This window comes from Oryx dammah, unplaced genomic scaffold (genome assembly GCF_014754425.2).
Source record: "Oryx dammah isolate SB20612 unplaced genomic scaffold, SCBI_Odam_1.1 HiC_scaffold_22, whole genome shotgun sequence".
NCBI lineage: Eukaryota > Metazoa > Chordata > Mammalia > Artiodactyla > Bovidae > Oryx > Oryx dammah.
In genome coordinates, this window is record NW_024070206.1 from 26,162,040 (window position 1) to 26,306,218 (window position 144,179).

Below are 144,179 nucleotides of genomic sequence, written 5' to 3' on the forward strand. Positions count from 1 at the left end.
GGGTCCTGGGGGGAGGAGGGACGGGAGAGGGGAGGGGGCGCGGGGTGGGTGGAGACCCCGAGAGAGTCCGCCTTGGGGAACAGTGCCCCCGTTGCGGGGCGGAAACTTGGAGCGGAAAACATGTGAGTCAGGGGACCCTTAGCCGGGCCGGCCCCTCCAGTCCCAGCAAGTTTGACAATTTCCCTGAGTTTTCGATCGCAGCCACGCCCCCTGGCTGCACGGCCAATCCTCGCCGGCTCCGCGCCCCTCCCTCTCCGCGCGCCCCGCGTCCGGTCCAGCAAAGTTGGTGGCACCCCGGCGCGCGTGGGCATGGTGCACGGCAGGGTCTCCCGGCTCTCGGTCCACGACGTGCGCTTCCCCACGTCACTCGGGGGCCACGGCTCGGACGCCATGGTAAGCACTGTCCGTCCCGGTGCCCTCCCGCCCCGCCGACGCTAGGGCCCCTTAGGCGCGGGGCACCCAGAGGGGGCCCTTTGGAAGGTTTCCCACCTTTGGAACCGTTGCTTTTGTAAGTGGAGTGAAGGTATCTAGAGACTCCCCATCCTCCTAGGTTTTTTTCTTTTTCTTATTGTTCCTTTCTTTGCTGGCATTTAGTATTTCCTGTTTTTACGTTTATGATTCACATTCTGTTGGAAATGCGAATCGTATTTGCAAAACGATGTTGTTGGGGCGCCCCCAGAGAAGCACTAAAACACAGCACGAGTTCCTCCACCGTGATGGAGCCCAGGAAACCCCGACACAGGGTGTTTCAGGTGGTGATCCGTGCCTCCCCTGCAACTTGCTGTGTGGCCAGGAGAAAGCCCTGACTCTCTGGACCTCTTGGGCTCATCTATGAAAGGAAGGAGCCAGTCTGGCTAGGAAACCAGATGAACAAACTCACAGCAGTTGGGTCATGTGAAAGGGGCTCTCATGTTGTTGTTCATTGTTCAGTTGTGTCCCGACTCTTTGCGACTCTATGGACTGCAGCATTCCAGACATCCCTGTCCTTTAAGATCTCCTGAAGTTTGCTCAAAGTCATGTCCATTGAGTCCATGATGCCATGAAGTTCCCGGAAAACATGAGTACAGAGGCTGTGTCACTGTGAAGAGTTAGGTAGATGTCAGCCTTCGGAGAGGCAGTCAAGTGAGCCCTGAAAGGTGTTTTTGTTCCCCAAGAGTGTTAGCAGGGCACTCCACACCCACATCTGCGGTTGCTCCCAAATATGAGTCCTGCCGCCTTGGATCCTCATTGCTCCTCCCCCAGCCCCACGTCCACTCACCATTGGCCACACTGGAAAAACAGAGTTGCCCTGTATGTAATGAATGTGGGAAGCCTCCCTGTTAGGGTAGTGGTTACCTGTTACTGGTGGGGAGTTGAGGGGGATTGGTACTCGAGGACTTTGATTCACACTGTAACGTTTGCCTCTTGAACGTGGAGGGCACATTCCACGTCCTCTGTGTGCACCTGAAACGGCCTCTTGTTTAAAAGTGCTCAAGTGATTTAAAAGAATGTCCTTTGTTCTGAGGTTAGGTTATTCCTGATTTTCAAAACCCTTGTGTCCTTTCTCATAAGATGTTATGAAGTGAAAGTCGCTCAGTCGTGTCTGACTCTGCGACCCCATGGTCTGTACTACTATCCATGGAATTCTCTAGGCCAGAATACTGGAGTGGCTAGCCTATCCCTTTCCCTCCTCCAGGGCATTTTCCCAACCCAGGGATTGAACCTAGGTCTCCTGCATTGCAGGCGGATTCTTTACCAGCCAGGCCACCAGGGAAGGCCAAGAATACTGGAGTGGGTAGCCTATCCCTTCTCCAGCAGATCTTTGAACCCAGAAATTGAACCAGGGTCTCCTGCATTGCAGGCGGATTCTCTACCAGTTGAGCTACCAGGGAAGTCCATATGATGTTATGGTAAATGACCAAAACCACCCATTGGGCTGTCCTTTGTGAATCTCCAAACATCCGTTTGAAGTTACGCTGCATGTAAAATTAAAATACCTGATTTAGGGCAACCGCCTCTGCCTCTCTGTGGGATAACGGCTATGGGGAAACCACACAATCTCTCCAGGCCTAGTTTTTCTAACCTATAAAATGAGTATAGCAGGATCTGCTTTATCCATGTAAATGAGATGTGTGTAGACAGTCTGACACAGAGAAGGCTGTCAGTAGGTGTGACTGTAATTACCGCTTTCCAATGAACTGAAACCTTGACTTTCCTCTTTGACTTTGTAAAGTGTTAAGGTTGCTGGCTTACTGTAGAATAAGAAATGGAATTTGTCTCTAGCCTGAGTGGTTTAGGACATCTGGGTCAGGAGAGATTATATCTGACACCTGCAAGCTCATAAATACTGATGTATATTAGCTCCTAGAGATGCGGTGTGTCTTGTGTGCTCATCCCCAAGTGCCTCCATTGTCATTTTATTTATTTTGGGGGCCGCCCCATAGCATAGGGATCTTAGTTCCCTGACCATGGTTCAAACTCATGCCCCCTGCAGCGGAAGTGCAGAGTCTTAACCGCTGGACCACCAGGGAAGTCCCCCCAAGTGCCTTCTTACTAGGAAGTCTGTGTGGCAGTTCTCAGCAGTATGGCCATGACTTTCAGGATTGCCCCCATCCCACCCAGCCCTACCACCCAGCCCTCACCACATGCTGGATTCAGCAATTCAGCTCCCTCAGCACTTGCCAGCACAACAAGCCTTCCTGGTCACAAGTAGGATATTTTCACGAAGGAGCCCTGAAACTGTTCCCCATACTTGTTCTTGCAAAGGGTTCCAATGATTTCATGTGTGTGTGTGTGTGTTTGTGTGTATTAGGCACTCACTTGTGTCCAATCTTTGCGACCCCATGGACTTGGCCCACCAGGCTCCTCTGTCCTTGGAATGGTTTCTTACCAGCCTTTTAAGAAATGTGGACCACTCAGGCCTTCGATGTTCCAGGCGCTCACCAAGGTTTCAGAGAGCCCAGATCCAGCCGAGCCTACCACCTCCCAGCAATAACTTTTTTCTTTTCCATTGTAGTTTATTACATAATACTAAACATAATTCCCTCTGCTATACAGAGATCTCATTCCTGAGTCTTCCCTCTCACCCCAGGTCCCTCTGCCATCCTCCAGGAAGACATTCCTTTTGTCCATTCAGAGCTCCTGTGTTTGCTTTGGGGAACAAGAACGGTTTCCTCCAATGGGAGCTCTTACTGCATTTGCTCTTATGTGACATCATTACTGGGTTTATTTGGGGATTTCTCACGTTTGCGGGTTTGGGGGGTCATTTCCTCTGCAGCACACAGACCCTGACTACTCAGCAGCCTATGTTGTCTTGGAGACGGATGCGGAAGACGGACTCAAGGGCTATGGAATTACCTTCACTCTGGGAAGAGGCACTGAAGTTGGTGAGTTGGGCCTCTCTTGAGGCCCTAGGATGCCTTCATTTCACTAACATTCCAGTTCTGACCTCATTTGCCTCCATATGTTTGCCGTGAATAAAAACAATGTTTGATGGTTTGCTTATTTCACTGGGATAAATTTTTTAAATAGCAGAATTTGGCTTCTCTCCTTGCAGTTATCCATAGAACTGCAGGCACATCTTTGAAGCTCAGCCCATCTCTCTCTCTGCTGAGCTAGGAGAACCTGAACTGGATGAGCAGCTGAAGGGCTTGAGAGGGGAGACATGTGTTCATGGAACAAGGCTTATTGTGCATACAGAGAGTCTACTTGCTTTTGTGAATCCTCCACATGGAGTTGGTTTCAGGCTTACTGCCCTTCTTTGCAGCAAAGGCCGTAGGTCCTGCCCGGTTTCAGAGCTCTCATTCAGGAAAAGCAGACAATGAAGGCTGCTTGTTGAGCCACAAGTCGGTCTGTCTTTTCTCAGAGCTGGATGAGGGCTCAGCCATGGTCTTGAGCCTCCACATTTTTGGAGACAAGGAAACAGACTCAGACAGCTGTTCAGCTAGTCCTGCAGGACATTTAAGTACAAATTATTTGCTTTTTTTTTTTTTAAAGCATAATTTGGTTTATGCACGCACAAAGAACAAAATTCAATACGTACCAAAAGAAGACCTCTTTGCCAGATCAATTTCACTGAGTCCTTAGGGGCTGAAACAAGGAAATAGATTCTCTGATTTTGGTGGTGACTTGACCCTCTCTCATAGATATTTGCATTGTCAGCCCTCTCCTAGTTGTAGAACAGTCTTGACCCATTGAATGATTTTAATATCATCAAGCAGATAAAAGAGGTGTGTGTGTGTGGGACAAGGGAACCTTTCTTGAACGTTCTGTGGATGCCATTAGGCTGTCCCCACCCCTCCCAGGGTTGCTGTCCAGTCATCCATCAACCAGGCCTTGCATGGATTTCTCCTGTGTGCCCCCGTGTATTACATGTTCTGCCAGGCACCACAGGAATGACTTTACAAGGAGAGAGAGAAAGGGGACAGAGTCCCATGTACAAGGAACAGGAATGCATGAACTTGTCAGGGAGACAGGCGTATAAGAAACGGTAGTGCAGTATGAGAAGGACCATTTGTTTTAAAGTGAGTATGAACTACACAGAAACTGTCCAGGAGGGTCAGGACAGCTTCAGAGCAATGGTGAGGCATTGTGATGAGCCTTGAAGGGTAACCAGGAATTGGCCAGGCAGATGGAGGCACCTGGGCACTGATTCCCAAGTCAACCATTTACTGTCGATGTTTCTCCAGGCAGTGACCACTGACTCCCGCAGGCTGGAGAGCTATGTTTCAGCTTCTCCTGCAATTTGAATTCTCTGGTATAGGTTGAGACCTTTATGAAGCTCTAACCATGCAGGGCGGCCCCCAAAGTTTGTGCCAAACTCAGCAAGCTTACAAGACGCATTCTGGAACAAGTCTTCGGAACCACTGTTAACAGCCAGGACTTGGAACTGTGCTCACTCGGGCCCGCCGTGAAGGGCCTGTGTTTCCTGGTACAGGTGTGCTGCTGAGTTCATGGGGTGGGGGCCTCCCGGACTCCTCCCCACCCCCACTGTCCCTATGGACACCTCCGGCAGGAGAAATCAATTCCCATCTCTCTCTGCCTGGAACAAATGGCTCTTTTGTGGTGACGGAGTTGGCTTCCGCCTGTTTCAGACCACAGCATGACAGAACCATTTTAATTGTGACCTTGCTGCCTTTTTCAGGTGACTCACTGCCATCTCACTGAGCCATTACATGGTGTTTGAATTAAAGTTGAAAAAAATTCCATTAGCTCATCATGGTTCTTCTGCAGCCTTTATCAGCTTACTTAACTAATCATTCTTTTATAATCTAAGGAAACAGTGCTTGCATTACCATGAGGAGAGGGCCTTAATGTGTGAGAGAGGGAGAGGTTATGCTTGATTTTTTTTTTTAAGTATAGATGAGACCAATATAGTTTTTGTATAGGAAAAGAAAAAGAGATGAAAAAAGTGGAATTTTTAAAGAGACTAAATAGCCATAAGGGTTCCTGGCAACATGAGAGCTCAGACCCGCGTTCTTTATAGCCTTTCTGACTTGTCCCTCCCGGGCAGGAGGATCCCAGAGAGTTTCAGGCAGATGTAGTCACAGGAAAGAGCCCTGGCTTCGGTCAACAGTAAGCTGCCTTCAAGGCCCAAGTTTCTCCAGACGGATTTCCCACTCATCTTTTTGGACACCAGAATCAGGATGACTCTGCGACCCCATGGACTGTAGCCTGCCAGGCTCCTCTGTCTGTGGAGTTTTCCAGGCAAGAATACTGGATTGGGTTGCCATTTCCTCCTCCAGGGGATCTTCTGGACCCAGGGATTGAACCTGTGTCTTCTGCATTGCAGGTGGTTTCTTTACCATCTGAGTCACCAGGGAAGCCTGGAGTCAGATCACCACAACCCAGTTTCTCTGGAAGCCACCAAATTTTAGTAAACTTCTTTCAGTGGACTCAGTCTGAGGGAGGAGAATCCACATCCTCTCGATGAATGTATTAGTGTTGTTTGTGCTTCTGTTGGAGCCAAAAAAGATGGGCTCATCCTCAAGGTTCGTTAAATGTATTTGCTCTCTGACACAAACCAGTCTGTTGTGTAACCCTCTCCTTAGTGAGATGGAGGTTTGATGTAGGTATTGATACAGGTCTCTCTGAGCCGCCAGCTTACTCTTCACATCTCTAATCCAAGAGCACCAATCGCCAAGGGGTGAGAGGCGCTCTGTCTTCCCAGAGCTCCAGGGGGTAAATGTCTGAACTGGAATCATTCCGCACCCTAGTAACAAGAGGCCTAGAGAACACGGAAGGTGTGGGGATCAGCCCTAAATACTCAGTAGGAGCACCACCTGAGGGCTGTGTCACGCAGGAGCCAAGCGTATCCCGTGAACATGTTTAGATACTTTCAGAATGTCTTTCTCCTAAGCTCTGTCTAAAGTAATACTGTATCTCTGAGACTACCCTGTGAAGTGATGTGAGAATTTTAATACTGAAGCAACGGCTATGCCAAACAAGTCAGTCAACATTTTTTATAATAAATTAATTGCTTTGAGGCTAAGTTGATTATTCTGGCCATTTAAACATAGACTGTGAGAGTGTTTTATAGATTGAGCAAATGATAGAAGGGTCTTTGCAGAGTTTTGTTTTGTTTTGTTTTGTTTTTTTACTGATTCTTCATCTGAAATAACACTACAAATTCTTATTTAAGTAGAATACCAAAAATAAGTAATTGATGGTAATGCTGACCCAAATGAAGGTTAACCTTCAAATTAGTTTAATGTTCATGAAGTTTTTTCATGTACTTTAACATTTTACATGTAAATATTAAACTAATTGCAAATTCACTTCATCTTTAATATAGTTATATTGTGAATTCAAGATATCTTCCATACTTGACAATGATGAAAAGACATTTCTAAAAATTCTATAAGTCAGTCTTCTTATTCCTTGGGAACAATTTAATAGCAAGATTTTGTTTTGCAGCTAACATATAGACACTTTACAAAGTGAACAGGAAAATGATTTGGGAACATGCTTTAAACTTTCAGGTCTATGGTTCTTTTCATGTGGCAACCAATCAAAATGGATTTGCTCTATTCAGAAATTAAGCTCTGAATATAGGTGAACAACTATTCTGTTTATTAGTTATAACAACCACAGATGACATATTTGAGGCAATTTTTAAAGGCATGTACCTTTTATATTTAAAATTATCTTCATAAAATGCCCACTTTAGTTTGCAGTACTTGCGTGTCTTAATTTATTCACACCAACACTAAAGAAGAATTGTATCCTCTTTCACAGTTGTCTGTGCTGTGAATGCTCTGGCCCCCCACGTGCTGAACAAGGACCTTGGCGACATTGTTGGGGATTTCAGAGGTTTCTACAGGCAGCTCACTAGTGATGGGCAGCTCAGATGGGTAAGGTGTCTTGCTTTGCGAAACTATTCTGTAAATAACATTCCTGAAGTCTCATGTCCTTGGATTGTAACAACTGTGAAAATAGAGACAGGTTTAAGATATTAAGGTAAACATCTTAGTCAGATGAATTAGGGCTTGAACCAGGTGGACGGTCAGTATTTTAAGGTAATCTAGTCCTTTCTGTGAGACTTGACTCTGGACATACTTGGATCCCAAGAGCTATCACTGCCCTTCCAGACCTCATCTCTGCTCCATGAATGGAAAGAAGTGGTCTAGACTCCCTAGAAGAGAAAGTGCCAAATGGGAACCTTTTAGAGAGAAATAATATGAGAAGAAGTGAAGTTGTGGGAGGCAGTTATTAAAGACAGAAACGTTAAGAGAAGAGCGAAAGTTAAGGAGAGAGAAACCAGAGTGCCTTTATGTGTGTAGAACTGTATTTGAACCTTAAGTTCAAAGCATGAAAAAAGTGAGATTCTAGAGATAGAATTTTATCACAGTTAGATCAGAGCTTTCCTGCTGGCTCAGTAGTAAAGAATCTGCCTGCAGTGCAAGAGACCTGGGTTCAATCCCAGCTCAGGAATATCCCTTGGAGAAAGGAATGACAGCCCACTCCTATATTCCTGCCTGGAGAATCCCATGGACAGAGGAGCCTGGCAGGCTACAGTCCATGGGGTCACTAAGAATCAGATACGGCTGAGCGACTAACACTTTAACTTTTTCAAGGTCAGTCCAGTAGCTGACACCTTGCCCGTGTCTCCTGACATCAGCTCTGTCGTCTTCTAACTGTTCAGTCTCCTGAGCACAGAGAAAGGCACCTTGTCCACATTGCCTCGGATTTCATTCTTAACTTCTGCAAACCGAGTGAAACTTGCTTTAAAAGCATCCCCTGGAAGGAGTTCCCATTGGTTGAATCTGAGGCGATTCAATAAAGGTGGTATTTAACTGTGTCATAAATATTTAACTGTTGGCATTTTACTTGTTTTCCTTATTTCTGAATTTTGGTACTTGGAATAAAGACTCTTATTATATCCTTTGCTTTAAGAAAAAAACAATACAGTAGTCATGGCTGATAAATCATTGAATAACCTAAGAGTCCCTGAGTCCATTCAGATAGCAAACAACCGACAAAGGAAAGCTTGTCATTACCACAGAATACAAACTAATATAATGGGAATGACAACGTTAGAAAACCACCATGTTGCAAGCACCATGGTGGTAACTGATCGAGGCAGTGGATGCTAAAACTTAGGGGCAGCGTTAATCTCCTTACTTCGAGAGGGAAATGGTGACCACCCAGTGGAGAAGCCTAAAGGATACTAACTTGCCCTAGCACTAAAAGACAATATGTGCGTGCTCAGTCCTAGCCAACTCTTTGAGTCCCCGTGGACTGTAGCCCGCCAGGCTCCCCTGTCCACGGGATTTCCCAGTCAAGGATACTGGAGTGGTTGCCATTTCCTCCTCCAGGGGGTCTTCCCGACCCAGGGGTGGAACCTGCATCTCCTGCACTGCCGGGTGGATTCTTTATCATCTGGGCCACTAGAGGAGCCCTAAACAGTAACAGCCCTGATAACAGCAACCAGAGTGCAGTGGCAGCATCGCAGTCCAGGCACGATGGGGCTGCAGACAGCCCACCTGGAGGAACACTGGCCTTGAAAATACTGATAAGTATTTTTTTAGAAAAGAAAATTTGCTCCAGATAAAGAGAGACTAAAGTGACATGTCAGCTAAATGCCATTTGTGAATAACAGCACATTATTGAGACCGTTGGTGCAATTTGATTATGGACTGTCTTCATAGATAATAGTGTTCTATCAATATTATATTCCCTGAATTTGATCATTGCACTATGGCTGTGTGAGAGAATGTCCTTGTTTTTAGGAACTATATTCTGAAGTATTTAGGATTAAGGGGGCATGGGATCTACAACTTACTCTCAAGTGACTCGGTAAAATAAATTTTCCTTATGTATTATATTTTATTTACCTGTGTATATATATGTGTGTTTGTGCATGTATATATATGTAAATACAAAGAGAGAGGAAATATACAGGAGTTTTTTGTACTATTCTTGCAGATCTTCTATAGGTAAGAAACTACTGGAGAAGAACTTAACCTCCAAGTGAGTTTCCATTCAGTTCAGTTCAGTCGCTCAGTCGTGTCCAACTCCTTGCGACCCCATGAACGCAGTGCGCTAGGCCTCCCTGTCCATCACCAACTCCCAGAGTTTACCCAAACTCATGTCCATTGAGTTGGTGATGCCATCCAGCCATCTCATCCTCTGTCGTCCCCTTCTTCTCCCTCCTTCAATCTTTCCCAGCATTAGGGCAGAGCTTCCATTGCTGCCTTTAATGCATGAAGCGTGTCCCTGGCTAGGAGACCTAAAGATCCTTTTCTTTTCTAAGAAGTGCTGGTGTGTTTTGTTTCCTAACCAGATTGGTCCTGAGAAGGGTGTGGTGCATCTGGCCACGGCGGCCGTGCTCAACGCTGTGTGGGACCTGTGGGCCAAGCAGGAGGGGAAGGTAATCCTCCAGCAGCATCTCTGACCCCATGGAACATACAGCACACAACAGAGGAACACAACTCCCTCTGCGAGCAAAGGCATGTACAGCAGGCTCCCAGGGGATGTAAGGATTGTTCAATTGTTTGTCTGTCCAGAGGGATATTGGCAGCAGTTGGGACATCATCGGAGTAGGTTAGAAAGGGCTGAGAAAAGCAGGCCACAGAGGTGAGGGCCAGCTGGAGCCAGCGGGTTGGGGCGCCGGCAGGCATTGGTCTGATAGGGGGAATTTGCCACTAGCACATTTATTGTCAGAAAGCACGTGGGTGCCTCACACGTTTTACAAATCTTTTCTTTTCTTCAAGCCTCTGTGGAAGTTACTTGTTGACATGGTAAGTAAATTCTTTAATACTCTGTTTTCCGTAAATGAAATGGATCTCATGGATTCCACACCTTTCAATTATCAGTGGATACATTCAGCATCGTCTCCGGATTAGTCACTGTGCTGCTGATCAGGCAGGACGCACTCGGGTCCAGTATTGCTTCTCTGGTGTTTGAGGAGGCAGAGAGCTGTGCTCACACAGGCAGGGGTGTCTGCTGGGTCCCACCTCCCCAACTCTGGTGCTTCCTTCCACGTGTGATACAAATTCTCAGGCTTCTGTTTCATGACTATGCAAAGGGAATAATCCTAACTTCTCTAGAAACTCGACAGAATTGGTTCAAAGACTAGTTGAGAAAAGTGCTTCAAACTCTGAAGACCAAAGTGTTATTACTAAGATATTACCTGGTCGCTTTGACATCAAAAGTAAATGCCAGATCAGACCCTTGAGGAAGGAGCCCAGGGTGAATTCTAAGGATAGGCCTCTGCCCTTTCCTTTCTCCCTGACATGTTGATACCAGGGACAAGCATCTCACTGCCCAGGAGGAGGAAACTGGGCAGGTTAAAGGGAGTGAACATCAGACCCAGGCAGACCTGGCTTTCAATCCGGGCTCCACCACTTGCTGGCTGTGTGACCTTCAGCATGCCACTTAACCTCTCTGAGCTTCAGCCACCTCGGGGCAATGTCTTGGACGGTCACTGAAAATCTGGTGGTTAACAAAGGCCCTGGTTATTATTTGGCCTGATAATTAAGGAGAAACAAAGAACCGTGGCCTTGAAGTTTGTTGAGGAAAGTGGAAACGAAAGGCCATCACATTATTTCTGACATGGTTGCAAGTGGCATGGGGGCATCACCTGAAGGAAAGGGCATGGACCTCGTGGGCCACCTGCAGGCTCTAGGCTGGCCTCTCCAGGGAGGTGCCTGAGGTGGCCCCCAGAATTGAATGATCTGACGACCACTAGGAGGTAACTGAGAGATTGCCCTGCTGTGGAGTTTTCATTCTTTTGGATCCTGTTCCCTATGTCAAAGCCAGTGGTCTTAAAAGCAGCAGAATCTCCACGTTCAAAGGGCTTTGATGACACTGAAGGGTCACAGTGGCCTAGGTACTGTTAGTCACGGTACAAGCTGCTTCCCAACAGACTGACTTAGATTGGTGGGGGGAGGTCTCAGCCAGAGGCCCAGCTGAGAGTGTGGGCCTCTCCAGAGAGGGCAGAGCCCCGAGGGCAGGGTGGGAGGAGGGGGCCCAAAGGTCCTTTCCTGGACAGAATGAGCCCAGGCCCAGCGTAAGCAGATTCTTAGAACCGAGATCCACTTGTGGACTGACTTGGGCCTTTCCATCCTGCCATCTCGCCGCCAGGACCCCCAGACGCTGGTGTCCTGCATCGATTTCAGGTACATCACTGACGTCCTGACAGAGGAGGAGGCCTGCGGTGAGTCGACCCCACACACCGGGAGCTTCCTGGTCCATTCTGACCTGGCAGCTGCCAGGCCCAGAGCCTTGTTGTCTAAAAGAGAATGACACTTTTTATTTTTTCCAGAAATTCTGCGGCAAAGTCAGGTCGGGAAAAAAGAGCGAGGTGGGTTGTGAGGAAATTCCCTCGTTGTTTCTCTGGTTGTGCACCTCTGCAGGTCCCTGTCCTTGGGGGCTCGCATCACGTGCCCCCCTCCATCCCCCGCACACAGGTGGTTGGGTACGGACACAGCAGCCTCCAGGGGTGACCTCTTAGGCCAGAGTTCACCTCGGCCACTGCCAGGAGCAGGGCTGGCTTTAGAGTCACACCACACGGCCGGGGAAGGCTTGGCCAGCGGGGCCTCCCAGAGGATAACCGGGCCCCAATGTGTCATCCTCGGGGCTGGGGGATGAGGATGCACAGGGCAGGCAGAATAGCTGGATTCTCCACGGGAGCACTTCAGCCACAGATGATTCTAAAGCTGGAGGTCCCGCGGATGCAAACTGTTGAAGATGGTTTTGTTTCTGCAGAGGAGCAGATGCTGGCACACGGCTACCCCGCCTACACCACGTCGTGCGCCTGGCTGGGCTACCCTGATGCCACGCTGAAGGAGGTGGGCTGCGGAACCAGCTTCTGTAGACAGCAGATGGGACATTTTCCTCTTGGCCTTCCTGAAGCATTGTGGGTTCCAGGCTTCATCCTGGATACGTGGACACATTCCACATAAAAGGAGAGCTGTTTCCCTTGTGGACGCAGGGCTCTGTAGCCCGGTGAGCCCGCCTCGGCTCTGGAGGCAACGGTGTGACCTTGTATAACATGACCCCTGACCATGCTCTGCCTTGGTTTCCTCACTACAAGGTGGGAAATGATAGCTGTCCCAGGGGTAGTTTTGAGGATTCTGATGAACGCTGCCCTGTATGATGCTCACAGACCAGAGGTGGCCCGTGGCTGCATCACTCCCCTTTCTCATCGCCCTGTGCTCACCGGCAGCTGACAGAGAAGGGGGACTAGCTTCTGGCTGTCACTGTTTCACCAGCTCGGTCTGTGGGTGCTGCTGCAGACTATCCCAGCTTTAAAAAGACGGGCAGAGACGCTCCATTCCCCCCACCAGGGGTGTTGTGACAATGAATGAAGCGGTTCCCATAGAGATGAGGCAGGAAAGCCACCAAACAGCCTTGCTCTGTTGGCTAAGCTGTTTGTGCTCTGAATTTCAACAACATGTGGTTGTTCTGGTTCACTGTGTGGCTGTAGCGTTTGTGAAGCCGAGTCAGAGACGACTGAGGTGCTGCTGAGACCAGGGAGGGTGTGTGGTGATGGCTCTGCTCCTTCTCCCACAGCTCTGCAGCGAGGCACTCAAGGACGGCTGGACCAGGTAACTCATTTGGGTGATTGTGAACTTGACTCTGCAGTTGGCAAGTGAGGCCAGTTGTGGAGAGGAGCCAGGAGCCAAGGGAACCAGGGAGGTCAGGATTCGCCAGGAGCAGCCTGGCATGTTGGGACCCAGAAGTTTCATCTGAGGCCCTTTGTCCAAAGATAAGATATGAGCCTAGTTAGAATCTTGGAACATCAGAGTCAAAAAAGATCACTGATTTCCAGCTTTATCCAAAGACAAGTCTAGTTAGAATCCCGGCGTATCAGAGTGAAATGAGATCACTGATTTCATGCATCCATCCAGAATAGAAAGCCACTCTTTACTGCAGTACCAAGCGTTGATTCAGCTTCTGTTGAAAACATCCAGATGCACGGAGCTTGGTAGGGAGTCTGTGTGTAATTGAAGGGCTCTGAGTATTAGAAGAGCTTTGATGTAATGAACCCTGGACTCCCCTATACCTTCCAGCCACTCGTCCCAATGATTCTCCTGGGAATTCTCCCAAGAGCCAAGCTCCTCCTCTTCCCCAGGCCACCTCCTCTCCAGCCTACCCCTCTGCACTTCTCAGCTGTCCTGCTGTGTGGTTACAGACCCCTGGGCATCCTGGGGTTTCCTCTGGGTTAGCTGTGGTTGTCCATGGCTACTGCGAGTCCATACATCCGGCTCATGGTGGACGGTATGCCTGCCACTTGGATTTCTGCATGAGCCTGGCCACCTGCCTCCTCCTGCTCCAAGAGTGGTCTGTGGAGCAGGAGTGCCAGCTAGCCCTGCTGCAGCTGTGGTAGATTAACAAAATTATTTGTGTAGGTTGCTTGATGAATGATAAGGACTTTAAAAAGTCTCCAATTAACTTAAAATGCAGAATCTTGAGCTTAACCCAGACCTGCTACATCAAAATCTGTATTTTTTGTGACTTAAAAAAAAAAGTTTTCATTGGAGTATAGCTGGTTTACAAAGTTGTTAGTTTCAGGTGTACAGCAAAGTGAATCAGTTACACATGCATCCACTTTTTGGGGGGTTCTTTTCCTATATAGACCATTACAGAATATTGAGTAGAGTTCCCTGTGCTATACAGGAGGCCCTTATTAGTTATCTGTTTTATAAATAGTAGTGTGTATCTGTCAGTCCCTGTCTCCCAGTTTATCCCTCCCCCACCCCCTGGTAACCGTGTTTTTCCTACATCCATGACTCTACTTCTGTTGTATAAATAAGTTCATTTGTAACTTTTTTAGATTCCACTTAGCACTCTTGCCTGGAAAATCCCATGGACGGAGGAGCCTGATAGGCTACAGTCCATGGGGTCGCAAAGAGTCGGACACGACTGAGCAACTTCACTTTCACTTTATAAGTGATACATTTTTTGTCTGACTTCACTCAGTATAACAATCTCTAGGTGCATCCCTGTGGCTTCAAATGGTAATTTTTCATTCTTTTTTAGTGGCTGGGTAATACTCCATTGTATGCATGTACCAAAAATCTGCATTTTGACAAGATCCCTGGGTGATTTGCATGCTCAGGAAACATTGAGAGGCAGTGAATTCCTGTTGACTCCTCAGCTAAGTAAAGGGCTAGGGAAGTGAGAACTTGATGGAGGCAACATGGAGCACTGGAAAGACACTTGGGATGTGGTGGATTTGGAATCAACATTGTGCCTTTTCCCCATTCCCTGTGAGTACCTGCTGTGTGATCATGGGGAAATTGCTCAACCTCTCTGAACCTTGTTTTCGCTCTAAACCGGGAATAATAGATTTCATGGTTCTCCTCAAAGTTGCTGTCTCTGAAAAGGACCAGCATGGCTGGGGTTGGCAGCAGGTGCTCGTAAGTGCTGGCACCTTTCTTCCCTCTGAGTAGCTGGGAGAGGCTGACAGTGACCACTGGGGGTCAGAGAAGGCCCAGGAGAGATATCCTAGGCCCCTGAGCTGAGTCCTCCTGAGACTTCCACCCAGGATGGAAATGTCATCTTCAGTGTTTGGTGCTGAGCACAGAGGATGTAAGAGGGGCTTTCTGTCAGCACACAGGGTGGGCGTAGTGGAATGTAGGGAACCTCAGGCCATCCAGGCTCCAGAGCAGCAGGCTGATGCCTGCCTGCAGGACAGAAACTAGTGAGCGAGGGGAGAGGAATTGGCTCACCTGCCAGGTCTGACCACACCTCTTTTGTTGTTAACTCCCTTCCATGGCGGGCACAGCAAAACCCACCGTGTTATTCAAGTTCTAGTGCTCTGTCCACTCCTGGACTTGAGGTCAGCAGGTCATCTAGAGTTACTGCCCTGATACTGAGTAGAGAGAGATGCTTACAGGGTTATTTTTGGGTGGCTTGTCTGAACACTGATTGGGAAAGGGCAAGAGTTTACTGGAAGACAGGACCTATAAATTACTGAAAGTCACTTCTGCAGAAAATCCAACTGTCTTCACTGAGTCAGAGAACAGATCTAAATTGTGAGATGAAATTTATGTTACAGGTTTAAGGTAAAAGTTGGTGCCGATCTCCAGGATGACATCCGTAGATGCCGACTCATCAGGAACATGATTGGGCCTGAGAAGACACTGGTAAGTACCCTCCCCGGCCGCTGAGAAGCAAGCAGCCTCTTAGGAGGCCTCTGCTGTCATGTCCGGCTCTTTGCGACCCCATGGACTGCAGCCCACCAGGCTCCTCCATCCCTGGGATTCTCTAGGCAAGAGTACTGGAGTGGGTTGCCATTTCCTTCTCCAGGGGATCTTCCCGACCCAGGGGTCAAACCCACATCTCTTACATTTCCTGCATTGACAGGCGGTTTCTTTACCACTAGTGCCACCTGGGAAGCCTCTGGCTAGGGCCAAAACACAAGCTGCTTCAAGCAAGGATTAAAGAACATTGGGAATTTTTAACACTGTATGTCAGAGGTACAGCTTTGAGGTCTCGGAGTAGGCAAATCTTAAAAAAAGCTGAAAACCAACAAACACAAGTGAGGGGGTAGATAGTTGCTAACTGTTTTATTCTGCAGAACCATTCAATAAGATAAATTTAGAGATTGTTCCTTTGTGCTAGTGTGGCTGTGCCTGAACAAACAGCTCTCCCATTGGTGCCCCAGTGTGTCAATCATTTAATCCCCCTTCTTAACAAATCCGCCCAGCTGCCTTTGGGTAGGTGGGTTTCTGGGAGCCACTGCTCAAGAATCTGGAACTTTTGGTGCGATAAATGTAAGGATCAGCCACTCCTGTGTATTTTTATGTTTCTTATTACGTCTAAAATATTTTTCTAACAGAATGTCACAAGACAATAGTTTTAAATTGTTTTGGAAGCATGTTTCATAAAATAAAAGTTTGAGTCCTTGACCTAGGATTAAAAGCCCCATTATTTGTATATGAATTAACACCATTTTTGTCTTCTGAGGTCATCCTCATCTAAATAATTTATGACACAGATCGATTCTGGGTGTACCACTCAGCATGTTCTACCAGAGAAATCCGTCTCTGGGTCTGACTTGGCCAAGCGTGATGATGTCAGAGACGGAGAGGCCCTTTCTTACCTCTGCACACTCAGCACCTGGCTTCCAGAGGCCCAGACTTGACTTATTGCAAGTTACTCCTTTGCATGTCAGCTTTCCTGTCTGTAGGATGGGTTAATATGAACTGCCCCATAAGAGTTATTATGACATTAAATGGGACAGGATCCGCAAAATGCCTGGTGCAGTAGGTGCTTAATGATACAGTTGGGGTTTATTATCGTGCCAACCAGAGTAGACAGTAGCCAATAAGAGACCATTGAGAACAAACAGCATTAACTGTGAGTGATTCAGAATGTGATGAAACAGTTCCTACAAACTATGAACCTTGCAAGACAAATGTATTTTGGTGGTTTCTAAATGCAGGCTGGGCTTCCCAGGTGGCAAAGTGGTAAAGAAAATGCCTGCCAATGCAGGAGACATGGGTTCAGTCCTTGGCTCAGGAAGAGCCCCTGGAGGAAATGGCAATGCACTCCTGTATTCTTGCCTGGGAAATCCCATGGACAGAGGAGCCTGGTTGGCTACATGGGGTCACAGTCAGACATGACTGAGCATATATGCACAAACGCAGATCAGGCTGGAGCTTCAGAGCCAGCCAGCGCTTCTGGGCCCAGCCCAGGGCACTTCTGGATCTTGCAGCAGCTCCCTGTCAGGCTCATCTCAGCGGCCCCCTTTGTTCGGTTACATGCTGAGCCCCACAGTCGTGGCACTGAGTGACCGTGAGCAACAGACAGCACTTCCTCCCTGAAGGCACAGCCCTGCAGCAGGGTCAGCAGTGGGCAGGCCTCCACTCGAAGAGTCTCTCTCCCCTTTCAGATGATGGACGCCAACCAGCGCTGGGACGTGCCTGAGGCCGTGGAGTGGATGACAAAGCTGGCCGAGTTCAAGCCACTGTGGATCGAGGAGCCCACCTCCCCTGACGACATTCTGGGACACGCTGCCATTTCCAAGGTAGAGAAACTGCTGCTGCCAGAGCAGTGGTCTCAGACCCTAGGATTCCTGGGCTTGTTCCCTCTCACATTGCTATTTATCCTACAGAGAGTAATCACTAAAAGTTAAAGGCTACCAGCAACCCAGAGGTCACCAGACCTGATTCCTGTACTTGGTAAACACAGAAATGACTGATGTTCAGATCTTTGACTCACCCAGACTGAAACAAAGTGGAGGTTTGCTAAGGTCAAGGTCAGGTGGACCCATAGAAGGCTGCCTCTGTTTCCCCTAGAGTCCTTGAACCAGGGCAGATCCACCCAAACTGGGGGCCCTCTTGGCTTCTCTCCCCTTCAGGTGTCAGAACTCAGTGCATGAGAATATGAGAAACATCCTGTGTCTCAGGGAGTCTCCCATTAGCTAGGTTCACAGCACTGACTATGAAGCCAGAGGGGGTCACTTATAAAGGAGTCGGGGGGAGGAACAAGCTGTGGGATGTGAACCTGTGATGCCATCAGACCCAGGAGGTCCAGTGCCCCCCTTCTGCGGCACCTGAAACATCACACAGCTCCAAAGCAGGGCTCTTTCCTTTTTACAGCTCTAAATAGCTGAACAGCCAAAAAATATTTTCAAACATTAGGAGTGTCAGTTCAAAAGCAGTAAAGTGACATCAGGTTGCCTTGTATTCACAGGCACTGGCCCCCTTGGGCATCGGCGTGGCCACAGGGGAACAGGTAGGTGGCATCTCCTTGGGGTGGCACACACTGGCACTGTGTGGACACTGCCCACGAGGCTACACCACCTGTGTTCTGTGATGGGAGGGGTTTTTAGTCTAAGAAATGGGGTTACTTTACAGCAAGACATGGTCAAGAGTTTGTAGATTCTTCTACAATTCCTGTGACCCAGGTCACTGATCTTTTTCAAAGCATCTCATTGGAATTTACAAGGCAGCAATTTAAAGCTGCAGGGGTATAATAGACACTGTTTAAGAAGATCAGCCTTGAAACACCGTGTTACCTCTGTGCTTGTCAACAAGCACAAGCGCCTGCCAAAACCCGCGGACTGCCCACGTGTGGCGCTGTGTGAGGAGCAGGTTCTCGGCTCTCCTCGCCAAGGGAGCAGCACTCTTCCGCCCTGTGTCTGTTCGTCGCCCGGGTCACCTGCTCACCGCAGTCCTCGTATCTCATCCCGATGCTGCTTCTCCCACTCACCACTGCCTGTGGTGGTCACGCCCTGATAGATGGTCTTTTATGCGACACACAAGAGACAGACACACACAGTCTTACGGTCTTTTACATGAGACACATACTTCTGCCAGCAGACTTGTAATGAAGTGAGCAGGAGGTCCCCTCCTGCCTGTCAGGGCTCGCCTCACGCCCACTGAGGATGAAGAATGCATACAGTCCAGGCTCCCAGGAGGCCACTGCTGAGTGACTTGGAGTGGGCACGGTGCCAGGTTCATAGACCCTGAAGGCGAGGGCTGACTCTCCTGCTGGTGTGTTTTAATTCTCTTTCTAGTGCCACAATAGAGTGATATTTAAGCAACTCCTACAGGCGAAAGCCCTGAAGTTTCTGCAGATCGACAGCTGCAGGCTGGGAAGTGTCAACGAGAACCTCTCGGTGTTGCTGATGGCCAAGAAGTTTGAAAGTAAGGGTGCCATGGGGCTGCGGACCAGGCATCATCTCCCCACACATCACATACCCTACTTCCCTCTGGAGTTGCCATGCTGACTTTTTTCTAACTCAAGCTTAATCAGAGAATCTTTGATTTTCGGTCCTAAATATTAATGATACCATCACCTGAAGACACTAAGAAAAGCCACAGATTCCCCCTTCACACCTCCCCCTCTGCCCTCCTTGGCATTGCGCGGCAACCTGTCTACACTTCTAGCTCCCGTGTGCCCGCACGCCGGGGGAGTTGGCCTCTGTGAACTGGTGCAGCATCTGATCATATTTGACTTCATATCCGTCTCTGCAAGCCTCCAAGACAGGTCAGTGATGTGGCGTTTCCATCAGTATTGCCTCTCAGTCCAGACAGAACCCTGGCCACTTGGCACATCCTAGAACTCAGTTTAGAGACCCACCACTAAATACAGTCTTGTTTCTTTTAGAGGGTGGTTTCCTGGTAGCTGTTTTCCAGGTACATAAGTTGGGGCAAGCGGGGGGGAGTTGCAACCAAATGCAAACCCAAAACCCAGCTCCTGTTTCTGACTTTGTACAGCCTCGCTTTCATCACATGCTCTCTGCCTCTGTCCAGTCTCTTCCCAACTCTGGAGTCTTCATCATCTGGCTTCATCTTTTAGTTCCATCTCATTTCTCAACATGCCCCAGATGAGCTTTAAATTAGGACAGTCTCCTTCCAGTCACCTGCACACATACGGTTTTACTATGCTTTTGTTTCTTCCCGGAATTAAATACCGTACTTCAGACAGATCACTAGGAGTATGTAGTGAGGGCATGAAGACATGCCTGGGAAAGGTGAACATCAAGTTCAAGACTGAGAAATGGGACCTGGGAGGGTCTACAGGGACTTCTATAAAGCAGTGTTTGGTTCTTCAGCTGAATTCTAATACACCTGAGAGATTTTAAACTCTAAAAACCACCACTTCTAGGGTTTTCTGCCTCCCCTATTTCAGTTCCGCAAAGCAGGAACAAGGAGAGGGGTGGGTTTCAACCAACCTTGAAAGGTCCTGCAGGCTTTGAGGGATGAGAAAACGGGCAAAGGATTTGCCTAGAACCATGGGGTATCAGCCACCCCTCGACCGAGTCCATCTCTCTCAGCGGTGTTCGGCCCTCTGCCCAGCAGCCCATCTAACTGAAGGCATTGTTACTCCAACCTGATTCCTTCCTCCCAGGATGTGTGAATATGTCGACCACCTGCATGAGCATTTCAAGTATCCTGTGCTGATCAGGGAGGCTTCCTACATGCCTCCAAAGGTGAGCCTGTGGTGCCCCCCACCCCCAGGCACAAAGCTTGGTCTCCTCGAATCTGTTTTCATTATCTAGAAACAAATGGTTCTTTAGTCTTAAGTCCCCAGGCACAAAGGTCAGGGTTTGGGGTGAAATGGACCCTGACAAGGCTTCTCTCCCGGCAGCCTTTCCCCACTAGCTGGACCTGAAAACACACACTCCTTACCCCCCACCCCGTGCAACAGAACTAAAAACCAGGAACCATCTAGCAAGTTAGCAAAAGGTTTTGACTGTACCTTAAAAAAAAAAAAAAATCTGCTTCATTGACCCTCCTGTTCAAAAGATCGGGGCTAATTTTCACCAGCAGGGGTGGAACTAACAAAGAAGTATGATTAGTTAACTAATCCTGAGAAGTAGCAGGGTACCTCTCCCCATTTCAAACAGCCTACAAACTTAACTTTTAAAAATGTTAATTCAGTTGCCTCTGGCTGAGACTTAAAAGCATTTCTTGGAGCAGCAGAAATAAGTAAAATAAATGACTTTTGTTCTGGGAGGTTATTAACAACTCCATTTTTTTGTCTTTGATAGGATGCTGGTTATTCAACAGAAATGAAGGAGGACTCGGTAAAGAGACACCGCTATCCAGATGGTGAAGTCTGGAAGAAGCTCCTAACTGCTCAAGGGAATTAAGTGCTCAGCTCTGACACCTTTTGCTTTAAGTGAAAAGGTTTAAGATTTCTTGGGTCTGGTTTTACAAAAATGGAAAAAAAAAAAATCATCCTACCAATCAAGACAAGTTCAGCTAAAAGTCATACTGACCTCAGGGATCAGCTTAGTCATCATTATTACTTGATTATTTTAGCAGAAAAAATTCTCCTGTGTAGTATTTAAACAAAAATAGCTCCAATTAATTCAAAGTACAGGAAGATGTTCTTAAATTTTCCATCACACACTGATACCTAGACATTGAACTGTACTTTGAAAACAAGCAGCATGCTGAAATACTTCCTTAATCTTTTTAAAAACACGCTTGTCATAAATTAGTGTAATACAAACAGTGCTGCAGCACTGTGCAGTATCTGCTCTGCAACAAAAGTTTAAAAAAATCAGATAGCCCTGAGGTGGTTTAGCATCTTTCTCTTGCTCAGTGTGAGCTATTAGAGAATTCACACTGTGCTGAAGCTAATGATGGTAAAATGGTATCAGACTATTTTTTATAACCCTTAAAGCCTTTATTCTAGATAATCATTGTTTTTTAATGATAAAGCCAGAATTAAATGAAACCCAGAAAAAATAGGGCGAACTGGCTTATTCAGCATTTCTAAAATATACCCTATCTAAGCCACATCCAAACCAGAACACAGCACATGTGTGTTTATTTAGGAGGGTTCAGTTAATCTACTTTAGGCAGGAACTACAGTTTTAAGAAACATGAATGCAGAACATTTATTGTGGCAAGATATAAAACTTTAAACATTCATAACCACCCTAGGCATTAACATGACTGATGGGTGTTACCCAGCTTGCTCAGATTTGGGGAAATAGTTCTATATAATTCTTGAAATGCACTGACCATTTTCCTAAAAACACTAGGAAATTTGAATTAATATAAATTCTCTTTCCTGTCTTTATTCAAAATCACTGCATGTATAGACACCCTCAGCGAGTCACCCAAACCCAAGGCCTTTTATTACTAAGAGAACAACACAGCTCTTATTTGCCAGTGGCAACATTCTTAAAAGTTAATGGATAATAACCAACAGATCACTAACAGGTTTTGACCTAGATCCTTCGCCTTTACAGCCAAGTGAACTTTTACCTGGGTGTAAATATCCTTCAAACAACGCCTTTAAAAGCACTCTAGACAGCCATTTCCATTTTAATAGTCGGGTGAGGATTGTAGCCTTCAATCTGAAAGTCTTCAGCCTTGAAGTCATCGATTGTCTCAACTTTTCGAAGGATTTTGAGCTTGGGGAAAGGCCTTGGTTCTCGCTGAATCTAAAAACAACATAAGACCATTATTTTCCCAGATCCGTACGCCCTGCTTTAATTTTTGCTCCCCATGTCCCTTCATGAAACAAATCACAGTATTTTACCAGGAAAGTATTATTTTGCAGGGGTGGAATACCGAAAATACCTCATCCCTCGTTACTCAATGCTGCTGACCCATTCTCTCACCCCGTGGAGAGTGAAGGGTGATCAGTGGATCACATGGTGTCAGTAGCCTTGGTGGTTCGCTGGCTTTAAGTTCTTAAATTTGTTAAAAACAGGGCACGGTCTTTTACTTAAAGAAGTAGTTACAGGATGTTTACTTGAGTCCCATGATGCCTAGCCCAACTGTCCCTGGCAGAAAGGACAAGGAAAGAGGACACATGTTGACAACTGACAGGGATAAAGCCAGGACTCCTGGGCTGGACAGACAGCAGCAAGGAGGATGAGGACACAGGGCACGCCCTCCTCCTCTGTCAGCACGACTGGAGTATCTGGACGAACCCTGGGGTCACCCTCTCCCAGATCTAACCAGAAGGGGCTAAACGTTTCTGGTTCAAGTTTTTTTCCTTCGGAGTTCATTAAGACCGACACTCCTTTTCTAAAATTGCCACTTAAATCATCCTTTGTTGAAAATAAACTGGCTTAAAGGCTTAATAAGACAACACTATAAAACTCCTAGAAGAGAACACAGGTAAAATATTCTGATATAAATCATACCAACGTTTTCTTAGGTCTCCCAAAGCAATAGAAATAAAATCTAACTTACAAGCTTTTGCACAGCTTGTAAGATGTGCAAAAGGAAACCATAAAACTAAAAGAATCTACAGAAAATATTTGTAAACAATGGAACTGACAACGGCTTAATTTCCAAAATATACAAACAGCTCTGTAATACACTCAACAACAAGAAAAACCCAATTTCAAAATGGGCAGATGACCTAAAGAGACAGTTCTCCAAAGAAGATACACAAATGGCCCAAAGGCACATGAAACAATATTCAACATCACTGATTAGAGAAATGCAAATCAAAGCCACAATTAGGTACCACCTCACACCAGTCAAAATGGCCATCATTAAAAAGTATAACAAATGCTGGAGAGGGTGTGGAGAAAAGGCAATCTTTCTATACTAGTAGTGGGAATGTAAACAGATGCAGCCACTGGTGAAAACAGTATGAAAAGTTCCTCAGGAAACCAAAAATAGTTACCATATGACCCAGCAGTTCCACTCCTGGGCATGTATCTAGACAAAACTGTAATTCAAGGATACATGCACCCCTGTATTCACAGCAGCATTATCCACAATAGCCAAGACAAGAACACAACCTAAATATCCATCGACAAATGGATAAAGATCAGGTTTGTGTATGTGTATATATCTGCACACACATATATATATACACACACACGTATACACACAATGGAATACTCAGCCATAAATAAGAATGAAATGCCATTAGCAGCTACATGGATGGACCCGGAAATCATACTAAGCAAAGTCAGAAGGACAAATACCACATGACGTCACTTCAGTGTGGGATCTAACATGATACAAATGAACCTATCCCTGAAACAGAAACAGTATCATGGACAAGAGAAGAGACTGGTGGTTTCCAAGGGGGAAGGGAGTGGAGGGCTGGGACTGGCAGGTACAAACTGGTACACACAAAATGGGTAAATAAGAACCTACTGTACAGCACAGGAACTACATTCAATATCCTAGAGCAAACCATAATGGGAAAGTATACACGTGCAGCACCTCACAGCACCTGTCCCATTCGGTGTCTGTGGCCACTGAGGCCCATCTGCCTGGTCCCTGCCTGTCCACCACCATCCACAAACCTGGAAGCCTGTCCTCTTAGCTCCATCAGAGCCTGGAGGAGAACATCTATTACAGGAGGGACCCTGCCCATGTGGACAAGGTCTCAAGAGAAGGTACCAGACCCCAAAGAGTGACAGGTACATTTCTTACCTGAGTCTTCAGTGGCTCGATGTGATTCAGGTAAATGTGTGCATCTCCCAGAGTGTGTACGAAGTCACCTGGCTAAACCCCACAGAAGAAAGCGAAACTGTCAAGGCTTTAGTTCGAGTTCCTTTATAACACCTCATGTAAAAAAATGTGAGCATGCAGACATCCCAAAGCTCTTCACAAATTTAACCAGTATCGCTTTTGAGAAAAGTTGATCCAAAGTCATATTAAATGCTCCAGGCAAATCAGTAAGCAGTTCATTCATTTACACAGATCGCATCTAAAGACTACAAAGAGCTGGAATTCTCGGCCATCAGTTCTCCCACGTGACAGGACCTCACAGCCCAGTGTTCTAGGCTGGTCCCCACCTCCACCCCACCCAGAGCAGCCCACCTTCAGGTCCGTGATGTGTGCGATCATGTAGGTGAGCAGGGCGTAGCTGGCAATGTTGAAGGGCACACCCAGGCCCATGTCTCCCGACCGTTGGTACAACTGGCAGGACAGCTCCCCATTCACCACGTAGAACTGGCAGAGGGCGTGGCATGGGGGGAGGGCCATGAGAGGGAGATCTGAGGGGCCAACAAGGAGAGTCAGGAAATGAGGTGGTTTTTAAGGAACAAAACTGTAAGCAAAGCAAAAAGCAGCAGAAGCCAGCTCTTACAGCAGAGATGGTGAGAAGAGCCACTGGGCCAGTGACCCCCACGAACCATTCCCACCCCAGGGATGGCATAAGGCCGACGGAGACCTGCCCATCACCGTGAGACCTCTGTGGGTGTACAAGGACTGCTGAGGCCACCTGCTCTCATCCGAGCTGAAATGAATCACCTGGGCCACCTCCATGGCACCAAGCCACAAGTACAGGGGGAATGAACTCATTTGCAGGGACCGTGAAACTAGTGACTCAGGCACACCCTCCTGTACTCGAATTGCTATCATTAATGCAGAAATTCCACTCAGGCTATTTACTACACCTTGGGAGAGCTTAACTTTACAACTGTTTAAAAGGTTCATAATAGTGAGGTGGAGGCAATCTGAAATTCCAACTGTCCCAATTTAAAATGTTAAGTTTTCATGGGTCTTTTTATAATTAAAGCCCATAAACACAAATTAATTTCATCTGGGCCCAAGCTCGCTCTCTGAAGGTAAAAACACGGCCACTCAGACATGGCCAGGGTCACACGAGCAGCTGTACAGCCAGGGACAGTTCCCAGGACCACTTCCGACCCGGTGCCTCTGCTCAAGGCTCAGTTAGGACATGGGAGGATGACTGGGGCACCATCAACCTTTTGGATTCCAAGCACACAGGATGATTCTTCTGTCGTTAGGGTTGGTTTTGATTGTGTCGATCACTTTTTGCAGTTGATCTACTCCTTGACCTGAATAATCTGCAGAATTGGCAAAAACAAGAGACCACCACACGTGTGAACCTCGGCACCCAGGGAGAGGGCCCCAGGTCACTGAGCACACTGTCCTCCCTGCAAGGCCCCGCCAGCCCAGTCACACAATATCCAGTGAACAATACTGATGTCTCCTTCTTTGCTGGGTTATGTCGAGTCTGGGCTCCTAGGTCTGTCCTCTGGAGCCATAAGTCTATTTTCCCACTACTTAGGAGACTTTTAAAATACTTGGCCAGGGTGTCCCTCCTCCCCCTTCTCCTATCGCTAAACCTCCTTCATCCTCAACAATCAGTTTCTTCCAGCGGTCCCCATGGGACATTGTGTCTGTACCATCGACGATTCTTGTCCCACTTCACTGCCAGGCAGGGCTGGATCTGCAGTAGATAGAATGTTTCCTACCCTACATGGTCCAACAACCGATGATGAGGATTCCTTTTTGTCATCTAGATACTAGCCTTCCAACACTCCCACCAAAAATTAAACAGCTAAACAGCTGCTGACCTGTAAACATCAGGAAACCTCTCTATTATATACCACCCTGTACTTTTCTCCCATGTCTGGTCTCTGAACTTGAGGCCTCCTGGAGTGAACTGGAAGCTGAGATACGTGAAGCCTCCCATCTCTATGGTTAAATGTCTATTTGCTGGAGGCAGACTATGCTCGAGTCCAGGAGTTCTTAATCTGGGGAAAGAAAGCCCTGTCACTATCACAGTTCCAGAGAAGATTTTTTAAAAGATGGCCTGTAATGGAACAGTTGTGTATCTTGATTGTGCTGATGGCTACATAAATCTCCATGGGCTGAAACTGCACACAAATTTGCAAGGCTGGAGAAATCTATTAAGTGCTGTGGGTTTTACCAACGCTAATTTGTGTGAGAGGTGGTGCCAAGTGACAAAGGGGGGTGGGCGTCCAGGAGGGAGATGTTTCATCTCCACCCCAGCAGGGTGGGGAGGAGAGGGCGATCAAGACGGGTGCTATCACATCAGCGCCACCGGCAGCGTGCTGGGTGGTTCAGTCTTGAAAAGGAAGATCAAGGTGACCATAGGACAGTCAGTCCCTGGGACTCATCCCCAGATGAACTTCCAGCCTGCCTCCAACACAGCAACCGACCACCCACCAGGTCACTGTCTGCTGATGAACAAGGTATGGAAGATGCCCAGACCCACAGGTGCTGACCACCTGGTGTGTGACCCGACCCGACCCCCTGGATCCGAAGCAGCCCCTCACAAGGTCCAAGTTATATATCCATTTCCCCATCATCAGCTTCCTATCCCCCAGGCTTCACTTGCAGCCACAGAACAAACCCAGGCTGTGAGAGACACTCAGGAAATCCAAGGTCCCCCTCCAGCTCACCTGAATCCATATCTTTGTATTCAGCCCCAAAATGCCTCCACTGGAAGCCATAAACCGGGCCTAAATCCCCTTCAGCTCTGTTGGAGAAGCCCAAGCCATCCAAGAAGTCTCGGGACCCGTTGGCATCCCAAATTTTCACTCCCTTGGAAGACAGTTCCTTAGCGTTGGTGGATCCCTGTAAGAGACGGCATCCGGTGAATTCCAAGCCCACAAGTGGGCCTGTGCTGACAGATGGGGGCAACACCTGACACGCCCCATCACTAGGCAGGCTGGTCCCAGCCCAGACGTCCCGAAGACGCCCGGGACAGGCTGATCCTTCTTTGCAATTACTCCCTCAAATCTTTGTTCCTGTTCTTCTCAACCAAGCCTTCTAAACATCTCCAAGTCCTTTCATTGCTCCCATCTAACAGTTCTGTTTCTTAACTAAATGTGTCTTGTGACTAAGTGTGACACCCCAGAATGAATTTACTCCACACTCGCAATGTGTCTGGTGTATCTTAGACCTGTTACATAGGATGTTTCCACTGAGAGGCCTGAGCAGTATTAGCTTTTCTGTCAAATATGTCAGTCACGTATCTTCACAAGTGCCACTGTCGAGTTATGTTTATCAACAACATGCACTTGCAAAGTTAAGGTGTGGGTTCTTGGTGGATTTTGGGGGTTTTTTTTGGTGCCAAGTATAAGCTTTATGTTCCTCTTACGTATTTCATCTCGAGTTGGCCCATGTATCCTGATGGTGCATCCAGGTCAAGACCCCATTTGGCCTCTGGGTGGGATGAGCTATAATGGTTACAAGCAGGCAGTGAGGCCACACACACGGGCGCTAGGCCTGCCGTCTCCTCATTTCTCCTCTGACCAGCTCCCTGAACCCTCCAGCCTCAGTATCTGCACCCAAGAAAGAGCACAGTAGTAGCAATCACCACCCACATTACTGGGAGGAGCAGATAATACAAGCAAACGCTTGGCACTCTACAGATACGAACCAAGGCACAGACTGCATCTCCCCATCTCGCCCAAAGACCCCAGCTGAAGTGTAGGTACGCCAACTCCTCTATCTTGAGTCACCCATGGAGTGACTATGAGGTGGGTCTGCTGTCTTCCTGGTGAGGACTCAGTGGAATCCTGCACTCCAGCTTTATGATCAAACAAGCGCATGACCTCTATTTCTGAGCATCTCAGTTCTTCCTTTTCTGTCGTTGAGTCTGTACTAATTATTTTCACTTCCAGTGACTCATTTCTTGATCACTCATGTTGCTTCAAAAGTCTCCCTCCCCATCCATTCAGCCTAGGCTCTAGCTTGTCTGCAAACATCCTCTTCTGAGATCTGTATCCAAACCTAAACCTTTTCTAAAATGCGTTGCGGTCTCAGGCCCGCTTTGGCCCAAGACAATACAAGCCACAGAAGGAAGCCCAACCTCGAGCCCAGCCCAAGAGAGCCCATCTCTTTAGGCACCCTGTCAGCAGTGTTGGCCAGAGTCTCAGACCAGTGAGATGAAGGGGAGATGATGAGATGAAAGGGAGACACAGGTGTGGCCGCTGCCCCACCATCACCATGCTCAGCTTATTACTCAAGAGCCTCTTCTAACTTACCCCCCAGGAGAGCACAGCTGGGATCTATATTCAGTCAGCAATCCCTGTGAGTGCCTACTGTGTGGCAGGCCGTGTTCCAGGGGACACAACAGCAGACAAGAGAAATTCTCTGCCCTCGTGGAGCTTATAGTACTTTTCTAAATGTCAAAAAATTTTATTTTAAATAAAAATTTTTTAAATGATAGTATTTTATTGTCTGCCTTCTCCCTTGAAGGGGGTAAATGGGGAAGACCTTATATATAAGATGAGGCTTCTCAAGAGAAAAAACAAAGGAGGGGTGGGGGTAATCACGGTGTTAGATCGGAGGCAGGGAAAACTCACTGAGTAGAGTTGAAGGTGAGGGTGCTACATGGGGGTGGGGATTCCACGGAGCAGGAGTGGTGAGTTCCAGCCCCAAATGGGGACGCCCTGGTGTGCTCAAAGATCAGCAAGGAGGCCAGGGTGAGAGGAGCAGAGCGAGCGTGACTCTGGCTGAGGCCAGAGCACACAGGACTGTAAGGACCTTGAATAAAACAGGAGCCACTAAGGACTTTAGGCCAAGCAGTGATAGGATGCGCGTTTAAAAGGATTTCGCTGGTGCTGTGCTGACAGCAGATTATTGACTTCCAGTAGCAGCAACTTCTTTACCTTGATAAACCACAGCAACTCCTCCAAAACACCTTTCCAGAAAACACGTTTGGTTGTCAGCAGAGGAAATTCATCTGGAAAACAGTTTGCCATGTAATTTCAAGATGAGAAGACAAAACATGCCATCCAACTTTTTCTGGAAAAAGAAGAGGACATGCCCCAGGACAGAAGGCCTGGGAACTGACTGCAGAGGAGTTGGAAACCTGTGACTTCTGCCACGCAGGCACCCCCGGATCAGAGTCGGGTTCCCAAGGCTGCAGCCCCAAGTCAGTGACACACTTCAGATGAGATCACCCTCCTGCACCCCTTGACCACCAGACACAGGAATTTCACACAGAGATGGGGCGGGGAGGCCCATGTGGACAGGGAAAGAACCAGCAGCCACTACCCAGTCACTGCGAACCCTTCCCAGAGGTTTGAAGACAACACACAGAATGTGCCCTATGACACAGCCTGAAGGCCCCTACTGCATGATTATCCTGCCAGGGAGAATGGGCTCACAACCAGGAACAGCAGATACTGCCCTGGCTAAAACTGAATCCGTTCAGTCACTCAGTTGTGACCGACTCTTTGCGACCCCCTGAACCGCAGCATGCCAAGCCTCCCTGTCCATCACCAACTCCCGGACTCCACCCAAACCTATGTCCATCGAGTCGGTGATGCCATCCAACCATCTCATCCTGTCATCCCCTTCTCCTGCCCTCAATCTTTCCCAGCATCTGGGTCTTTTCCAATGAGTCAGCTCTTCACATGAGGTGGCCAAAGTATTGGGAGTTTCAGCTTCAACATCAGTCCTTCCAATAAACACCCAGGACTGATCTCCTTGCAGTCTGAGGGACTCTCTTAGTTCGTAAATATTTGCAAAGAAACTTCACCTTTATTTATATATTTTTAAAACTTTTGTTTCCTTTTTTCTTTTTGAACTTATTTTGTATTGGGGTATAGCCAATAAACAATGTTATGATAGTTTCAGATGAACAGCAAAGAGATTCAGGCATAAATGTATCCATTCTCCTCAACCTCCCCTCCCATCCAGGCTGCTCCCTAACATTGAGCATAGTTCCATGTGTTACATAACAGATCCTTGTTGGTTATCCATTTTGTATGTGGGAATCCTAGTTCCCCCTATAACAGCATGAACGCCATGCCCCCTGTAGTGTATGGTGTTTTAACCAGGGAGGCCCAGGGAAGCCCCCAACCTTTATTTTTAACTGAACTAAAAATAGTTATCTGTTTAAACACCTGATATGCACAATCCTATCTGATCTTCAATACAATCCTGCTTGAGGCTCCATCAGTCAGTCAGTCAGTCAGTTTAGTCGCTCAGATATGTCCGACTCTTAGCGAGCAAATGAATCGCAGCACACCAGGCCTCCCTGTCCATCACCAACTCTTGGAGTTCACTCAGACTGACATCCATCGAGTCAGTGATGCCATCCAGCCATCTTATCCTCTGTCATCCCCTTCTCCTCCTGCCCCTAATCCCTCCCAGCATCAGAGTCTTTTTCAATAAGTTAACTCTTCGCATGAGGTGGCCAAAGTACTGGAGTTTCAGCCTTAGCATCATTCCTTCCAAAGAACACCCAGGGCTGATCTCCTTCAGAATGGACTGGTTGGGTCTCCTTGCAGTCCAAGGGACTCTCAAGAGTCTTCTCCAACACCACAGTTCAAAAGCATCAATTCTTTGGTGCTCAGCTTTCTTTATGGTCCAACTCTCACATCCATACATGACCACAGGAAAAACCATAGCCTTGACTAGACAGACCTTTGTTGGTAAAGTAATGTCTCTGCTTTTTAATATGCTGCCTAGGTTGGTCATAACTGTTCTTCCAAGGAGTAAGCATCTTTTAATTTCATGGCTGCAGTCACCATCTGCAGTGATTTTGGAGCCCCCAAAAATAAAGTCTGACACTGTTTCCACTGTTTCCCCATCTATTTCCCATGAAGTGATGGGACCAGATGCCACAGTCTTCATTTTCTGAATGTTGAGCTTTAAGCCAACTTTTTCACTCTCCACTTTCACTTTCATCAAGAGGCTTTTTAGTTCCTCTGCACTTTCTGCCATAAGGGTGGTGTCATCTGCATATCTGAGGTGACTGATATTTCTCCCGACAATCTTGATTCCAAGCTTGTGCTTCCTGCAGCCCAGCATTTCTCATGATGTACTCTGCATAGAAGTTAAATAAGCAGGGTGACATTCCCATCTCTCTCAGAATTTTCCACAGTTTCTTGTGATCCACACAGTCAAAGGCTTTGGCATAGTCAATAAAGCAGAAATAGATGTTTTTCTGGAATTCTCTTGCTTTTTCCATAATCCAGCAGATGTTGGCAATTTGATCTCTGGTTCCTCTGCCTTTTCTAAAACCAGCTTGAACATCTGGAAGTTCACAGTTCAAGTATTGCTGAAGCCTGGCTTGGAGAATTTTGAGCGTTACTTTACTAGCTTGCGAGATGAGTGCAATTGTGCGGTAGTTTGAGCATTCTTTGGCATTGCCTTTCTTTGGGATTGGAATGAAAACTGACCTTTTCCAGTCCTGTGGCCACTGCTGAGTTTTCCAAATTTGCTGGCATACTGAGTGCAGCACTTTCACAGCATCATCTTTCAGGATTTGGAATAGCTCAACTGGAATTCCATCACCTCCACTAGCTTTGTTCATAGTGATGCTTTTTAAGGCCCACTTGACTTAACATTCCAGGATGTCTGGCTCTAGGTGAGTGATCACACCATCGTGATTATCTGGGTCATGAAGATCTTTTCTGTACAGTTCTTCTGTGTATTCTTGCCACCTCTTCTTAATATCTTCTGCTTCTGTTAGGTCCATACCATTTCTGTCCTTTATGGAGCCCATCTTTGCATGAAATGTTCCCTTGGTATCTCTAATTTTCTTGAAGAGATCTCTAGTCTTTCCCATTCTGTTGTTTTCCTCTATTTCTCTGCATTGATCGCTGACGAAGGCTTTCTTATCTCTTCTTGCTATTCTTTGGAACTCTGCATTCAGATGCTTATATCTTTCCTTTTCTCCTTTGCTTTTCGCTTCTCTTCTTTTCACAGCTATTTGTAAGGCTTCCCCAGACAGCCATTTTGCTTGTTTGCATTTCTTTTCCATGGAGATGGTCTTGATCCCTGTCTCCTGTACAATGTCACGAACCTCATTCCATAGTTCATCAGGCACTCTATCAGATCTAGTCTCTTAAATCTATTTCTCACTTCCACTGTATAATCATAAGGGATTTGATTTAGGTCATACCCGAATGGTCTAGTGGTTTTCCCTACTTTCTTCAATTTAACTCTGACTTTGGCAATAAGGAGGTCATGGTCTGAGCCACAGTCAGCTCCTGGTCTTGTTTTTGTTGACTGTATAGAGCTTCTCCATCTTTGGCTGCAAAGAATATAATCAATCTGATTTCGGTGTTGACCATCTGGTGATGTCCATGTGTAGAGTCTTCTCTTGTGCTGTTGGAAGAGGGTGTTTCCTATGACCAGTGTATTTTCTTGCCAAAACTCTATTAGTCTTTGCCCTGCTTCATTCTGTATTCCAGGGCCAAATTTGCCTGTTACTCTAGCTGTTTCTTGACTTCCTACTTTTGCATTCCAGTCCCCTCTAATGAAAAGGACATCTTTTCTGGGTGTTAGTTCTAAAAGGTCTTGTAGGTCTTCATAGAACCGTTCAACTTCAGCTTCTTCAGTGTTACTGGTTGGGGCCCAGACTTGGATAACTGTGATATTGAATGGTTTGCCTTGGAGACGAACAGAGATCATTCTGTCGTTTTTGAGATTGCATCCAAATACTGCATTTCGGACTCTTTTGTTGACCATGATGGCTACTCCATTTCTTCTGAGGGATTTTGCCCGCAGTAGTAGATATAATGGTCATCTGAGTTAAATTCACCCATTCCAGTCCATTTTAGTTCACTGATTCCTAGAATGTCAACGTTCACTCTTGCCATTTCCTGTTTGACCACTTCCAATTTGCCTTGATTCATGGACCTGACATTCCAGGTTCCTATGTAATATTGCTCTTTACAGCATCGGACCTTGCTTCTATCACCAGTCACACCCACAGCTGCGTATTGTTTTTGCTTTGGCTCCATTCCTTCATTCTTTCTGGAGTTATTTCTCCATTATCATCTCCATTTTACAGGCACCAAGAGGTGGTAAGTCTGCATCAAACAGCTGAGAAAAAGTAAAAGCTTATCTCTAAATTCAGTACCTATTCAGCGGACTGTACAGGTGATACTCATGTAACAAGGGCAGAGTCTACAAGCACCTACATCCCCTCCATTTAGGGGATCATTTCCTCCATTTTGAGCACATGAGGAAGCTGAAGATAGGTGAAGATAAACAACAGGGCCCAAGTCTAAGCAGAGGCGCTGGAGTGAAAATGACATCTGTGGCTCATGGGAGGCTACCATGCAGAAGCTGCAGGAAGGCGAATCCCTCGACTAAAGACAAAACTCCCCGAGCTGTCCAAGCCAATCTGGTCACAGCAGCTCCCGATTTTCCAGTCTCTGCAATGGGTGTGTGGCAGAGGGTTTCTGCCCTGACCTGGGTGCACCTCCTTCAGCAGCTGGTCTCCCCACTCACAACCACCCTCCACACCTATTTCTCGGACGTTTGTCTGAGGCCGACCCATCCCACCTCTTTGTCCCCTGAGAGCCTGGCACTAACAACTTTTCTCCCCAGGAAAGTGAGAGTCATTCAGTCGTGTCCGACTCTTTGCGACCCCATGGACTATATATAAGGTCCATGGAATTCTGCAGGTCAGAATACAGAACTGGGTAACTGTTCCTTTCTCCAGACCCTCTTTCCAACCCAGGGCTCCCGCACTGCAGGCGGATTCTTCACCACCTGAGCCACAGCAAAGCAAATAAGGGAATTCCCTGGAGGTCCAGTGGTTCCAACTCCCCACTTTCGCTGCTGTGGCCCAGGTTCTAAGAACTCGCAAGCCTTGTGGCACGGTCCCCCACACTCCAAAAAAAAAATTAATAAGAACTTCTCAGATTCTCGCGTTTCTGTTTCAAGATTAGGGAGGAAAGCTGGCTCGCTGGACCAGTTGAGAGAACTGTCACGAGCCCCAAGTTTCCGCCCCTGCTTCCCAGCGGTCTCCTCCCGCCGAGGCCCCGCCCACGTCATCTGGGCTCCAATTTTTAAAAACAAAGCGGAACAGTCAACGCGGAGGGAAGAGGAGTGGCGAAAAGGGTTAAGGTTAGGTCAAGCCCGGGCAGATCGTCTCCCGCACTCTAGTCTGGGGATAGCGCTGCAGAGCCAAGCCGGCTTAGGGGAGACAGCATACCGGGGTGATTAAGAGCCAGAGGGCCTGCTTTTACCTCCCAGCTCTGTCCGTCCCGGCCGTGTGACCTTATCCAAGTTCACGTCTCGAGTCCGAGCCAGTTTCGGCGTCTGTAAAGTGGGGCCAAAGCCATTCCCCTTACTCACGCTGCAGAGGTCAGGGCTAAACGCCCGTCGCTGGGCCCGGCCTGTCCGCAGCGCTCTCCCCACCGCAGCTCCGCGCGCACCGGGCCCGCCCGCCCCCGTGACGCGGCTGCCTCACCTCTCAGGTTGTACCGCGCCTGCATCCCGAACACCGACAGGGTCCCAGTGCCGGTGCGGTCATCCTTCCGGAAGCCGCAGCGGAGGATGTGTTCTATCTGCCCCAGGTACTGCAGCTCCCCGTGCGGCGGCGGCGGCCGCGGCTCGGCGCTCTGCTCCTGCACGGCGGGCGGCGACAGTGGGCGTGACGGCTCGGAGCCGGCGGCTGGCATAGTGCTGGTTGCGGGCGCGGCGGCGAGGGCCGGACGGCGGCGGGAACGGCCTCCGAGCGCTTCCCAGAAGTCACTTTTCCCGCCACAGCGCGAGACTCCGCCCCTTCCTGTGACGCTTCAGTGACGCAGGCCCCAACCGATCCCGCGAGAAACAGCCCGTTGCGTCCGGAGAGCTCGCGGGGCCTTGGGCTAAGAATGCTCTCGCCTTCCCCAGTAGCTTATGTCCCATTTTAAAACTGAAGAACCCTTGGCCTAGAAAGAAATTCTAAAGCTGTATCTTGGTGTGTTGCCTGAGAAAAGCCACTCTCGTTGGAAAGACTCGGGGTCGACCGCGCCTTTCCATGATCAAAGGAAGCCTGAAACAATTTCCACGTGTTCATGACATCGAAAAACAAAACCCTTTCTTTGAGATGTTTCCTGCAACTGAGGGGGGCTCCTGCAAGTGATTTGCATTTCTGTTTCCCCGCATCCTCACTCAAGGCTAGCAGCTGGAGCAAATGGATTAAGGCAGCTTTTTAAGTTAATGACAGCCAGCCCTTTTCAGTTTTGCATACCAAATTTTTCAATATTAGTGAAATGTTTATGATATAAACACTGATGGGTGTAAAATATTTTACAATGCGTTTAAAAGGTACTAATACATGTACGTGCAACAGCCGTCTTGAGTCAACTATGTCTTGAGGGTATAGTAGATGCTCAATAAATTTCTTGTTGCTGCATCTGGGGTTAGGAAGAATGAGATGTGGGCTCTGTATGAAACATACTATTTATTTCCGTTCAGTAAAGTCGATGGTTTTTCTTTTTTCTTCCTCCTCTCATCTCAATTTTATTGATAGACAATAAAGATAGACAAGCAAGATTCTTGAATCTTTCTGCTGTAGGGCACTTCTCAAACTCAAGGTTAAATTTTTTTAACAGGAAAACATTCTGGGAAGACTAATACCCTCAGGTCTGCTTAATCTGCTCAGAGAAAACAATGTTGCACTTTTTTTTTCCCTCTTTGATCTGTGCCTCTGGCTTGAGATCTCAGTTCCCCACCAGGGTAGGAAGCTGCCACAGCAGTAAAAGACTGGAATCCTAACCCACTAGGGCCCTAGGGGACTCCCAGTATTTGTGTCTTTACAGGGCACAAAACCTATATAAAATAAATCCAATCCTGAAGACAGTTTACAAAATAGCTGGCCATTTGGGTTAATCAGAAGGAAAAACAAGCACTAAGACTAGGCTAAGGGAGTGTTTCAGGGAACATTTTGGGAGCCTCAGAGTTGGAATGTTCTTGCTTGTTTGGTTGTATGTTTGCTCACAAATGGAGAGGGAAATGGCAAACCACTCCAGTGCTCTTGCAAGGAAAAACACATGGACGGAGAAGCCTGGTATGCTACAGTCCATGGGGTCGCAAAGAGTCGGACACGACTAAGAGACTTCACTTTCACTTTGCTCACAAAGGGTAAACTGTAGTGCACAGGGAGCAGCTGTTTTAAATAATTTAATCTATTAAATCTATTTAATCCATCACCTGCTAGGTTGGCTTTTCCTCCATCAACCAGATTCATTCTTCCCCTCTCCCCAGCACCTTCCCCATCCCACCCTGCCACGCCCATAGTATTAAAGTCACCTGTAACTGCTTTGGGGCTGATGGTCTGGGTTGTGCCGTCTCCAGATGCAGTGGGCTTTCTTTCTGATGGTCATTTGGGAAGAGAAGGCTCTGTTGAAAACTTGATCTCAGAAAACAGGCTTCAGACAGGGATGGGGACTCATGTTGTCTGCCTTAGCTTGAAAGCACCCCTGGGTGTTAGAAGCTAAGATGAGGTGCAACAGGCGTAGTTTTCCAGCAAGGGATGGTGCTTCATGTCAATTACTGCAGGACTGTTGATACTGGCGGGGGGCCAACTAAATGTAGGCAATCTTTCCACCCCACACTGACCCAAAATGTCTCCACACATTTCCAACCATGTGTAGGATCCCAGACAGGAAATCTCCCAGATTGTCTGGTCGCAGTTACTCTTATGTGTTTACTTCCCTTTTGTTATTTTGAGCTGTTTAGTTGCTCCCTGGAGAAGGAAATGACAACACACTCCAGTATTCTTGCCTGAAGAATCCCATGGACAGAGGAGCCTGGTATGGGGTCGCAAAGAGTTAGACACGACTGAGGGACTAACACTTTAGTTGCTAGACTAGAATATCACTTATACCGCAGGGTGAATCTCAGGATACAAGCTTAGACTCCCCTGCCCGCAAGGAGGTTCCTCTTCCATTGTGTTGCTTGGAGGATCTTGGTTTGATGGTAACTGAGAGAGCCTGGTTTCTTTACTGGTGACTACTCTATAAATGAGTGATCCTTTCATATAAGCACATCAGTCACTCATCCAACAGCATTTATAGCACAGTGCCTCCCAGGCATCACCAAGACAGACAAGGTTCCTGGCACAAGAACTGACACTCTAGCCCAGAGGAGCAATGGGAAATCCCTGAACACGACACCTGCAGAGAGTGACAGGTGTGATGATGATTGTATAACCAGGTTCAGAAGGACTACTTTTGATCCCACCATTAGGAGAAGTCTCCTTGAGGAGGGTCACATTTGAGCTGAGACCTGAAAAGTGAAACAAAACCAGCAAGGGAAGAGCTAGGGAGAGAACAGTCCAACTTTGAATGCATTATACCCTCAGCTTTAGTCAGTGCTTGCGTCTATAAAAACACAAAACAAGGATGATAGGGATGCTGAATCCTATCTCATTCTTGGAAGAAATCAGTATCAGTTCAGTCGCTTAGTCGTGTCCGACTCTTTGCAACCCCATGAATTGGAAGAAATAATCATTGTTAATAGATCCATTAACTTACTGGGAGAAAAAAAGCTCTTTCTTCTCATTAAGAGATCTATTTCTGTTAAAAATTTCACTGTGTTTAATAGTCATAGAAATATGTAATGTTTATTTTGATCAATTATGTACATTATAAATTATATGTATAATAACTCAATCCAGAATGAATATTTGATACCTAGATTTTTGTGTCTCAGGAAATTTTTAAATATTTTCAAATTTTAAAAATATTTATATTGATCAATAAAGTTGTTTAAGCATAAACATGTTACTTTAGAATAAAATTCTCTGAAGAAAATAGAGTGAAAATGAGAGTTTAAGGAGAAAATGGAATGAGATAAAATTTCTTACTGTTAAAGAAAAATGTGTATATTTGTTTAAATGGATGATTCTGAGTATTAAATTGTCATGATTCATAGATTCCATTGGGCATATTTAAAAGAAGGATGAGTTTTATTTTTAAGATGCTAATATTTATAATTATAAATATAAATATAATATAATATAATATGTCTGTCTTGGTGATGCCTGGGAGGCACTGTGCTATAAGTGCTGTTGGATGAGTGACTGATGTGCTTATATGAAAGGATCACTCATTTATAGAGCAGTCACCAGTAAAGAAACCAGACTCTCTCAGTTATCATCAAACCAAGATCCTCCTGGGAAAAATAAAATTTCCTATTCTTTCAACTTTTACTGAAAAATTATGTGACACACCATATTTATATTTTTCAGGTTCCTTTTAGGGTATATGAGAACAAGAACATTTGAATATTATTGACCTGGATACTGGTTCTTCTTTGTAGGGTAAACTCTTAAAAATGTTGGCACAACTAGACAAAGGAAAGTATGAAACTAAAATTTTTAAGAGCCAACTATGAGTCAAGTATTAAGTAATAATAGTATTACTGGTGGATCAGTTGGTAAAGAATCTGCCTGCAATGTGGGAGACCCAGGTTTGATCCCTAGGTCGGGAAGACCTCCTGGAGAAGGGTACAGCAACTCACTCCAGTATTCTTCCCTGGAGAATTCCATGGAGAGAGGAGCCCGACAGTCCACAGTCTATGGGGCTGCAAAGAGTCGAATAAAGTTTAGTGACTTACTCACCACCGCTGCCACCGATTGATGCTTATCATCATGACTCACTATAGTTCTCCAGACTACCCAATAAGGCAAAAACTTTATGGTTATTTTATTTTATTTTATAGATAAAACCACTGAGGTTTAGAGAGATTAAGGGTCTTGCCTAGTCGAACCCCTAGAAAATCTGGCAGTCAGGATTAAAATCCAGGTCAGCCTGCATGCAAAGGCTTTCTCTGACTACTGCAGTGAATCCAGTATTTCCCTCTCCTTTCTTCACTCTACAAATTGTTGATAAACATTGGCTATAAAATAGATTCCTTTTGTAACTTGCTTTTTTGGCACCTTTTTTGACAAATATGTCAAATATATGGCAGAATAGACTATTTATTTAGATTTACTGTACAGTAAGTTAGCCAGAATTCTATCAATAGTGTACTTTTTTCTATAGCCTTCAGATACAAGAGCTTTACCTTCATTTGAAATTGACTATGTTCAGTGGACTGCCTTTGAACTTTAAGTCTACTTGACTAGCCTTCCTACCAAATAGCTCAAGACTGGGTGAAAAAAAAATGTTTTAAAGGTTTTGAGTCCTCTCTTTATATTGCTGTCTACAATTTGAAAGACTGGCTATACATAGTCTATGTATAGAGTGACTGACTTTATATATCCCCAGTGTAATCCTTGGTGACACATACTGACAAATGAATCTCTTCTCATATTGCACCAAGGTCCAGATTCTGAGGTTAAGTAAGTGTCAGCCAAAAACATCTTGTGTTTTACATACAGTATGTATGGCCTTGTTAAAAGTCAGCACCATTCTGTTAATTTTTAAAAGAATCTAAACAGTACACCCATATGCATGGCAGCACTCTTCACAATGGCCAAGAGATGGAAGCCACCCAAGAGTCCATCTCCAGATAAATGGATAAACAAAATGTGATACACATGTACAACAGAGTAGTATTCAGCCTTAAAGAGGAAAGAAATTCCAGCACATGCTACCACATAGATTGAACCTTGGAGACATTAACGCTAAGTGAAACCAGCTAGTTGCAAAGGGACAAATATTCTACTTCATGGAATCATACCTAAAGTAGTCAGATTCATAGAGACAGAATGGTGGTTGTCAGGGTCTGGGGAATGGGAGTTAGTGTTTAATGGGGACAGAGTTTCAGTTTGGGAAGATGAAAAAAGTCCAGGAAATGGCTGATGGTGATGGCTGCACAACAATATGAATTTCCTTAATGCCACTGAACTGTGCACTTAAAACTGATTCAAATAGTAAATTTTGTTATGCATATTTTACCATAAAAAACTATAGAGAAGCTATAGATCTTTACTAAACAAAGGAATAAATTACAGATTTTTTTCAATAAGTCAAATATTATATATTATAAGCTCAAAAGCAAATTGAAAGAAAAATTCTCTGTTAATTAGAAAGTGACACATTTGTAGTAGAAGTGAAAGAACACAGACACCCTGGTGATTTAATATTTAATATACAAACTGTGAATATATCATAAAATACAGTGATATTTACATTTGATTTTCTAAAAAAGGAATGTTCACTTTTAATTCAGTTTGAATAGCTGTTAAGCTGCCATTCAACATAAGAAAATTAACAGTACTGTACAATATGTACGGGCTTTCCTGGTGGCTCAGATGGTAAAGAATCTGCATAAGTGACATATTTTCCTGCAACTACATTTACTTCATTATCTTACGTATTTTGAGATTTTCAGGTCTCAGCTGAAGAGGTAATTCTGTTTGCTGTGTATAGGATGTATCAGTTTTTACCTTTACAAAAAGCATCAGTAATCAAAATATTAATAAATTACTTACAGACAGAAGGCATTTTTTCCTTTGAAATAAAGTCTAGGATGAGTAACAGAATAAATACTCTTGGCTTTTGAAAAAATTAACACATAGCAAAATAGCAGAAAACTCATCTGTATGGATATTTTTAATAATACTACTCAAAGGGATCTTCTCAGTTGCCCTGACTCATGAAACCTCTACAAAGGCCCTTGTCTCTGATGTGAAGATAAAGCACTCCTTCTGGAGTGCATTCTGCATGCACATAGTATTTGTTCAGTTAACTTCTACTGCTTATGGCACACTACTTTATTCAATGCGTTTCCTATGAGTGCCTTTCATTCTGATAATTACGGTAAGAACCAATTCCCAACTGCTTATTAGGTACTTGGGGCACGCAAGACATTCTGTTACAGCCTGTAACTGTGGATCCTGGCCACAGCAGCCGGGAAAGTTTGGAATAGGGAGATAAACACATCGCAGACCAATCAATAAAGTTAGGCACTAAGGATACTAGATGAGTAGATGAGAATTCCAGCAGAGGGTTCTTAATATATGTTCTAAACTATAAAATCGGTTATCATGTTTTAATGAGCTACATTCTTAGACTAAGGACCTCACAAGTATTCATAGATTTGAAAGGAAATGACAAGGGTGTTTCTTTTCCTCCATCTTTACCGTTACTTTCCTTAGTATGTTGCTCTTTCAACTGATGGCAGGTTTGAGACCTTGATGTGTTGATTTAATCAAAACACTGACAAAAACCTACCCGCTGCCTTGACTAGGATGCACAAAAGAAATTCAACTAGTAAGCAAATTTTAAGATGTCTGTTCTCACAAATAATCAAAAATATAAATTTGTAATAGTAAAAAATTTCATTTATTAGTAAAGTTTTTAAATCAAAACACTAGTTAGGATATGAGAAAGTATTAATAGGACTTTAGACATTGCTGCTATCAAATTTGGCAATATGTCTCAATCAAATGTGAACCTTTAAGCAAATAATTCTGTTTCCTGGAATCTGTCTAAGATAAGTAGAAAATGTGAATAAAAAATAAGCAAAGAGTTTTGTGAAGACGGGATTGTAAATATATTTTGTCTTCTAAATGTTTGGAATTTGTGATTGTTACTTTTAGAATGAAAAAACTATTAAAAAAATAATACTCCCTTTGCAAAAGATCACTCTGTGAGCCTTATTAATAAATAATTTGTCCACTATCTCATTTTTCAACATATTTCCAATTATCATTGTAGCCTCTTCATTCCAAAATCAGGGAAAGAATTTTATTGGAAATATTTTTATTATTCAGTCAGAAATAAGTTTTCAATCCCATTCGAGCACAAACACGTTGTTTCATTCCTCAAAATCCTGCAGAGTCTCACTGTGGCCTACAGAGTTGAAGCCCCAGGCACGGCTGCCCAGCTTCTCCACTCATTTCATGAGCCACACAGTATCCTTGCTGTCTTTTAATTGAACTGGTCTTGGTTGCTTACAACTGAAGAAAGAACTCAAACTCATAAGGGGGGGGGTTCTGGACAGAGGGAGGTGGCAAAGAGCCCTCGTGGGAGGAGACCAGTTTAATAGGACTTCTCAGGGTCCCTGTCCCCAGTATCTAGGCACTCTAGTCTTTCTGGCTCCATTTGCTCACATTTCCCCCTAGTTGAGGAATCTTTAGGGGAATATTTTTACCTTTGTGTATATTTTTTGTTTATTTGTTTCATTTTTTGGCTGCACCACACCGCAGCCAACCAGGGATCAAACTTGTACCTCTTGCATTGGAAGAGTGGTGTCTCAACCATTGGACCACCAGGATGTCTTCCATCTTTATATTATGATCACATGATCATATATATATGATCAAACATATATATGATATATATCATATATTTGGGGGAGAGGAGGGAGAGAGAGAAAGAGGAAAGAAGAAAAAAGGATGAGGGAGATAAAAGACAGACAGGAAAAGAAGAGAAAACAAGGAAATATGTCACCTGAGAAGTTTCTCCCCCATGGAAAGTAAAGACACTTTCCACTCCCAGAGGGCCCCTTTGGGCACTCACTAAATGCCACCTCGAATTACTGTTCTGTGCATCTTTTCTCTCCCAAACTCATTGTTTTCTTCTCGACAGTACCTGGGTCTTGTGCCTTCACTTAAAGTGAAAGTGAAAGTGTTAGTTGCTCAGTTGTGTCCGATTCTTTGTGACCCTAAAGACTCCACTGTCCATGGAAATCTCCAGGCAAGAATACTGGAGTGGGTATTAGCCATTCCCTTCTCCAGGGGATCTTCCCGACCCAGGGATCGAAACCGGGTCTCTTGCATTGATGGCAGATTCTTTACTGTCTGAGCCACTAGGGAAGTCCTGTGCCTTCACTTAGTAGATGCTAAAAAGATATTGGTTGATTGATGTAACAACAACTTCTCCAAAATTCAGAAATAAAGGAAGAGGCAGCGAATCTAGTAATACCCAGCTTAATTATACATTGATAGGGACCTACTAACAAGATCCCTTATGAGTAATAACTTAGAATTAACATTTAATGCTTCTTTAAGATTGATCGTTTTACCAAAGGAGAATACTATGTACAGTTCTAATTGTGCCATTAATTCAGAAGATTATCCTAACAGAGACGGTGACTAATGCATGCCTGAAAAGTCATTCAGTTGTTTTTCCTGTAGACCGAACAGATTTACATTTTGTCTCACTGTAGGATTACCATGGAATAGAAGCACTTATACTAAAGTTTAAAGATGCAGAACACATTGATACAGTGTTCAATCTACATTTACCTAGCTATTTCAGCAACATATCTTCTAATTTGAAATCTCAAAATTATTTATTCATTATAGAAAATTATAAAAATATCAAAAGATGAAAAGGTTAAAAAAAATCATCCGTTTCCAATCATAATTGCTGCCAACCCTTTTTATTTTTAATGCAGACTGTAGGTTTTTTTGTTTTGATCATTACATTTATAGAGTTTTGTACTCATTTTTCACTTTATTTTTTTCAACCAAATGTCTCAACAGGAGCCAGTTTAATGTGGCAATTATGATTCAGAGAAAATTAACTTAAAATTTGCCTCTACCCCCTACTGACTTGAGTAATTCATTTAGTTGCTCATCTACTTGCAGTGCAAGAGACCTGGGTTCCATCCCTGTGTCGGGAAGATTTCCTGGAGAAGGAAATAGCAACCTGCTCCAGTATTCTTGTCTGAAGAATCCCATGGACAGAGGAGCCTGGTGGGCTACAGTCCAAGGGGTCTTAAAGAGTCAGACATGACTGAGCAACTAACACTTGGACCCTGAGTCTCAAGTTTCTTTTCTGGAAGATGGTAATAATAATATTTGCCTTATAGATAGGCTTAGAATAAACTCTTATTCCAGCAGATGTCATATCATGATTTAAATTTTATAAATATTTTTTAATGGTTTTATAAGATATTTGGAGCATATTTAGCCACAACTTTTAACCATTTTCTGGTTTTTAGACATTAAGATGATATTCAGTTTTTAACATTTTACTATTTTAAATAATTTTGAAAATATTGATCTTGGGGTGGGAACTTCAATTCAATTTTAGATTTACTCCTTTGGATTGATTCCAGAAGTGGAATTATTATATCAAAAAGAAATTTGATGACTCTTGATATGTATAATTGAATAACTTTTCAAAAAGGCAAAACCAGTTTATATTTCTGGCAATCACATATGAGAATTCTCATTTCATTGCATTCTATCAGGATTTTTTTTTAATTTGAAAATTCAATAGGTAAAAACTGCTAATTTGTCTTAGTTTCCATGCCTTTGATTATTAATGAGGTTGAATATGTTTTCAAGGTATTTGAAAGCTAGTTTTGTCATTTTTCCCTTTTAAGAACCATCTGTTCCTATCAAGCAAAAGTCCCTAATCAAACATTCTGCTTACCAAGATTTAAAATGTTCCTTAAAATGCTGTACAGCTTTGGCCAGCATGTAGCTAATGAAGTCGGAATTCTCAGCACTTTCTTCAAGAGGAATGGTGAGTGTGAAATTAGAGGAAGGCAGAATGCTTATGTCTATCATCTTTTCATCTTGTTTGGAGAAATTTCCTTCGTGATCACCTGGAACTACCTAAGAAGCAGGATCATACAATAAAAGATTACTAACTTTTAGCACACATTCAGGATTAATTTAATACCACGTTAGTCAGGATAGGCTAGGTTGTGCCTGAGCTAGCAAATTAGCCCAGCATTCCAGTGGCTTCATACAACATAATTTATCTCTCGCTTATGTCCCAGCCCAAGGACTCTGAACCACCAAGATGCTCAAGACCCTGGTTAAGAGAGGAAGATCATGTCAGTGTGCGGTAGCATGTGTAACAACATATGGCTTTCTTGGTACCCTCCATAGGGAAAGAGAATGCATAACCACATGCAGGATACTCTCCCTCTCAGTCTACAAACAACTCTTCATTTTTGTTCACATCTCATTGGCCAGATCTTAACACATAGTATCACTTAACTGCAAGAAAAGCTAGACAGTCTTGAGTGAGTGGATGGAGTATTTGGTGAGTGCTCCTTCCCAGGAGGCGCTAGTGGTAAGGAATCTGCCTGCCAATGCAAGAGATGCAAGAGACTTGGGTCTGATCCCTGGGTCAGGAAGATCCCTTGGAGGAAGGCATGGCAACCTACTCCAATATTCTTGCCTGGAGAATCCCATGGACAGAGGAGGCTGGTGGGCTACAGCACATAGGATCACAAAGAGTTGGACACAACAGAAGTGACTTAGCACACACACACTGTCTGTGCCACAAATGGTAATGTGATACACCAAGTCTTGTACTGAGTTTCTGTAGCAAATTTACACTTTATGGTTTTATGTGTAACTTTTGTAAGAACCAGTCATCCGAAATGCATGTCATTTACTCTCTTAATGAGTTCTCAAGTGTATATACTTTGACTTAATTAAATGAAACTGTAATGACATGCAACTTGTAATCTAAAGAGAATTATATTGAAAATATTTTCAAATATACCTCCTTCTAAAAAAGATAAAGCAAAATATTAAGAAGTCAAATAAAAATTGGTGATTTCTTGACTCTAGTTTACAAAGCTACCATAGCGTTCCTTTTTTCTTTTTCTTTTGGTAATTAAATAAAACACATTGAACTAGACATAAAACATCTGTGTCTATCTCAATAAATAATTATAATGCTAACACCCATGTAACTGCAACCTAAAGCACATAGCTTTTTTCACCTGCTGGAATTTGTGTATTTTTTTTTTACAGAAGATTCCTCTTCAGTATGTGCTGTTTTATAGATTTGTACTTTCGATTACATGATGAACTAAGAGTTGTCTTAAGAAAAATAACTTTTACAGGCAGTTCAGCCCAAGGATCCTGAAGGAAAATGGTTTGGCCTTGAACCCCAGTTCTACCATTTACTAGCTGTGTGATCTCAGACAAGTTGTGTAGCTTCTCTGTACCTTACCTGAAAATTTTGTAAAACAGTTATACTCACCTTATAGGAACACTGAGGGTATTCAATTATATAATACATGGGGAAAGTTCTTAGAACATTGCCTGACAAATAGTAAGTGTTTTTTTTACTGGTGATTATTATTAGAAAAATGTATCACCAAAAATGATGTGATTTTACTTTATATGGAGTTTTTTGTATGGAAATGCGTTTGTTATAAATATCAACAAAATTCTGTAAAGCCATTATCCTTCAATTAAAAAATAAATACATTTAAAAATATCAAAAATTTTAGTTACATCAGTTAACGTTACTCAGAGATACTAGAATGGAAGCAAATTGAAGCCTAGAATGGAAATTTTGATGATGATAAAAAGAATTAAATATTGCCTTTACTCTTCTAAAGATTGAACACACTACTAAAATTTTTCTTAAAATTTTATTTTTCCTCATACCTTACAAGAATTTTATCCCTAAACTAAAAGTCTATACTTGTGAGAATGAACACATATGTCAAAATATGTCGAATTATTTTATGATCCTAAGGAATGATCTAGCTAATGAAGTAACAGGATTAGAGAGTCAGCAGGAATTGATAGTGGGTTTCAAAACCTTTTGACTATGGTCTGTGGTTACAAACAAGTTTGTTACCACGACTCAAAAACACATGTCTTAGAAAACAAACTTATGATAACCAAAAGGGAAAAGGGGGAGGGATAAATTAGGAATTTGGAATTAACAGATGCAAACTACTATATATAAAATAGATACTATAGAGCACAGGGAGCTATGTTCAATACCTTGTAATAACCTATAATGAAAAACAATCTGAAAAGAATATATTTATAAAACAATAACTTTGCTGTACATCTGAAACTAATGCAACATTGTAAATCAACTACACTTCAATAAAAAGAAAAAAGAAAAATGTCTTATGTATAATGTGTGTGTACGTGTGTTGTGTGTTGTCGCTTCAGTCCTATCTGACTCTTTGTAACCCCATGGACTGTAGTCCGCCAGGCTCCTCTGTCCTTGGGATTCTCCAGGCAAGAATACTGAAGTGGGTTGCCATGCCCTCTTTCAGGAGATCTTCCTGACCCAGGGACCGAACCCACGTTTCTTATGTCTCCTGCATTGGCAGGCAGGTTCTTTACCTCTAGCGCCACCTGGGAAGCCCTGTATGATATATCCACACATATAAACAGAGATATGGAAATGAAAGTTTCATGACATACACGTTTGACTTATTAAAAACAATGCACGCTAATGTTTTTTTCTTCTTCTGCTGCTGCTGCTAAGTCGCTTCAGTCGCGTCCGACTCTGTGCAACCCCATAGACGGCAGCCCACAGGTTCCCCCGTCCCTGGGATTCTCCAGGCAAGAACACTGGAGTGGGTTGCCACTTCCTTCTCCAATGCATGAAAGTGAAAAGTGAAAGTGAAGTCGCTCAGTCGTGTCCGACTCTTAGCGACCCATGGACTGCAGCCTACCAGGTTCCTCCATTTTTTCTTCTAGTCTGTCCTATTCCAGTTTCTGTTTATTTGTTTTGTTTTAATGTGCTGGTTGTGACTCTAAACTTATTTCTCAACCACTGACCTCATAGTTTGAAAGACAGTGATTCACTAGGATACAAGATGTCTTAGGTCAGGTTGCCAAGAAGCAGAGCCTCGGCGTCTGACACAGTGATTTATAAAGAGTGCTTTCAGGTAGAGATTTTAAGGGGATGAGGCAAGCAAGACAGAGAAGAGGGAGAAGCTAATCAGGAAGCGGCTTCAGGTGAGCTCCAGCCTCAGCCTGATCCTGAGGGATAAGTGGCTCCAAGGACAACCCTTTGGAGAAGGTTGCAGGGGTGAGCAGTTAGCATCGGTCTGGGTAGGTCACTAACATGACATGCTGCACAAAATACTGCACCTCCAATAGCTCTGCCCAGTGATTCCTGTAGCCAGGCTTTTTTAGGAGCCCTCCAGCACCAGCCTCAGCAGGAACCACTAGCCTGGTGCATCGTGTGTTAATGTCATATGTGTGTGTGTGGAGTGGGGGAGCATTAGGAAAGAAATTCAATCACTGTTTTATGTAATGCAACAGGAGTTATTGATGAGAAGTGGGAGATATCTTAAGTGCACCTTAAGATGGCAATCTGATTATTTGTGAATATTAATATAAAAGTGTGTTTAATTTTCAAAGTAAGTCAGCAGTTTATTGTGTCAAAAGCTAGTGAGAGCTATAACTTACAGAGCTCTTGTTTCGGATAAGGAGTCTATACTCATCGCTTTACAGGCACCCATCTTTAAGTAGTTATTTTTATTCCCATTTTCCACGAGGAATTTCCCCAAACTCGCTCAGCTGATAAGTTCCAGAGCCAGCTTTTGAACTCAAGTTTCTTTCCCTGAAAAGCTTCTCTCTTAGAAACAATATTGGCCAGGTTTCTTCAAGGTTACCTGTTTCAGTTATCACACGATAGCTCTCATTAGAATTAGCCATCCCTGGGGGCTTCCCTGGGGGCTGCGTGGTAAAGAATCTGCCTGCCAATGCAGGAGACACAGTTTCGATCCCTGATTTGGGAAGATCCCACGTGCCGTAGGGCAACTCAGTGCATGTGCCACGACGACTGAGGCCACGTGCCCTAGAGCCTGTGCTCCTGAAGAAGAGCAGCCACCGTTATGAAAAGCCTGTACACTGCAACTAGAGAAAAGCCCACACAGCAAAAGCCCCAGCATAGCCAAAAACAAGTAAATAATACTGTAAAAAAATAATAAAGTGCAGTATGATTAAAACAAAGAATTAGCCATCTCTAGATTAGAAAGTATTTTGTGCTTTAAGTTGGTTTTCTGTATAGAGTGTCTTGTTTTCTAAAGGCCATGCACAAGTCAGCCTGAGTACAATCACAATGTTTGAATATCCTCCTGAAGTTTGTTTTCAAATTCAGAAGGAATTAATAAGAAACAGAAAAATCAATGTATGCACATGTAATCTCTGTATCTGTTCTTGGCTCTTCATTACCTTTATGAAACTGAAGATGTTCTCGCTTCCTGGGGTCTGGCTGGCCAGCTCTGTTACCCAACCAAACTGCTCTCTCATCTTCTCCATCAGATACGTGGTGTCCTCCAAGTGATGCTGGGTCATCTGGAGTACCTGGGCATACTGCTGATTGGATATGTTGACCAACTCAAGGGCCTCATCTGCCTTTGTGTGTAGTTCGGGAACAGCAGGACAGTCTAGCAAAGAAGGAAGTAACAGGGTAAAGGAAAAGGTCCATAGGGGTTGGAGTTGGGTAGTATAAATCTAGGGGCTTCCCGGGAGTTGGTGATGGACAGGGAGGCCTGGCGTGCTGTGAATCATGGGGTTGCAAAGAGTGGGACACGACTGAGCGACTGAACTGAACTGCACTGGTGACTCAGTGGTAAAGAACCAGCCTGCAAAGCAGGAGACACAGGTTTGATCCCTGTCTTGGGAAGATCCCCTGGAGGAGGGCATGGTAACCCACTCCAGTATTCTTACCCGGAGAGTCCCATGGACAGAGGAGCCTAGTGGGCTACAGTCCATGGGATCCCAAAGAGACCTACGTGACTGAAGTGGCTGAGCACACACGCACGCATGCTCAGCAGCAAAAAGGAAAAAAAAGAGATTGTGGCTTTAAGTCCCCGCCCTTAAGCTTTCTGTTTTCAGCCTTTTTGACCATGAGTGAGTTTTCACTCGTTTTGTACCAGGTGAGTTTTCAACCAGGTTCAAAGGGCGTGAATGAAATAACACTGCAAAGTGCCTGATCACAGGGTCAACACACCCTGGAGATTTAGCAAATGTGCCTTTTCCTTGTCTTCCTTTCCTTAGCGTCTCTGAAGGTCATTAGGGCTGCTCCCTGGCACTCAGGTCAGGACACGTGGGAGTGACTGCACTTCCCTGCCACCTGGACGTTGAGCATGCCATCTTCAAAGTAATGTGTCTCACTGTTCGAGGAAGCCTTTAAGAACGGTTTAGGGTTTATCATGCTCTTTCCCCTGACAGTGGAACTAGTTTTGCTCCGTATGGTGGAGGCTCCATCCTGACACAGAGCTCTCACACAAGCTGTAGATACAATCATAAATGGTATCACCAATTCAATAGGCATGAATTTGAATCTGAGCAAACCCTAGGAGAGAGTGGAGGATGAGGAGCCCGGCATGCTGCAGTCCATGGGGTCACAAAGCGTCAGACTCGACTGAAACAACTTAGCACGCACGCAGGCACATGCATTTGAAAAGTAATTCAAGAAAATATTTTGAAAACAAAGGGAGTCACCGTTAACAGGATATAATATACATTTGAAAGGCGATCCAGATATTCTTTTAAAATGTCTTCATTTGCAAGTTTAGAGTTCTTAACTTTTAAAATAGGGATGTAAAGTTTCTTTAAATTATGGGGGAAGAAGGTGGTGACTTCCCTCATGATTGTAGGCAAGGAGAATTCTACAAGGGATTCTCATTTACTCTTTCAGAGAGTGGGAGATTTCCCTAAAATAAAGGTGAAATTTGGTGTAAAACACAATCACGTGAGAAAGAAAAAAGTAGAACTATCTCTATTCACAGATGACATAGTCTTGTATACAGAAAAATCTTAAGGAATGTATTTTGTTGTTGTTCATTTGCTAAGTCATGTCCAACTCTTTGTGACCCCAAGAACTGCAGCACACCAGGCTTCCCTGTCCACTATCTCCTGGAGTTTGCTCCAATTCCTGTCCATTGAGTCGGTGATGCTATCTAAACATCTCCTCCTCTGCTGCCTTCTTCTCCTTTTGCCCTCAATCTTTCCCAGCATCAGGGTCTTTTCCAATGAGTCACCTTTTCACATCAGGTTGCCAAATTATTGGAGCTTCAGCTTCAGCCCTTCCAGTGAATATTCAGGGTCACACAGAAACTATTAAAAGTAATAAATCAGGAAGGTTGTACTTACACATACTGTCAACTGATGACTGCTGTAGGTTTAGTTAAAATCCATCATCTCATATGTTAATAGATAAAATGAAAAGAAAAGAAAATTCTCCTGTGATGCGAATTCTTAGGGTTTACTCTTTTAATTTTCCTGTATATTACAAAGCAGTCATCATGTTGCACATTACATCCCAGCACTTACTTATCTTGTAATTGGAACTTTGTACCTTTTAACCACCTTGCTCTAATCACCTCCCCAACATCCCATCCCCCCCCAACACACATCTTCTCTATTATCTTGTGACAATCAGGGAGAGATTATTCTTCAAGTGTTTCATTGGATATAAGGAAGTTAGTGACACGTCGGTTGGATGTTTGAATTGGATTATTCTTATAAGAGGTCAGTAGAAAGGAATGGCACCCTACTCCAGCATTCTTGCCTGAAGAATTCCATGGACAGAGGAGCCTGGTGGGCTACAGTCCGTGGGGTTGAAAAGAATCGGACACGACTGACCAACTAACATTTTCACATTAGTATATACTTTTCTGTTATAAAAATTTCTGTCTGTATGCAACCTTGTAACTCTGACTTGAAGCACAAACCCTTGAATAATGAGAATCATGAATACTTGAGACATCTTACTTAATTCTTAAAACACCTGTGTGTAGTAGCTATATTAATTTCATTTTCCCAATGATGAAACAGAGGTGTGGAGAGTCACCTAGTGAGCAATTCTGAAGAAATAAGACCCCTATCTGCTCTAATAAAAAGCTCGAGTTATATTTGATCACTTGCTCCAATTCTTAGCCACACTTTTTTAGAATTTCCTTCCCTTGAGGGCTTTGCTGAGGTAAAGAAGCAGAAGTAGAGGAATCAAAAGTTCCTCTTGGCTTTAGTAAGAAAATTTGTGTTGAGGCCCTAATAGATGGGAAGTGACTTCAGTTGGGGAGGGGACTTGAGGGTCAGAGGAAAGTGAGAAGGGCCAGTGGAGATAATTGTTCTCCTGGGGAAAGAATGAAAGGTGGCTGTTGGTCAGATCTAGGATGTGATAGGCTGCTTGGGGCTTGTGAGAAGCCACTCAGTTCAGTTCAGTCACTCAGTCGTGTTGGACTCTGCGGTGATCCCATGGACTGCGGCACACCAGGCTTCCCTGTCCATCACCAACTCCCGGAGCTTGCTCAAATTCATGACCATCAAGTCAGTGATGCCATCCAACCATCTCATCCTCTGTCATCCCCTTCTCCCACCTTCAATCTTTCCCAGCATCAGGATCTTTTCTAATGAATCAGTTATTTGCATCAGGGGGCCAAAGTATTGGAGCTTCAGCTTCAGCATCAGTCCTTCCAATGAATATTCAGGACTGATTTCCTTTAGGATTGATCTCCTTGTAGTCCAAGGGACTCTCAAGAGTCTTCTCCAACACCACAGTTCAAAGGCATCAATTCTTTGGTGCTCAGCTTTCTTTATGGTCCAACTCTCACATCCATACATGACTACTGGAAAAACCATAGCTTTGACTAGATGGACCTTTGTTGGCAAAGCAATATCTCTGCTTTTTAATATTTTGTCTAGGTTTGCCTTAGCTTTTCTTCTGAGTAATAAGCATCTTTTAATTTCATGGCTGCAGTCACCGTCTGCAGTGGTTTTGCAGCCCAAGAAAATAAAGTCTGTCACTGTTTCCATTGTTTCCCCATCTATTTGCCTTGAAGCGATGGGACCAGATGCCATGATCTTAGTTTTTTGGATGCTGAGTTTTAAGCCAGCTACCTATATTTAAAAATTAAGTTGGCCAAAAATTTAATTTGGGTCTTTCCATAAGATATTACTTATGCATGAAATTTTTGGCCAATCCAATACTAAATCACTAAATACAGTTAGTAATTAACCCACCAAGTGGAAGAAGGTAATGCCACTTAAAGAAACAAAAAATTCACCTGGCCAAAAATTTGCTTGCATAATGTGAAGACTTCTTCCTGGGTATTTTTGTGTTTTTTTCTCTTTGCATTAAAAAGAAAATAATTGCCTTAATTTACCCAGAGATCTCTTTTGCTCACTTGAGTGTTTGTTTGGTCCTTAACCATACATGTTTTTCACAGGAACAACAAGGGAGTTTGAAACAGAGAAAAAGTGAGTTGACCTACTTTTGAATAATAAGAGTCTATAAACCTGCTCTGAGCACCCCCAGATGTCACTGAGCTTGCGAAAAAGTGCTCGAAGGGAAGTAAATGAATCCACAATGCTTGTAAAAGTGAGATTTTGACCTCTGATCAGAAGGCAATTGAAATCCTGAGAAAATAATAATCACTTACCTGCCCATAGGTAATCCTGACATTTCTGGCATCTTGCATGAAATTGGAAACATTCCGACGAGTTCTGGCCAGGTTCTCCACACAGCCCTCTGCCCCGCACAGGCCACGTCATGGAACTTGGTCCACCGTGGGCAGAATCTGCAAGGAACACAGCAGTTTCACATCAGTGTCATTAGAGTCTGAACATTAAAGGCGTGGGTGCAATGGCATTTCTCTGCCTAACCAGCACTTTCAGAATCTTTGTTCTGTATTCAATTGCAGGAGGGCATACTGGTGCAACCAGTTGCTAAGACAATTTAACATCTATTAAAAGTGCACATATCCTTTAATCCAGTAATCTCATTACTATTAAAATATAATATTAATATGATTACTCATCATTACTATTATTACTACTTGCCCCAATTCCAACCTCCCACACAGAGGTTCGTACAAATCATTTTATTTTCAGGAAGGAATCTTGAAGAATTATTAATAGTCACTATTTTGGAAGAGAGACTTAAAGGGGTGGGAGAAGGTAGCTTTCATTTATTTTGTTCCTTTTGAATATTTGAATTCTTTTACATTTAGTGTGTCTTAGTTTTATTGTTATTATTTCTGATGTCACTGGTGTTAACTAAATAGGGAATTATAAGCCACTTTTCTTTTGGGGCTTCTGTTAAAATTTTTTCTAGTAACTATCTTTGGCAGAAGATAAGATGTTTGTATGGCATCACCAACTCAATGGATATGAACTTGAGCAAACTCCGGAAGATAGTGGAAGACAGGGAAGCCTGTTGTGCTGCAGTCCATGGGGTGCAAAGAGTCAGACATGACTTAGCAACTGAACAACAACAAGTTTTAATTTTTTCGAGCTATAATTCAAATGTGTATCGGAGTTCCAGAGATATTAGAAATGTCTGTTTCTTAAACTAGATGTAGGTATTTACTTTATGACTGTTCTTTTTTTTCATTTCACATATATAATGTTATGAACAGTAGTTCAAAGATTTAGGAAAACATCTAAAGCAGATCTAAACATCTAAAGAGAACCTTTTTTTTTATTCTAGAAGAATGAATCGTCCATATAAAAATGATGATAAAAAAGGAGTGCATGCAACAGAAAATTGATAGTTCCCAACTGTTTCTCACTAGGAAAGATTTATTATTAATTGCTAACCTGATGATATTCTGTGACATTAAATCCTTGATGTTAAACAACAACGCATTCCATTTTGAGATAAGTTGTGAAGTTTACTGTTTAAAACCCTACCAGACATTTGCTAGATCTTCTGGTGGGTAAAGCAGCACTCCCTTTGTAGAATACTAGTCATTTTTCCCCACCCTCTGTAGATTCTGGCCCCACAGAACCCCCATGAGTTCTGTGGTAGGACATCTCTGCACGATATGCTTGTTCATTTTTGTCCTCTCTGTTAGTCTCTGAGTCCCTCAAGAGGAGGGATTCGATCTTATCATCCTAATCTTGTCATTCTTCTATACCGTCTTCTGTCATTTCAGTTACAACACGGTTGTGTAATTGTCCACTGATCTGTTTTCCTTTCTCTGATGCTTAGCGCTCAGTCGTGTCTGATTGTTTTGTGACCCCATGGACTGTAAACCCACTAGGCTCCTCTGTACATGGGGATTCTCCAGGTAAGAATACTGGAGTGGGTTGCCAGGCCCTCCTCCAGGGGATCTTCCCAACCCAGGGATTGAACCCAGGTCTCCCGCATTGTAGGTGGAGTCTTTACCATCTGAGTCACCAGGGAAGCCCTCCTTTCTCTAAACTGAACTCCTAAAACTTGGGAGCTATGTCATCTGCATCATAAGCTACCCTTATCTTTTTTGCAGCATCTAGATTAATACCTGCTATATTCAGGGGTGGCGAATTCTAGGTCTGTATGACAGCCATTCCCTATTCTATTCCCATGGCAGTGACCCATCACCTCCCTTCAGCCATGCCAACACAGAGCCTCAGGACCCCTTCTAGGCAACCCCTTTATCATTTTTATATGGGCGATTAATTCTTCTAAAACAGAAAAAGGTTCTCTTTAGATGTTTAGATCTGCTTTAGATGTTTTCCTAAATGTAAAACAGTAGTTGAACTGCTGTTCATAACATTATAGTTCAACAGTGATGAACTGTTGATGAACTGTTGGTGAACATTATAGTTCAACAGAACTACTGTTCATAACATTATATATGTGAAATGCAAAAAAAGAACAGTCATAAAGTAAATACCTACATCTAGTTTAAGAAACAGCCATTTCTAATATCTCTGGAACTCTGGCTGTGTGGAGAACCTGGCCAGAACTGGTCAGAATGTTTCCAATTTCATGCAAAATGCCAAAAATGTCAGGATTACCTATGGGCAGGTAAGTGATTATTATTTTCTCAGGATTTCGATTGCCTTCTGATCAGAGGTCAAAATCTCACTTTTACAAGCATCGTGGATTCATTTACTTCCCTTCGAGCACTTCTAGTAAATCATCTGTTCTCCCAGCTTGCCTGTTTCCTCCAGGGGAAAATTAAAGACAGCAACATTCTCCAGGGCAGGATTATAACCCAGATCACCTGGCACCCAGCATTGTGTGAACCTACTACACTACAGAATTTTATCGAATGTTGTTGTGTAGTCTCTTAGTCGTGTCTGACTCTTCTGTGACCCCATGAACTGCAGCCTGCAAGGCTCCTCTGTCCATGGGATTCTCCAGTCAAGAATACTGGAGTGGGTTGCCATTTCCTCCTCCAGGGGATCTTCTGGACTCAGGGATCAAACCCTCATCTCCTGCTCGTCCGGCAGATTCTTTACCACTGAGCCACTAGGGAAGCTCACTCAGAGAGTATATTATTGATGAGAAACATGTAATAGTTTGCTATTGCTGTTGTAACCAATTCCACACATTTAGTGGCTTGAAACAACAGATTATTTTACAGTTCTGTAGGCCAGAAGTCTGAAATGGAACTCAGTGGGCTAAATGAGAGTGTTGGCAGGGCTGATCTTTTCTGGAGGCTCTAGGGGAGAATCCATCTCCATGTCTGTCTAGTTTCTGGAAGTTACCACCTTCCTTGGCTCCTAGTTCCCTTCCTCCAGTTTCATATCCAGCAAAGAGTACTGGAATACTGGAGTGGGGTGCCATTGCCTTCTCCTGGACAACCCCATATACTCTCTCTGTTTTTTTTTTTTGTTGTTGTTGTTGTTTTGTTTTTTAAGTTTAATTTTTATTTATTTATTTAGCTTCACCTGGTCTTAGCTGCAGTACATAGGATCTTTGTTGCTGAGTGCAGGATCTTCGTGCTGGCATGAAGGATCCACTTCCCTGATCAAGGACCAGACTCAGGCTCTCTACACTGTGAGTGAGGGGTTTTAGCCACTGGAGCACCAGGGAAGTTGCACTCTCCCTATTTTAAGGTCAGCTGATTGGCAGCCACAATTCCATCAGCAGCCTTACTTTCTCTCAGCCATGTTCTGGGGATTAGCAGAGAAAGCAATGGCACCCCACTCCAGTACTCTTGCCTGGAAAATCCCATGGACAGAGGAGCCTGGCAGGCTGCAGTTCATGGGGTTGCTAAGAGTTGGACACAACTGAGCAACGTCACGTTCACTTTTCACTTTCATGCATTGGAGAAGGAAATGGCAACCCACTCCTGTGCTCTTGCCTGGAGAATCCCAGGGATGGGGGAGCCTGGTGGGCTGCCATCTATGGGGTCGCACAGTGTCGGACACGACTGAAGCGACTTAGCAGCAGCAGCAGCAGCAGCTGGGGATTAGGATGTGAGTATCTTTGGAAAGGGACTTCCTTGGTGGCTCAGATGGTAAAGAACCTGCCTGCAATGCAGGAGACCGAGGTTCCATCCCTGGGTTGGAAAGATCCCCTGGAGAAGGAAATGGCAACCCATTCCAGTATTCTTGCCTGGGAAATCCTATGGACAAACAGAGGATTTCTGGAAGGAGCATGTTTTATTTTTCATCAAAGAACATACCTGTCCTTGGCCTAATGGTCCACAGAGATAAGTTCAAGGAAACACAGATTCTACTTGTGGCCCACATGACATCTGTCATTTCTGAGATGCTGGGTCCCACCTACTCCACAGAAACCCAAAGAAGGAACCTCCTTCTGTGTTACAACATAAAGCAAGGACTTCCTTGATGGTCCAGAGGCTAAGACTCTGCACTCCCAATGCAGGGGGCCTGGGTTCAATCCCTGGTCAAAGTTAGATCCCACATGCTGCAACTAAGACCCAGTGCTGCCAAATTAAAAAATATAAAGCAGGACTGTTTCTCCAACCTAGAGTATCAGGGGGCATGAGTGGTACTGGTAGAAGGTGATTCTTATAAGTTACAGAAGTTTCTATTTCTGTAGTTTGGGGTTTGTGTGTGAGCACTGAATCTGGTTTTGTGCACAAATGTTGTGATTTAAAGAATTGCAGTAGCAATGCGGAGGAGGCCGTGGAGCGCCCTAAATGTGACCTGGTTTTACATGGCACTAAAGCGTCTTCCTTAACTGGGAGCTGAGGAGCCTGGACTGATTTTAAAGAAACCTCATGATGTTCAAGCAGAATACAGCTGAGTGCCTGTCCAAGTTTTAATAAAGAAGGCTACCGTCTTTTTAAAGTTCTCGCCTTACCAGCATTTTCTTTGTCAGCTTTGAACATTTGCTTTAGAAAGAGAAAACAGCCCTACAAAGCTCTTGACAAAGATGAGAGAGGGCTGGTGTTTGGGAGACCTCAGAGTCTCTTCTAAGAGGCTATGAGACTTTGATTATCCATTAACCACCACTCTTGGAAACATTGTATGACGACTTAGAAACAGTTACCATTTCCAAAGCCAAATAAAACTTAACTTGAGTGTAGATATCTAAGTAAAAATAATCTTTTAATACTTGCCTTTGTCTTGTTTGGGTAAGTCCTCAATGGCCTTCAGCATCTCTATAACTGTTGAGCTGACACTTTGATAAACAGAAAGGCTGAAATTACAAAACAGCTGGAAGAAGCTGGGAATGTCCCAACTCTGCATAGGATGTGCTTTTTTTGCTGGCTCTTTGGACAAAGCTGGAAAAAGGTAAGGCTCTACGGAGTCTGTGTCTGACATAAAGTATGACTGAAAAGCCAGGTCAAATTCTTGTTGCATCTGTTTGAAGACGTGAAAGCTCATATTATAGAGAAATCCCACATCCACAGTCAGCTGGCTGAACACATTCTCTATCTGCATCAGCTGTACATCTTCCTCAGTGAACTTCTCACCAACAGGGAGCTCTTTTTCTTCATCTTCATGGAAAGGAAACAGAAACTGATATATCTTCCGGAAAACCCGTTCAATCTATGGGGTGAGGTGGGGGACAGAAATGACATAAATGTATTTTCTTCCAGGACTATTTTTTATCGTAAACTTTTAAGTCAACTTACAGAAGTCATTCCAAATCAAGAACAATCCTGGGCAAACTAGGAAGAAGTGATCCACTTTAAGATCACTACTCATGTACCTGGCTTTGGTGCTGCCCCAATGGCTCAGTGGTAAAGAATCCATCTCAATCCAGGAGCCACAGGAGATGCAGGTTTGATCCCTGGGTCAGGAAGATCTCCTGGAGGAGGGCATGACAACCCACTCCAGTATTCTTGCCTGAAGAATCCCGTGGACAGGGGAGCCTGCAGGGCTACAGTCCATGGGGTCGCAAAATTAGCATGCATGCCTGCACCTGGCTTTGACTTTGATTATGGAAATAGGGTCTGAAATTCCTCCTGGTTTCTCTGCCTACTGAAAGACCTAAGAAGGCCAAGTTTTCAATACTGTTGGCAAGCCACAGACCTTATGTACTGGTGGTGGTTGGCATGCGTGGTTTTAGACCATGATGATTGCCTGAAAACTGTGAAGACTCCCATCTTTCATTTCTGCTTTATGTCTTAGGTTTCTTCCCCACTTAAGTGGGATATTATTAGTGTCCTCCTACTCTCCTTGGGCTCATGTTTTTAACTTAGTCCATGGAAAAGAGAAGATCAATACATTTGCACTGAACTGTAGATGCTTTTTGTTGTGGTGGTTGTTCAGTTGCTAAGCTGTGTCTGACTCTTTGCGATAGACGCTGAATACATCTAAATAGGTTACTTAGGGATGTTACATATTACCAGTGATCAAAGCCCTCCTTGGCTGCAGTCAAAGGAATGAAGCTCTAATTATAGAATTTCTTACTCAGAGGGAGATCTTCCAGGAATCACACCATGTACTCCTTCAAATTTGTGACATCTAAGTCCCTGCCAGAGTTGCCTTTGTATGAAAGTGATGAGACCATGTTGTGTGTTTCGGAACATAACAACCATCGACCATCACTGCTGGAACACCACCATCCACCCCCCTACCCCAGTTCTGTTCAAAGAGTTCTCCAGGAATCCTTAGAGGACTCAAGCCTCTCTCAAAAAGTAAACTGGGTGGATCATCTGCCTCTCTCTTTGTCAGCTTCTGCTTACCTGAATCCAGACACAGAAACAAAAATTTAAATGTCCAAGTAATTGTCCTAAGGTTACACAACTGTCACAGATAGGAACAATCCTTAAAGCTCCTCACTTCCACCCAGTGCTCATCCAACATACTCTGCTGTATCTGACACTGGCTATAAAAATAGAGCAGATGCAATTAACAGTGGAGGCAAATGAACTTGGCATATGAATTATCCTAGGGGTTTCTCCCTCTGTAATTGGGGATGGCACTGCCAAGCCAAGAACAGACTCTAATTAGTGCATGCTCTGACAGGGAGGAGAATTTCACTGTGTTTTGTACTCAGCCCACTTCTTCAAGGGTGAGGGCCAAAAGCACAGGAGCCTTTTATGGGTCAGAGCTCATCCTATTCAGGTCACCACCCTCTGTGATTCTCTCTGCCCAGAAGAGAGCCCAAGGGAACAAAAAAAAGAAAACATGCCAGTCCTACAGGACACAGATTGAGATAAAGGGGCCATGAATGTGGGTGTGTGTGTGTGTGTGTACACATGCATGTGTGTGCTGCCACAAGAAGGCAGGCCCATTGAAGAAAAGATTCAGGAGGCAGAGAACACCTTCAAAGGTTTGGTCTCCAGAGAAAAAAAATCAAAGCAGGTTGAAATCAGAAACTATAATGCTATTACTCAGAATGTAATTCAGCAAACATTTATTGAACACCTACAATGCTTAAATGAAGGCAGATAAGATACGGTTCCTTTCCTCATAGAGCTTACAATCTAGCATGAATAGGTTCACAAATAACAAATAAAAGGCAGAAAGAGGGTATTTCTAAGAGATACAAACAGTGTCACGAGATGGGGGACAGACCCTGGGTGGCTGTTCTAACTCATAAATTACATACCCACTGGTGATTCATACAGAAATATGAATGCTAGCTTCCAGGTTGCAAAAGGTCAATATCAGATCAGCCATCTCTATTCTAAATATTAACATAAATTACTTTTAAAAAGTAAGCTGAAGCAGGCACCTTAAGAACTTAGCAATCTTGAGTTCTGCTTTTCCCTTACCGTGGTTTTCATAGAGGACCAACTGCTTTGGCAGGTTGTATAAAATCTCATGCAGTCACTTTCCAGGCAAGATTTGCATTCATCCCAGGAATCCATCAAAGACACCTGGCATAGCCTTTCTTCCTCTTCTAGGTGTTCTTGAACTTCATTCATAAGCTTCAGGGCCTCCTAATTAAAAAGTAGAAACACACACCCTATTTTCATTTCATGACTTTGTGTGCTATACCTTAATTGATTTCTCACTTTACAAAATGTGTGTATTCTGAACTAAACCTCATTTCTGCTACAAATGAGCAGCTGATAGATTTACCCGGAATCTTTTGGTTCAGTAAGGAGAAGGGCCCCTCTTGATCCCTACTGAAAACTGGACACTTCTTATCCACCTGTTTATTTATACATTCAACAGCTGTTTATTGAGAGCTTGCTATGGGGTGGGCATTCGCTGTTCATGAGTGAACCAGCCACAAAGACACAGCCTTTGCTCTGCAGAATGCCTAATTGATCTGCTTACTTGTCTGTCTTCACTTCTTGTCCCTGGAGGATGTGAAGATGGGATTTTAAGGCTGACAAAATTGACACATTTATCTCCTTCATTTATGCTGCCTTTAATTTTCGTATGCTCTTAAACACTGCTAGAAAGCACAACTCTGGTACATCACATCAAGTCTTTGCAGTGAGTTGCATTCTAATGGCAGAGATGCTGTGTTCTTAGCAGCTTTGTGTTTCTCACCCATATTCCGAGCACGCCTCCTGGCGGTGCCTGCTGTCCTTGACCAGGTCCCACCCAGCAGAGGTGACACCAGTCCGGAGAATGTCAACCCCGCCCCCAGAGCTCCCTGCCAGGCCAGCATCCCGTAGACCCTCCAGGCCTGCCTGCAAGAGGGGACTTCTGTAAACCAGCTCCCTCCAGGCCTGAGAAGTAGCTCAGATGAGTTAGGGAAGCTAATAGACACGTCCATAAGAGGAGAGCCTTAGAGATGATGGCAACTCCCTTAAGTGGAAAAACACGAGTGAACACAGTTTCTAAAACCAATTTAGTGCATAATTTTACCTACTGGAAAAGAAAAAGATAAGCACCCTTTCCTGGCATATTAAGCCCCAAGAGACAGCTGGGCACTGCTCATCTCCCACATCTCTGCTAAGCTCGGAATTTTCATCTTTCCTAGTGGCAGAATCCTGGGGTTGAGCCAGCTATCCTTTGCTGCGTGCCATATAGGAAACCTGGCTGGCCCCCAGCCTACCAAACAAACCTCGTGATCTAGACAGGCTTAACCTATCTTTTGGGGCTTTGCAGAACAATTATGGAATCCTGCAACTTCTTAAGAAAGCTTGCTCCACCAGCGGAGGAAAAAATACCACCCAAATTTTCTCAGTCTTTTTTAAATATTATGCTTATTGTTACTGTAAACCAAAATCCCAGTATTTCCAATTACAAACTACCCTCACACTAGACCCTTGAGCAAATTATTTAATCATCTCTGAGCCCATTTCCTTTGTAGCAAACAGGAATACTCGTAGGATCTACTTCTTAAGTTTTCATATTGAGAAAAGCAAACAAGGCACCTAGCCTGTAATCATCTGATTTGCTTTCGCTTACCTCCAAGAGCATAATGAAAACCAATGGCCAAATCACATGGCCCAAGATTTGGTAGTGAACAGTTGCCCCAGAGGAAGTAGGTCTCTGGTTTAGGAATGTCCTGTTCGAGCTCTCTGCTTCGTCCAAACATCCCACCCAGCAATAGATTTCATATTTAGAGCTGTCTTCCTGCAGTCAGTTCATCAAAGTTCCACCCAAACCTGGATGGAGTGCATGGTGTGGAATCACTTGAAGGGCTGCTTTAGGGTTTCCCACTTTAGTAAGAGGAAGCTTTAGATGCTCCCACTAATATAAAATGGGCTTCCCAGGTGGCGCTAGTGATAAAGAACCCACCTGCCAGTGCAAGAGGCGTGGGTTCAATCTCTGGATCTGGAAGATCCCCTGAAGAAAGAAATGGCAGCCCACTCCAGTATTTCCTGGAGAATCCCATGGACAGAAGAGTCTGGTGGGCTACAGTCCATAGGTTCACACAGAATCAGACACAACTGAAGCAAGCACATACTAAACACAAACAGGGAGAAGCTGAGGAGGGGGACTGAGATCATGCCAGGTCACCCGAGGATGGATGGAGTTTTTTTTTTTTTTTCTGGGAGACTGGGGTTGTCCACCCCATATCTGCAAATTCATAATTTATGTAAAACATCCTTTACTTTAGGTTTAAAATCATTTTAGGAAGAGAGACTTTGGGTTAAACAGATTTTTCCTTTTTAAAATGAATTTCTGGGACTTCCCTGGTAGTTCAGTGGTTAAGACTCCATGCATCCAGTGCAGGGGGTGTGGGTTCTGTCCCTCCCTGGTGGGGGAACTAAGATCCCACATGCCGTGTGGCATGGCCAAATAATGAGATAAATTTGAAAAAAAATAAAATGAATTTTTATGAGTGCCCATACCTTAGGAGTATACTTCAATGATTTTAAAAAAAAATAGAATACGTCTTAAGAAATAATAAAAATTCTACTAGCTTCTGAGATTCTACAGCATCAGAAATGGAACTAACACTTGCTGACCTCACACTGAGCTTTCTTTTCATAGTATGTGCTGCCTCCTTGGCTCAGCAGGAGGCCAGGGAAAAGGAGAAAAACAGAAAGTCCTAGGTCCCGCAGACACAGCGCCAGCTCACTTTCTCCTGGGTCAGTCATGACAGGGTTGGGTTAACACATTAATTAACATCTCAAAACTCAGTTTCCTTAGCTGTAAAATGAAAATGATGGTTTACCCAGACGCTGGAAGGATGTGATAATGTGTTTTATAAGGGCCTGTAAATGATATCTAGTGTGGTTATTCTTGGTGGTCAGACTCACGAGCCCACCAGGGAAGAACCTGGCTTAAAGGAGCTTCCCCATTTCTTCATAAGGAGCAGGTTTTGATTTCTTCAAGTCTTTTGCTGGCTGCTGAAAGGAAGGAGGGCTTGCAGCTGCTGCTCAAGCCGTCTCCTCACCAGGGACCCTGTGTGGCTGCAAAATCAACCAGCTGGTGACAGGCTGATTCTAGCTCTGAGGTCACAGCCTGTGACACAGCCCTGCTCCAATGGCTCAGAGGACATCCAGTGGCCCCTGTGAATGCCAGGAACCCCCTGGAGCTGGTGTGAAAGTGCTAGTCACTCAATCATGTCCAACTCTTTGTGACTCCATGGACTATAGCCCACCAGGCTCCTCTGTCCATGGAATTCTCTCCAGGCAAAAAATACTGGAGTGGGTAGCCATTCCCTTCTCCAGGGGATCCTCACAATCCAGGGATTGAACCTGGGTCTCCTGCTTTGAGGGCCAATTCTTTACTATCTGAGCCACCAGGGAAGACCTGGAGCTTGGTGATTCCCACCTTTATAGACCTAGGTCTAGAGAGGAGATATTAGAACTTCTATTTATTTTTTAATTTAAAAATAAACTATGGGGAATTGTTTAATGGGTACAGAGTTTTGGTTTTGCAGGAGACACGAGTTCAGTCCCTGTGTTTGGAATATGCCCTGGAGAAGGAAACAGCAACCTACTCCAGTATTCTGGCTTGGGAAATCCCATGGACAGAGGAGCCTGGTGGGCTAGAGTCCAGAGGGTCTCAAAGAGTCGACATAACTTCATGACCAACAAAACAAGAGTTTCAGTTTTGCAAAATGGGAAGAATTCTGGAGCTTGGTTGCCTAACAATGTAAATATATTTAATACTATTGAGCTGTATTCATAAAAGTGGTTAAGATGGCAAATTTTATGATATATATTTATATAATATTTTATATAATTAAACTTTTTTCATGAAAATAAAGTTTAAAAATGTGGAAGATCTGGGTTTCATCCCTGGGTTGGGAGGGATCCCTCCTGGAGGAGGGCATGACAACCAATTCTAGTATTCTTGCCTGGAGAATCCCCATGGACAGAGGAGCCTGGCAGGCTGCAGTCCATGGGGTTGCAAAGAGTCAGACAGGACTGAGCATCTAAGCACAGTAGACACTCCCAATTTTAAAATTTAAAATACTTTGTAAATTATTTTTTGCAGTTTTGACATCCTCTTTGAATTAAGGGTATGTTGAAAATAAATTTTTTAAAAATTTAATTATTCTGAGTGTGATATTAATGGTTATTGCCATTAAACAATGAGCCATGCAATGTCTATAATTTAGAAATGTATTGAGCTTTATACTGTAACACATGAACAGTTTTTAATATGGTCATGGATGTCTGAATATAATGTATATTCTCCATTGATAAGGTATATAGTTTAGACAGAAACTATTAAGTAAAGATACATGAATTAAATTGATGAGGCTGATATACTCTTTCATAGGCACTGGTGCTCATGTCAGGCCATTGCCAGTGGCCAGCTGTGCGTGAGGACCCTGGGAAAGAGGGACTCTGTACATTCCAGAAGCATCGACACGGGTTGCCTCTGTTCACTTGGAGCCAGTTGCAGAGAATTGCCATTTAAGAGGACTCAGGTAAATGAGGGTTTCCCAGGTGGCACTAAAGGTAAAGAATCTGCCTGCCAATACAAGAGATGCTGCAAGAGATGTGGGTTCGATCCCTGGGTCTGGAAGATCCCCCGGAGTAGGAAATGGCAACCCACTCCAGTATTCTTGCCTGGAAAATTCCATGTACAGAAGAGCCTGGCAATGTGACCGAACGATTGAGCACGGGTAAATGATGGTTTTCAACTACTTTAAACTAGCCCTCACTAAAACGGCAGGAGACTTTAAAAGATAAAAAAATAGCCAGCAGATTAAAAAATATGATTAACTCCTGCTCAGGTAGATAAGAAATAATGGCAGGGCTAACACTTTTTCATTATGAGCTCTTTGTTGGCCTTGTGTCAGTAAAAATGATGATCTAAACAGATTTGGCAATAAGCTAAAATTTTTTCGAAATATGTAGAAGATAATTTGAAATATGGACTTGGTAGCAATTCATGTCTCTAATTTATAAATAAATGAAAATGCATATATTCAGGAGTGGATGGTAACAATAATTACAGTAATAAGGATGGGAAAGAAAAAAAATTTTGTAGGCCACTGATCTGGCGAAAAACTTCCAAACATTTTTGACTTGACATTCCAACTCAAAAGGCACCATTAAGTAGTTTTTAAAAAGTAGCATTTCCCAAATAGCATTGAATCCTCCAAACACCTGAGTTTGGAGTCTTTCAAAGGCTTAATCTACAAGAAATATGTTCTTTGAAGAAATTTGAAATTTCCTTCAAAGTCTTCCTCCAATAGGGTGGATTTCCAGAAAAACTATGATTAGGGTAAATAAATAGTATTTCCAGAAAAACTATGATTCGGGTAAACAAATAACTTCTCCACTGCATTCAGATGTGCACTATTTATGGTCCAGACATATTTCTGAACAGTTATATAGTTGTTTTTTCTTTTTTAGGCTGCACTGTTCAGCATGCGGTATCTTAGTTCCCTGACCAGGGATCAAACCCGTGGCCCCGGCATTGGAAGTGAGGCATCTTTACCATCGGACGTCCCAGGACAGGTATGATTTTCAGTGACTATACCTGCTTTTCCTCTCTGCATTTCTTCAGGGTTCTCATTAGTTTGCTATGTTCCTCCTCTCTTCTTTCCATCAGGATTTTCATCTGCTTCATGCCAATCAAAGCCTTCTTCACCTCTTCATCTACATCTGTCTCCCCAGCCTTGGAAAAACCTAAAAGATTATGTTGTAGTTTTTTCCTTTAAGATCTGATCAGATTATAGTGTATCAGAATGCAATGAGTTCCAGCCACTAAAAAGAATGAAATGCCATTTGCAGCTATATGGATGGATCTAGAGAGTGTCACACTGAGTGAAGTGAGTCAGACAGAGGAAAAATATCATATGGACGTCTCTTACATGTGGAGTCCAAAGGAAATGACACAGGTGAACTTATAAAACAGAAGGAGACTCACAGACTTAGAAAATGAACTTGTGGTTGCCAGCGGAAGGGACAGTTAGGGAGTCTGGGAAGGTCAGGTACGCACTGCTATATTTAAAGTGGATAACCAACAAAGCCCTACTGTACAGCACACGGAACTCTGCTCAATGTTAGGTGACAGCCTGGATGGGTGGGGGGCTTTGGGGGAGAATGGAGGCATGTATATGCATGGCTGAGTCCGTTTGCTATTCACCTGAAACTACCACAGCATTGTTAATCAGTTATACCCCAATACAAAATAAAAAGTTTAAAGTTTTATAATAATAGAATACAATGAGTTTACCAGTTTTTCGTGTCCTCCCAGTAGAGGCTTAATTGTTTTTTTATTGCATCAGACTCCAAAAGCAGATCACCATGCTTGGGCTATCAGCTACCACATGGAGGGGGCTACCCACCCCCCCTCCAAGGGAAATACCTTCTGTTCTTCACTTCTGAGCTTCCAGCCAAGTCAGAGTTCATTTAACCCCATCTTATCATTCTCCTCAGAGCCTGTTTTCATTTATCCAATTTTTTTTCTTTCCCTTAAAACTCAAGTGTGTTTATATTAGAAGAAAACATTGAATTTTCTTCACAGACAATTTATATTAAATACCCAACTGGGAACCTCAAACAGAGAGAACAATTTCCCTTTCTTTCAGTTTCAATTACCTTCCCAGGAGGCATCAAACCTAGAAAGTATCTAGTATAATGCAAGATTCTTTAATAACCTCCGGGATGTCTCTAACACCCCTTTAATAAGCCTTTAGTGACTATGAAATTCATCGTTTGTCATACTCTTTTCACAATAGCCAACGTGGCCGCCAAAGGAGCTTAACCTGGCCTCCAAATTTATTTACAGATCCCCAAAAGGAACATTTAAACTAATTTATTTTTCTAAGATAGGCACCCAAAGCATATCTCGTCAAACAAAGGCTCCAAGTATGAGCACAAACCAACCAGATTCGATGTTACTCTAACCCATCCTTTCAGTCTCACGAATAATTGCATGGATGACTTTAATTGTTTAAATGTTTCAAATGCTAGCAAAGAATTTCACTGTTCGTTAAAACCGTGCTCAGAGGACACCAAACATCTGGATGAACCCAAGCCGTGCAGCCTAAGACGCTGGCAAGTTTTATCTCTGTGATGGCGAACATCTGGAACTGTGAAGCGTTCTCAGAGACACAATTGGAATTTTCTATTTTTAATCCAGATGTTTGGCGTCTTGTCTACTTGGCTTAAGAGCCTGGAGAACTTCTCCCTGTGAAACTAGAGGGCGTTCTGAACGCGGTTATCTCTCAACTGTAAATCACAGTAAGTGCCAGGAGGACACGGAAACAGGCAGACGGGACACAGTGCAGATAAAGAGACCAGACATTACCCTTCGGGTCTTCATGGGTAGAAGTTAGGTCCTTCCCAGTAGGTGCACAGTGACAGTCTTTCAGCCGCAGCAGATACATGATAAACACCAAGAGTGGCAGCTTCATCTTTCTGCCGTGACTGCGAAGGAAGGAGAAACCCGTGTCAGATGCCTTTGGTTTAGTTCTGTTGGCATCAGTTGGAAACACCTGGTGAGCCAAAGCATTTTTCTGTCGATTTTTCTTTATGACTTTAGACAATGTATGTCGATATGGTTGGGACATAAGGAAACTCGAAATCTAAATAAATTCTTTGAAAAGACAACCCAAATCCCTCTTTTGTTTAAATTCTTCATGGCAGTTAAATAAGGTCTTCATCTGAAGCATTTGAACTTTAAGGCAACCAAAAGTATGGATTCCAGCCCCATAGAATCCAAACTTCATTTTATTTCCTTGTCAACAGTTAAACAACCCCAAACACAGAATTAGCTATGTCAGAGGGGATTGTTTTTTCTCCAAAATTCTGAGACCATAAGTAATTTTTAAACTAGATGGTTAACTACTTATTTTTTTTTTTATGAAAGCAAGATTTTTCTCATATATCTTATAAAAGCCATCAGATAAATGAATCACACACAAATTTTTTTCTTCTCAGATAATAAATTTCCTTTTATATAATTAGTTGTAACATTCCCAATAAAAAACATATGCTTTCACAGTTATATCTCTAGATTATCTTAACTCCCCCCAGAAAGGATATTTATATTTTATATATATATTTGTTATTTTGGAATAAAAAAACAACCCTATATTATTTAATCTACATTTGGAATGTCTTTTTAAAATACTAGTAGTTACAAAGCTATCATATTTTACATCTAGAATTATCATTTCAGCTAATTCTTCTCTTTTTGTTAAGACCCTTTCAGTTTAGTGTTGGTCGCTCATTTGTGTACAACTCTTTGTGACCCCGTGGACTGTAGCCCACCAGGTTCCTCTGCCCAAGGGATTCTCCAGGCAGGAATACTGGAGTCAGGAGCCATTCCCTTCTCCCAGGGATCAAGACCCTATTTACCAAATAAAATTTTAACATATTTACCACTAATTTTGCAGGCTCTCCCCAGTGAGGTTGCCACCAGCTTCTGTAAGGACCTTCACTTTCCTCTGATTTAATGTTTGTCTGTGTCAGGGATTTAACCTTGTTCTATTAATTTGATGACACAGCTCTTAATCCTATTAACCTAACATTGTGAGATTAAGAGTATGGTTTAGAATGTGGTATGGTTTTGAAAGAAACACTAGAGGGCAGGCTGTCTACACGATCAGAAACAGTGACCTTGAGCTACTTCATTTTACACAATTTTTTTTAAAAATATGGAATTCTTCATACATTTGGGTATCATCCTTGTACAGGGGCCAGGCCTCTGTATTGTCCCAGTGTTTGTATCTGTGTTGCCAAAACAAGCATACGCAGATATATTTGATAATAAAGCCTTAGAAATATTTTTTTTAATTTGAAATTTTTTCTGTATATCTTCTTACACAGGCTTCCCAGGTGGTTCAGTGGTAAAGAATCCGCCTGCAGATGCAGGAGACGCTGGTTCCATTCTTGGGTTGAGAAAGTCCCCTGGAGGAGGAAATGCTACCCACTCCAGTATTCTTGCCTGGAAAATTCCATGGACAGTGGAGCCTGGCAGGCTACAGTCCTTGATGTTTCAAAGAGTCAGACATGACTGAGCACACGTGTATGTGCACACACACCCCTCCACACACACCTCTTCGTATACAGGGCAAACAAATTTCCTTGTTGGAAATGTAAGGAACAATATGAAAAAGAGAAAGAAAATGCTTAGATAAAACATTTTTAGATAACTAATAAGGACCTACTGTATTGCACAGGGAACTCTACTCCATACTCTGTGATGACCTATATGGGAATAGAACCTAAAAAAGAGTGGGTATACGTATACATGTAAGCGATTCTCTTTGCTGTACAGCAGAAACTAACACAGCATTGTGAAACAACTGTACTCCAATAAAAATTAATTTAAAAAACATTCTGAAGACTATTTACATAGTTGCTTGGCATTTTAAAAAACATATGCAAACATTTTAACTAGATGAAATGATAACATCTAGCAGACAAAGAGTGTAATAGGTGAGCATTTCGCTACAATATACTAATTGATTAGCTGAGCTAAAAATACAGCAAATGATTCTTCTAAAAACAACTAAAGAGTCACCATAGCAGCTACTGTAGTCTGGGTCTCTGGCTACTGAAATCTCAAGATTGTCTTGGGGTCCCTTTTCCAAGTTTGGAGGAATTCAACTTATTGATGCTTATTGATTGGACTTATTGATCACTACTTATTGATACTCAGTACTTTCCAGCAAGTCACACTGACTGTTCTAAACTGACTCGCCTGCCTTTTGGGGCCCTTAGAAGCTGATCGTTGTGTCTGAGCAACCTGCAGTCTGGAGCAGAGATAATCCCTTTGGACATGGGGATGGGGAATTATAAGACACACCAGAAGTCTTGTCCACATCTCATTTAGCTGTCTTGTGTGTGTGCTGGGTCAGTTCAGTCATGTCCGACTCTTTGTGACCTCATGGACTGTAGCCTGCCAGGCTCCTCTGTCCATGGGGATTCTCTAGGCAAGAATACTGGAGTGGGTTGCCATTTCCCACACCAGGGATCTTCCTGACCAAGCGATTGAACCCAAGTCTCCAGGACTGGCAGGCAGGTTCTTTACCACTTGGGAAGCCCTTAGCTGTCTTGACTATCTGGCAATTCTCTGTATTAGTTGAAAACCTCTTAACTCTGCTAGAAAACAGATCAGCTCAAAGCAAAATCTGAACTATTATTATGTTAAGAAGCCTCATGTCACTTTTGAGCAAATCTAAACCACCCCTACAAATAGATGTGTCTTATTCTGAGAGGTGATCACATGGCCAAAGGAAGAAGCAGCACTTGGGGTCTTTTTCTCAGGAAGGCAAGAGTCCAGTTCTGGGAAAGTCAATCCTAGGAAATTGTGCAGCATCAGTGCCAACTCTGACCCTGAGAACCTTTCTTGTTACTTTTCTTTTGTCCAAATTTGGGCTCACTTGAAGTCATGGCTGGGCTCTACATGCTCTTTCCGTTGTTGTTGTTGTTTTTTTCCTTGTTATTTTGGCCTCAAGGCATGTGGGATCTTAGCTCCTGGACCAGGGATCGAACCAGCACCCCCTGCATTTGAAAGTGAAGTCTTAACCACTCGACCACCAGGGAAGTCCCAGCAAGCTCACATTTTGTTGAAAATGAAACCAATGTTTAGGAAGACTGGTGGCTCATTCTCTAGTGGCAGGTTTTTTTCCCTCTGTATTCCATCAGTTCAGTTCAGTTGCTCAGTCGTGTCCAACTCTGTGACCCCATGGACTGCAGCAAGCCAGGCTTCCCTTTCCATCACCAGCTCCCAGAACTTGCTCAAACTCATGTCCATCGAGTTGATGATGCCATCCAACCATCTCATCCTCTGTCATCCCCTTCTCCTACCTTCAATCTTTCCCAGCATCAAGATCTTTCCAATGAGCTTGCTCTTTGCATCGGATGCCCAAAAAGTATTGAAGCTTCAATTTCGGCATCAGTTCAGTTCAGTCACTCAGTCGTGTCCAATTCTTTGCAACCCCATGAATCGCAGCACGCCAGGCCTCCCTGTCCATCACCAACTCCCGAAGTTCACTCAGACTCACGTCCATCGAGTCAGTGATGCCATCCAGCCATCTCATCCTCTGTCGCCCCCTTCTCCTCCTGCCCCCAATCCTTCCCAGCATCAGAGTCTTTTCCAATGAGTCAACTCTTCACACAAGGTAGCCAAAGTACTGGGGTTTCAGCTTCAGCATCATTCTCTCCAAAGAAATCCCAGGGCTGATCTCCTTCAGAATGGATTGGTTGGATCTCCTTGCAGTCCAAGAGACTCTCAAGAGTCTTCTCTAATACCACAGCTCAAAAGCATCAATTCTTCAGTGCCCAGCCTTCTTTATGGTCCAATTCTCACATCCATATATGACCACTGGAAAAACCATAGCTTTGACTAGATGGACCTTTGTTGGCAAAGTAATGTCTCTGCTTTTTAATATGCGGTCTAGGTTGGTCATAGCTTTTCTTCCAAGGAGCAAGCATCTTTTAATTTCATGGCTGCAGTCACCATGTTTCCCATTTAAGTGTAATTTCTGAGAACAAAACTTTATTGCTTACTAGTACTAATTACTTTTAAAATATCCTGAAGCTTCCAAACAGTTTCTTCCTCTAATTATTTCATCTGTTTTCACAGCTGTTATTTTGTTCTTAAGATTAGGCAACACTTCATGCAAATCTGGTTACTTTCATAATTATGACATCACTATGTTCAAGATTTAAGTGGGGTGTAAAATATTATATTAATAACTAGTAGGTTGGTAACTTTCCCAGGTGGCGCTAGTGGTAAAGAACCTGCCAGGGCATGAAACATAAGAGGTGTGGGTTGGATCTCTGGGTTGGGAAGATCCCCTGGAGGAGGGCATGGCAACCCACTCCAGTATTCTTGCCTGGAGAATCCCATGGACAGAGGAGCCTGGCAGGCTACAGTCCACAGGGTTGCAAAGAGTCAGACATGACTGAAGCAACTCAGCATGCAGCATGCAAGGCTTGGTAACTAAGGAGACCTAGAAGCAAGGTAATCTTAATCAAGGACAACAAAAAGATGCACAGGGTATTCACTGAGAAATGGAGGAGCCAGACAGACGGACTTGAACAGGTCAGGCTTGGACAGAGCATCTTCCATGTGTGCCTGTAAGGAACCTGCTACTGTATCATCCCTGATTAGACTGGCCCGCCCTGCCTCCGGCACAGCCAGACAACTTCTGGGCTTCCCTTTGGGTACCTATTTGGCAGACAGCAGGCCGAGAAGCCTGTGTCCTCTATGCTGATCCCTCTGTGGAGCCCAGATCCAGGATACAATGCCAGTGGTTCCTGGAGTCGTGCAGCCTGGCAGGGGTGGGTCCTGTGCATGAGCTGGGATTTACTGTCTTGCACAGGAAGAAGGGTGAAGTCAGCGCATTGCCCACAACTTGGGTTCTCTCATGAGTCATACAACATACTCCTGCTTGGGAGGGAGTGTTACTCTAGTAGAACACACACATCCCACACACCCCAAGAAGGGAATGCCTAAGAGAAAATAAAAGACAAAAACATAAAGAGTCAAATACACATGATTTATGTAGATTGTAATGAAACCATGGAGCTTCCCAGGTGGCTCAGTGGTAAACAAACTGCCTGCCAATGCAGCAATATGGGTTAGATCCCTGGGTCAGGAAGATCCTCTGGAGAAGGAAATGGCAACCCACTCCATGGACAGAGGAACCTGGTGGGCTACAGTCCATGGGGTTGCAAAGAGTTGAATATGACTTAGTGATTAAACAACAATGAAATTATGGGTAATCATTAGTTAAATCCACTTCACCTGCCTTCACTAATCAAGGTCTTTTTAAGACTTGCACGTCCTCCAAGCAGCACGCAGCCTAAGCAGTAAGATGTTTGCCCAAGTTGTTTCCCAGGGACTTGGAGTCAGCTATGTCTAGTTGGAGAGAGCTGGTTAAGACTAGTTAGGACCACCAATCCTCCAACTGACATGCGTGAGTGTCCAGTTGGTGACCTTTTGATGGCAGAGGGCCAAAAATTCCACCCTCGGGTCATGCTAAGCGCCTCCATTTTTGAATGTGCCAAGGCCTTCACAAAACGGTAATGATTCTCACACCTTTCCCCAAGCAGCTTTTCTCATGATCCCTAGGTTCCCCGCCCCTCAGACCATCCTGTTTCTTTATTCTTTATCCCCCAGGGACCCCAAGCCCATTGCACCCCAAAAGGGGACTGATCTGGGAGTTGTTCTCCCATCTTCTCACTTGACCGCTTTGGTTTGTGTGAATGTCAGGAGAAATGAACTTGGTTCAGCAGCAATAGTAATAATTAAATTCACTAGCTCTATTTCTTTCCTTTCCTCTCTTCTCTCCTTCCTTCCTCCCTCCTTTGCTTTCTTCTTTCTTTATCTTCCCTTATTCAGTCATTCATGTAATAAACAAAGATATAATTCACATTAAAAAGCAACAGTTTAGACGTAGAGTGTAAATAATTTTTTTTTTTAATTTGCCCTCTTTGTGGACAAATGTTGACTAGCTCACTAACAGAGAGGACAAGTGGTGAAGTATGCTGCTGCTTCAGTCGTGTCCGACTCTGTGCAACCTCATAGACGGCAGCCCACCAGGCTCCCCCATCCCTGGGATTCTCCAGGCAAGAACACTGGAGTGGGTTGCCATTTCCTTCTCCAGTTCATGAAAGTGAAGAGAGAAAGTGAAGTCGCTCAGTCATATCTGATTCTTAGCGACCTCATGGACTGCAGCCTACTAGGTTCCTCCATCCATGGATTGTCCAGGCAAGAGTACTGGAGTGGGGTGCCATCACCTTCTCCGGGTGAAGTATAAAGTTCACTAATTTAAGAACCAGGTTCCAGGGACCTCCATGGTGGTCCAATGGTTAAGCAGTAAGATATTTGCCCAAGTTTTTCTCCAGGGACAGGGAGTCAGCTGTGTCCAGTTGGAGAGAGCTGGTTAAGACTAGTGAGGACCACCAACCCTCCAACTGGCATGTGTAGTTAATCCGCCTTCGAATGCAGGGGACACAGGTTCAATCCCTGGTCCAGGGAGATTCCACATGCCATGGAGCAACTAAGCCCAGGTGCCCCAAGTACTGAAGTCCTCTTGTCCTAGAGCCTGTGCTCCACAACGAGAGAAGCCACTACAATGAGGAGCCCAGCCACCACAGCTAGAGAGCAGTCCCTGCTCGCCTCAACTAGAGAAAGCCTGCTTAGCAACAAAGACCCAGCACAGCCAAACATAAGTAAATAAGTAAGAGTTAGCCATTAAAAAAAGTGTTAAAAAAAAAAAAAAAAGAGGAATTAGGTACCATCAAAATCCTTGCCACTGTGGGCTTTGGATTTCACTGTGTCCTCATCTAAAAATGAGAAATTATTGGAAGAAATATTCTCAATTGGTACTCCCAGGTCTTAGTTTCTGTGATTTTTATTTATTTATTCTCATCAAGCTTCAACATAGTTTGAGTCAATCTGTAAAATAACACATTACAGCCACTTTATCGCCCATATAGAATTGCTGAACAGATCAAAGTAGTTAATATGAATGAAAATGATTTATCAAGCCTTAGGACACAATGTAATTGGAAGGCTGACCAACAGCCTCTTTTAAAAATTCAGACTAAATCAAAAAGGTTATTTCAGGCTCATGTTACATAGACAGCAAAAGTAGGCACTGAATCCTGATTTCAAAATCTTTCATGAAAAACATTAACCTTGAATATAAGGTGAAGAAATTACATCCCATTTAACCTCATCATAAAATCAGAATTTATCTGTACAGACCAGCACCATATAGATTTAATTATGGTTTTTCTAGTAGTCATGTATGGATGTGAGAGTTGGACCATAAAGTCATGTATAGATGTGAGCACTGAAGAATTGATACTTTCCAATTGCGGTGCTGGAAAAGACTCTTGAGAGTCCCAAGGACTGCAAGGAGATCAAACCAGTCAATCCTAAAGGAAATCAACCCTGAATATTCATTGCAAGGACTAATGCTAAAGCTGAAGCTTTAATGCTTGATGTGAAGAGCTGATGGCATTACTGACTCAATGGACATGAATTTGAGCAAACTCCGGGAGACAGTGGAAGACAGAGGAGCCTGGTGTGCTACAGTTCATAGAGTCGCAAAGAGTCGGATGAAACTTAGCAACTGAACAACAACAAAGAATGGACTGAGCCCAACCAACCCACTCTAGGGCCCCATGGCCAAATTCTGTCTTCATCTCTTTCACAGTATTTTCAGAGTGTCAGCTGGGCGCCAGGCACGTTATCAAACATTAGAAACCTGCCTGGTCTTTTTCCTGTCCCTCTCCCTCTGTCCTGGCCTTACATGTTTATATTTCCCAGGATTTTCTTCTTGTGGAAAATGTCAGGCCACTTTGTTTGGCTAATATGACCCGGAATCTCAACCACTCATAGCCAGCCTTCTACTGGCTGCCTCTTGAATCATGTGGCCCACTGGGATTTCAGACTCAACCATTCCTAATCCAGCTTTTTCTCCTCAAGCTCACCTTACCATGGGCTCCCTGTCACCAGATCCAGATGTTTGGGAATTATCCCAGACTTCACTCTCTTGTTCCATCCAGGAGCCAACCCAAGCAGACTGCCAGACTATGTATTGTATCTGGGTTCATGGAATGTCAAAACTCATGTGAGTGCCTGGCTCGAGAGACTTTATTAGTGATAAATTAAAGCATGTAGAGGGTGGCAGAGGATGAGATGGTTGGATGGCATCACTGACTCAATGGAGATGAGTTTGAGCTAACTCTGGGTGGTGGTGAGGGACAAGGAAGCCTGCCGTACTGCAGTCCATGGGGTCACAAAGAGTCAGACAGGACTTAGCAACTGAACAACAAACCATGTAGAGATCAGCAGACCATCAGCGCAAATGAGCAAAATTATACATAATTGAAAAGCAAGTTTTTATTTAAATTCTGACTACATTATTATGACCCTTGCAAATAAGTTTTAATTTGGTTCTTGATCTCCATGGCAACAGGATGGGCAAAATATCATGCTATGTGGGGACAGCTGTAGCCTATGCTGGGCTTCCCCCATGACTTAGTGGTTAAGAATCCACTTGCAATGCAGGAGCCACAGGAGACACAGGTTCGATCCCAGGTTTGGAAAGACCCCTGGAGGAGAGCAGGGCAACCCACTCCAGTATTCTTACTTGGAAAATCCCATGGTGAGAGGAGCCTGGCAGGCTTCAGTCCATGGAGTCGCAAAGAGTTGGACACGACTGAGGCAACCTAGCATGCAGGCACGGATGTAGCCTATGCTAATGATCTGTGGAGGAATAAACCATTGTATCAGTTGAATAATACACTTCAGCCTCGTCTTCTGGTCCATAATTGCCAAAGTAATCCCAAGTACAATTTAAATAATAAAGTACCAACAGGAATATATAAGTAATACAATAAATCACTTGACTTGTTACCTGAGCAAATTCAACTTTTTCTATATGGAAAAAAAAGAAGAACTCTTCCTGTGTACTGACTAAATTTTTGGAAGAAGAAGACAACACAACTAAAATATTAAAATTGGGCCAAGAAATTATACATGGATCTTATGGATAGATTGGGAGCCATTATGAATGCTCTTTGGGTTACTGCCAGATTTTCATCTCAAAGGAGGCAACAGACTTGCCAGGATGAATTATCCTTATTTGACTATTAAAGTGTGATGCTGGAAGGCAAAAAGGCTAGGGAATATTTTGGGGTTATGTGTAAATTTATTTAAAAATACCCTTTTAAAAAAACAGAAGAAAAGTTAAAAGAAACTATCTTGGAATTATTGTGAAGTAGGTGATGTAAAATGTTATGCATGTTATCCTGAAATGTGTCCTTCATCACTTTTTATTTTTGAACTTTCTATGTGTAGAATGCACTTTTCTTCAAATTAGAACTTATTTTAAAACTCTTTGGAGAGCACTGATACAATTGGGCTTCATAATAATAGCTACAGAAGAGGAGCTTGAAGGACTTCCCTGGTGGTCCAGTGGCTAAGACTCTGCTCCCAATGCAGGGGGCCCAGGGTTCAATTCCTGGTCAGGAATCTAGATTCTCACATCCCACAATTAAGAGTTTTCATTCTTCGTTTGCATGCCACAACTAAAACCTCACATCCTGCGACTAAGACTAAGCACAACTAAATAAATAAATAGTTAAGAAAAGAACAGGAACTTGAAAAACTAACGAGACAGAATTTGTAAAACATCAGAATTTTAAAAGTGCCAAACCACAACAAAGACCATTTAAAATTTATTTGAATATTTAAAATGATTCTATTGAGCACTGTTGGGTCTTGACAATATAAAGATGTTGTCAAGTTTTACTTTAGAATTTTAAACCCATGGTTTGCTTATCTTAAATTGTTTTATTTAAAAGATACCATTTGATTATTAATAAAGTATATATAGGGGGCTTCCCTGATAGCTTACTTGGTAAAGACTCTGCCTGCAATGCAGGAGACATGGGTTCAGTCCCTGGATTGGGAAGATCTTCTGGAGAACAGATAGGCTACCTACTCCAGTATTCTGCTGGAGAATTCCATGGACTGTGTAGTCCATGGGGTTGCAAAGAGTCGGACATGACTGAGTGACTTTCACTTTCAAAGTGTGTATATATATATATATAAAATACACACATATATTTATAATAACATACATAGATGAAACAAAAGAAACCCTTATTGTAGTGCTTGGTGGCTGCACGTACATTGGGGCTCATTTTTCACTAACAATGCTTGGCTTCATCCCCTCCAGCTGGTCACAGCATATCTATTCTCTCGAATTTGTTCACTCAAAAAGCATTTAGGTTGTACACAGTTGTTCATAGCAGCTTTGTTCATAATAACCCCAAACTGGAAACTATCCATGTGCCTTTCAGTGGGTTCAGTGGGTTGAACAAACACTGGAACACCCATGACATGGAATACTGCTACTGCTGCTGCTGCTGCTGCTGCTAAGTCGCTTCAGTTGTGCCTGACTCTGTGCGACCCCAGAGACGGCAGCCCACCAGGCTTCCCCGTCCCTGGGATTCTCCAGGCAAGAACACAGGATTGGGTTGCCATTTCCTTCTCCAATGCATGACTGAGCAAAGAGAAAAAAAAAAAAAAGGAGTGGAATATTGATGCATGCAACTTGGATGAGCCCTAAGTAAATAAATTATACTGAATGGAAAAAAAGTCAATCCCCCAAGGATCCACACCACATTATTCCATTTATGTAACACTCACGAGATGCCACAGTTATAGGTGAAGAACAGACTAGTAGTTTTCAGGAGTTAGGGATGGCAGATGGAAGGGGCTCTCAGAAGGTAGCATGATGTTTTGAGTTTGTTTCATATGTGTGGCTACATTACACATATGATAAAATTACATAGAGACACAGACATGCACATGAGTGTGTATAACTGATGAGAACTGAAGACACTGAATTATATTAATGACAACTCCTTGGTTTTTATATTGTACTATAATAATTATCAGATGTAAACACTGGGGGAGGCTGACTGAGGGGTTCATGGTACATCCTATACATTTTTTTGAAACTTCTGTGAATCTATAATTATTTCAAAACTAAAATTTTTAAAAAAATTATTTAGGACTTATCTGCACTGTCCTGGGCATTGTCTTCCTTTTTAATTTTCTGTGTTTTGAATGTTTGTCCCTCCTCTGCATCTCTACTGCTGCCCTGTTTTAGATCTCCTAAGAGCATGTGTTGTTGTTTTATTTATGGTCCCTACAACAGTGTTTGGCAGAGAGAGAGAGAGAGAGAGAGAGAGTGTGTGTGTGTGTGTGTGTGTAATGAACAGAACTGCTTAGCATCCTTACATTGCCTGACCCTGGTCTGTCTTTCCACATTATCTCCCTCTGCTTCCTTACATATATTAGTGTTCCAACCGACTAGCAGTTGCATGAATATATCCTAGTTAGTTTTCTCTCCATGTTAGACATTGCCCCTTCTAGGTCTTTCTCCCACTTATTACTTAACCTTTAGGGTTCAGATGAAGAAACACTTATTCCCATTCTCTGGGCCCTCTTGAATGTGCCCTTCTGTATCACACCACTCCGCTTGTGTGTATACCTCTATTGCTTCACTTACCTTCCTTTATTTCAACAGTTTATTTACCTGTTGAATCAGTCAGGGTTTGTACAGAAAACAGAAGGCACACTCAGGTGAAATCATGAAACTAACTTTATGAAGAGACTAGTCACAGAAGTTGGTGGAGGTGAGGAAATCGACTATTGGTTATGGGAGCTCTGTGAGTGCTGGAAGCTTGCAGGACAGAGTTACCATCACAGAGAAATGGCCAGAGCTTCAGGCCAAAATAGCACCTCCCACTGGCTGAACTCAATCAGAATCCACAGAGCCAGACAACCCCAGAGATGCAGCTAATAGAGAACAATCTTTGAATTGTGGAGCAAGGCAGAGAGAGGAAGAGAATGGATCGGGGGAGACGATGGCAAATCAAAAGCAACCAATGCATGCTTCCCTTTCCATTAGATGGAATGTTCCCGAGGGCAGAACTATTTCTCATTCATTCTTATTCATTTATTTATTTTTGGTTGTGCTGGATCTTTGCTGGTGCACCCAGGCTTTCTCTGGTTGTGGCAAGCGGGGGCTACTCTTCATTGCGGTCCACAGGCTTCTCTTGTTGGGGAGCACAGGCTCGAGGCATGCAGGCTTCAGAAGCTGTGGGCTCCAGAGCTTGGGCTCAGTAGTTGTGGCTCACAGGACTAGTTGCTCTGAGGCAGGCGGAATCTTCCCAGACCAGGGATTGGACCTGTGTCCCCTGCATTGGTGGGTGGATTCTTATCCACTGCACCACCCGGGGAAGCCCTCTCATTCATTCTTGGAGTTCCAGAACCCAGCACAGGGCCTGGCCCAGGAAAACCATTCAATAAATCCTTGTGGAAGTGAATTACAACTTCAGGGCATGTACTACATTTAACAATATTTGTAGGAAGGTAGGCAGAAAGGCAGACAAACTGTTTACAATCTACTTTCACATGGAACTGTTTTTATACATTTCTTGATATCATATCTAACTTAGATGATAACAGCACAATCAAGACAGAATCCACTGGAAAGGTTAATTTTGGTCGTCTTGCTTTGCTGAGTTCAGTCTGAATGTCTAACACAAAATGAACATGGATATAGAAGTATCCATGTGGGGCTATCAGCATGAGACAAAAAGCATGAGAACTACAGAATATTTCAATTAGTGATGCTTGTCTAGTAATTATACAATATTGTCTCCAGATCCTGGTGCCAAATAGGCAATTATGAATAAAAGCTTACAGAGTCAGGCAAGCCAGGTAGATTTTTGAGGCGTGAAAAAATCCAGGTATTCTACCTAATGATATATATCAGACCATAGGGTAGGGTGACCAACTGTCCTGGTTTGCCTGTGACTGTACTGGATACAGCAAGCTCCAGGAGTTGGTGATGGACAGGGAAGCCTAGCGTGCTGCAGTCCATGGGGTCGAAAAGAGTCGGACATGACTGAGTGACTGAACTGAACTAAACTGTACTGGATACAGCACTGAAATCCTTTAGCCTGAGAAATCTTCTGTCACAGGTCACCTGGGACAGTTGATCATCTTACAATTAGCATTAACTTTAAAATGTAGAATTTTGGACTTCTCTGTTGGTCCAGTGGCTGAGACTCCATACTCCCAATGCAAGGGACCCAGGTTCGATCCTTGGTAAGGGAACCAGATCCCATATGCTGCGACTAAGAGTTCACATGCCTCAACTTAAAAAAAAAAAATCCCACACGTCACAACTAAAGATCCCATGTGCTGCTACCAAGACCCAGCCCAAATAAATAAACACATATTTTTAAACTTAAAAAATGTAGATTTTGATTCCTCAGGATACAGCTTCACTGAGGCTTTATTTAGAGATGATAAAGCTGTTCTAGCTCTTTGATAGTTATCTTGAGTTTTGTAAAACTTTAAATCTCCTTTGACTGGGATCTGGTAACTTTGCAGATGAATTAATTAAGAAGTCCTAAGAAAAACCCTTCACTGACAGTATTTTCTTAACCCCAAACCTTACAAACAAACTTAATCTAATTCGTTCCTCAGGTGTAAAATCAAAATGTACTCTAGCATATTTATAGAAATAACAAGTCTGTCTTTCCACTAATTTGCTCAGGTTTCTGGATATATTTCTAAACTCCTGGCCAGCTTTCTCTGTAAACTGCAAGTCCCTTGTTCAAATATTCTACGGGGGGAATATGTACCCACAATGATTGTACCAGTGGCTATTTCTAACTTTTGTATTTATTCATCAAGTGAGAAAGTGGTTGAGAACTAGTCAAGACTTTTTGCAGCAAGTCTTTACCCTCAGACTTTTGGCTGAACCGTGGAAACTCAATATGCAATAAAACTGCCGGGTTCTGGAACCAGATAAACTCCTTTTATTAGTGAGAAGCTTCATATAGTTACTGATTTACGTGTCCTATATAGAAGTACAGAAAAGACTTAGCCAGTGTATAGTATTTATAATTTATGAGAGCTATTCAGGAAAAAAAAAAAAAAGACAAATGGATTACCTTGAATCTTCACGGGAAAGGCTAGAGCTACTGAAGCAAATTAAGGAAAAAAAAAAAAATTCAACCGGGGACTTCCCTGAAGGCCTAGTGGTTAAGGTTTTGCCTTCCAATGCAGCAGATGCAGGTTCAATGCCTGGTTGGGGAGCTAAGACTCCATATACCTCGTGGCCATAAAACCAAAACGTAAAACAGAAGCAATACTGTAACAAATTCAATAAAGACTTTAAAAATGGTCCATATCAAAAAAAAATCTTTTAAAAAATCCAACTACTGTACATACAATAATAACATGTGAGTGATAACAGGCGCCTTCATAGTTTGCAAATAAGAGGAATAGATAAGCTAGTCACCAAAAGTAAGATTTGCCCATGTGATGTGACATTGGGGAAATAGTTTAATGAATGATTATGCTTTAATTCATTATTCATTTTTATAACTGTGACATTATGCTAATTTTCTGATAGTGACAAAAATGTCACTGATATTTTTGGTGCTAAAAATAAATCACTTAAATAATTTGGGGGGTATATTTTAAATGAAGGAATTGTGTGGTAAGTGAATTATATCTTTTTCCCTGTCAGTTTTACTGCAATATAATTGAATACAGCACTGTGTATGTTTTAAATATACAGCATAATGGTTTGACTTACATACATCATTATTACAAGAAGTAATGATTACCATAAGAGGTTTAGTTAAAATATATCATCTTATATAGACACAAAATTAAAGATATAGAAAAAAATGTTCTTCTTGATGAGAACTCTTAGGATTTACTCTCTTAATAGCTTTCATATATAACATAAAGCGGTGTTAATTATATTTATTATCTTGTACATTGTATCCCTGTTTCCTAGGTGGCTCAGTGGTAAAGAACCTACCTGCAATGCAGGAGACAGGGTTTGATCCTTGGGTTGGGAATATCCCCTGGAGAAGGAAATGGCAACCCACTCCAGTATTCTTGCCTGGAAAATTCCATGGACAGAGGAGCCTAGTGGGCTACAGTCCACGAGGTCATAGAGTTGGACATGACTGAGTAACTGGGCACACACACACACATTACATTCCTAGTACTTATTTATTTTATAATTGGAAGTTTCTGCCTTTTGATGGTCTTCATCCAATTCCTCCACCCTCAACTTCACCTCTGGTACCCACAAATATGATCTCTTTTTCTTTGAGCTTGTTTTTAAAGTATATTTGACCTACAATGCTGCGTTAGTTCACAAATCACTGCATAGTGATTTGATCTTTCTATATATTACAAAATGATCATCACTACATCATTTAAATTACTTGAAAAAAATCAACTATTTCTAAAGTTTAAAAAAATTGTTTAGGCAACTTAAGTCACTATCACTTGAAAAAACTACAAATAACGAGTTACCTTTTCTTATTTATTTATATATATTTTTGCTGTCCTGCATGTGGGATCTTAGTTCCCTGATAGGGGATCAAACTCGCATCCCTTGCCTTAGAAGCACAAAGTCTTAACCAATCCACTACCAGGGAAGTCCCAAGAGTTATCTTTTTCTAAAAAAAAAATTAATTTTTAACTGTGCTGGGCCCTTGTTGCTGCATGCGGGCCTTCTCTGATTTCGGTGAGTGGGGGCTAGTCTCTAGCCGTGGTGCTCGGGCTTCTCGTTGCAGTGACTTCTCTTGCTGAGGAGCACAGGCTCTAGAGCGTGGGCTCAGTGGTTGTGGCCTAGGAACTTAGCTGCTCCACAGCATATGGAATCTTCCTGCAGCAGGGATTGAACCCATGTCCCTGATAGTTACCTTAACTGAGCATCTTCCACTGTGTCAGCCACCCTATAATTTTACATAAAATTTCATTTAATTCTTTCAACCCTATGATATGAGTATTACCAACTCCACTTTGTAGATAAATAAAAAGGGTAATTTGCCCAATATCACAGAACGGTGAAGGTAGAAAATGAAAATTCTGTATTAGCCAGATCTTTTTGTTCTTTCCACTATCATCCAGCAATCCCACTCCTGGGCATGCATGCCTAGTCTTGCCCAGCTCTTTGCAACCCCATGGACTGTAGCTTGCCAGGCTCCTCTGTCCATGGAATTTTTCAGGCAAGAATACTGGAGTGCATTGCCATTTCCTTCTCCAGGGGATCTTTCCAACCCAGGAATCGAACCTGCATCTCCTGCGTTCCTTGCATTGGCAGGCAGATTATTTACCACTAGCGCCACTACATCACACAATTCCTTTAAAAACAAAACCAAAATCACTGAAAGGTGTGTAAAAATACTATTCCAGTGACTTTATTATTTTCCATCTCTCTATATAATTTCATGGGATTTTGCTAATTAAGAATGAAGTTAGGTAAGAAACCTTATACAGCCTTATAAGATCTATGGTGATGCTTTTTTTTGTATTGTAGATGTATTTGTACCATGAGTGCTTGCTAAATGGTACTTGCTAATTCTATTCATTTGCTAATTTGCTCATATAGCTCCATTTCTGAAAATGTTGCCAAGTGCTCTTAAAAGGGAACAATGGGCATATTTTTAAAGTTTAGTAAAATCAAAACAAGATGGGTACATGCTAAAGATTCATTGGGGATCATTTACATATATGGCATTCTAAAAAAAAAGAGGAGGTGCTTTTTTAAGTGCAGGAAAAGGAATGCAACCTATTTCTTGTAAGGGCATAGGAGCGGGTCTCATATTCTCACACATGGCTTTGTTTTCAAATTCTTGAAAGTGCAGAAATTCTTTTAATTTAAAGGTGAGCCCATGGAAAATCTGGACCAGCTGTAGAAAGCTGTAGAGGAGTGCAGTGCCACAGTCACTTTTTCAATTCGTGACACCACCCCAGGAGATCTGACCCTCCCGCTCAGCACTGTTCTAAATTATCAAAGAGGCACGGCCCTCCCCATTGCTACAAGGGGGATGCTTCCAAGGAACTGATAGTCTCATTAACTGCTCTTGCCTAATGGTTGTAAAGTGCAGGGAGGAACTCAGACAGCCCTTGAGATGCGAGGGAGACACCAGGCTGTCCAAGGAGGAAGGCTCAGAGTGAGTGTGTCTAAACTCAGCCGACTAGATAGTAAGGAAACAGTTGTATCTCAACCCAGCGTCCCGGGGACCTGGCAGAACGTCGCCGTGACTTTCTTCAAGGTCACACAAAGTTTAAGTGATTTTTACTATCCCACATTCCAACGTGTCCTTCTCTAGCGAGTCATTTCTCATGGTGGCTCATCATTCTTTACTTATGGCATCTTTATTAGGTATCAACATCTCAGCTCTCCTAGTAATTGTGCAGCTGACTATTTTTGGAAGTTTCCCACCTCCCTGCCAGGGACTAAGGGAGTTTCATCAGTGTTGAGGGGGGAGTTTGAAAATCCTGTTCTCAAATGAGACAGGTAAAAAAAAAAAAAAAAAGGCCTTATTAGGATTTCTGTTTTCAATGTCCAGGGAAAAGTCCCAGGGAGAGAAAAACAGGTAACAGAGACTTGCATCCTCCCCTAGTGAGATCTGCACATTGAAAGTAGGCTAAGCTAGGGTAATCGGCTTAATCTGGCCATAAATAGTGTGTGCAGCTCTTCATTTCATTAACATCATTAACCAGGGCCCAGCAGGAACATGGATTGAAATCACTGGGCCCCTTCCTCCAATGCTGAATTTACCCAGTTGTAACCCGTTTACCCATAAACTGCCCAACACTGATACAGGCATGTCAGAGTGATTCTTTGGCCGCCTGGTTTTTTCCCCAATGGTTTTGCAAGGGAGGCTTGTCTCCTGCCACCTATCTCCGCCTCCTGGCTATTTTGATAAAGAGAAGAAATGTACTGGAATAGCCCAGAAGGTGGCCTGAGTTGTGCTGGCAGCTTCTGAAGCAGCTACTAGTGTCTCCATGTCCCTGGGTAAGAACAGAGGGTGGCTTTATTCTGCCCACACCACAGAGACCATGTGTCCAGGGGGGTTGCCTGACCAGAGAGTGGGTTTCTCTGGATCTCCATCCAGACTCAGACGAATGTCTGCATCATAAAAGATGCTGTCCCTCACCTGTCACTCACATGCGTGCACGTGCTGCCCCCTGGAGGCATCTATGCCACTAGCTGGAAATCAGACCTGTTGGCACAGAACTTTACCCTCCCCATCACCACCCTCTTGCCCTCCCCCGGCCCCGGGCGTGGGAAACCTAACAGGCTCCGGGCGGTGGGGTGGGGGGCTATAGAAAACCAGCCACCTAGGTCTGCAGTGAGCAGAGCCCATCTGGCTCCAGCTAAAGTGTTGTCAGGAAGGAATATGGGCCTACTGGTGAAAAGAACATCCCATTTTCCAAAAGAAGCTAGTAATGCGGATTCTTACATGAAATCTCTGACTTTTCAAACTTGCCCAACTAACTCAGTTAAGAAAAGAAAAACAAACAAAAAACTATTCTGGTGGTAGGCCCATGAGTGACATATTCAATGCATTGTGCAAATTAAGAAAAAGAAAAAGGGTAGATAAAGCCGATTGGGGAGAAAAGAAAAAAAGCAGTCTCATGTGCCAAGTTAAAGATACTTGTGGGCAGCTGCTCCCTGTGCCAGGCGCTGGGTTTAACGAACGAGCAGGTCTTGGCTGATGTTCAGCCCCCACTCGCCCGCTGGCTGCACTGGCCGGAGGTACATCCTGCTCACCTGCAGGCGGCTCCCAGGAGCCAGATTCTGCCCCTGGGCCTGGTGGGGGGCCCAGGTTCACACGCTCCTGGTGATGCAGGAGGGAGGGATAGAACAGGGAAGCCAACAGACATGGCAAGCCTACCTGAGCTAAGGAGCCAAGAAATTGGAAAATATTTCCCCTACACTGGGTCCCAAACTTCCTCTCAGTGGTGCTGGGGGGTGAATCAAGAAGCGATAGGTGAGTTTATTTTTTTTTATTTTAAAAATTTTATCTGGACTTCCCAAGTGGCACTAGTGGTAAAGAACCTGCTTGCCAATGCACAGGATGTAAGAGACACAGGTTTGATCCTTGAGTCAGGAAGATATCCCCTGGAGAAGCGCATAACAACCCACTCCAATATTCTTGCCTGGAGAACCCCATGGACAGAGGAGCCCAGGCGGGCTACACTCCATGATGGAGGGAGTGAGAGAGGGGGGAAGCCAACAGAAATGTCAAGCCTGCCCATGCTAAGGAGCCATAAAATTTAAAAATATTTCCCTACACTGGGTCCCAAACTTCCTCTCAGTGGTCCTGGGAAGGTGAACCAAGAATCAACAGGTGAGTTGACCTTTTTAAATTAAAATGTTTTTATTAATTAATTTATTTATTGGCCACACAGCGCAGCATGTGGGATCTTAGTTCCCCAACCAGGGATCAAACCTGCACCCTCTGTGTTGGAAGTCGGAAGTTTTAACTGCTGGGCCACCTAGGAAGCCCTGTGTTTATTTCTGACAGCGTCTTTTAGAGGTTATTCCGCTCTATATCTGAGGAAGATGTTCTCATTCATCTACTTTATGTTTTTGAGTACACTTGTTTTATTATTATTTTTAACATGTTTCCTTTATTGGGTCAGATCCCTTTATAGAAATTTTTCTAACTCTGACAACATCCCGATAAGATGTTGTTTCACAGATTAAGATACTAAGGCTCAGAGAACTAATCCCCCTCCGCCCCCCAACCCCCTCCTGCCAAACCAGCTAGGAACTGGCTCTGTGCTGGACTTCAGACTTGATCTGTCTCCTTAGGAAGCTATTGCTTCCTAAGACTCTGTACTTCGCTGGAGATGCCAAGGGTGTTGTCCTTCCTCCCGAATGACACCTAATCAAGCTCTGCTGTTATTCAAGGGCATGATGCATCGGAATCTCCTCCTTGGTGCCTTTTCCCTCCTCCTTTTTATTTCTTAACAAATGCAAGAACAGTTCTTTGACAAAGCAAAGGATACATCTGTGTAGTGTATAACTTTGAAAATAACAACATCACCAGATGTACATATCCCAGTGAGTGTTGTTCTTTCAAAGTACTGGGTTGCCATGGCGACTAGAGACCTATTCCAGTGATGTTATCCATCAGTCACCACCTTGTCTGTGCTTCTCTTTTGGAAGGACTTTCGAAGCCAGTTTACAAACCATTCAGAGAAATCAGGCTCATCATTTCAGTGGCATTGACAGTTTTAAATGTCAAATGATAATATCCAGCTTTTCAACCACTCTATCAGATAACTTGAGTTTATTTCCAAAGCTTAAGCCAGGTCTCAGAGGAGTTAGATTTGCCACCTGAGAATCTTCAGAAGAATATGCTGGGAGGAGACACATACATTGGACCGGACAGGTCCTAACAAGCTGATTAAATTAAGAAATTAGGGTGGTGGGCAGGGTATAAATTTTAAGTCTAGACTTAGGAGTCATAGAGACTGGATTCAAATCTTCGGTTTACCACTTACTAGCTGAGTAACCTTGTGGAGATTACTTAATCTCTTCCTGTCTCTATTTCTGCTTTTGTAAACTGGAGATAATAATTGAACACGTAGAAGCTCCTAGAATAGTGGGTGGTACAGTGTAAGTGCTATTTAAGTGTTGGCTGCTGTTAAAATCAAACCTATCGCTTTTTAGCATCAACTTGAATTATAAATGTATCAAGCAAGATCCTAACAGGGCAAACATTTTCTATAAGTATCATCATCTACTGAAGTCACAAAATATTCTTATGTAGGATACATAAATTTGTTCAGTTGTTAAAATAAAGATAGACTCTGCCAAGTGTAAAGAGATCGAATTGCCAACATCCACTGGATCATGGAAAAAGCAAGAGAGTTCCAGAAAATCATCTATTTCTGCTTTATTGACTAAGCCAAAGCCTTTCACTGTGTGGATCACAATAAACTGTGGAAAATTCTGAAAGAGATGGGAATACCAGACCACCTGACCTGCCTCTTGAGAAACCTGTATGCAGGTCAGGAAGCAACAGTTAGGACTGGACATGGAACAACAGACTGGTTCCAAATAGGAAAAGGAGTGCGTCAAGGCTGTATATTGTCACCCTGCTTATTTAACTTTTATGCAGAGTACATCATGAGAAACGCTAGGCTGCAGGAAGCACAAGCTGGAATCAAGATTGCCGGGAGAAATATCAATAACCTCAGATATGCAGATGACACCACCCTTATCACAGAAAGTGAAGAGAAACTAAAAAGCCTCTTGATGAAAGTGAAAGGAGAGTGAAAAAGTTGGCTTAAAGCTCAACATTCAGAAAACGAAGATCATGGCATCTGGTCCCATCACTTCATGGGAAATAGATGGGGAAACAGTAGAAACAGTGTCAGACTTTATTTTGGGGGGCTCCAAAATCACTGCAGATGGTGACTGGAGCCATGAAATTAAAAGACATTTACTCCTTGGAAGGAAAGTTATGACCAACCTAGATAGCATATTCAAAAGCAGAGATATTACTTTGCCAACAAAGGTCCGTCTAGTCAAGGCTATGGTTTTTCCTGTGGTCATGTATGGATGTAAGAGTTGGACTGTGAAGAAAGCTGAGCACCAAAGAATTGATGTTTTTGACCTGTGGTGTTGGAGAAGACTCTTGAGAGTCGCTTGGACTGCAAGGAGATCCAACCAGTCCATCCTAAAGGAGATCAGTCCTGGGTGTTCATTGGAAGGACTGATGCTAAGGCTGAAACTCCAATACTTTTGCCACCTCATGCAAAGAGTTGACTCATTGGAAAAGACCCTGATGCTGGGAGGGATTGGGGGCAGGAGGAGAAGGGGATGACAGAGGATGAGATGGCTGGATGGCATCCCCGACTCGATGGACATGAGTTTGGGTGAACTCCAGGAGTTGGTGATGGACAGGGAGGCCTGGCATGCTGCGATTCATGGGGTCGGACACGACTGAGTGACTGAACTGAACTGAACTGAAAGTTTCTCTATCTAAAAACATTCCATTTCAGATGTAATCTGGAAAAAAACCTGAACACTATGCTGTACTCCTGAAACTAACACAATATTGTAAATCAACTCTACTTCAATAAAAATGAATAAATACCTTCCATTTCATTTTACATCCAAGAAACCCATATGAAAATGGAGATGCCTGGGAAGGCATTGCAACATCAATAGCTTGAAATACATGTGGCATCCTAGCAAAACATCCTGGTAAAATATTCCTCCAACCCTAAGCTCTGCACCTTTGCAACAGGAACATAATCTTTGTGCAGTGCAGTTCATTTTGTGCAGCTCTAGTTGTCAAAAAGTCTTCCTGGTACTAAATTTAAATCTCTCTCCCTTACCATTCACTCTCTCTGAAACCCCTCAGAGCCCAGGGGAACAAGTCCTATTTTCTTTGGAGGTCCTATTCTTTGAGAGTATTTTCTTCTCAGGAGCAATACCCTTAGTTCTTTTATGCCATTTCTCTTAGGATGTGGTTTTGTATCCCCTTACCATGTTTATCCCACTGATATCAATAGGCCTTGATTTCTTCAATTCTTTTTTTTTTAAAAATGTAGTTGTTTGTCTATGCATATATTATCTCTTCTAAGAAAACTTTATTTGGCTATACCACTTAGTTGCAGCATGAGGTAACTTCTATGTGGATCTTTCCCTGACCAGGGATCGAACCCAGGCCCCCTGCATTGGGAGCTCGGAGTCTCAACCAATGGACCACCAGGGAAGTCCCCTCTTCAGTTCCTTTTAAGATGTAATTCCCAGAAGTGAGCATAGTCCTCCAGACCATAGAGATGTCTCCCTCCTCATTAGGTGAATCACAGTTTTATGAATGTAGCCTAGGAACACATTCATTTTTATCTTAGTTTAGTCCTTATTTTGATAGCATAGTGCCCAAAGAAAAGAACTGATGACCCAGAATCCTATATCCAGTGAAGATATCCTTCAGGATGAAGAGGGAAATGAAGTCATTCTCAGAGGGGGGAAAAAAAGAGAGAATTTGTCATTAGCAGATCTACACTAAAAGTATGAGCCTAAATAAACTGATTAAAAGATAGACATTGATAGAGTAGATTGAAAACCAGATGCAGTCTACAAGAAATTCAATCCAAATATAATGGTATAGGCAAGCTGAAAGTAAAAGGATAGAAAATTATATATATTGCAAACATTAATCAAAGGAAGCAGAAGTGCTAAATTTATATCAGATAAAATAGACTTCAGAGCTCATAAAACTATCAGAGCCTGGGAGAAAGATTATATGATAGTAAAAGAGTCAATCCACTGAGAAGTCACAGCAATCGTACATGTCTATGCACCAAACAACAGAGCAGTGAAATATATGAGGCAAAAACTAACAGAGCTGAAAGGATAAATAGACAGATCCACAATTATAATAGGAGACTTCACGGTCCCTCTCTCAACAAACTGTCAGAATAACTGGACAGAAAATCATCAGGGTTGTAGAAAAACTCAACATCACCAACAACCAAATTAATTATCATTTAAATAATATGCTAAGGGCACTAATGGAAAAAGTGGACATTATGAAAGAACAGACATGTATGTGAGCAGGGAAATAGAAACCCTAGGAAAGAGTCAAAAGGAAATTCTAGAAATAAAAAACACTGATACAGAAATGAAGAATGCCTTTTTCGGGGGCTCGTTAATACACTTACAGAGCCACGGGAAGAATCAGTAAGCTTGAAGATATTCAATAGAAACATCTAAAACTGAAATGTAAAAGGGAGAAAGAACGAAAAAGATCAGAATGTGTAAGAACGGTGGGACAATTACGAAGGGAATAATGTATGTACATATAAAGGGAATACCAAAAGGAAAAGAGAGAGAAAGGAAAGGAAGAAATACTGAAAGTAATAATGACTGAGAACTTCCCAAAATCAATGACAGAAACCACAGGTTCAGGAATCTCAAGCAACACCAAAAATCTACATGCGATTATCAAGCTGTAGAAGTGGTGATCCTTTTGTAATAATATAGAAATATCGAGTCACTATGCGGTACACCTGGAAAAAAACATAGTGTTGGGCTTCCCTGGTGGCTCAGTGGTAAAGAACCTGCCTGTCAAAGCAGGAGACATGGGATCAATCCCTGAGTTGGGAAGATCCCACATGCTGTGGAGCAACTAAGCCCCTGCCCCACAACTACTGAGCCTATGCTCTGGAACCTTAGAGGCACAACTACTAAAGCGTGTGTGCCCTAGAACCTGTGCCCCACAAGAAAAGTCACCACAATGAGAAGCCCGCACGTCACAACTAGAGAGTAGCCCACACTCCACACAACTAGAGAAAAGACCACACAGCAACGGAGACCCAGCACAGCCAAAAGTAAATAAATAAATAAATAAAAATTTTTTAATGTCATGTTGTAGGTCAATATACTTTAACAAATAAATATACAAATGAATGAATAAATACACAAGTGAATGAATGAAGTACCATACTATGTTACTATAAATGATAAAATAGGATGTATTTGCATAGACTCTATTTTTGAAACATGTTTTCATTTTTATGAATCTCCTTTACACTTTTAAATATACATATCAGCTGAACACCATGGTATTTTAAATGCTTGCTTAAAGTCTAAAAATGTCCAAGTATTTCTTCATATCTAGTAAACTTAAGTTATGAACCTGGAAAGAAATGGCATGTGCCAATGACATTACAATTAAAGTCTTTCATTATCAAATTAAAAAAAAAAAAACTGAAGAAAATCACCAACAAATTCCCCAAATGGGCCAGAAGTGGGTGGGCAAAAGACTTTACTTGTAGGAAAACATGGACAAGAATTACACAGACTTCTCTTTAGAAATCATGCAAGCAAGAAGAAAGTGGCATGAAATATTTAAAATGCTGAAAGTTTAAAAAAAAAAAACACAAAAACAAAAACCACCACTAACTTGGAATGGTGGTTTTGGTAAAGTAATCCTTCAGAAAGTGAAAGTGTTAGTCAGTCTTATCCAACTCTTGAGACCCCATGGACTGTAGCCCACCAGGCTCCTCTGTTCATGGAATTCTCCAGGCAAGAATACTGGAGCGGGTTGCTATTCCCTTCTCCAGGGGATCTTCCCAACCCAGGGATGGAACCTGGGTCTCCTGCATTACAGGCAGATTCTTTACCAACCTAGCCATCAGGGAAGCTCTCAATCCTTCAGAAGTGGAGGAGAAATGAAGATTTTTCTCAGATAGGCAAAAACTGAAGTTAGTAGACATACCACCAATAGGCCAGCTTTGTAGGAAAGAAGTTCTCCAAGAGAGAACAAAAATGATTTAAGTCATGCCAAGAGGGCAGCGGTCTAGGGGAGGTGTCACCACCATGAGTAACTACTCCTGGTCATCAGGAGGGTGCAGAGGGGTGGGCAGAACATGGGGACAGTATGCTTGGCACCCAGGTGACACACTTGAATGTCTTTTGGGGCTCCTGTGTTCAATTTTGAGGGCAGGGAGATGTGTGCAGCAGCTAGAGCCTGAGACTGGGGGCTCAGACTCCTCATGGATGAGGAACTGCCTCCTCTCATTAGGCAACTCACCAGGTCACAGAGGGGCTGAGGGTGAGGGGAGTCGAGACTGGGTCATCAGGGAGAGTGATGACCACTGCTTGTGGCCTCGAGACCAGCCACTGTGATAGGGGCTGTAGTTCCTCCCTCCAGATTTCCTTTTGTAAGTTTCCCTCAGGAAGAGAGATCTAAGTGGTGGGAGGTGTGAGGCCCTGCCCACACCTCCCTCAGGCCTGTCCCTCAGAACTGAAGTCATCCCCAAGGAGCTGGGAGTCTTGACAGCTAAGAGTTTGCAACTGACTTCTCTTTCCCAGGGACTGATCGCTCTTGGCTGAGGACAGCCACCTTGCTCGAGGTCATACTCCCTTTCCTAGGGACAGCTCAGGTCCAGTGACTGTCAATCAATGACAGATTTTCAAGGCTCAACTTCCTTGTTGCAATTTGGATCATCTGCAGGGTCATCTTTGCTCCAGAGTTCCTCAGGAGATCAGCTGAGACCATTGCTATAACCACGTCATAGCTCAATTTCTCCCTCTGCCGGGTCTTAGTTTCTTTTCCCCTCACCCAAGTGATCCAGAGAACACACTAAAACAAACTCTTCCCTGGTGGCTCAGATGGTAAAGAATCTGCCTGCAGTGCGGGAAATGTGGGTTTGATCCCTGGGTCGGGAAGACACCCTCAAGGAGAACATGGCAGCCCACTCCAGTATTCTTGCCTGGAGAATCCCCATAGACAGAGAGCCTGGCAGACTACAGTCCATTGGGTAGCAAAGAGTCGGAGATGACTGGGCATCTAAGCACACACAAACCTCAGAGTCGGCTTCCTGTGGAAACCAACCTGCAACAATTTAAAGAGTTGGACCAATCCCATCCTCAATCTTCTCATCTTAAACACAACTAGGATGCCTTTAGGGGAAAAAAATCCCTTTACTGTCCTCTGCCCATCTGGGGCATTAGCTTTCATGACAGCAATACAAACTTGATACTCTCATATTGTCATCCTTGGCCCAAATGGTCTGCTTTTCACCTGTTACATTTAACTTTTGAAAGCAAGGGCTTATCAGTGAGCTCCCTACATAATTTCTTTAAAAATATATATTTTATTTGGTATGTAGCCAAAGTCTTAGTTCCAGCTCATGGGATCTTTAGATGGGGCATGTGGGATCTAGTTCCCTGACCAGGGATTGAACCCCTGGCCCCTGCATTGGGAGCACAGTCTTAGCCACTGGACCACAGGGAAGTCCCACTCATAGTGTTTAAACAAATATCAGGGCACCCTGAGACCTAAGCCAGTTAATATGTAAAATTATTATAAAGGATAAGGGTACTTTTACCACCAAGGAAGTCCCCCTACACAATCTCTTTGGTATACTTCCTGCTTCTTTTCTGGGACCATTTGTAGTAACCCAGTGAAAACTACTTTCTTAGTTCTTCCCAACATGCATAGCTGTGTTTACTCATCTGCAAAAAGGTGTTTATAAATTTTCATTGAATTGGGTTCTGTTTGTATAAAGACTGACCCAGCCAGACATGTATAACTTACTTCTCTTAAAATTCAAATGTTGGGATTTCCTTGGTGATCCCATGGGTAAGCCTCCACATTCCCAATGCAGGGGGCCTGGGTTCCATCCCTGGTCAGGGAACTAGATCTCACATGCTGCAACTAAGACCCAGTGCAGCCAAAATAAGTAAATATTTAAAATTTTCAAATGTCAATGTAGTTGTCTCCCTATCTCCACTTTACCCTCCATCCCCTAGAATATGAGCCTATTGAGAAGCAAGACTAATAATAGTCCATTGAGAGGTTCTTCCTTAGCAGTGAATGGGACTCAGAAATATTCAGAAATAAGGAGCCCCCTTCCTGTGTGTGCTTCCCTCATGGCTCAGATGGTAAAGAATCTGCCTGCAACACAGAAGACCTGGGTTCAATTCCTGAGTTGGGAGGATCCCCTGAAGACTGGAATGGCTACCCACTCCAGTATTCTTGCCTGGAGGATTCCATGGAAGAGAAGCCTGGTGGGCTACAGTCCATGGGGTTGCAAAGAGTCAGACACGACACAGTGACTGTGAGTACTACTATTCCTACTTCCTGTGTGTGGGATGGACTGTGTCCTTAAGCCGACCCTTGAAGTCCTAGGCTACAGCCTCCACAGTTGACCCCATGGTGTTCGAGCAGCCTGATTACTGGGCTTCAGCCCCAGTTCCTGGTTTTCACTTCTGTCCTCTGCTGGGCCAGGAGCCAAGACTGAACCCAGTCCAGCTGGCTGAGACTCTGACCCTTTCTCCTAGTTTCTGCCAACTTTGTTTCTGGTTTTTCTACCTTGATCCATATGTAGTTCTTTGGGCCAAGACTCTGGTCAGCAGGATGCCAGGAACTCTTATTTCCCAGAATGCCACACTCCTCCCCTTACCCTCAGACCAGGCCCCACCCACTGATGCTTGACCCAAACTGAACCTGAATGCCCTCCAACTGCACCTGAATCCACACTAAGACCTTGAACTTGAACTGTTAGCATCTGCAGTCTGGGTGAGTTTCCCTGCCCTGTGCCAGCTACTTCAGCAAAATCCTTTCTCACAGTAAATGCCCACATACCCATCACTTCAGCCAGTCCTGCTGCTCTGACAAATTTAGTCCCTGTTAATGAGAATTAAACCCAGAGTAGTAGTTTTCCTGATTACATTAACAGCCCTCTGAAGGGTAAAATTGCTGGCAAAGCAAGTGAAAATTTTTCCAGAATTTCAGCATTTATTTTAATGGGACTTTGTATGAAGGTTTAATTTAGGTTAAGTTGTCACCAAAATATCCTGCTTGTTTTGGTAGTTTCATTGCCTATTATCAAAACATTTGTCCTTCATCTCAGCAGATTATAGTATTTTCCCACAGCTATATTATTTAACTTCTCTCTGACTTCATATTTGCAGATGTTCAAAAGGGTAGGTATCTTATTTCAAAACAAGAAAGGTTTAATTTATAACAGAGGACAAGTAGTATTAACGCAAACACAAGTCACAATGAATAGTTTCTTGGGATTATAACATAAATACTTATATGCCAGACTTTAGGGAATCAACTATATACCATAGAAGAGGAGATTAAGTACCAAGAAACAAGATGTTCTAAGAATTAGAAGGTAGGCAGTGGCTTCTAATAAAGCGGTAATGAAATGACTAAGGTTATAGTATAGTTGGTCTAATAACTGAAACACTATTTATCTTTTCAAAGACAGATTAAGTAGTTCAATGTGTATTATACTTTTTTTAACTACTTCCTAAGCTCAGATCTTACATTTGTAAATATTTACACAAAGTCATTAGTTAGCTTAATCTCTTAAGCAATCATACTTTGCTTGGGCCAATAGTAAATTTTCTTTTTATTCTGAATAAAGAATAGCCCAAGAATACATTGTGGCCCCGGATAATCCACAGTAGGTAAGGTACATGCAAATCTGCCTGTGATGAAGCCAGAGGATAATTTAATTTGCACCATTTACCACCAGCCAAAGACAAGTGTATCTTTTGGAGCAATACCTTTTCTGAGCCCATAAGTGGCTGCACTGTTTTCCTTCAAACCAGTAATTCAGTTAAGTGAGAATCAATGGCTGGATGGCCTGTTGGTGACTTCACCTCATCCTGTGAGAACAACTTGAATGTAAGCAATAATACAGGAAGCAAGATAATTTAAGAATACCAAAGAAACAACAAGGGAACCACAATGCTAATTGTCTCAAGAAGCCACCTCGCCTTCAGTTTAAAGGGTGTCCACCAGTGCAAGGCAAATGGTGCCTGGAGAGAAGTTTCAGGACCCTTGATTCAACCCAGGTCCGCTCTTGGGAATGAAAACCAAAACTCAACGTTAAAAGCATTTGAAAAATCTATAATTGTGCTAGAGATTTGGAAATAGAACTATCTAGACAAACTGGGGGTAAGAGGAGAGATGGCTCTGGCCTCTAACTCCAGGTTTCACAGATCGAGAAGCAGGGAAGCCAGACAATTACTCAATTTCCCTACACATGCTTGCAGGAGAAGCGGACTCAATAGAGGTTGGTCTTTTTCATGATGCGAAGAAACTCATCCTCGTTCACTTCACCGTCTCCATCTCGGTCGGCTTCGTCAATCATTTCCTGGAGCTCTTCATCCGTGAGGTTTTCTCCCAACTCTTTGGCCACACGCTTTAGGTTTTTGAAAGAGATCTTCCCGGTCTCATCATCATCAAAGAGCCTGAACGCCTTCAGGATTTCTTCCTTGGTGTCTTTCTCAGCCATCTTCTGAGTCATCACAGCCAAGAAGTCGTTGAAGCTGATCTTCCCCGTGCCTTCTTTGTCCACGTCGGCAATCATCCTCTTCATCTCCTCCTTCCTGGGTTCAAAGCCCAGCGCCCTCATGGCCACCTTGAGCTCCTTCACGTCAATGGTGCCGCTGCCGTCGGCATCGAAGAGGTCGAATGCTTCGCGAACTTCTTGCTTTTGCTCTTCAGTGAGTTCGGGCTTAGGCCCCACCTTTCTTTTCTGGCTGGTGGAGGCCACGGTGGGCTTCTTGAAGCTGGAAGCCATCCTGCGGCGACCGCGGCGGTTATTCCTTAACGCTTGTGTTCACCGCGCTGGTGCTCGGACGCCCCCGCCAGGAACACGGCCTCGGGGCCTCGGCTCAAGTATTCCCAACTGCGTCCCTTGTGGTACCCAAGGTACCCTGCTCGCTAAGCCCGCCCCATCTGCCAGAGCTGACGTACGTTACCGTCACAGTTCCCTCGGTTATTACCCACTTTCCTCGAGCTGAGACCTGAGCCAGCAAGAACTGCCTGTAACCACGTGGTCTCCTCAAACGTGCTGGCACTTGCTCTTTCCAGGCCATTTGTCAGCATTCATAGGACTAGGTTTGTAGATTTATTTGTAGGTTTTTCCTCTCTCCTTTTCCATACAAATTAAAAAACAAACAAACAAAATACACCAAAAACAAAACAAAACAAACAAACAAACAAAAAAACCACCCGCTTGGTCTGAGGGTACATTTAGGATACTCAGGATTGAGTTTGATCCCTTGGCATAAAATGTGCGGGAAGAAAGAGAATATCAAAAGTCACACCGGGAATTCAAGTCGATGTAAATGGAAAACAGATAACATGGAAAACGTTATGTAGAAAATTTGTAGGACTTTGTCTCCTGACATTACACTCAACAATAATAAAAACATCACTAGCTTATTTGGCATACGCTGAAATATGAAACGCAATATCCGAATAGAAGACTTACTTTCAGTGTTTCAATTCTAAGCGCTTGGTATAATCGCGCTTGAATAACAGCCATTATTCTATTCAGGAGGCTTTGATTTGGAGAGAGGGGAGCAGCAAGCCTGCTTTCTGGTATTCTGTTGTTGAGTTTGTTTGTTTTTTTAAGAAACTCTGGCAGCATATTACTCTCACTGTTTGTCATCCAGTCGAGGCTGTGCTGAAACCCACACTCTGCTCAGGCGCTGGACACAGGAGGAGGTCATGCAGTGTGGTGGGCCTCAAAATTGCCTCCTGAGAACAAAGAGTGAGAGGGAAATGGATGCTTTGCAGGTGAAAAGAAAGAGCAAATTCATCAAGTAAGCCCATAAGGAAACTGTGTTTAAAACTGTTCTGTAGGCCTAGGACTCAGGTATTTTTGTCTGATCCAAGTCTGGACATCTTCAGGGTTTCTCAATCACATGAATTTAAAAAGGAGTGTTTCTTTCTAAATAATTAGAAACAATTCAAATAAACTATTATTGCTTTTGGTGGTTAAAAAAAGAATTGCTCTGTATTTCTTTAAATGGTTAAAAAAACCCAGAAAACTGACAATTTTAGCACTTTCTGTTTTAAAAAATCCCTCAGTTTATCACTATTTGATCAGTGATAAGAAAGGGCACTTTCAAGAGTTTTAATTGAAGACTTTTTGTATCTCCAGCATCTAGAACAGTGCTTGGCATATAGTAAGTAGAATAATAAATATTTGCTGAGTTAAATGAATAACATCAATGTTAGGCTTAAAATATTTCTTTTTTTAAAAAAATACTTCTGAATTGTCAAAATGAAACAAACAAAAAACTGCAAAGATTAAATTATGCTAACAGAGTTTTACAAATTGTTTTTTAAATTACTGATCAGATATTGTTTTACATGACATGTTTAACTAGCCAGATCTCACTACCTGCCCCAGTCGATATGTGACATAATGGACAGAGGGCCTGGGTACAGGGTTTCTAAAGGTCAAGGCAAAATATCTGGGGTGTTCCTCCCAATACCCCCACCTCCAGCAGATGTTGTCACAGGTGGCATCAACTCAAAATAGACTTTGGCAGGAGTAGACACTGCCACTGCTCATCTTCCAACCCTGCAAATCCTCCTACTTTCTTTACCAGGTCCAAAAACCTGGGATCTTATCCCAAACCTTATTATTTCTGTGACCTTGAGAAAGTCACTTAACCTCCCAGCCTCAGCTGAGACATCCACAAAATAGGCATAATTATAGAGCTTCCTACTAGGTGTCTGTGAGTGTTGAATGAACTACTCCATGGACAGTTACTATAGGGAGCTACTCCAGGGGCCATCCCAGGCTGGGTGACTATTAGTTGAATGTGAATTCCTCCAAGACCTTGTGCATTTCTTTTGACACCCACTCTTCTGCCCAAATTCAAGCCAAGCTATGATGTGTTGGAAAAAACTGAGGGATAGAGGCTGCTTTATATAGAGCTACATTTGGGCCAAGCTGAGCTCAAAGCAAAACAGTTGTCATAGTTTCCAGATGTGTGGGATCAGCGGTCACAACCAAGGGCCACCAAGAGTTCCCTTCGCAGAAAACAGTGTGCTTGGCCAAAGTCAGCTCTTGGTGGGGAGTTACTTCATGTTCATAGTCAGCAATCTGGTTTTAAAAAAGAAGGGAATCTTACACTGAGTGTGTGCCTAGCACTGGGCTTCCTCATCTCATCTGTTGTCTTATTAAATCCTTGAAATCATTTCTCATTTTGCAGAGGAAAAAAAAGAGGCCTGGGAGGACTTGTCACATATCCAGTGGTGCAATGATGGCTGTGGGATTTAAACCTTGGCTGGTCTGAGTCTGATGCTTAGGCTTCGTTCACCACACCATGCTGCTTTCTCCAAAAGTTGAGGTCATTACCAAAATGCAGGATCACTGGGAAGTTATATGATACTGAGTTTCTGCCCTAAGTCAAACAACGATTTAGCATCTTGCCTAGAAAGGTTAACAGGAGTTTGTGGGATATCAGACAGGGTCCCTTTCTGGAGTTTACCTCTGTTCTTCAATTCTGCTTCACCTCGTCCCCTTTGGGTACAAGTTAGTGGGAAGCAGTTTGGGCAAAGTGGTTTTACTTGGCATTGGTCAGAGTCTATATAATGCTTGTGAAAATCAGCTTCAGTGTTTTAAAGTCGCTTTTCAAAGTCAAAGAAGACCGACCTAGGTGAATGAGATATGCTGGAAAATCAATGGTTAGGAGTGGTTGTGTTCTCTGCTCTCAACATTTTTTGTACCACAGTGTCCTAGATATTATGCTCAGTTGTTGATTATTTAAGATAGGGAGAGGAGGCAAGGTGGTTGTTTAGATCTGGTCATGGAAGATTAGCAGCTAGAAGGTGGGGGGAAAGAGCTGCTGGAATTCCACAGCAGGGTCTGGAGTCAGTTGACAGCAAGAGAAAGGACCCACACAGCTTGCTTATTCTAATTATTTGGTTTTCCATCTGACTTGCATGGCATGAATAAGGTGAGGCACAGGAGCCTTTTAAAATTTAAGTTGCGCTCAGCAAAGTCAGCAAATTCCAGGTGCCACCCAAGGCAGAAAATATGCATAATAAAATTGCTTTATTGCTGCCTATTTACTTTCCAACAAATGCAGAACAGAAAGAATGCCAATGCTTGATGAGTCTACATAAGCAGGATAACTGTGTGTGTAGGGGGGTGGCCCCCAAACCAACAATAACAGACCAAAACTATTTATTCGTGACTACATGGGGCTATTTACAAGAAAGACTCAGCAGCAAGTTTTACAATCCCGGTGGTCTCAGAATGGGAATACAAAGTCCAGTCCAGTGACTCAACCCAGGCCTTTTTGGCAAGCCCAGAAACAGACTTAAAGTGTCCAGCCAAGGGCTACATAATTTCTCATTCCACGAACCCCAGAAATAAAGAACTACTCCTCTCAGATACAAAAGCAGACTGTGTTTTAGAAAAGAATTTACCAGAATCTCATACTGCTTCTCAAACTTTCACCTGGATACTCCTAATAGCAAAGGAAATCTAAAACACTCCCATGAGATTTAGGGGAACATTTGAAAGAAGCCTACATCAAGAATGAAATATCTTTATAATCCTGTGTTTGGTCTTTTTAAAAAGTAAATTTTGCTTTCTGTTTCATTGCACACTTGCTGGTTTTAGTATAGTTTTAAATGACTGATCATTGAGCAAATTTGATTCCTTTCAAGAAAAAATGCTCTATACTTATTTGGTGACTAAGTGTACCTCCAGGGACTAGAATATGGGCTTCTCAGGTGGCTCAGTGGTAAAGAATCCACCTGCCAATGCAGGAGATGCAAGAGACTCAGGTTCAATCCCTGTGTTGGAAAGATCCCTTGGAGAAGGAAATGGCTACCCATTCCAGTAGTCTTGCTAGGGGAAGCACACTGATTGAAACCGCCCACCCTGGCCAGGCACCATAGTAACCATTTGCATGAGTTGTCTTACGACAGGAGATCCTGATAAGGAATACGGAACTAATACGCCACCAACAACTGGAAGAGTTTGGGAAAAGTCAAAAGGAGGCATCACGTGTCCGTCCACTTCCCAGAATCCCTCTCACTAGCATCCATCTTGGCTGAGCGATGCGTGCACCACCAGGAAGGATTCTGAATTAGAATGATTGGCCAAAGACCACCCGGAAACTAATCTCATCACCATAAAACCTGAGACTGCAAGCCATGGGGCAGAGCTGTTCTCCTGGGTTCTCTTACCCTACTGCTCTCCCCCGGGTACCCTTTCCCAATAAAATCTCTTGGTTTGTCAGCAGATTTGTCTCCTCGGACAATTCATTTCCGAGTGTTAGACAAGAGCTCAGTTTCAGTCCCTGGAAGGGGTCCCCCTTCCTGCAACAGTCTTGCCTGGGAAATCCAATGGACAGAGGAGCCTGATGGGCTACAATTCATGGGGTCACAAAGAGTTGGACATGACTGAGCAGTCACACACAGCATAGGGACTAGAATAACCTTGTATGTTTTAGCAAATTCAGATCTATTGTGGAGTTTGCGGTGAAAAACAAAGATGGTCAATGTTCCCTACTCTTCCCCAACCAAGACCTGCTCTACTTATACATCATTTGGATTTGGGTGTTGAAGAAGGAAGGGAAAATGAAGGAAAATGTGAGGAGGAGAAGAAGGAAGATCAATTAATCTCCAGAGCATGTGGAACTTGTGGGCTAAAATGAATTGCATCCATTGAAAGAATGGCTGCCTTCTCTTCCCAGAGGCCACATCAGCCCTACTCAGACACTGTTCTGATGGTAACAAGCTGAGAAAGACACAATCTGTGTTGACATAAACAAAGCAGAACCTCAAAGGGTTTATGATCCAGCAGTTGACCAGCCTGTAAGGAGTCTCTGGAGGGCTCTCCCAAGTCCAGGCACACAACAGAAAATGCAGAACCAAGAGGAATGAGAGTGGCTTAGCCAGATTTTTAAAATATCTCATAGACTAAGCTATTAGTTTCTTCTTTGATCCACCTTCTTTCATTATCCAAAGCCCCTGAGACTTCAGCGTCAAAAGCTGACTCTTGTGTTAACTGAGGAGAATTTTCTGCTTACCAGACAGGGAAAGGTCAAAAGCCCACGGGGGTGTTAGTGACAGAATGAGCCAAGTGGCCTGCATGATTAAGGATGTATTTAGGGATTAGCAGTGACCTGGGGAGTTCGTACCCTTTTAAAAGACCTTGAAATTAAAAAAAAAAAAAAAAAAAGAAAAAAAAACACCCAAAACAAAATAACCGCGCAGGCCCAAGAAAACAGGTCTTGTGAAAAGCAAGTCAGGCAGAACCTGTTGTTTGTCCACTCCTCGTATCAATCACTGGAGTTCAACTAGTAAGGACACTTCTCAGAGAGAAGGACAGACAGAGGGAAAATTGAAATCTGGCCTCAAGCCTGTTCATGCCTAGCTGCTTTAGCACAGTATCAATATCTTTTTTTTTTTAATTGGAGGATAATTACAATGTTGTGTTGGTTTCTGCTGTACAAAATGCAAATCAGCCACAAGTATACACATATCCCCTCTCTCTTAAGCCTTCATCCCACCCACCCCCCTTCCCACCCTTCCAGGTCATCACACAGCACCGAGCTGAGCTCCCTGTGCTATGCTTCCTGCTAGCTAGCTATTTTACACACAGTATATCAGCGCTACTCTCTCAACTCGCCCCACCCTCTCCTTCCCCTGCTGTGTCCAGAGTCCGTTCTCTACGTTTCTGTCTCTATCTCTGCCCTGCAAATATGTTCGCATCACTATCTTTATTCAAGGATGGACCCTGCTATGGGGCCCGCCCACAAGGACAGTGAACTGCAGATAGAGCAATCATCTGGGTGATTCTCGTCCCCTGAGCCCGCGTGGAAGGAGAAGCGCCCAGTCTGCCTGCCACATCCCTGTGGCCTTTTCCACCAGCACCCCTTGGGAATAGAGGACTCGCCCCTGTGACTGGCAATAAGGCCAATCCAGGTAGGGTCCTAGAGGCTATTCCTGGGCCCCAAGCTTGGACCCTGAGGAAGCGGAACAGCGGAGACTGTGCCCCTCCTCCACATAGGACACAACTGCCCTGTTACCAGTTCCCCATAGCTCTGTTCCCCGACTTACTGAGAACTGGAGAAACCAAATGAAAGTGCCAGGAGATGGTACAGAAAATGTATGCCTTTTAGGAAGAAGGATTTGCATTAACAAAAAATGTGAGAAGTGGATTTTGACCAAAAGTCACTTTCATGCCTGCAATATAGTGTTATTTATAGTTATTGCTTTATTGGCAAATTTATATTGCCAATAAAACAATATTGGCAACATAGATTATATTATAGTATTATATATTATGTTATATTGTATTGTATTATATTCAGGCGTGGTGCTGAATATACTGCATCTTCTCCCTTATTTATTTATTTATTTTTGGCCTCACCATGCAGCATTTGGGATCCTAACATCCCCACCAGTGATTGAATCCATGGCCCCCTGCAGTAGAAGCAGAGCCTTAACCACTGAACACACAGGGAGTTTCCTGCAATATACATTTAAAAAGAAGCTTATGAACTGAATTACAGTGCCACTGTATCTCAAAGTTTAGCAGTTGTGTCAGCAAACAAAACGTTCCAGGAAACCAATAGGTTATGTGAGTCTCTTCTGAAGCAGCCACTAGAAATTCCTTTACCAACAAGTAATCATATTCCCTCTCTCGCCTCTAAATAGGAAAAGGGTGCAGTCAGGACAGGAGGACATGATGTCCCCTCATCCTTTCTCCAGTTGGCAACTGACCATCCCCATGGAGGTTTCTCATTTAGATGTTGGCGAAAACGTCTATTGAAACTCAGTAGGCTCATCACCCGGAATGCTGGTCCCCCTCCTTTCCTTCAACTTCTATATTTGCATCCACACAGTCCTTTCCAAATTCCTTTGGTTTCTGGATCATTCTTATCTGAAATCCATGTTCTCTCTCTTTTTTTTTTTCCTTTGGCATAGGGTCAGGGTTTCTTTTTCCCTGAGTGTGGTGCATGGGACAAAGCTTAGAATGGAAACACAGTGGTTTACTCATGGTATTGTTTTCACTTACATCTCATAAAAATGTTGGTCTGCCAGGGTGATTTCAAGCTTCAGTGCATAGTGGGAGCCCATAGTTAATTTGAAAGCTCCACATCCTCTAAGAATCTCATAGAGGCATTTTCAGTAAGATTTTAAGGATAACAGATGGGCATCAGGCAAGGGGAAAAAGCTGGCTCTCAGATGTAAACTTCCACTTCAAACTCATCCATCGAGTCAGGTTGAAAAAGGTGAGGAAGATACATATTTCACTGCAGACCTGTTTTTGTGACCTTATCAAGATTGTGAATATTTAGCTAATCTTAAGAAAGTGATAGACATTATTTAGCTGTCTTTATAATTTAAAACTGTGAACATCCTAAATTCACAACATAGTCAAGATTTAGAGACTAAGACATAAACTCTTTTATGCTTACACATTGTTCAAAATAAAGGAAAGAATGCCTTAGAAACCCCGTTCATCAGGATTAATTTAGAATGCACAAAAACAAATACATTTAGCGTGGGGGAACTCCCGGTATTTACAAGGCTGGGGTTAATGGCTAGATAAATGGAATAGGATTAAGAACATATTCCGAAGCTATTCTTCATCTTAGTGAACAGAGATGTCTTTCCTCTGTTCTCACTGTACTTCGGCGGGCACAGCCACAACAGGAGAAGCCCAGGGGTGTAGCTCTAGGGTACATTATAATCTGAAACAAGTTGTCTCAATTATGTCATTGGTCTGTATATACCCAGCGATCCTGCGGCCCAGGTGCATAGGCGTCTGTGCTATGAGGGGCTTGAGCATGGCCCAGAGCCCTGGGTACCGCCTTCCAACGCAAGCCCCGTCCACTATTAGTCACATGACTGCAGGCCTGCTACGTTTCAAGTTCCTATAACACAGGATGGCTAACCTCGCAGGATGGCTAACCTCGCAGGGTTGCAGTGGTGATTACATGAGATAATGTGTGTCAAGTGTTTAACACAATGGTCCACCTAAATGCTCAGGAAATGTCACGCATTATGGTTTACAAAACAGTTTTACGTACACATATACTACCTCGGTTCACTTCTCAAAAAGCCGACGAGGTATGTTTTATTGTTGCCATTTTCTCAGTGAATCACCTGAGGTTAGAGATTCTCAGCCATTTTCTGATTCACACAGAATACTCAGCCGGTCTGCTCAGATAGTCTCTTAACATTTCTCCACCTCCATCCCCCCAACCCACCCCTCTACCCCACCTCAGCCTACCCCATCCCCTCCCATCCTCATCCCATCTCATGCCCCACCCCTGTCTTTTGACCACAAGGCAGTTGAGCTACTTATTTTAGACTTCTAAAAGTCCAGCTGCTGCTGCTAAGTCACTTTGTTATGCCCAAGTTGCGAAATCTCCCAATGACCACCAGGGAGATGATATCCGATGCAAAAGCAAGAGTTTTAATTACCAAGCTCGAGCTGGGGCTCCCACCGATACCGACGCAGCAGCTATAGGGAGCAGCCCTGAGCTCTGGGTTACGTTGCTTATATAGGGTATTCTCGCGTGAAAAACTCAAAAAACGGGAGTCTCCGGGTCTGATTGGTCACCTTCTGGTGAAGGGTTAGGTGTTGAGTTCTGATTGGTTCTCCTTTCCCGGGCTTGATTTGAATTTCCCGGGCTGGCCAAGGGTTCTGATTGGTTCGTAGGTGGTAGGGTGAGGTCAGGGGATTTCCAAAGGCTCTTTTCCTGGAACCTTACAAAATGGAGTAGCTTTGATTCTTCATTCCCCCCTTCTCTAGGATCCAGGACAGACCCAATCATGGGTCTGGGGTCAGCTCTATATTGTCTCCCACTAAGGGGACCGTTGGCAAGGCTGTATATTGGGATCTGCGCACCATGAGCTGCACCGCGTTGACACGGCTTTTAATGAAGGCCACTAGTTAGTTAAGTGAGCATGGCCTGAGGGTGAGTAGCAGTAACAAGATAATCAGGGGCCCCACCAAGGAGGATATGAGAGTTTCGAACCAGGGGGATGAATTGAACCAGCATTCAAACCAGGTTTGAGACATTTTTCTTTCTCTTTTTCTCTGATTCAGCCCTTCTCTTATCTTGGCCAGGGACTCCCTGACTACCCCCGAGTGATTTACATAAAACAACATTCTTCCCCTAACGCAGTACATAGGCCCCCCCTGAGAGACTTCATACTCAAGATACTTCTTGGGAACTGGGGCAGAGGTCTCTTTCTTCTGTAACTTCTTCTTGCTGTGCATGGGCGTAGGCCTGCCTAATAGAGCAGAAGTCTCTCTCTCTACCTGATCTAAGTTGGGGTGTTCCACATCTGAAACCAACTTCCACCCTCATAGTAACAGCAATTTAGTTGGCCCCTCTCAGAGATGAAATAGACAAGGGCCAAACAGGAGACCTAACAGGATGGTCACCTCTGGTCCCGGAAACAGAAGGCAACATTTGGGGTGAGGGTTGCAGGGTTTGTGACCGCTTCTGATTGGTTGGTGGTGAGGAAACAGAGCTGTGCTCCAGGAATCTTGTGTTCAGTCTGAAGTTACCATCTTCCACCTGGGTGGGGGCTCAAATACATTGTTATGCATATTTCTTTGAGTAGGAACCAGGACTCTGTCTGGAGGCTGTACCAACCTTTGATTGTTTCTGTTTTTGCATCCCCTCCCTTCTCTGATTAGCAATTGTTTGAAACCAAGCTTTGGAATTCAGGGAAGGTCAAGGAAGCTGAACAAAGTCTATATCCTACAGATAAGAAATGGAGAACACAGAACAGATCTGTACTCCAGATCCCCACAGAGTCCCTCTCAGTTTTAATTTTAGGGAACTAGGCAACTATGATTGTGATAACTTCCTGTCAAAATGGGGCATAGGACTGCCCCAGCTTGGAGTATAGACACTGAATTGGAAGTCTTTCTGAGTTCCGAGTTCTAGATCTGAGTCTTGTATGATTAAAATCCTAATCTCTTGGTCTGCCATTTTGGTGTAACAGACCCAATTAGAAGTAGTTGGAGGAGTGATAACTGGAATTTAATAGACAAAATCAATCTCATTTCTTTTTAGAAGAATAGGCCTGAAACCCAGTCTGGACCTGGCACTTCAGGGAGACTTGTAGCCACGTAGCCAGTTGCCTAGTTTTATAAAAAGTAAGGTTACTAGCTTCCAGCAGACATTGTTTTGAGAATGGTGGCATCCAAGCCTGATATGACCCAGAAAACTCAAGTGTTTAGCAATACAAGGTCTAATCTGAAAGTACACCCATAGCATCACCTAGTTATTTCTCAGGATATCTGATCCATAGCTACTCTATTTTGACTTTTAATTGTAAACTTTTCTTTAATAGCCAAAGCAGATTTCACCGTTAATGACATCAGTGTTTCTCTAGGTACGAGAAGATGCAAGAATTGGGACTCATAAAATCTTCTCCTGAAAAGATCTAACTATCTGAAGGCCTGTTCTGCCAGTTTATCCCAGAGCACAGAGTGCCTCATTCCTGATTTTCACCCTGAACTCCTTTCAGGGGCGTTGAAAGTCATCAGTTGCAGCGGCCATGATTTAATCTTTGTAGATACAGATGGCAAGTGTCAGTCTTCAGTTGGCAGAGCCCCTTTTAGCTCATAAACTTGACCATGATTATGAGGGGGACACTTTATGACCATTTTATCCCATGGTGCTGAGAAAGTCCATTCTTAGGTTTGGCAAAGATTCTGTTGACAGGCCACTCAATGTGCTGTTACTGGACTAGGCCATAAAACAGTATCCAAAATTCTCTGGACCACCTGTCTTACTAGCTTTTTGGTCCAGGAAAATATTCCCTCTTGTTGCTTCTTGCCATATCTAGAGTTACAGTGTTACCATCATCGATCTCATATGGGACTATATATTATTCTATTAGAGGCCTCACGCACATATTTGACAGTGTAAGAAACAGCAATTTTGTAAAACAGGTGAAATACAAATAACATAGCCAACAGTATTAGTAAAGCCACAAGTAAGACTTATGTTAAGAACTTCCATTAGATGTAGCCCAGTATATCTTCAGGTCATCTGACTTAGTCTGCCCTGTAGAATCTTTATCTTCCAGGGTAATTATATATTGGCGCCATCTATAAGGCACATAGTCCAGTTTTCTAGTGTCACTAGACTGATTATCTTTAGTATGATTTAATTTTTTTAATAAATTTTTTTAGAGCCAACCAGTTAGAGTCTGGTAGTAGAGAAATTTACCAAGGTAACCCAGAACAAGACACAGGTAATTGGCCACAAACCCAACAATTGAATTGATTTCTAAAACTAGCATAGAATCAGGCCTGTGATAAAAAAAAAAAAAAAGGCATTTGATTTATATGCAAAGGTCTAAGAAGTCAAGAAAACATAAATGATCATACGAATCAGGTCCAGCATCTTGGGGAAGCTGTCTACCTCTGATGTCGTCGTCTTCTCATCCTGGTGTAGTGTAGTTTCTCCTGATAAAAAAGTCCTTCCATCCATGTTGGAGACAGTCCCTTAAATTATGTCTTTTTCCAGCCCTGGTTGCAGGTCATGAGGCATCTGATCTTCATCCAAAGATAGATTACTGAGATAAGCTTCAGAAACAAACTTAGTGTGTTCCTCAAGAATTCAATTAAATTTTACATGAACATCACATAACAGCAAAGAACTATCTAAGAGATGAGTCTTACTAGATGCAGACCTCCATTAACAAACTGGTATTTAACATTTTGAAATATCTTTTTCTCCTTATAGTTACCCTTATTTTTATTAAATATAACCAAATTAACGCTAGTTTGTTTGCAAAATAGGTCTATTCTCACTGATTTTGGTCTGATGATTTTTATAACCATAATTGATCATAGGCTTTTTATTTTGCTAAACAATTATAGAGTCTCAGACTGAACTTTTAAAATAAAACAGGGCTGGGAAACTCACACCAAAGGCTTATCACAGATTTTGCCTAACAAATCTAGGTGAATTCTTCCCTTTTTAAGGTCTCAAAAATTTCTTGAGATTTTTGTATCCATGAGATAACCTTCTTAACTCATTTGATAAACTTACTGGAAACCTAAGAATTTCCAATTTTTGGAGGAGTCAGAAAATATAATTGTTTTGTTTATAATGTTTAATTTTACCAAAGTTTTGTCATAATTAGTTTGAAAGGAATATTTCCCTACTCCCTGAAAACATAAGATTCAACCCCATAATTTTTCAGATAGAAACCATAAAAGTTATAAGCATATTCGCTGGTTCATTCAGTCCTTTTGCTAACTTTTGTGAAGTCATCAGGTTTTCCATTAAAATACCAGGACATATCAGAATGTTAAAAACTCCATATAATTTCTAGGATATCTATATTAGTAATTTTACCATACATTATAACCTGAGCAGATTTATTACTCATCTGATAATCTTTTCCATGTAATTTTACCAACCAAATAAGCACAGTTTAATATCTCTCTTTGGGATGTTCCAGGGGCCCTCTGAAACACCCCAAAGTTAGCTAGAGATCAAAAGAACTTCAAAAGAGTTCTATTTAGGAAGTTTTATCAAAGAGATCAATTAAAAGGGTTTAGAACATTTGGTCAGATTTTAAGTTACACCAACCTGGAGAGACTATTTTAGACGGATATTTTTAAAGAATAATTATTCTTAATAGGGTTTATATAAAAGCTCATATCTCATTTACAATTTTTAGTATTTTTTTTTACTTGAGGTAATTTTCTTGTTGACAAACTTGTAACAGATATAATATTTAACTCATATTAAACCTAGGTACAATGAAAATATTTTAGTTAATGTTAAGTACTCTAAGACATGTCTATATTAAATAGATCAACAAACAAACATTAATATCAGGTATTTAACATTGAATATTTCCCAGTTCACATAAACCTGGAATTTATTGTTTAATTTAGAATTACTTGATTTGTAAGCGCTTACCTTTTTTAAGCCAAATAAATAGAGCTCATATACAAAAATATTACCAAGACATATTTAGACAGACACAGTGTAAGGTCTAGCTTCAAGTCTTTTTTTTTCCCCTTTTTCCTCAGTGTCAGGAGTTAGAGATGCTCTAGATAAGTGTTCCTGAGAACCCTGGTCTCAAGGCACAGGGAAAGAAAATCAAGTTTTAACAAAATGGTGGCAGGTCTAAACCACATGGTTGCCAGACAAAGCAAAATTTCCTTTTCCAGGGGATCTTCTCGACCCAGGGATCAAACCCAGGTCTCCCATATTGCAGGCAGACACTTTAACCTCGGCTCCACCAGGGAAGCCCTTAAATACAAAAATACAGTCTCTCAGAAAACCTCCTATAGAGACACAGAACTTCAGATCCAAGTACTAACATCAAAGATTTCAAGGAAGGAAAGGAAGCCAGGTTGAAAAAGAAGGGAGAGGAGGCGGGAGAGGAGGGGCAAAAGGGGTGGCCTTACAGACGTCTCCTGCCACCTACAGATACCCGGTGTTACAGGACTTTTCCCTGGGCCTCCAGACAAGGGAGGACTGGAATTCGGCCCTACCAGAAATCAGAACCAGAATTCGAGTTCTCTGCCAAGAGGAGGTGATCAGTCTCCAATCCTCAGCTCAGGCTGAGGGCCCTTTGACCAGATTAATGCATCCAGAACTGGGGGACTAGAAAAACAGGGAAGGATAGGAAGGGTTAAGGAGAGGAGATAGTGAGAGAAGGGGAGAGAGATCAATAAAGTCTCTTGTTCCTTACCAGTCGGGGCACTCTGGCCAGTTGTCAGCATCAGGAGGAGACCAGGGACAAAATGGTACCAGTTGTGGCTGCTGGGTCTGGTCCATTGGCAGACAAGCTGGCCCCTGAGTACCCCGAGTGGTCAGGATGTCAGTCTCGGCGAAGAAGAGTCCTCGCCAGAGTCGCCATTTGTTGCAGGAAGAGGGACTCCTTCCAGGGCCCAAAACTGGGCTCTTGTCTAACACTCGGAAATGAATTGTCCAAGGAGACACATATGCTGACAAAGGGAACTTGGTCAGGGTGTCCGATCCGCAGTCAGAAGATAATATCTCGGACTCAGTGTACAGTTCCCAAGTCAGAGGTGCCTTCTGAGGGCCAGCCTACATGGAAGGTTGGCCATTCTGCGCTGCAAAAAGTGATTAATTTATTCCTTTTAATTTCTACACTGAGGTCATGAGCGCGCATCTTGACCTCCTTAAAATTATCAGTAACCAAGGATAGAGGTGTGGGGCTAGAATGGCGTTGCCCCATAGTCCCTGGATCAGTCAGATGTTGGTAAATTAACACAGACAATACGAACAGCCACACAAACAGACAGACAGGAGAAATACACCTCTGGGAGTCCAGAGGTAAAACCGAACAACGACGGCCTCCGGCCGTTCAGCGGGAGCAACCCGCTATCGTCTACAGAGAACAGGGGCACTCCGTCCCCCCACACCGGGGTCGGGGACGTCTCCCAATGACCCCCACCGGTGACTCTCCGGCGCGTCTGCCTGAGTTGTATACCGGTCTCAGAAACCAGGCCCTACCAGGAGTGAAAAGAAAGGCAGAGAAAAGCTTACGGGCTGCAGATGACTCTCCGGATCGGTCTTCCGGTGGAGCCGGTGGGAGATCCCGGACGAGCCCCCAAATGTTGTGCCCAAGTCTCGAAATCTCCCAGTGACCACCAGGGAGCCTATATCCGATGCAAAAGCAAGAGAGTTTTTATTACCAAGCTTGAGCTGGGTCTCCCACTGATACTGACGCAGCAGCTATAGGGAGAAGCCCTGAGCTCTGGGTTACATTGCTTATATAGGGTATTCTTGCGGGGGTGAGGGGGGGGTGGAATTCGAAAAACGGGAGTCTCCGGGTCTGATTGGTCACCTTCTGGTGAAGGGTTAGGTGTTGAGTTCTGATCGGTTCTTCTTTCCTGGGCTTGATTCAAATTTCCCAGGCTGGCCAAGGGTTCTGATTGGTTCGTAGGTGATGGGGTGAGGTCAGGGGATTTCCAAAGGCTCTTTTCCCGGAACCTTATAAAATGGAGTAGCTTTGATTCTTCAGCTTCAGTCGTGTCCGACTCTGTGTGACCCCATAGACGGCAGCCCACCAGGCTCCCCCGTCCCTGGGATTCTCCAGGCAAGAACACTGGAGTGGGTTGCCATTTCCTTCTCCAATGCATGAAAGTGAAAAGTGAAAGTGAAGTCACTCAGTTGTGTCCAACTCTTTGTGACCTCATGGACTGCAGCCTTCCAGGCTCCTCCGTCCATGGGAGTTTCCAGGCAAGAGTACTGGAGTGGGGTGCCATTGCCTTCTCCGTCTAAAAGTCCTAGACAACATCAAAGCTCACACTTTCCCTCAATCAAATCTAGCATAATGCATAAAGCATGGGCCAAAAAAAACAAAAAAACAAACCCTGGGTTCTAATCCCAGCTCTGCCACTTCCAGGTTGTGCTCCTCTGGTCAAGCTGCCCAGCCCGCTATCCTTCTCTCCTTCCTGGTGTGGCACCAACTTCCTCTCATATAGGCCCTTGGAAGGAACCACCAAGTCAAGGCTCTGTCCAGTTTAATCACTTAATATTCATTAGCTACAAAGTATAATTATTCAGCCACTGGTAAAGAACCCGCCAGCCCAGGAAGGAGACACCAGAGATGAGGTGTTCGATCCCTGGGTCAGGAAGATCCCCTGGAGGAGGGAATGGCAACCCACTCCTTTATTCTTATCTGGAGAATTCCATGGACAGAGGAGCCTGGTGGGCTGTAGTCCATGTGGTCACAAAGAGTCCGACACGACTGAGCAACTAACACAACGCTTTAAATGTAAACAATGACCTAGTGGCTGAATGTCCTGTTCTGTTCAGTCACCAGATTACCAGACAGGTAGGTCTGCCTACAGCCGTAGGACCCAATTCACCCCAGAGGTGGGGGAGCTAGCCCCACCCACTGTCCTGAGAAACAGCGATAGGCATTAGGTAAATATTCACTGTTTAAAAGGTTGTCCTGAAGTGGGTTTTTGCAGATAATCTCTTTGTTTCATCACCACGGCCTTCTCTTCCAAAAGGTTATCTGCCTCTGGAATTTACCCTTTAAAAATAATCACAAAGAGAAGAAATCGGGAAAAAAGTTATTCATGATATTTGTTATCTGAGCCTTAGGGGCAAAACTCTTTCCCCATCAATAACCTACACTTTCAAACATTAAGGATTCCCTCTGGACTATTTTAAGAAGCGGATTTATTAGTTCTATAGCATCTTGTAATCCTGAGGTATTTAAGAAAACTACATTCTTTGGATTCTGAAACTCTGGCTCTTTCCCCGAGCTACTTCAAACAATGCAACTTTCGCTGACGGGGCACTTCGTGGGCCAGCAATGTTGTTGAATTGTAAGTAAATAATCTTGAAACAAATCCGTAGTTGACACACTGTCATATTATGTTTACTGCTCCAGAGGAGGGATTTATTCTGAGGATATTGAAAAATTCCATTGCTGGTTGGGGGAAGTGACAATTGGGATCACTCATAAATTAAAGTGACTGCCCTCTGTAGCATAGATATGGTCCAAAACATTGAACACACACTAAAATGTCATATGCGAAATAGAACAGCGCTGGATAGAAACAGGTAACGTCGCTAAATAAAAACAGATACTGTAGAAATGACAGATGTTTAAATTGCCAAGTTTGGCTAGAGCTAACGCTGTTCTTCTCCCAGGATTAATAAACATGGGACTTCTAAAGTGAAGCAGAAAAGTGAACTTCAAGTGCATCCTGCTTTGGTTTAGCATAGATTTCATGATGTAATAGAGGTTGCTTTTTTTTCCCCCCCTGAATGGTTTAATATTTAACACACCTGCTATCTGTTTTCTTGTAAGAAGGGCATTAGTACCATAACTTTCTAGAAACCAGGACCTGCTCTGCTGTTTCTCCCAGGCCTGGTTCTCTTAGGGGCTGGCCTGGTTTTGCAGATACGGGTGTTGGTGAGAGAAGGCCGTATAATGGGGAGTAGGGACAAAGAGATCAGGATTGCCAAGAGAAATATCGATAACATCAGATTTACAGTTGACATCATACTTATGGCAAAAAGCGAAGAAGAGCTAAAGAGCCTCTTGATGAAAGTGAAAGAGGAGAGTGAAAAAGTTTGACTTAAAATTCAACATTCAGAAAACTAAGATCATGGCATCTGGTCCCATCACTTCACGGCAAATAGATGGGGAAGCAATGGAAACAACATCAGACTTTATTTTGGGGGGCTCCAAAATCACTGCAGATGATGACTGTAGCCACGAAATTAAGAGACATTTACTCCTTGGAAGAAAAGTTATGACCAACCTACATAGCATATTAAAAACCAGAGACATTAGTTTGTCAACAAGGTCTGTCTAATCAAGGCTATGGTTTTTCCAGTAGTCATGTATGGATGTGAGAGTTGGACTGTAAAGAAAGCTGAGAGCCAAAGAATTGATGTTTTTGAACTGTGGTGTTGAAGAAGACTCTTGAAAGTCGCTTGGACTGCAAGGAGATCCAACCAGTCCATCCTAAAGGAAATCAGTCCTGGGTGCTCATTGGAAGGACTGATGTTGAAGCTGAAACTCCAATACTTTGGCCACCTGATGTGAAGAGCTGACTGATTTGAAAAGACCCTGATGCTGGGAAAGATTGAAGGCAGCAGGAGAAGGGGATGACAGAGGATGAGATTGTTGGATGGCATCACTGACTCAATGGACATGAGTTTGAGTAAGCTCTGGGAGTTGGTGATGGACAGGGAAGCCTGGAGTGCTGCAGTCCATTGGGTCGCAAAGAGTCAGACACAACTGAGTGACTGAACTGAACTGAACTGAACTGAACTGAAATGAGGGACAAAGGCTGAGGAAGGAAGGGTCCTTTATGTCAACAGCAACTTCTTTGGGCTCTTGTTTTTGTTGTTCAGTCACTAAGTCATGGCCCACTCTGCGATCCCCATGGGCTGCAGCATGCCAGGCTTCCCTGTCCTTTGTTATCTCCCAGTTCAGTTCAGTTCAGTTCAGTCGCTCAGTCATGTCCAACTCTTTGTGACCCCATGAACCACAGCACGCCAGGCCTCCCTGTCCATCACCAACTCCCAGAGTCCACCCAAACTCATGTCCACTGAGTCAGTGATACCATCCAACCATCTCATCCTCTGTTGTCCCCTTCTCCTGCTGCCCTCAATCTTTCCCAGCATCAGGGTCTTTTCAAATGAGTCAGCTCTTCGCATCAGGTAGCCAAAGTATTGGAGTTTCAGCTTCAACATCAGTCCTTCCAATGAGCACCCAGGACTGATTTCCTTTAGGATGGACTGGTTGGATCTCCTTACAGTCCAAGGGACTTTCAACAGTCTTCTCCAACACCACAGTTCAAAAGCATCAATTCTTTGGTGCTCAGCTTTCTTTATAGTCCAGTTCACAGCCAGAGTTAGATCAAATTCATGTCTGTTGAGTCAGTGATGCCATCCAACCATCTCATCCTTTGTCTTCCCCTTCTCCTCTTGCCCTCAATCTTTCCCAACATCAAAGTCTTTTCCAATGAGTCAGCTCTGTGCATCAGGTGATCAAAGTACTGGGGCTTCACTTTCAGCATCAGTCCTTCCAGTGAGTATTCAGGGTTGACTTCCTTTAGGATTGACTAGTTTGATCTTCTTGCAGTCCAAGGGACCCTCGAGAGTATTCTCCAACACCACAGTTCAAAAGCATCAATTCTTTGGCACTCAGCTTTCTTTATGGTCCAGTTCTCATATCTGTACATGACTCCTGGAAAAACCATAGCTTTGACTATACCGACCTTTGTCAGCAAAATGATGTCTTTGCTTTTTAATATGCTGTCTAAGTCTGTTATAGTTTTTCTTCAAAGGAGCAAATGTCTTTTAATTTCATGGCTGCAGTCAGTGTCTGCAGTGATTTTGGAGCCCAAGAGAAAAAAATGTATTACTGTTCCCACTTTTCCCTTCAATTCTCTAGGCTAACTCCACCTAAATCCCAGCCACTTGCAATTACAGAAAGTCAAGAACAAAACAAGGATTAAACTACAACATTCCCTTGTGCATATAATAAACTTCCTCTGATACATTTTACAGTCTTTTAAGTAGAATATGTGCTTTTTTTTTGACCAGGCCATGTGGCATCTTAGTTTCCTAGTGAGGGATGGAAGCCCACCCTGCGTTGGGAGTGTGGAGTCTTTATCATTGGACCACCAGGAAAGTCCCCAATATGTGCTTTTTGGAGATGATCAATTTACATTTTAATGTAATAACGGCCATAGAGATAGGAGAAAACAATACTTCATTCTCAACCTTCTGGTTCAAATCTCACATCCGTACACACCTACTGGAAAAACCATCAACTCTGACCGTATGGACCTAGATGTGCATTGTGTGCTGTGCTTAGGCACTCAGTCGTGTCCAACTCTTTGCAACCCCATGGACTGTAGCCCGCCAGGCTCCTCTGTCCATGGGCTTCTCCAGGCAAGAATACTGGAGTGGGTTGCCATGCCCTCCTCCAGGAGATCTTCCCAAGCCAGTGATTGAACCCAGGTCTCCCACACTGCAGGCAGATTCTTTACCATCTGAGCCACAAGGGAAACCGAAGAATACTGGAGTGGGTACCCGTCTCCAGGGGATCTTCCCAACCCATGAATCAAGACATGCATTACCATGGGTGAATATTAGAAACATAATGTTGAAGTAGAAATTCAGAGAAGACTACTTTAGTGTGATTGTGTTTATATGAAAAGTTCACTAAAAGGCAAAACTCACCAATTTATTGTTCAGAGGTTGAAACTTACATATGGTAAATATACATACCCTCACATAGCTAATTAGCCCAAATTTCAGGGTAGAGGGTAACTAGAAGAGACAGCGAGGAAAAGGAAACAATATACTCAAAAACAATGGTAATGAGGAATTCCCTGGTGGCCCAGGGGTTAAGACTCCAAGCTTCTAAAGCTGGGGTGCCCTGGGTTTGAACCCTGGGAGCTACCCCCCCACATCCGAGGTCAGGGGCAGCAGCCAAGAGGAGCAGGTCCACGTCCAAGGAGTGGTGGCTGCGCGGGCACAGGAGGGCCAAGAGGAGCTACTCCATGTTCAAGGTCAGGCGGGGCGGCCGTGAGGAGATACCCCTCATCCAAGGTAAGGAGAAGCGGCTGCGCTTTGCTGGAACAGCTGTGAAGAGATACACCACGTCCAAGGTAAGAGAAACCCAAGCAAGACGGTAGGTGTAGGGAGAGGGCATCAGAGGGCAGACACATTGAAATCATAATCACCGAAAACTAGCCAAGGTGATCACATGGACCACAGCCTTGTCTAACTCGATGAAACTAAGCCATGCCATGGGGGCCACCCAAGCTGGGAGGGTCATGGTGGAGAGGTCTGACAGAATGTGGTCCACTGGAGAAGGGAATGGCAAACCACTTCAGTATTCTTGCCTTGAGAACCCCATGAACAGTATGAAAAGGAAAAATGATAGGATACTGAAAGGGAAACTCCCCGGGTTGGTAGGTGCCCAATATGCTACTGGACATCAGTGGAGAAATAATTCTAGAAAGAATGAAGGGATGGAGCCAAAGCAAAAACAATACCCAGCTGTGGATGTGACTGGTGATAGAAGCAAGGTCCGATGCTGTAAAGAGCAATATTGCATAGGAACCTGGAATGTCAGGTCCATGAATCAAGGCAAATTGGAAGTGGTCAAACAGGAGATGACAAGAGTGAACGTCGACATTCTAGGAATCAGCGAACTAAAATGGACTGGAATGGGTGAATTTAACTCAGATGACCATTATATCTACTACTGCAGGCAGGAATCCCTTAGAAGAAATGGAGTAGCCATCATGGTCAACAAAGGAGTCCGAAATACAGTACTTGGATGCAGTCTCAAAAATGACAGAATGATCTCTGTTCATTTCCAAGGGAAACCATGCAATATCACAGTTATCCAAGCTTATGCCCCAACCAGTAACGCTGAAGAAGCTGAAGTTGAACGGTTCTATGAAGACCTACAAGACCTTTTAGAACTAACACCCAGAAAAGATGTCCTTTTCATTAGAGGGGACTGGAATGCAAAAGTAGGAAGTCAAGAAACACCTGGAGTAACAGGCAAATTTGGCCTTGAAATACAGAGTGAAGCAGGGCAAAGGCTAATAGAGTTTTGGCAAGAAAATGCACTGGTCATAGCAAACACCCCCTTCCAACAACACAAGAGAAGACTCTACACATGGACATCACCAGATGGTCAACACCAAAATCAGATTGATTATATTCTATGCAGCCAAAGATGGAGAAGCTCTATACAGTCAACAAAAACAAGACCAGGAGCTGACTGTGGCTCAGATCATGACCTCCTTATTGCCAAATTCAGAGTTAAATTGAAGAAAGTAGGGAAAACCATTAGACCATTCAGGTATGACCTAAATCAAATCCCTTATGATTATACAGTGGAAGTGAGAAATAGATTTAAGGGACTAGATCTGAGAGACAGAGTGTCTGATGAACTATGGAATGAGGTTCGTGACCTTGTACAGGAGACAGGGATCAAGACCATCTCTGTGGAAAAGAAATGCAAACAAGCAGAATGGCTGTCTGAGGAGGCCTTACAAATAGCTGTGAAAAGAAGAGAAGTGAAAAGCAAAGGAGAAAAGGAAAGATATAAGCATCTGAATGCAGATTTCCAAAGAATAGCAAGGAGAGATAAAAAGCCTTCTTCAGCGATCACTGCAAAGAAATAGAGGAAAACAGCAGAATGGGAAAGACTAGAGATCTCTTCAAGAAAATTAGAGATACCAAGGGAACATTTCATGCAAAGATGGGCTCGATAAAGGACAGAAATGGTCTGGACCTAACAGAAGCAGAAGATATTAAGAAGAGGTGGCAAGAACACACAGAAGAACTGTACAAAAAAGATCTACACGATCCAGATAATCACGATGGTGTGATCACTCACCTAGAGCCAGACATCCTGGAATGTGAAGTCAAGTGGGCCTTAGAAAGCATCACTATGAACAAAGCCAGGGGAGGTGATGGGATCCCTGTTGAGCTATTTCAAATCCTGAAAGATGATGCTGTGAAAGTGCTGCACTCAATGTGCCAGCAAATTTGGAAAACTCAGCAGTGGCCACAGGACTGGAAAAGGTCAGTTTTCATTCCAATCCCAAAGAAAGGCAATGCCAAAGAATGCTCAAAGTACTGCACAATTGCACTCATCTCACATGCTAGTAAAGTAATGCTCAAAATTCTCCAAGCCAGGCTTCAGCAATAAGTGAACCATGAACTTCCAGATGTTCAAGCTGGTTTTAGAAAAGGCAGAGGAACCAGAGATCAAATTGCCAACATCCAGTGGACCATCAAAAAAGCAAGAGAGTTCCAGAGAAACATCTATTTCTGCTTTATTGACTATGCCAAAGCTTTTGACTGTGTGGATCACAATAAACTGTGGAAAATTCTGAAAGAGATGGGAATACCAGACCACCTGACCTGCCTCTTGAGAAACCTGTATGCAGGTCAGGAAGCAACAGTTAGAACTGGACATGGAAAAAGAGACTGGTTCCAAATAGGAAAAGGAGTACGTCAAGGCTGTATATTGTCACCCTGCTTATTTAACTTATATGCAGAGTACATCATGAAAAACACTGGGCTGGAAGAAGCAAAAGCTGGAATCAAGACAGCCGGGAGAAATCTCAATAACCTCAGATATGCAGATGACACCACCCTTATGGCAGAAAGTGCAGAGGAACTAAAAAGCCTGTTGATGAAAGTGAAAGAGGAGAGTGAAAAAGTTGGCTTAAAGCTCAGCATTCAGAAAACGAAGATCATGGCATCTGGTCCCATCACTTCATGGGAAATAGATGGGGAAACAGTGGAAACAGTGTTAGACTTTATTTTGGGGGGCTCCAAAATCACTGCAGATGGTGACTGCAGGCATGAAATTAAAAGACACTTCTTGGAAGGAAAGTTATGACCAACCTAGATAGCGTATTCAAAAGCAGAGACATTACTTTGCCAACAAAGATCCGTCTAGTCAAGGCTGTGGTTTTGCCAGTAGTCATGTATGGATATGAGAGTTGGACTGTGAAGAAAGCTGAGCACCGAACAATTGATGCTTTTGAACTGTGGTGTTGGAGAAGAGTCTTGAGAGTCCCTTGGACTGCAAGGAGATCCAACCAGTCCATCCTAAAGGAGATCAGTCCTGGGTGTTCATTGGAAGGACTGATGCTGAAGCTGAAACTCCAATACTTTGGCCAACTCATGCGAAGAGTTGACTCATTGGAAAAGACCCTGATGCTGGGAGGTATTGGGGGCGGGAGGAGGAGGGGATGACAGAGGAAGAGATGGCTGGATGGCATCACCAATTCGATGGACATGAGTTTGGGTGAACTCTGGGAGTTAATGGTGGACAGGGAGGCCTGGCATGCTGTGATTCATGGGGTCGCAAAGAGTTGGACACAACTGAGTGACTGAACTGGGGAACTAGGATCTTACATGCCATGCAAACAAATAAATAAATAACATTTTTAATTTTAAAAAAAGGGAGAGGAAAGAGAATTCCTTTGTGGTCCAGTGACTAGGACTCACTGCTATGGCAGGGAGCATGGGTTTGATCCCTGGTTGGGGAACTAAGATCCATGTGCCTGGCCCTGCAAAAAAAAAAAAAAAAGGAAGGGGAATAAATTACAAGGAAACTTGCCAGTTTTTTATTCATGAGCAAGAGTCTAGTTGGCTAGAACACGCACAGCCTGGAGGCAGGAAGATCCAGTCATGCAGAGGGGTTGTGAGCAGATGTGAGGCTTTGAACGGGGCAATGGAGGCTCCTTCAAGCTGTGCAAGAGACTGTTCCCTCTCCTGCTGTTGACCTTCAGTCTTGCAGTGGACTTGAGCCAGGAAAAAGTGCACAAGCAGATGCAGGGCTGTAGTCACCCTGGTTAGCTGCACCCAGCAGCCATGACCTACCTGGGGCACATCAGGGAAGCATATTTTGTATATAGTATCAATAGTGTATGTGTGTCAGTATCAACCTCCCAAATATTTTATTCATTCTATTGTTGATTGACATTAGGGCTGTTCCTAGTGTTTTTCCTCCAAAAAAATGCTCCTAAGAATATAACTGTTCTGGTCTTCAGGGCATATGTTCAAGAATTTCTCCTGAGTGGAATTGCTTATGCATGCATATTCATCCTCACTAGGTAATGCAAAATTGTTTTCTAAAGCAGTGTATCATTTTACATTCCTCCTCTCTTTAAATATTTCCCACCAACACTTGGCCTTGCCTGACTTTTAAATTTTTGTTCTTTGGTCCACTTAATCTTTTTCCTCTGTTAGTAATGAGAGCAAGCTTCTTTTTATATGTTTCCAGGCCATTCGCATTTTCTTGTCTGTAAATGTCTTCCTTCACTTCTTCGGGGTCTCTTTCTTGATGAACCCCAGGAGTTCTTTACCTATTTTGGATACTAAAACTTTATTGGTGCATAGAATGTCTGCCAGGAAGGCTAACAGAATTTCTCCCATCCTTGTAGGCACCTGCCCCCTTCCTTCATCAGGAGTTGGGGTCTCTATCTCCTCCTCTGTGGTCTGAGCTGACCCTGTGTCTTGCTTTGATCAACAGAGAGGGAGAGCAGGGAGGCTGTGTGACCCCCGGGCCTCAGCCTCGAGGCCTTACAGCTTCCATTTTGCCCTCTTGGAAGCCAGCTGCCTCGTGAAAAGTCCCAGCTCTCCTGCTAGCAAGAGAGGCCTTGTGGAGAGAGAGGCTCCCGAGGATGAGAGTCCATGTGGGGAGAGCAGAAGGCCCAGCACCCCCGCCCTCCCGTAGTCTTTCCAGCCACCTCGGCTCATATGCTGTACATCTGTGTGAGGCTGTCTTGGAGGTTCCAGCCCCAACCAAGTTCCCAGCTGGGTGCCCATGTGACCTCAGCTGACGCTTCTAGAAGCAGAAGAACTGGCCATCTGAGCTCAGCCTGGATTCCTGACCCACAGAATCACAGGCAATAAAATAATTGCTTCCAGCCAGCAAGTTTTGGGATAGTTTGTTATATCACAGATAATAGAAACAATTTACCATACATGTTTCTAAAAGTCTTCTCCCAGCGTCTGGCTTTTTTTGTTTGTTTGTTTACTCTCTCTCTGTTATCTTTTCACTATCAGAAGTTTTAACTTATAGTAGAGTTGAATTTTCTGAGATTTTATTTTATGGTTAGTGCTTTTAATGTGTTCTTAGAGATATCTGTTTCTACTTTAGTTATTTTCTACTAAAAGTTTCAAAGTTTTATCTTTCACAGTTAAGTTTCTCTTTCTCTCCTCCTCCCTTCCTCCTTCCCTCTCTCTTTCTTTCTTGGCTGCCACACGCACGTGGGATCTTAGTTCCACCTCCAGGAATCAAACCCATACTTCCTGCATCAGAAGCATGGAGTCTTGACCACTGGATCCCCAGGGAAATTCTTCATGTTTAAGTTTCTTAATCTGTCCTGAATGGGGTAAAACAGGGGTCCATTTGCCTTTTTGTCCATTTCACCATCATCCATGGAATGGTCGTATCAGTTTCCCATGCATGCTGACTCTATAGCTGGACCCTTAATTCTGTATGGCTGTTGCTATACCTGTATCTCACACAGATGGCACTAGTGGTAAAGAACCTGCCTGTCAATGCAGGAGACCTAACAGACGCAAGTTCGATCCCTGGGTTGAGAAGATCTCCTGGAGGAGGATATGGCAACCCACTCCAGTATTCTTGCCTGGAGAATCCCATGGACGGAGGAGCCTGGCTGGCTGCAGTCTGTAGGGTTGCACAGAGTCGGATACGACTGAAATAACTTAGCACGCATGCACAAACTGTATCTCACTGACTAAATTACTACAGTTTTATGTAAGTCTTGATCTCTGGTAGGACAAAACCCTTTTATTTTTCATGACTGTCTTGGCTATATTCTTGACTGTTTGGACTTCCTTATAAATTCTAGTTATCATCTTATTGAATTCCATAATGAATTCTCTTTGAGATTTTGATTCAATTTGCATTGACTCCAAAATTATTTGGGAGGGGGATTTATGTCCTAAATAATCGAGTGTTTAAATCTATAAGCATCTCTCTCTCTAGTTTTAAGAAAATATTATTTAATGTCTTTTTTTTAAGTTGTATGATTTTCTACATATAAGTCTTACACATCTCTTGTTGGACTTATTCCAAGGTATATTTTATTCTTTGTTGCTAGTTTTAATGATATTTTTTCATTTATTTGAATATTCTAACTGGCTGATGAACAGAAATCTAGTTGGCTTGGTGTACTGATTTAATATTTTGGGAATCTTAATAATTTTAATTCTAATCATGTCTAAATTTCTTCAGGTCTTCTGTATACAACTAAATCATCTCTGAATAGCAATTTTGTTATCCCCTTTCCAATCCTTATCATTAAAAAAAATCTAATCTGTTGGCAAGGACCTTCAAGTGTTACATGAGATATTTATCTTTTTCATGATTCTAAAAGGTTTACTTTTAATGTTTCATGATTAATTGTAATGTTTCGTGTGTGTGTGTGTGTGTGTGTACTGTAATCAGATTAAAGATTGGTTAGACATATGCTTTATAATTCTGCATGGTAACTGAATTTTATTCTTTTCCTGCATGTTCTAAGAATGTTTTCCTCTTTTAAACTGTTTAATTACTTGACTTTTAAATATTGAGCCCACTTTAAATTCTTAGAATAAATCTAACCTGATCATAGTATACTGCATTTTTCATATATTACTGGTCACAGTTTGCTGTTATCTTGTTTAGGATTTTTGCATCTATGTTCCTAAGTGAGATTACCCAACACTTTTTTTTCATCGTTTGCCCTGGTTAAGTTTGAATGTTAAGGTTAAGCTCTCATCGTAGTATAAGTTTGGGATTAATCTCTCTTTTTCTGTAATCTGAAAATATTATAAAACTTAGAACATTAAAATTCTTGAATGTTTGGTAGAACTCAACAGTAAAACAATGTACTTGGTATTTTCTTTGAGGAAAGATTTGGAATTACTTCATTTCCTTGTATGAATTCAATTTCTTTAATGATTCCTTTTATGGCTCAGTTTCTTCAGTGTGTATAGAAATATGATTTTCTATTTCTTCTTGAACCAATTTTGATCTTTTAAGTTTTTGTAGTAACTTTTGCAGCAACTTTTGCAGCAACACTACAATATTGAAATTTATTGGCACAAAGTTTATGTAGTATTATTACATAGTATTTCAAATCTCTTCTGCTACTATTGTTATTTCTCCTTTTCTATTCCTAGCATTATTTATGAATACCTTACCTTTCTTCTTGGCCAGTCTTGCCAGAGATTTGGCAATTTTATTAGCCTTTTCACATAACCAAGATTTGGCTTTGTTGATCCTCTTTAGTATCATGCTTCCCCCATGAATTTCTTCTATCTTTATTATTTTCTTCTTTCTCTTTTCTTTTTTTTTTCCCCTGCTACTCTTTTTAATTTCTTTTTTTTTTCTTTTTGATTTCTTAAGCAGCATGCTTAGTTCACAAATTTTCAGCCTTCATTCTGTACTGCTGTAAGCATTTAAGGCTATAACATTTTTCTATTCCCCTTTAGAATATTTTAATGTTTGATAAGTAGAAATAATTGCTAATATTAGATATTTAAAACTTTTGTTAATGATAAGCAATCTTTTTTGAGATAGTCAATATCCTTCATCATATTTAAAATTTTTGGCTTAATAGCTTATGCTACAACTACTTGCAAGTCTGGTTCTAAGTTCAGTTTATTTCTATACTTGATGTTAAATACTATCTTAGCTGAAAATATACCTCTCTCTATATATATATATACACACATACATACACACACAAGAATGAAAAATGTGCATTGTTGGGTTCACTTATACATGATGGCATCCATTTTTTAAGTTCCAGGCACAAATTATGCAAACTCTTTCTTAATATGTGGCTAGGAAATTTCCATCTTCGCTGATCTGTTGATCTGAGGATGTTGCTTTATCTATATTTGACAAATGGTTCAAAAACCACTAACATTCTTCATCTGGAAGAGTTAAAAATAATAATCTTTCCCTAAGTCTAAGCAGGGAGATAAAAGAGTTCTAAGAGCCAAAACACATCTTTTTGGCAAGAAAGTTACATAACCATAGAAAGATTTCTAAACATACTGTGCAGAAGCTATCTTTTCTGTAGGCTTTTATCTTGGACATAAAACATTTTCCTAAGTTTTAGTTCAGCAGAAGCCTCCTACTGCCTTATGGATATTTCATTACATTTCATCTTAATTAATAGTTTTTTTAGTGTCAAAAATCTAGATAGTGATTTTAAAAGCTTATTTTATTATCATTATTTATATCTCTTACAGGCAGGTAGAGGAATTCAGAATATGACCATCCACTTTGTTTTCGACCCAAGTGACCTCAGCATTCACTTACATCCCCAGAAAACTGAGGGTTTCATGGTCATTGCCAAGCAGGGGATATGTGGTAGGTTCTCAGCAGGTAATGGTTGGGTGCATGTGTGAATGAATGACCTCTTGTTTGGCTTCCTCTGTAGGCTGTGATTTGAAAGAAGGGACCACTTATTCATTTCTGTTTCCCAAGCATCTAGCACAGTGCCTGCACATCATGAGTGCTAAATATTTTGGGGAAGAAAGGAAAAAAAAAAAAACAAAACAGAAAGGACAGTGTTAAGACCAAACAGGTGCCATGACAGGCTTCAGGGGGCCAAGGTAGGCCTAAGTCTCCTTTACAGAGGGGCTGAGTTATTGCCAAGGAGGAGCTGAGATCATCTTCTGCCGGCGCCAGGACTCGACCAATCAGTATACTCCCTGTAGCCTGGTTCAAGCTTATCAGGATGAGGATGAAAACCCCCTAAGAAAGCCCTCACACGTGAAAATCTAGCCAATTAGTAGATGCTAAGGAACCCTTGCAACCAATCCGCCCCTGCCAACTCCCTGTCTTTGTCCTAAACCTATAAATACTGCTGTAATTCAGGGCTTAGGGCCCTTGCTCCACTCCACTGTGCTGGATGTGACTTGGGTCCTAGCTCGAGCTAGCAATAAAGCCCTTTCTGCTTTTGCATTGCCGTGGATGTCTTGTTTTCTCAGCTGTGGGGACTCAGACTACGGGCATAACATTTGGGGGCTCGTCCGGGATCCCTTAACTGAGAAGAACACCACCTTCCAGGCATAACGGGAGCCTCATTAGGAGGAAGGACATCTGGATGCCAGCGTCAGCTTAGGGGGCGAAAGAATCGCCCGGCCAGCAAAAGTCTGGGGCCCAGCATTTGCGCTGGAAGGCGGCTGGTTCAGCTGGTTCTGTAAGGGAACGGGGGAAAGCGTTTCTCCTGATCCTGAGTCTGGTGGGCAGTGGACGTCCTTCGGTAAGGTAACTTTGGGGAACAGGAAAACAGCAACCCGGGATAAACCTACTTCAGTGTTTTCAGCCGATATTTGTTTGTCTACTGTCTGTCGCTTGTCTTTGTGCGCCGGCGCCGTGTTTTTTTGTGTGTTTATTGTGGGTGTTGCCGTCATGGGTCAAAGTTATTCTACACCGCTATCTGTAATGACTGACCATTTTTCCGATTTTAAGTCCAAGACTCAGAATCTATCAATGCTAGTAAAGAAGAGCAAGCTAAAAACCCTATGCTCATCTGAGTGGCCGACATTTCAGGTCGGCTGGCCGCCGGAGGGAACTTTCGATCTGCCGGTCATCCGGGCTGTTAAAGAAAAAATAATGGCTCCTGGCCCTTGGAGCCATCTGGACCAAGCTCCTTACATCCTGGTCTGGCAAAATCTAGTAGAAGACCCTCCAGCTTGGCTGAAACCTTTTATTCACAACCCCCCCAGTGCTTCTGTTCCTCAGGTCCTGGTCGTGGAGGCCCCCAAGGAAGAAGACCGGGAGGCACGAGAGAGCCAGAAGAAACCAATACTCCAGGAATCTTCCCTATACCCTAGCCTGATTGATTTAGACACCAAAATCTCGCCTCCCCCATATATCCCACCACCCTTGCCCCCGCAGGTACCTCAGGCGTCGTCCGGAGAACAAAGGGGAGACCCAGAACCCTCGGCTCCGCAGCAGGAGAGGGGGCCAGCCCAGGGAACTCGCGGAAGGACCCGAGGGGGTGGAGACTCGTCCGACTATGGGAGCCGAGAGGCCCCTTTGTCCACCATTCGAGCACTTCCTATCCGGGTCGGGCCAGCAAATCCTGACGGGGAACGGACCTACCAATACTGGCCTTTCTCCACGAGCGACTTATATAACTGGAAAGCTCAAAACCTCTCTTTTTCTGAAAAGCCCCAAGGTCTCATTGATCTTTTAGACACTATCCTGTTTACTCACAATCCTACTTGGGATGATTGTCAGCAGCTGTTACAGGTGCTTTTCACCACGGAGGAACAGGAGCGAAGTCTGTCGGAAGCATGGAAACATGTTCCCGGAGCGGATGGGAGACCGACCAGGCAGCCCCACCTATTGGAGGAAGGGTTCCCTTCCATGCGGCCAAACTGGGACTTTGAACGCACTGAAGGTAGGGAGCGTCTCCGAGTGTACCATAAGACTCTAATGGCTGGCCTCCGTGCAGCCACCAGGAAATCAATGAATTTGTCTAAGGTAAATTTGATAAGACAGGAGCCAAACGAGAGCCTGGCAGCCTTCTTAGAAAGGTTAATGGAAGCCTTTAGGCAGTATACGCCCATGGACCCCCAGGCTGATGAGTTGCGCGCAGCAGTTCTGTTAGCTTTTGTGAACCAGGCGGCTCCAGATATCAGGAGAAAGTTACAGAAGATAGAAGGGCTGGGGGAACTGTCAATACAGGATCTGGTAAGGGCAGCTGAGAAAGTGTTTAATAACAGAGAGACCCCTGAGGAGAGGAAGAAACAGATTAGACGGGAAGAAAGAGAAGATGAGGAATGGATTAGACGGGAGGAAAGGGAATATAGGGCTGAAGAAAACCGGAGAAATCAAAAAGAGCTGGCTCAGATCCTTTTTGTGGGGACAAGAACGGGGCCCGAAGCCCCAAGAACTAAAGACACCCGGTCGGGAGGAAAGGAAAAACCAGCTAGACCAGCCCTAAAGAGAGACCAATGCGCTTACTGCAAAGAGCAGGGACACTGGAAAAATGAGTGCCCCAAAAGAGATCTGAAGAAAAAGACTGTAAGAAAGGAGGAATCTTCCTCGGGGACCCACGTCTTATACGCAGGGGAAGATAGTGATTAGGGGGGTCAGGGCCCGGCCCCCCTCCCTGAGTCCTGGGTAACTATTCATGTGGAGGGGAAACCGGTTAGCTTCATGGTAGATACGGGAGCCCAATATTCGGTCCTCAATCAAAAATTTGGGTCGATGTCCAAGCTTAGTCCAGGGAGCCACTGGGACAAAAAGATATTACTGGACTACTAAACGAAGAGTGGACTTGGGGGCCCAACGGGTGTCTCACTCATTTCTGGTTATACCAGAGTGCCCGGCTCCTTTATTAGGAAGAGACCTATTGTCCAAAGTCAATGCACAAATTCACTTTGACTCTGGAGGGATATCGGTCACGGATGGGCTTGGACAACCAATTCATGTTTTATCTCTGGCACTGAGAGATGAATACAGACTGTATTCACCAAAGCCCCCTGCCACAGTGGGCCCTGTTATGCAACAGTGGATTCAGAAATACCCTCTGGCCTGGGCAGAGATAGCGGGAATAGGACTGGCTAAACAAAGACCTCCCATCATTGTTGAATTAAAAGCAAATGCTACTCCTGTGAGGGTAAAACTACTCCATGAGTCAGGAGGCCCGGCAGGGAATCGCACCACACATACAGCACCTCCTGAAGGCAGGAATTCTCAAAAAGTGCCGGTCCCCATGGAATACTCCCCTGTTGCCTGTGAAAAAGCCCAGGGGAGCAGACTTTAGACCAGTCCAAGATCTTCGTGAAGTCAACAAACGGGTGAATGACATTCATCCCACACTCCCTAACCCATACACCCTCCTGAGCAGCTTGCCATCAGACTATGTCTGGTATACAATTTTAGACTTGAAAGATGCCTTTTTCAGCTTGCCTTTGGCCCCCCAGAGCCAGGAAATCTTCGCATTTGAATGGGCTGACGAGGACGGCCAAACTGTGGGGCAGCTGACCTGGACTCGCCTCCCACAGGGATTCAAAAACTTGCCGACGTTGTTCAATGAGGCTCTGGGTGAAGATCTCTGTGAATATCGAAACAGCCACCCCGATGTCGTTCTGTTGCAGTATGTAGATGACCTAATGCTGGGCTACTACTAAGGAGGTATGCCTAAAGGCCACAGGCGATCTCCAGACTTTGGGGACATTGGGGTACCGGGCAAGTGCGAAGAATGCCCAAATTGCTAGACAGGAAGTCATTTATTTGGGATATAAAATAAAACAGGGACAAAGATGGTTGACTCAGGCTATGAAAGAGACTATTCTATGGATCCCCAAGTCAATGATTCCCCGGCATGTGAGAGAGTTTTTAGGGACTATTGGGTACTGCAGGCTATGGATCATGGGGTTTGCTGAAAAGCCCCGGCCTCTATATGAAGGAAGCAGAGAAAAAAGAACTGGACTTGGACTGAATCAATGAGGCGGGCATTTCAGGAACTTAGACAGGTGTTACTAGAAGCCCCAGCCCTTGCTCTCCCTGACCTGGCTAAGCCATTTCAATTGTTTGTGGATGAAAAGCAGGGAGTGGGAAAGGGAGTCCTGACACAGCAATGGGGACCTTGGAGACAGCCTGTGGCATACCTCTCTAAACGGCTGGACCCGGTAGCTGCGGGATGGCCACCCTGTCTCCGTATCATCGCGGCCGCTGCTCTCCTTGTCCATGATGCTGACAAGCTGACTTATGGACAGCGTCTCCTGGTCTACACTCCTCATGCCATAGAGGGGATCCTCAAACAGCCACCGGGTAAGTGGATTTCTAATGCTCGCTTAATCCATTACCAGGCCCTGCTGCTGGATGCTCCCCGGATACACTTTCAAACACCTTGTTTTCTGAACCCTGCCACTTTGCTACCCATTCCGGAGGAGGACGGGCCCCTCCATGACTGTGCTGAAGTGTTAGCTGAGGTAACCGCCATACGAAAAGACCTCGGCGACTTGCCATTAAAAAACAGTGAGCTGGTATGGTTCACGGATGGGAGCAGTTATATAAAGGATGGACAGAGAAAAGCAGGGGCAGCCATATCTGGGCTGAGGCCTTGCCCCCTGGAACATCTGCCCAAAAAGCAGAACTGATAGCTATGACACAAGCACTAGAGAGGGCAAAAGGAAAAAGAGTCACTATTTACACTGACAGCCGACATACATTCGGCACTGTGCACATTCAAGGCCCCATATATAAAGAGCGGGGGCTCTTGATGGCGGAGGAAAAAGAGATTAAAAACGTACCTGAGATTCACAGACTCTTGGCAGTGGTCCACTTGCCCTGGGCAGTATCCATAGTGCATGTCCCAGGACACCAGAAAGGAGAGGATGCCAGAGCCTGAGGCAACCGTGCTGCTGATGCAGCAGCCCGTGAGGCAGCTGCTGGAGACCATGAGGCCCATATACTGACTGTGGGATTGCCACCGCCGGGGATGGGAACACTTCCCCCAAGCCCCATATACTCCCCCTCTGATTTGAGCTGGGTGCAAGATAATACCACCCGTCCTGCTGGCAAAAATGGATGGTATCGGGACCAAGATGACAACCTGTTGCTTCCTGCCGACCTGGGCAGACATCTATGTACCCATTTACATCAAACCACCCATTTAGGAGAGAAAGAGACTTTGACACTCTTACACACAGCGCAGCTGCGGTTTCCCCAACAGAAGAAAACCATACAGGATATAGTCCGCACCTGCAAGGCCTGTCAGATGATGAGACCGGGAAAAGGACAGCACACAGGTGTAAGATATCGGGGGGAGGGCGGGGGAAAGGCTAGGACATCATTAGGAGACAGATTTTACAGAGGTAAGGCCAGGCAAGTATGGGTACTGTTACCTGTTAGTTTTGGTTGATACGTTTTCTGGGTGGGTAGAAGCTTACCCCACTAAAAAGGAGATAGTGATAGTAGTAGCTAAGAAGCTCCCAGAAGAGATTATACCTAGGTTTGGGCTGCCGGCATCTATCGGCTCTGATAATGGACCTGCATTTGTGAGTAAAATTATTCAGGGACTGGCCTCAGCCCTGGGGACCAAATGGAAGTTACATTATGAATACAGTCCCCAGAGCTCAGGACAGGTAGAAAGAATGAATCGGACCCTAAAAGAAACTTTAACAAAACTGGCAATAGAGACTGGTGGGGACTGGGTGACCCTCCTTCCCTTTGTGCTTTTTCGGGCACGAAACACTCCCTATAAACTGGGTCTGACTCCCTTTGAAATTGTATATAGAAGTCCGCCCCCCATTTGTCCAGCGTTTGAGGGAAAGACCAAACTACCTCTCTCGCTATGTGCTTTCCAACAGGAGATGCTAGCTTTGAGTAAGGTGCATAAACATATCTGGTCATTGGTACGGGAAATTCATGAGGGCCAAAATGAAGGAACGATCCGGTCTCATAATATAGGCCCGGGAGATTAGGTTTTGGTTAAAAGACACCAGTCGAGGACTTTAGAACCAAGATAGAAGGGCCCTTATATTGTTCTTCTTACCACCCCTACTGCCCTCAAGGTAGACGGAATTGGACCCTGGGTACATTGCAACCACGTGCGACAGGCCACTCCAGAAGAACAAGAGAGGGCTCAAAGAGAATGGAAGTCAACACTGCATCCCTCCAATCCCTTAAAAATGAAGCTCGTCCGACAGCAGATCTCGGACGGATCACTCTGATTCTCCTGATGATGGCTGTCCTCCTCGTCCCCGGAACTGCCAGCGCTGACCTGCATCAACCTGTCAAGATCACCTGGAGACTTCAAAATGGGCTGACATGAGAGGTACTCAATACGACCACCGAGATACATCCTTCGAACACCTGGTGGCATGACTTATACTTTAACCTCAAGGACTTAGTGGACACCCCTTGGTCAGCATCTCTGACCCGATATAGAGGTTTTTGGGCATGTCCTGGTCATAAGAGTAAAGGGGAAACTTGTGGGGGTATACAACATTATTTCTGTAGGTCATGGAGCTGTGTGACTTCAAATGATGGGGTAAGGAAATGGAAAACTAGCAACCGAGATTCAGTCAACTTCTCCTTCACTCAGCCTTTGCCAAGAGATGAAACCGAATTCTATGATCAGGAAGATGAGATACCTAAAAATGAGATTGCTTAGGTAAAATTAACGTTTAACCAGAAATTGGCTACACAGGAAAAGTCTTGGGTGTCTGGATTATCTTGGGGCTTCCAGCTACAGGCCGATTGGTTCAGTGTAAAACCTGGGGGAATCCTGATTATGAGTCAGATCATAGAACCTATCCAAACCCAAAGTGTGGGCCCCAATCAGATCGAAAATCCAGGCCCACAGTGTTTAAGGCAGATCTGACTCAGAGGGCTACAATTCTGAGCCCTACGCCCTCCATTTCCCGACCAGGAGACCAGCCTAATATAGCAGAGGCCCTCGACCCCTTGTCCCCCACCTCCAACCTAGAAACGTCAGACCCATTATGGGATCTAGCTAAAGCAGCCTTTAAAGCCCTAAACAATTCTAACCCCAGAGCAACTCAATCCTGTTGGCTCTGCTATACTCTTCACCCTCCCTTTTATGAAGCAATAGGCTTAGATGTTTCTTACAACCTGTCCACCAGCTCAGATCCACCTCAATGTCGCTGGAGAAAACATAGGGTCAGTCTCACTATGAGAGAAGTTTGGGGAAGAGGACTTTGCTTAGGTAAAGTTCCACTTGAAAAGACTCCCTTGTGCGCCGGAACAGTCAAATCTCACAGAACTGGACCAAGTAAAATGGATTGTGCCCGAGGCAGGGGAATGGTGGGTCTGCTCACATACCGGGCTGACTCCGTGTCTATATGCATTGGTCTTTAATCTGAATAGAGAGTTTTGCGTATTAGTGACGGTAATTCCCAAAATCTTATATCACCCTGAAGAAGCTCTGTATGACTATTGGGCCAAGGAGACTATAGACCAGTTGGGGAAAAACAGAGTTAAGAGAGAGCCTATCACAACCATCATGCTAGCGAACATGTTTGGTCTCGGGATTGCCGGGGCAGGGACAAGAATAACATCCCTGACTATGCAAAATCAGGGATTCACTTCCCTACGAGCAGCAATAGATAAAGACATTACCCGTATAGAACAGTCAATCAGCCACCTTGAAGAATCCCTAACTTCACTGTCAGAAGTGGTTTTGCAAAACAGAAGGGGCCTAGACTTGATCTTCCTACACCAAGGTGGATTATGTGCGGCCTTGGGAGAAGAATGTTTCTTTTATGCAGACCACACTGGGGTGGAGAGAGAGTCCATGGCAAAAGTGAGGAAAAGAGTAGCACAGCAGAAGAGAGAGCAGGAAGCCCAGCAGGGATGGTTCGAGTCCTGGTTCCATCAATCTCCTTGGCTAACAACACTAATTTCTACCCTACTCGGACCACTCATACTCCTACTCAGTCTAACCTTTGGCCCATGTATTTTAAATAAATTAATAACCTTTGTAAAGGAGCGAATCAGTACCGTTCAGGTAATGGTACTGAGGCAACAATATCAGGCAGTGTCTCAGAATGGAGAGGAAGATTCCTCTCAAGGATAAAAAGACAGGGGGGAATGTTAGGACCAAACAGGCGCCATGACAGGCTTCAGGGGGCCAAGGTAGGCCTAAGTCTCCTTTACAGAGGGGCTGAGTTATTGCCAAGGAGGAGCTGAGATCATCTTCTGCCGGCGCCAGGACTCGACCAATCAGTATACTCCCTGTAGCCTGGTTCAAGCTTATCAGGACGAGGATGAAAACCCCCTAAGAAAGCCTGTGCGCGTGAAAATCTAGCCAATTAGTAGATGCTAAGGAATTCTTGCAACCAATCCGCCCCTGCCAACTCCCTGTCTTTATCCTAAACCTATAAATACTGCTGTAATTCAGGGCTCAGGGCCCTTGCTCCACTCCACTGCGCTGGATGTGACTTGGGTCCTAGCTCGAGCTAGCAATAAAGCCCTTTTTGCTTTTGCATTGCCGTGGATGTCTTGTTTTCTCAGCTGTGGGGACTCGGACTGTGGGCATAACAGACAGAAAGGAGAAAGGAGAGAGAGAGAGACAATAATTGCATATGTTCTTATCTGGATGTTTCAGTTAAAAGGAATGCTTGATAGATTTGGCCAGTTCAACTTTGACCTAATTTAAAGCCTTTCCATGCTTATTTTTAATGAGAGCAGTCTAAAAAGAGTCTCAGGATGGTGATAACCTCTCTCTATGTGAAAATGTTTTCCCAAGGGCTAGAGGAACGAGTGAATTCTATTTTCATAGGGTCTCAAGGGTACCCCTCATTGCCTCTGGACTGGAAAATATTCTGTTGTCTTTGGTATTACTCTTTTGCAGTCTTTTAAAAGATAACAGGCTGGACGACGCTTCTCCTTCCTGTGCCCTGGAAGTCCCTAGAGGGCTTAGATATTGTAATACTCAGAGTTACTCAGAAGGGAAAGTGAATAAAGCCTAGTGAAAAATGCCTGGAAATCTTCAGCTCAGCGTGTTCGCACATAGGATGCACACTCTCCCAAAGACACTTCACCACATGCCAGGCTGTTTAATCAATGCCTGTGACCAAGTTACATGGTTACCTGCCGTGAGATTTTTAGAAACCAACCCACCATGAGCTCTCACTGTGAAGGTATTTGAATAATTAAAAACATTCCTCTATCAAAGGAGTCTCCTTCTGACAATGGAATCCATAACTTCTGTGGCTTTTCTTTTCAAAACACTTAGATGAAAGAGGTGGTTGTGTTTTGTGCGGCCCCCAACAATGGTTTTAAAATGAGGCCCAGCTTTGTTCAAAACTGTGTGTGATGAGAACCTTAATCGTCTAAGATCAGGGCACTCAGCTTCTTATTGGGACAAGATGTCAAGTCCTCCTTGAGGAGGAATGGATGGTATAACTGGCCTACAGGGGATGTTTGTGTTTTTTTGTTGCTGTTGTGGTCATCTTGATGAGCTGTTTCTGTTTACACAGGAAGTCACTGGACAGGAAATCTCGCAGTAGGCTCCAGGCTTAAATCTCTGAAGATCAGTGAAACAGGAAACAGCAGTGCCTGAGTGCCCGCACATGCAAGCATCGCATCCTACTCATCGTGGAGGAAGAACAAACAACCTCAAGAAAGGCCCTGAGGTTTAAGACAGGACACATCTGGAGGAGAAGTTCAGGAGTAGGATGTGATGATGCCCCAGGGAGGAAAATAACACCCTCTGAGCAATTAAAAAAAAAAAAAATGACAACCATTACAACAGCAATAGTTTCCAAGATTAAAGCTACTGAAATTCATCCAGACAAATCCAAATGGTCTGAAGCCATCTCAGAATGAAAGGGCCCTGCTGTGAGGTTTAGAGACATTACTGATGAGATTAACAATCCTCTGGTGCCGTCAGAAGAAGCAGGCACCATCTCCATCATGTTTTGTCCCTGAATTGTTACCCACAGTGAAAACTGGATGGTACAGGGAAGAAGGCATGTTGTCATGGTAACAGAAGGAGATGGTCCTTAGAGAATCTGGAAATGGAAGCGTCCAGCACAACGAGGAATTCTGACGTGTGTAACAGGTGGCTCCAACCACAGAGCAGACTTAGATCCCGCCAGATGAAGAGCTCAGTTTTTGACTGGAATCCTCCACCCTCCAGGCAGACTTACAAGAAAAGGCGGGCCTGGGGCCTGCGGGCCAACTATGACACTCTCTATGGCAAACACATCAGCTATTATAATTGAGAGATATGTTCTTCGTTCATAAATCAATTTTCTCAAGTTTGGTTCATGTAGACAGTCATTTCCCAGAGTCACACACTCCAAATAAACTTATTAGAACAAGGTTTTTAACCAAAAGGAAAATCTGAGGCCCGGCTTCCAGGCCTCCTTGGCCTCATGCCCTCAGCTGCTGCAAAGGCCACAACTGACTGGAAGGGGCTCCAGGCACAGCTATAACTTTAGCCACCTCGAGTGCCCAGGGTGAGACCAAGCAGGTGTATCTTATTTTTTTAAAGATTTTTTGATGTGGACAATTTTGAAAGTCTTTATTAAATTTGTTACAATATTAATCCTGTTTTGTTTTGTTTTTTTGACTAGGAGGCATGTGGGATCTCAGCTCATGTGGGATCAGGGATTGAACTCACGCCTCTTGCAGGGGAAGGTTAAGTCTTAACCACTGGACCGCCAGGGAAAACTCAAGGGGGCATATTTTAAGTCAGTTAGGTTAAGACCTGGTTGATCCCTGGGTCGGAAAGATCCCTTAGAGGAGGAAATGGCAACTCACTCCAGCGTTCTTGCCTGGAGAATCCCTTAAACATAGGAGCCTGGTGGGCTGCCATCTGTGGGATTGGAAAGAATTGGGCCTGACTGAGCATGTTTGCAGCAAGTTTCTTCAGTTTCTACTATATTCTCCACTCTGCCTTTTCTGAGCTTTGATTTTGGCTTTCGGTTTTAGTACCATGGATACTCCACCTTCCTTCAGTCGGATTTTCTGCTCACCTTTATGGGGCATTTCCTATTTATGAAGCCTTTCACATTCATCATCTCATTTGGCCAACATAACCACCTTGGGATGTAGGTATGGTCGTTATTCCCATTTCATGGATGAGAAAAATGAGGCTCAGAGAAGTAAAGTCACCTGCACATGCCTTCCCAGCTCGTAGGCATTGGAATCAGAACCTGAATCCAGACTTTCTGGTCTGTTTTTTGTTGTGATGTGTTAGTTATATCCTTAAATCACTGATAGACACACTTTTTAAAGAAAGTCTTATATTCTTGTGAAAACATCTGAGTTCATAGATGGGTTGTATCTACATACACTGTGTGGGATTCTTCTGTGAGGAAGATTTGTCTCTTCTCATCCCATTTGTTCATTTATTCAATCATTTATATCAGCATTGACTCATGGTCAATTCTTCATTTGCTGGTACTACATGAAGCTCTGGGTTCATCTTGTATATTCCCTGCCCAGCCCTGAAACTAATCTCCTAGGAGTCTTGTACCTGTTATTGGAGAATGGTATTTAGAAACCATTGTGTGTTCATTGTTGTTGGGGTGTCATTCTGGGTTCATTCAGCAGACAGAACTAGAGTACACACACAGAGGCGGGTATACTAACTCACATTTCCATACATGATAATGGGTTATTTGAATATTTTATTTTTTATTTATTTGGCTACACTGGGCCTGTGGGATCTAGGGATCAGATCTGAGACCCCTGCATTGGGAACGTGGAGTCTTAGCCACTGACCCACCAGGAAAGTCCTGATAATTGGTTTTTAACAGATAATACACTAAAAATAAAAATACACTAAAAATAAATAGCCCTAAAGAAGAATAATTGGATCATTGGACTGAATTTTCTAAAACATGATACCTAATGTTTTAATTATAGCCACCATTATACACATGTTTAAATCCATCTAGCAGACCTAAATATTTCCTGATGTTAAATCAGTAGGTTCCTATAATATAAAAAGTGTTGCATTTCTGTTTGTGCATTCAAAAAGGGATTAAAAACCCATTGAAACTCTTAAGAAGCTACAAAGTCTCTTTCCAAGTTTTTAAAAAGTGCAACTATCAGAATTTTTATAGGTGACACACATATTACACTATTTTTGGCAACAGAGGTCTATAATCATGGAAATAGTTTCATACATTCAATTTCACAATGCTTTTTTTCATAGCACAAACTGCATTTAGACAATATTTTCTTTCTCATTCATTGTGTACATATCACCTTTATCATGAAGTGACAGAGTGAAAGTGTTTATTTTTATTTATTTACCTATTTATTGTTTCTATCGTGGTAAAACATATATAGCATAAAAATTACCATTTTAATCATTTTAGAGTGTATAGGTCAGTGGTAACATTCACACTGTCATGCAATCATCACTAGTTTCCATCTCTAGAACATTTCATCTTGCAAACCTGGAAATCTGGACTAACTGAACAACACCCCATTTCCTTCTCCCTCCAGCCCCTAGCCACTACCATTCTACTTCCTGTCGCTATGAATTTGGTTACTTTAAGTACCTCCTATAAATGAAATCGTACAGTATTTATCCTTTTTTAACTGACTTAGTTGATTTAGCATAATGTCCTCAAGATTCATCCATGTTGTATCATGTGTCAGAATTTCCTTCCTTTTTAAGGCTAAATAATATCCCATTGTGTGTATGTATCACATTTTTTTAACCATTCTTCTGTCTGTGGACATTTGGGTTGTTTCCATTGTTTGGGTTTCGGGAGTAATGTTGCTATGAACACGGGTGTAAAGATATCCATTCAAATCCTTGCTTTCCCTTCTTTTAGTGGAATTGCTGAGTCATAAGCTACCAAATAAGTAACTTAGTCAGTAAAGAATCTTCTTGCAATGCAGGAGGCCAAGGTTCAATCCCTGGGTCTGTAAGATCCCCTGGAGAAGGAAATGGCCACCCACTCTGGTATTCTTGTCCATGGAGACGCCCATGGACAGGGGAGCCTGACAGGCTATAGTCCCTGGGGTCACAAGCGTTGGAAACGACTCAGCGACTAAACCACCACCACCATGGTAACTCTGGACTTCCCAGGTGGCACTAGTGCTAAAAAACCCGCCTGCCAATGCAGGAGATGCAAGAGACTCGGGTTCAATACCTGATTAGAAAGATTCCTTGGAGAAGGGAATGGCAACCCACTCGCCTGGAGTATTCTTGCCTGGAGAATCCCATGGACAGAGGAACTTGGTGGGCTATAGTCCATGGGATCACAAAGAGTTGGACATAACTAAAACAACTTAGCATGCAGGCATGGTAACTCGAATGCAGTTGTTTTTTTTTTTTTAGGTTTTCTTTGTCATTTTCCATCTCTCTACAATCTCATTTTTATAAAATCATCTCAACAAAGACATCTTTAAAACCCTGAAATACACTGCAAGTGAACACAAAAATTCTTTTTGAATGAACAGAGTGTATGTGAACTTAAACTGTTGCAATATTCCAAAGGCAGTTTGTTAAGCATTAGGAAATCTTGATTTTTCTTATCTTTAAAACAGAATTTTAATAAAGGCAGAAATCTTAATTTTTTTTTCCCTCCTCACACATCAAAGGACCACAGCTCTAGATGGCAAAGGAGGGAGAAGATGGGTGATGGCCCAAGTTCAATTTTTTGTTTGTCTGTCCTGTCCTCTCTCCACCTTGGAAAGTTGTCACTAACTACAGTGGTGGGTAGGCAGACGAGTCCCAGGCCTCCCTCCCCTGAGTGCGCTGCTAACCTCCCAGTTGTCATGACCACCAATCCCATGAATCTCTCGGGTCCCATTAACCCCTTGGCATCCCAGACCCTCAGCCCCAAAAAACTTGCTAAGAGTTCATCCATTTTCTAATTTTCTCATAAGAAAATAGAGCAGACACCTGAGTCCTTGGGGCACCAGTGTCAGGACTTACAGTGGGAATTTGCCCCGGGGATCAGTCCCCTCCAGTTGGCATTGATAACCCATTCAACGACTGCTAGTAGCTGTGGATTAATTGATATAAGTAGAAAAGCTCCTGCTGGGACCTACATACAGGACTTTGGCTGGCTCTATGTGTGACAAGACTCTGACAAGCCATTCTCACAGCCTTCTTATGGAACTCATTAGCAGTGGCCCGTGCAGAAGACTGCACACTCAGAAAGACTCCCCCTGGGGCTGCTGCTCTGGATATGTGTTCACCTCAAACTCAGAACTGGAGCAGGCTTAGAATCACTCTACTGTCATGCATGTACGCCTGCTCACACTTCATTTAGAAAGATAGCCATTGTTAGATAGTTTACTATAAGCACACTTATGGGCTTCCCAGGAGGTGCTAGCTGAAAAGGATCTGCCTGCCAATGCAGGAGACAAGGAGATGCAGGTTCTTATCCCTGGGTGGGGAAGATCCCTTAGAGGAGGAAATGGCAACCCACTTCAGTATTCTTGCCTAGAAAATTCCATGGGCAGAAAATGGCATCACTGATTCAATGCACATAAACTTGAGCAAACTCTGGGAGATGGTGAGGGACAGGGAAGCCTGGTGTGTTGCAGTCCATAGGGTTACAAAGAGTCGGAAAGGACTTGGCAACTGAAAAACAACAAAACACACTTATTCAACCGTCAGATAATCCATGGACTCATGCTGGATTTCCCTTAAACCCCCTTGGGGCTTTTCCTGTGACAGGCTCCACCAGGACACCTACCGGCACCTTTAGCCCCTAGATCAATGCTGACACTTCTCTGGCTGAAAAGAAAAGAATGAATTTTCTCATTTCAACTTACTCATCTGGTGGAACCACCATGCCTACATGCCAATTCAAATATCAAAGAGAAAAATGGGCCTATATAAAAGGGGAAGAGAACTGCTTTGTAATTAATTGAGATTAATTAATATTTAATTAATATCAGCACTTCAGTTTTGACCAATAAAATAACACTTGGCCCCACCAGCTGATACTTGGAGCTTTAGCTGAGAATGTAAGCCTAAAGCAGGAAAGAAAAAGATATTGATGCAAAAAAAAGTACAAAATAAGCGGAGATCTTAATGTTGCTTTCTGCCATGAATGCTTGTCAATGGATTAAATACTGCACTGATTCACAAAAATCTATTTTCAAAACTGCTGTTACCCATGTGGAGATAATTTCCCCAGGTGTTTATCTCTTTTTTTTTTTTTTTAGCTTATTTTTAATTGAAGGATAATTGCTTTACAGCATTGTGTTCAGTTCAGTTCAGTCGCTCAGTCATGTCCGACTCTTTGCGACCCCATGAATCACAGCAAGCCAGGCCTCCCTGTTCATCACCATCTCCCAGAGTTCCCTCAGACTCATGTCAATCGAGTCCGTGATGCCATTCAGCCATCTCATCCTCGGTCATCCCCTTCTCCTCCTGCCCCCAATCCCTCCCAGGATCAGAGTCTTTTCCAATGAGTCAACTCTTCGCATCAGGTGGCCAAAGTACTGGAGTTTCAGCCTTAGCATCATTCCTTCCAAAGAAATCCCAGGGTTGATCTCCTTCAGAATGGACTGGTTGGGTCTCCTTGCAGTCCAAGGGACTCTCAAGAGTCTTCTCCAACACCACAGTTCAAAAGCATCAATTCTTCAGTGCTCAGCCTTCTTCACAGTCCAACTCTCACATCCATATATGACCACAGGAAAAACGATAGCCTTGACTAGACGGACCTTAGTCGGCAAAGTAATGTCTCTGCTTTTGAATATACTATCTAGGTTGGTCATAACTTTCCTTCCAAGGAGTAAGCATCTTTTAATTTCATGGCTCCAGTCACCATCTGCAGTGATTTTGGAGCCCAAAAAAATAAAGTCTGACACTGTTTCCACTGTTTCCCCATCTATTTGCCATGAAGTGATGGGACCAGATGCCATGATCTTCATTTTCTGAATGTTGAGCTTTAAGCCAACTTTTTCACTCTCCTCTTTCACTCTCATCAAGCAGCTCTTTAGTTCTTCTTCACTTTCTGCCATAAGGGTGGTGTCATCTGCATATCTGAGGTTATTGATATTTCTCCCAGCAATCTTGATTCCAGCTTGTGCTTCTTCCAGCCCAGTGTTTTTCATGATGTACTCTGCATAAAAGTTAAATAAGCAGGGTGACAATATACAGCCTCGACATACTCCTTTTCCTATTTGGAACCAGTCTGTTGTTCCATGTCCAGTTCTAACTGTTGCTTCCTGACCTGCATACAGATTTCTCAAGAGGAAGGTTAGGTGGTCTAGTATTCCCATCTCTTTCAGAATTTTCCACAGTTTATTGTGATCTACACAGTCAAAGGCTTTGGCATAGTCAATAAAGAGAAAATAGATGTTTTTCTGAACTCTCTTGCTTTTTTGATGGTCCAGCAGATGTTGGCAACTTGATCTCTGGTTCCTCTGCCTTTTCTAAAACCAGCTTGAACATCAGGGAGTTCACAGTTCACGTATTGCTGAAGCCTGGCTTGGAGAATTTTGAGCATTACTTTACTAGCATGTGAGATGAGTGCAATTGTGCAGTACTTTGAGCATTCTTTGGCATTGCCTTTCTTTGGGATTGGAATGAAAACTGACCTTTTCCAGTCCTGTGGCCACTGCTGAGTTTTCCAAATTTGCTGGCATATTGAGTGCAGCACTTTCACAGAATCATCTCCCAGGATTTGAAAGAGCTCAACTAGAATTCCATCACCTCCACTAGCTTTGTTCATAGTGATGCTTTCTAAGGCCCACTTGACTTCACTTTCCAAGATGTCTGGCTCTAGATTAGTGATCACATCATCATGATTATCTGGGTCGCGAAGATCTTTTTTGTACAGTTCTTCTGTGTATTCTTGCCACCTCTTCTTAACATCTTCTGCTTCTGATAGGTCCATACCACTTCTGTCCTTTATCGAGCCCATCTTTGCAGGAAATGTTCCCTTGGTATGTCTAATTTTCTTGAAGAGATCTCTAGTCTTTCCCATTCTGTTGTTTTCCTCTATTTCTTTGCATTGATCGCTGAAGAAGGCTTTCTTATCTCTTCTTGCTATT

At 43.6% G+C, this 144,179-nt stretch overlaps 5 protein-coding genes and 1 pseudogene across 8 annotated transcripts; 2 read left to right on the forward strand and 4 right to left on the reverse strand.

Moving 5' to 3' along the window:
* Nucleotides 1–246: 246 nt before the first annotated feature.
* ENOSF1 (enolase superfamily member 1) lies at nt 247–21,960 on the forward strand. 4 transcript variants are annotated; one of them, XM_040264693.1, is made up of 16 exons: nt 247–393; nt 3,257–3,365; nt 7,216–7,331; nt 9,764–9,850; nt 10,194–10,220; nt 11,566–11,638; nt 11,747–11,785; nt 12,190–12,272; nt 12,997–13,031; nt 15,488–15,575; nt 17,327–17,461; nt 18,130–18,171; nt 18,956–19,085; nt 19,329–19,428; nt 20,293–20,374; nt 20,936–21,960. In XM_040264693.1, the coding sequence occupies exons 1-16, from the start codon at nt 310–312 to the stop codon at nt 21,035–21,037; spliced, it is 1,332 nt and encodes a 443-aa protein (XP_040120627.1). In that variant the 5' UTR covers nt 247–309; the 3' UTR covers nt 21,038–21,960. The 4 variants fall into 4 exon arrangements, with proteins under 4 accessions (XP_040120627.1, XP_040120629.1, XP_040120628.1 ...); XM_040264695.1 differs by lacking the exon at nt 19,329–19,428 and having other exon boundaries at nt 20,936–21,954; XM_040264694.1 differs by lacking the exon at nt 10,194–10,220 and having other exon boundaries at nt 20,936–21,950.
* On the reverse strand, nt 21,768–35,143 carry TYMS (thymidylate synthetase). Its single transcript, XM_040264697.1, has 7 exons — nt 34,828–35,143; nt 29,276–29,349; nt 27,059–27,233; nt 25,592–25,693; nt 24,702–24,877; nt 24,312–24,383; nt 21,768–22,345 (listed from the first exon to the last, which is right to left on the reverse strand). The coding sequence occupies exons 1-7, from the start codon at nt 35,036–35,038 to the stop codon at nt 22,208–22,210; spliced, it is 948 nt and encodes a 315-aa protein (XP_040120631.1). The 5' UTR covers nt 35,039–35,143; the 3' UTR covers nt 21,768–22,207.
* Nucleotides 35,144–44,679: 9,536 nt separating this feature from the next.
* CLUL1 (clusterin like 1) lies at nt 44,680–68,371 on the reverse strand. Its single transcript, XM_040264698.1, has 7 exons — nt 68,266–68,371; nt 66,490–66,638; nt 60,906–61,073; nt 58,296–58,728; nt 53,430–53,567; nt 49,216–49,430; nt 44,680–44,868 (listed from the first exon to the last, which is right to left on the reverse strand). Exons 1-7 carry the CDS (start codon nt 68,369–68,371, stop codon nt 44,680–44,682), a joined length of 1,398 nt encoding a protein of 465 aa, XP_040120632.1.
* A 1,239-nt stretch (nt 68,372–69,610) lies between these two features.
* LOC120881240 lies at nt 69,611–69,706 on the reverse strand (annotated as a pseudogene).
* A 28,199-nt stretch (nt 69,707–97,905) lies between these two features.
* On the reverse strand, nt 97,906–98,424 carry CETN1 (centrin 1). The gene has a single exon (XM_040264699.1). The coding sequence runs from the start codon at nt 98,422–98,424 to the stop codon at nt 97,906–97,908; it is 519 nt and encodes a 172-aa protein (XP_040120633.1).
* A 29,690-nt stretch (nt 98,425–128,114) lies between these two features.
* On the forward strand, nt 128,115–133,416 carry LOC120880826. Its single transcript, XM_040264231.1, is given in 7 exon segments — nt 128,115–129,928; nt 129,930–130,340; nt 130,342–130,836; nt 130,838–131,139; nt 131,142–131,765; nt 131,768–132,432; nt 132,521–133,416. Coding segments are annotated over 7 exon segments (5,187 nt in total). The 3' UTR covers nt 133,397–133,416.
* Nucleotides 133,417–144,179: the final 10,763 nt, after the last annotated feature.

Bases quoted from the DNA above. Each gene is read 5' to 3' on its own strand.
- ENOSF1 (XM_040264693.1), top strand. From the start codon at position 310: ATGGTGCACGGCAGGGTCTCCCGGCTCTCGGTCCACGACGTGCGCTTC. The intron at 3,366-7,215 runs GTGAGTTGGGCC...CCTCTTTCACAG, and splicing joins GGGAAGAGGCACTGAAGTTG to TTGTCTGTGCTGTGAATGCT. The intron at 12,273-12,996 runs GTGGGCTGCGGA...CTTCTCCCACAG, and splicing joins CTGATGCCACGCTGAAGGAG to CTCTGCAGCGAGGCACTCAA.
- TYMS (XM_040264697.1), bottom strand. From the start codon at position 35,038: ATGCCAGCCGCCGGCTCCGAGCCGTCACGCCCACTGTCGCCGCCCGCC. The intron at 24,384-24,701 runs GTGGGCTGCTCT...TGTGGGGTTTAG, and splicing joins CACACATCACGGACCTGAAG to CCAGGTGACTTCGTACACAC. The intron at 22,346-24,311 runs GTAAGAAATGTA...TGTTGTTTTTAG, and splicing joins TCGAGCCACTGAAGACTCAG to ATTCAGCGAGAACCAAGGCC.
- CLUL1 (XM_040264698.1), bottom strand. From the start codon at position 68,371: ATGAAGCTGCCACTCTTGGTGTTTATCATGTATCTGCTGCGGCTGAAA. The intron at 61,074-66,489 runs GTATAGTCACTG...CTTTTTAATTAG, and splicing joins AATGCAGAGAGGAAAAGCAG to GAGGCCCTGAAGCTTATGAA. The intron at 58,729-60,905 runs GTAAGGGAAAAG...CTCACCCCATAG, and splicing joins GGTCCTCTATGAAAACCACG to ATTGAACGGGTTTTCCGGAA.
- CETN1 (XM_040264699.1), bottom strand. From the start codon at position 98,424: ATGGCTTCCAGCTTCAAGAAGCCCACCGTGGCCTCCACCAGCCAGAAA.